Raw genomic sequence first — 144179 nt, forward strand, 5'->3', positions numbered from 1 at the left:
AAGGCACATGCCCTCTACCTGACTCACAGAGACTGGGTTCTCACACCACCTCCTGGCCACGGGGGAACCCGCAGGGCCCCGGAGATCACTCTGGCGTCCGTGGTCACCGCTAATGGCAGCCAGGGTCAGCACAGGATTATGACGAAAATAAGCATATCCACCTCTCCTCAAACATCCTTCCTGCAAATAGAAAAACTTGCAAACGGTGGCAGCAGCAAGTGGCAGGCGGCAGGTGGCAAATGGCAGGCGGGGAGCCAAGCGACAGGTGGCATGTGGCAGCACCAGTCGGCAGGAGCCAAGCCGCAGGTGGCAGCGTCACGTAACAGGGGTCAGGCGGCAGGTGTTTATGGAAGGCAGTAAGAGACACGTGACAGGCGGCAGGTGGCAGAGGCTGGCAACAGGGACCAGGCATCAGGAGGCAGGTGGCAGCAGCAGGCGGTGGGGGCCAAGTGGCAGGTGGCAGTGCCAGGTGGTGCAAGGCAAGCGGCAGGTGTCAGGGGCCAAGCAGCTGGTGGCAGTGCCCTGTCAACCGGCAGGTGGTGGGGGTCAAACAGTAGGCGGTAGTGGCAGGTGAGCATGTTGTGTGTTGTGTTGCATTATTGGTGCTGTGTTGTTATGTGTGTTGCTGTACTATTTGTGTTGTGTTGGTGTGCCTTGTGTGTGTTCTCGGTGTTGTATGTGGTTGTGTGATTTGTGTGCGGTTATTTATATTGTGTGTTTTTTGAGGATTGTGTTGTGTGGCTATGCATGTTGTGTGAGGTGAGTGTTTTGGGTTCTATAAGAGTTGTGTGAGTGTGCTGTGTTGCAAGTTGTGTGTGTTGTGTGTAGAGAGTATTGTGTGTTGTATATTTTCTGTGTGTTGTGTTATGTGTGTGTATGGTTGTGTGTTTTGTGTGTTGAGGGTGTGTTTGTGTTTGTGTTAGGGTTAAAGAGCCATGTGGGTGAGGGTTTGGGTCTGCCATAGGGGTAACAGTAAGGATTATGGATAGAGTTAGGCACAGTTTTATAATGAGGGGACCAATTTTAATCGGGAAGACTCTCTTCTAGGTAACCTATGCATGACATAGCCAGGGAGACAAAATTACAATGTGAAATTCTCTGAGCCTTAGGAAACTAAACGGGTTGCCTGTGGGTCACAATTACGGATATCCTGTGTGCTGTGTTATGGTTATATCCTGAATTAGTGTTGATAAGACATTAAATTTAAGGAGGACTTCTGTTTTGTTTAGAGCTAGAGTAGTGGTTTATATGAGGGTTAATGGGTTGAGTATTTCCTTTAGTTCATATTGAAGATCAAATGAGGATGAAGTTTGCGGTATGGAGAGTCTTTGCATGATATGTAGCATCAATTTATAGCTTTGCTAGGAGTTAGCATTAGGGGACATGATTAGTGACAGGGTCCCGTTTAGACCTATGTCATCAATTCGGTGTGGGTGTTGTATATAATGTCTGGGGTGAACAGTGATGTTTAGAGTGATGATGAGAAGTAGTCTTCAGGTCAAGCATTCCCATACCCATATTCATAAGTGTAGTGCTAGGTTCAGAGAGCTGCCATTTGGAATTCTTCCAAGAGCCCCTCTTTTTGGAGGAATGTAGCTGCAGTACAGCACTGGATCAGCACACGCATTCAACAGGGTTGGGAAGAACCTGAAAGGCTTTCTCCATCAGTCACATGGGTTATTACCATGTTGCACACAAGAAACACGCATGGGTTATTACCATGTTGCACACAAGAAACACAAAATTCAACATCATTCATGATAAAAACTGTCAACAACATGGGTATAGAGGGCAGTACATCAACATAATATAGACCATATATGACAAGCCCACAACCCACAACATCCTTAAGAGCGAGAAACTGAAAGCTTTTCCTCTAAGATCGGGAACAAGACAGGGATGCCCACTCGCCCCACTGTTATTCAACATAGTACTGGAGGTCCTAGCTACGGCAATCACACAACACAAAGAAGTAAAAGGCATCCAGATTGGTAAGGGACAAAACAAACAGTCACCATTTCTAGGTGACATGACATTATACATAAGAAAACCCTAAAGAAATTTTTCCAAAACTACTAGAACTAATACCTGAACTCAGCAAACTTGAATGCTACAAAATTAATACACAGAAGGCTGTTGCATTCCTATACACTAATGGTGAACTAGCAGAAATAGAAATCAGGAAAGCAATTCCATTCACGATTGCACCAAAAAGAATAAAATACCTAGGGATAAACCTAACCCAGGAAATGAAAGACCTATACCCTGTCTACTACAAGCAACAACAAATGCAGGCAAGGATGTAGAGAAAGGCGAACCCTCCTTCACTGCTGGTGGGAATGTAAATTAGTTCAACCATTGCAGAAAGAAGTATGGAGGTGCCTCAAAAACTCAAAATAGAAATAACATTTGACCCTGGAATTTCTCTCTGGAATTTACCCTAAGAACGCAGCAGCCCAGTTTGAAAAAGACATATGCACCCTTATGTTTATCATAGCACTATGTACAATAGCCAAGAAATGAGGGCAACCTAAGTGTCCATAAGTAGATGAATAGATAAAGAAGAGGTAGCACATATATATAGTGGAATGTTTTTCAGTCATAAGAAGAAAACAACTCCAACCATTTGCAGCAACATGGATAGAGCCAGGAGATATTATGCTCAGGGAAAGGATCAGGATGGAGAAAGACACGAATCAAATGATTTCACTCATCTGTGGAGTTTAGGAACACAGAAAAACTGAAGGAACAAAACAGTAGCAGACTCGCCAAGCCCAGGAATGGACTAACAGTTACCAAAGGGAAAGAGCCTGTGGAGGATGGGTGGGAAGGGAGGGATAAGGGGAAAAGTTGGGCATTACGATTAGCACACATAATTTATGGGGTGGCATGGGGAAGGAAGTATAACACAGAGAAGACTAGCAGTGATTCTACAGCATATTGCTACGCTGACGGACATTCACTCTAATGGGTTATGTGGTGGGAACTTGATAATGGGGAATGTCTAAGTAACCATAATGTTGCTCCTGTAACTGTATATTACTGACACCAAAAAAAATAATAATAAAGAAACACACAGTACCTTGGATATAATGAGCTTTCTCCCTAATGCTGCCCATGTGGTCAGCATCCACCTCACTTAAATCACACCCATGTCTGAGGCACCAGGCTCTGAAGTAGGAACCTGTTTCTCTCACCAAGCACATTCTGTCTCTAGGAAATGGTCGGCACTGTGACGTCATGGATTCTGGAGGCAACACTGCTGCTCTTGCGATGTCCACCCCTAGAGGGCACGTGGTGACCAGCCCAGGGAAGCTGCGTCATCTTAGACAACAGACTAATATTAGTTGTTCTGGCATATATATATATACACATATCGAGAGGTGTACCCTGACACATCCAAACATGTGAACCCAAGGCACAAGCTCCACCCAACCTCATAGGCCTCTAGTTCTCTGGGTCCTGGTCCGGGGATCAGGATGAAATTTAAAGGGTTACCTCACTCTCAGGGTTCTGAGGTGTGCTGGGTTAATGTTTCGGGATTCCCTCAGGGATGTATATTGTTGTATATGTGTGAGGCTCACGATTAGGGGGTCTGACCTGGGGTGGGGTTCGTTTCAGAAGTTATTTGGTTTTGGGTTTCCCTCCAGGGTTTTATGGTTCATAATCAGGTTTCAGGCTCAGGGTTTCTGGGCTAGGGTTATGGTGACATGGTGTAAGCAAGTGATTAAGGTTAATATTCAAGGTAGTTTTGATAGGCTGTGGATTAGGCCTAAGATTTAGTGTTTGAAGTGTGTGTGTGTTTGTGTTAGGTTTAAAGTTACATGTGGGTTGAGGTTTGGTGTCTGTGACAGGGGTTCAAGGTGGGATTAGGGACTGAGTTACGCACAATTTTAGAATGAGGGGCAACAATTCTAATATGGAAGTTTATTTCAAGGAAAATTATGCATGATAGTGCCAGTGAGATGAAATTACAAGGTGGAATTCTCTGAGCCAAAGGAGACAAAATGGGTCACCTGTGGGTTACAGTTAGTGTGATTGTGTGTGCAGGGTTTGGTACATCTTGAATTACTGTTTGATAAGTAGTTAGATTTAGTGTGCACTTCTGTTTTGGTTACAGCTGGGATAGTGGTTCATGTGAGGGATGATGTGTTGAGTGTTTCTTCCAGTTAACAGTGAAGATATGAAATGAGGGTGAGATTAGTGGTTAGGGCATGTCTCAGCATTAGGAGCAGCATCAACTTAAGGCATTGCTTGGGGTTAGCTTAAGGGGACAGTGTGATTGTCAGGGTTCCAGTTAGGTATTTGTCCTCAATGAGGGGTGGATGAGTCCTCTAAGGTGAAGGGAGAACTGACATATTTCGGGTGACCAGGTCAAACTTTCCCATTCCCATATTCCCAAGGGTAGTGCTGGGCTCAGAGATCTGCCATTTGGCATTCTTACCAGAGCCCCTGTATTCTAGGAATTTAGTTACAGTACAGCAGAGGAGCAGGACCCAGAGTCAACGGGGTGGGAAGGACCAGAATGGCTTTCTCCATCAGCCAAGTAGGGTTATCACCATGTCCCAGGAAAGAAACACACAGTACCTTGGATCTGGGTTCCATTGGCCCTAATGCTGCCAAGGTGGTCACCTCCCCCCTCACTGAAATCACACTCACGTCTGAGGCAATAGTCCCTGAAGTGGGAGGCTGCTCCGCTCACCAAGGATCACCAAACACATTTTGTCTCTAGGAAACCGCCGGTACTGTGACGTCATGAAATCTGGAGGCAAGACTCCTACTCTTGCAAAGTCCACCACTCGAGGGCACGCACTGCCTAGCCCTGGGAAGCTGCATCTTCTTAGACAATAAACAAACATTAGGTGTTCAGGCACTTACGTGTCAAATGGAGAGGTCTACCATGGCAAGTGCAAACGTGTGAGTCCATGGCACAACCTCAACCGAGCCTCACAGGCCTCCAGTTCCCAGGGTCCTGGTCCAGGGATCAGAATAAAATTCAACAGGTTAGCTTGCTCTCAGCGTTCTGATGGGTTCTGGGTTGTTTTTGGATTTCCTCAGAGATTTATGTTGTGGTTTATGTGTGAGGTTCATGATTAAGGGGTCTGACCTGGGGCTGAGTTCAGTTGCAGAAGTTAGTATGTTTAGGGTTTCCCTCCAGGGCTTCGTGGTGCATAAGCAGGTTTCAGGGTGAGGGTTTCTGGGCTATGTTACACTGACAGGGTGAAAGCAAGGTGTTAGGGTTAATATTCAAGGCAGTTTTGATAGGCTGAGAATTTGGCATAATGTTTAGGGTATAAGAGTTAGGGATTTCTTTTGTGTTTGTGTGTGTGTGTTAGATTTAAAGTTAAATGTGTGGGGAGGGTTGGTGTCTGCAATAGAGGTAAAAGTTAGGAATAGGTTCTGAGTTAGGTGCAGATTTAGAATGAGTGGAACTAATTTTAATGGGGAAGATTCTCTCCAAGGTAACTTATACATGATAATGCCAGTGAGATGAAATTACAACGTGGAATTCTGTGAGCCATAGGGAACAAAACAGGTCGTCTATGGGTAACAGTTAGGTTGATTGTGTGTGAAGTTTTTTGGTACATCTTGAATTAGTGTTTGATAGGTGGTTAGATTTAGTGTGGACTACTGTTTTGGTTAGAGCTGGGATACTGGTTCATGTGAGGGATGATATCTGAGTCTTTCAGTTAATGTTGAAAATATCAAGTGAGGGCAAGGCTAGGGGTTAGGGCAAGGCTTCTGGTTAGGTGCAGGGTAAAATTAAGGCATTGCATGGAGTTAGCTTAAGTGGATAGGGTTACTGTCATGGTTCCTATTTGACGTATGTCCTCAGTGAGGTGTGGGTGAGGCCTCTATGGTGAGGGGCAAACGGAGATATTTAGGGTGAGGGTGAGGACTAAGTCTTCAGATAAAACAATGTGACACCCATATTCCCACGGGTACTGCTGGGCTCAGAGAGCTGCCATTTGGCATTCTTCGAGGGCCTCTGCTTTTCTAGGAATTTGGTTACAGAACAGCAGAGGAGCAGGACCCACAGCCAATGGGGTTGGAAAATACCTAATAGGCTTTCTCCATTAGCCAATTGGTTTATTACCATGTCCCAGAAAAGAAACACAGGTTACCATGCATCTCGTTTCCGTTGCCCTAATGTAGACAAGGTGATAAGTTTAAACCTCACCAAAATCACACCCACTGCTGAGGCACCAGTCCCTGCAAGGGAGACCTGCTCCCCTCACGAAGCTTCACCAAGCACATTCTGTCTCTAGGAACTTTTGCCACTGTGAAGTCATGGAATCTGGAGACAACACTGCTGCTCTTGCAATGTCCTCCACTAGAGGGCGCGCGGTGCCCACCTCTGGGAAACTGCATCGTCTTAGATGACAAACATTCGGGGTTCAGGCATGTATGTATACATATGGAGAGCTCTGCCACGTTACGTCAAAATGTTTGAGGCCTCGGCCCAACCTCAACACAGCCTCACAGTCCTCCATCCCCGGGTCCTGATCCACGTGTTAGGATGTAATCAAAAGGTTAGCTCACTCTCAGTGTTCTGATGGGTGCTGGGTTAATTTTTAGGGTATGCTCATGGATTTATGCTGTGTTTTATGTGTGAGGCTCATGCTTAGGGTGTCTGATCTGTGGTTGCGTTGGTTGCAGTAGTTATTCGGTTTTGGGTTTCCCTCCAGGGCTTCATGGTGTGGAATCAGGTTTCAGACCAAGGGTTTCTAGGTTAGGGTTACAGTGACAGTGTGCAGGGAATGGTTAAGGTTAATAGTCAAGGTAGTTTTGATGGTTAGGCTGAATATAAGGACTAAGGTTTACAGTACAAGAGTTAGGGATTTGTGTGTGTGTGTGTGTGTGTGTGTGTGTGTGTGTGTGTGTGTCTGTGTGTGTGTTGTTTAAATTACATGTGGGATGAAGGTTGGTGTCTGTGACTGGGATAAAAATTAGGATTAGAGGGTGAGTTTGGCCCAGTTTTAGAATGAGGGGAACCAGTTTTAGTGAGGAAGAGTCCCTCCAAGGTAACTAATGCTGTGCTTGTGAGAAGTTACAATGTGGATTTCCCTGAGACATAGGAAACAAATCTGGTCATCTGTGCATTACAGTTAGGGTGTTCATGTGTGCAGGGTTATGGGTACATTGAATTAGTGCTTGATGAGTGGTTAGATTTAGTGTGGGATTCTGTTTTGGTTATAGCTAGGATTCTGTATTATGTGAGAGATGATGTGTTGAGTCTTTCACATAACAGTGTAGATATCAAATGAGGGCAAAGATAGGGGTCAGGTCTAGGCATGCCATTAGGTGCACCATCAAATTAAGGCATTGCTGGGAGTTAGCTTAAGGACATAGGGTTACTGTCAGGGTTCCATTTAGACTGTGTCCTCAATGAAGTGTAGGTGAGGCCTCTAAAGTGAGGGGAGAACTGACATATTTAGGGTGAGGGTGAGGTGTAAGTATTCAGGTCAAACTTTCCCATATCCAGATTGCCAAGGGTAGTGTTCAGCTCAGAGAGCTGCAATTTGGCAATCTTCCCAGAGCCCCTGTTTTCTAGGAATTTATTTACAGTACAGCACAGGAACAGGATCCAGAGTCAATGTGGTGGGAAGGATGTGAATCGCTTTCTCCATCAGTCAACTAGGGTTATTACCATGTCCCAGGAAAGAAACACACAGTACCTTGGATCTGGGTTCCATTGGCCCTAATGCTGCCAAGGTGGTCACCTCCCACCTCACTGAATTCACACCCACCCCTGAGGCAACAGGCCCTGAAGTGGGAACCTGCTCCCCTCAACGAGGATCACCAAGCACATTCTTTCTCTAGCAAACCGTCGCCACTGTGATGTCATGGAATCTGGAGGCAAGACTCCTGCTCTTGCAAAGTCCATCACTCCAGGGCACACACTGCACAGCCCTGAGAAGCTGCATCTTCTTAGACAATTAACAAACATTAGGTGTTCAGGCATTTACATATACAAACGAAGAGATCTGCCAAGGCATGTTCAAACGTGTGAGCCCACAGCACAAGCTCAACCCTGCCTCACAGGCCTCCAGTCCCTGTGGTCCTTGTCCAAGGATCAGGATGAAATTCAAAAGGTTAGCTCGCTCTCAGTGTTCTGATGTGTGCTGGGTTGTTTTTGGATTTCCTCAGGGATTCATGTCGTGGTTTATGTGTGAGGCTCATGATTAAGGGGTCTGACCTGGGGCTGGTTTCAGAAGTTATTATGTTTTGGGCTTCCCTCCAGGGCTTCGTGGTGCATAAGCAGATTTCAGGGTCTGGGTTTCTGGGCTACGTTACATTGACAGGGTGCAAGCAAGGTGTTAAGTTTAATATTGAAGGTAGTTTCGAAGAGTTAGGCTCAGTGTAAGGACTAAAGTTTATGGAACAAGAGTTAAGGATTTTCTGTGTGTGTGTGTGCATGTGTATGTGTGTGTGTACTAAGTTTAAATTACATGTATGGTGAAGGTTGGTGTATGAAATTGGGGTAAAAGTAAGGATTAGGAGTGAGTTAGGCCCAGTTTTAGAATGAGGGGAACCAGTTATTGATGAGTAAGGCTCCCTCCAAGGTAACTAATGCTGTGTTAGTGAGAAGTTACAACGTGGATTTCTCTGAGACATAGGAAAGAAATCTGGTCACCTGTGCATAACGGTTAGAGTGATCATGTGTGCAGGATTATGTTTACATCTTAGATTAGTGTTTGATAAGTGGTTAGATTAAGTGTGGGCTTCTGTTTTGGTTAGAACTAGGATATTGTTTTATATGAGGGATGATGTGTTCAGTCTTTCTTTCAGTTAACAGTGTAGATATCAAATGAGGGCGACATTAGGGCTTAGGTCAAGGCATAGTGTTATGTGCAGAGTGAAATTAAGGCGATGCTTGGAGTTAGCTTAAGGGGATAGGGTTACTGTCAGGGTTCCGTTTAGACCTATGTCCTCAATGAGGTGTAGTGAGGCCTCTAATGTAACGGGTGAACGGAGATGTTTAGGGCAGTGTGAGGAGTAAGTCTTCGGGTCAAACATTCCCATACCCATATTCCCAAGGGTAGTGCTCGACTCAGAATGCTGCCATTTGCATTCTTCCCAGAGCCCCTGCTTTTCTAGGAATTTGGTTACAGAACAGCACAGGAGAAGGACCCATAGTCAATGGTTTGGGAGAACCTGAATGGCTTTCTCCATCAGCCATGAGGGTCATAACCATGTCCCAGAAAACAAACACACAATACCTTGCATCTGGGTTTGGTTGTCCATAATACTGACAATGTGGACAGCTCCCACCTCACTGAAATCACACCCACAGGAGAAGCACTGGGCCCTGAAGAGGGGTCCTGTTTCCCTCACCAAGCATCGCCAAGCATCACCAAGCACATTCTGTCTCTAGGAAACAGTCGCCAATTTGACGTCATTGAATATGCCGGCAACATATTCTTAGGCAGAAATGTAAGGGATTCAGGCACATATAATGCCTACTAATGTTGACTCTCTGATATGATACAGGTTCCCAGGGCTGGGCAGTGCACACCCTCTAGTGGGGTACTTTGAAAGTGCAGCACTGTTGCCTGCAGGTTAAATGACGTCACAGTGGCGAGTGTTTCCTTGAGACAGAATGTGCTTGGTTAGGGGAGCAGGTTCCCACTTTAGGGCCTGGTGCCTCTGCCGAGGGAGTGATTTTGGTGAGGTAGGAGCCGAGCACCTTGCCAGTATTAGGAAAAATCGAAGCCTGATCCAAGGTACTCTGTGTTTTTCTCTGGAACATGGTAATGACCCACGTGGCCTATGTAGAAAGCCAATTCAGGTCCTTCCTAACCAAGGTGAATATGGTTCATGTTCTTGCATTGTACTGTAGCCACATTCCTAGAAAAGCAGGGGCTCTGTGAAAAATGCCAAGTGGCAGCAGTCTGAGCATAGCACTACCCTTAAGAATATGGGTATGGGAATATTTGACCAGAAGATTACTCCACTCTGACCCTAAGTATCACCGTTCGCCACTCACACTATATGACTCACCCACACCTCATCGATGACATAGATCTAAGTGGGACCATGACATCAACGTTGTCCCCTAAAGCTAACTCCATGTAAAGCCATAATTTGATGTTATACCTATCCCAAACTTTGCCCTCACCCTCATTTGATCTTCACTGTTAGATGAAAGACTGAACCCATCATCCTTCACATAAACCACTTCCATAGCTGTAACCAAAACAGAAGTCCACACAAATCTAACCACTTATCAACACTAATACAAGATGTAACTATAACCCAGCACACATGATCACCATAACCGAGACCCACAGGCTACCCATTTTGTTTCTTATTGCTCAGAGAATTCCATCTTGTAATTTTGTCTCACTGCCACTATCATAAATAGGTTACCTTGGAGAGAGTTTTCCCTATTAAAAGAGTTTCCACTCACTCTAAAACTATGCCTATCTCTATTCCTAATCCTAAATCATGTCTATTGCATACATGAACCCTCACCCCCATGTCACATTAGCCCTAACTCACACACACACACACACACACACACACACACTCAAAAATCCCTTACCTTCACACTCTAAACCCAAGTACTTACACTCAGACTAACCATCAAAACTACCTTGAATATTAAACTTATCCTTTGTCCGCACCGTTACTGTAACGTTAACCAAGAATCCCCAGTCAGAAAACATATTCTGCATTACTAAGCCCTGGAAGGATTGCGAAAACGTAATAAGCAGCACAAACGACCTCAACCCTATGGTACTACCCTTAAGCGGGAGCCTGACATATCAAAACCAACATAAATCCCTCAATGAATGCAAAACTTGAACACAGCTCTCATCATACCCCTGAGAGCTGACACTTTGAATTTCATCCTGATCCCATACAGGGACTCAGGGTAATAGAGACTTTGAGACTGGATGGATGCAGGAGGTGTGGGTACAGCTTCACTCTGGTGTCAAACATTTGGACGTGTCATGGCCGAGCTCTCCGTATATATATATATATATATATATATATATATATATATATATATATATATATATATATATCCCCATGCAAGTTTCCTCAGGAGGATAGGGATATTGTCTCTCTCAGTTATCACTATTCTTAGTACTAAAACAGTGTCTGGCATATAATGATACCCCATGAATATTTGTTGAATGAATGAGTAAATTGAGCCTTTTAAGACACCCAACATCTAGCTAACAGAAATTATGGAACAGAGACAACAGGATGCAGGATATTATCAAACAAAATATCAAAGAAAAATACCAAAATACATTATGAGGCTATTTTCCAGGGCTTGAATTTCTCAAGCGAAAGGACCTACCAAGTATCTAATATAATTAATGGAGGGATGGCTGGGAAGCTACTCAAAGCCACATCATTAAGTGATTTCAGAACACCAAGCATGAAGTATCTGGAGAGAAAAACAGGTAGTATATGAAGGACTAGGAATTAGGATGACATTGAACTTCTTAACAGCAGTATTGAGAGCTAGAACACAGCGAAGCAATGCCTCTATAATTTGGAAAGAAAAATATTTTTAACTCAGAATTCTATACGGTCAAACCGTTAGTCAAATGTGAAGATAATACATACATTTTTAGAAATACAAGGTCTCAAAAGCAAACCTCAAAGGCTTATTTTCCTTAGAACTCTGCCATAGGATATACTCAGCAGGGATTTAACCACAAAAGAAGACATGTATTTGGATGACAGATCATCACACAGAGAAGAGCAAGATCAGGAGGTCGCAGGGTTGGGGATGCATAGCGGGCCCGGGGAAAACAACTGCATTGAAGTGAGGGGAGAGAAGATTGCAATACTTTCAGTTATAAAGCGAAACTAAAAAATTATTTTATTTGTTTAGCACATGTAAAAAATAATCTTGAGGGAAGCCATTTCATCATATGGGAAGAATTAGCTAAAGTTGCTTGGGAAACTAAATAAGTGAAAAGAAAGCAGTTATGCACTACAGGAAAACAGAAGGCTGAAAAAAAAAGGAAAAGTTATCGTGGGATTTTTATGGTCAGTAATGTAAACACTGAATATTACTTTAACCAAAAATCTTTTGATGTAAAAAATGTTACTTTAACCAAAAGCCTTTTGATGTAAGAGGTCAGTATGTGTATGTGTGGAGAGCTCTATCCACATCTACTCTAAAATAAATCAGTAGGTCTCAATTCAAAAAACCTTGGTATAAATAAAATGGGCAATTCCATTCTGTAGAAAACAAGTATAAAACTATACACGTCCAAAAATTATTAAGAACAACTAGTGGAAAATGACCAAACTGAAGCCATGTTTTGAGAAGTGTTTAGTTATGAAAAACAGCTACTGCGTTGGGTTAGAATGACAAATTTTGACCGTTTTTGCTTAGGGGTATTGCCGTTCCCTTGCCCTCCCAACCTGATAGAAAGTCCTCCACACCTTTATCATCTAGTGGAGTAGATTTGGTTCAGGATCAGCAAAGGGGAAACTAGAAATTCAATAGGGAGATTTTGGAAGCAAGGGGCTATAGAAGGACTGAGATGAGTTCTTCATGCAACTCTGTCCGACTGCTAACCTGTAATGCACAAATAGATGCCACAGAGTCCAAAGAGAACTGAAAATTTAGAGAAACATGCAACCATGTCTTCGATTACATTTATCAGTCCACACACAGCTGGGCAGCAGAAGGTGGAAGCCTTAAGGCCTTGAGGTGTCTGGACAAGACCTCTCCTCAAATTTGCTGACAGTACATGTCGGTATATTGAATACTCTCTAGGGAGCCGGGCTAAACAGAATGAGACTGAGCAGAGACAGTAGTGGCTCCAGGTGTGATTGCTATACCAGTAAACCAGCAACCCATAAGAACAAAACAAGATCCATAATGGCTACAGCGTACTGCAAACAGTGTTCTCTTCCCTCCAAAGCTTGCTATATATGCAACAAAACAGAAAAGAGTGATTCATGCTCAAGGTAAAAATAGGACTGAATAAACAGATGCTGAGTAAGCACAAATATTAGATCTAGCAGACAAAAATGTTGAAGTAGCTATTATAAATATGGAAAAGAATGAAAAGACAAAAACTTCTTGAGTCAACACATAGCAAATCACAAATTGGAAACGTCAAAAAAAAAACCTGTAAATATTTACAGAGCTGAAAGGTATAGTAACTAAAGAAAAATTTACTTCATTAGCTAAACCACATATTTGAGAGAACAGAAGGGGAAAAAAATCATCAAACTTGGAAATGCATTAATAGAAACTAACCAACCCAAAGAATAGAGAGAAAAACGTCTGAAACAAAATGAAAAGAACCTCAGAGATTTTTGGAACAATATTAAGTATCCCGTTATATGTGTAAGTGGAGTCTCAGAAGGTGAGGAGAAAAAGAAAGGATTAGGGAAAATAAATGTAGAAAAAAATGGCTGAAATGTTCGCAAATTCGATGAAAATATGAACTTTCAGATTCAAGAATTGCAATGAATCTCAAGTAAACTGAACACAACATTTCATTCAGGTACAGTGTGGTCAACCTGATAAAAGCCATTGATGAAGAGAGAATCTTGAAGGTTGCAGGAGGTAAAACAAAACACTACATACATGGATTTCATGATACAAAGCGCATTTGTTAGAGAAACAATGGCAGCCAGAAGACACTAAAATGAGATAATCGAAATGATAGGGGTAGGGGCGAGTGGCAGGCACCAGAAACACCTGTCAGCCAGCAGTTCTATGGCCCTCAAAACTACCCTTCAAAAATGAAGGAAAAATCAAGGATATTTTCATATAACTAGGTGGATATAGCGCATTCCTAGAAGAACTTCTCTACAAAAAATGCTAAAGAAAATTCTTCAGGCTGAAAGAAAGGTACCAGATGGTAACTGGAATCCACAGGAAGGAATCAAGAGCCAATTAAATGGAAAGTGTATGTAAATTACCACAAAAGGAAACCCAAATACAAAATTGAAGCCCCGTTTCCCTGCAGTTTGCTAATTCACTAAAACTACGATTTTTATTTTCATTGCTTTAAGAAATAAGGACAGAAATTAAAGACTGCACAAAATGAGAACCTAAAGGGCCATACCTTTACAGTGAAGGTGAATCAGAAGTAAACAGACCTGTGGAATTACAGACAAGTATCAGTCCTTTGAGGCTTCAGGGAATTTCAAATCTTGAACTTGGTTAGTTTGTCTTGGATGAGACATAACACCATTTCCGTGCAAAATCAAATTCAAATTACTTTCTGAAGAAAATACCTTCATTGTAAAACTCATTCCCACAAATTAATTTGTCAACTGCAGTGTTCACCATAAACCCAAAGATAAATAAGCACACAAATAAACTAGACCTCCATCAATAAGAACTAACAAAAACAGCAAACAATAGAAGCAGAGTACTGTTATTGGGATTATCAAATTTTAACAGCAAAACAACCAAGCTTACTATACTTAACAATATGAAAGACAGGCTTGAAGAAATCAAAAGGAAACTGTAATAGTAAGCATATTTGGAGTAGATCCACTATAGAAGTTACAAAAAATATAATTGAAAGTTAAGTCAGTTGGTATTTTTAACAGCAGATTTGGTACAATTTGTAGGAAGAATTAATGAACAGAAGATAGATGAAAAGGAAAATTACAATCCAGCACACACATACCAGAAGGCAAAAAGTTTAGAAGAGAGGGTAAGAAACATAAAACGTACACTGAAAATGTCTAACATACTTTTAATCAGAGTAGTGGAAGGAAAAGGGAGGGAGAATGGAGCATAGGCAATATCTGGATAGATAATTGCTGAGAATTTTACACAAGGGAAGAACAACACTCTATGGATTGAGGAGGTGCAATGAATTCCAATTAAATGATATCCAAGTTGGATAAATTTTTAAAAATCTATAGCTATACACATAACAATGATACTGCAGACAAATAAAAACAAAGAGAAGAATTTTAAAGAGACCAAAGAAAAATTACAGATTACCTTCAATCAGTTTGAGGACGGAGTGATAGTACAGATGTACTCAAAAGTTAAAAATTGCTAACCTGGGATTTTATATCAGGTGAAAATGTGCAGATATGAAAGAATCAAGACAAAGATAAATACACTTTTTGACAAACAAAACTAAGATAATCCACCTCTAATGGTTTTATTTCCTATTAAAAGAAATTCCAAACTATTCGATATAGTGATAAAATTAATATTCAGTAAAACTTTCCTAAAAATGACTTAGTTTAAAAAGCCAAAGCATTGATGATTGCAGGGAGACAGTCCTGAAACTTCAGAGAGTTTGGTGTCTGTTCAGAAGAGTATGCCCCAGGTGAATCTGGTGCAAGCCTCTGCTCACATACGAAAGGTTGCAAAAACTAGGCACATTACAGCCATGGCCCACTTACCAAGAAACTAGCCACTTGTTTCGCTAATTTCTATAAAGTAGCCACAATCTAAGAGCCATTGAGAAAGGCTTTTTAATCATAGTATCCCAAAGTGTATGCACAGATGCCGTGCACTTCACATTAACATTTACCCAAATCCTCATGGAATCTATTAATTGTACAATTCCAAACAAATCCAGCTATCTGGTTATTTAGTTTACAGAAGAATTTTAACAGTAAACTGAAGACGTACAGAAATGAGTATAAATACAATATTTTTTAAAAAATTCTGTGAAAGATGTTTACTCTCACTAGTTTGGAATGTCATAATTTGGGACCAACATGCCCACCATAAAAATATTAGTGTATTGGGGAGATTTGTAAGTTTCCTTTTTTTGTTTGTTTCTAGAAACCGCTAAGTTTTATATGACAGAGATAATTATTCAGCCACCTGAGAGAAATTTTCCTGTCATGCCAAGGTACAAATGGCAAATTAAGTTTATTTTGTAATTTCACATATAGAGAAAGATACGTACAGTTGATTATTTGGGAATTAATTTTATTTATACCTTTATTTGGGAAAGGAAAAATAAAAACCTTTGAGAAAGGCTTCTAGCTAGTTGAACCAAACCACAGACAAAAGTCTTGAGGATTTATTTATCGTTTGCTTACGCAATGGTGTAGATAAATAGGCTCATATAAATCTTCTGATTCTGAAAGTTTTTTTTGTGCCTCTTTCTATGTGCCAAGTAACCAAGGTCTTATAAGCTAATCATTAATAGGTTCTGAAATAACTATTTCTGGTTAAAATTTGAAACATGGGTCAGTTTTCTACTGACTTCTGTTTGTTTTTTTAATGTTACGTGGCCACTTAATCCATTAGTGTTTTTTTCTCTGAATCTTTTAAATTTGCTATCAGAAGTTAACTACAGCATGTCTTTCAGTTTATTCATTGATATCTACAAATTATGGCAATCCGAATATAACCTTGAACTTTATCCCCCTGTAAATACTTTGATTCTGTACCTTGGATCCGACACTTTGAGGGGATCCAAATGGAAAACACTAATATTTGGAAGAAAACTTCTCAAGTTTTTTAAACTAAGTTATTCACTGCTTAATGTATTAAACATGGAATTTTTACTTGTCTAACCTCGTGTTTCTTTATTCAGTAGGGTGGAATAGTTACGTCTGGGGTAGAAAATGTATTGAGGATGGGAGAATAGTTATAAGGAGACTGGAGCAAACAGAAATGCTTCAAAATATAATAAAATGCACCTTAGCACAGGCTGGGGGAGAAGGTCAGCCAAGCCCCGCTGCCCAGGCCGCCGCCTCTGGGGACCCTCGGTGGCTTTGGCTCATCCGGCCGGTGGATCATCGCGGGGTCCCATCGGGAACACCGACCTCTGTCCGCACAGGTCTCAGTCTGTGCGGCCCAGTGTCTGGTGGAACTCTCCTCTGCTAGAAGCACTTTCAGATTCACCATTCAAGGTCATGGCGGCAAAGTGTACATCTTGGTAAGAGGTTATTTCACCCAGTCTTTTGCAGCTTAGTACTCCAGAGTCTCAGAAATTCTTTAATTCTGTCACTCTTTTTCTCTAAATGCTCAGGTCTAGCAAGTAAATGATTCCGAAATTGAATTTTTTAATATCAGTTTGATTCACAGATCTAGATCCCTTAATTTAATAACAAATGATCAAGTGCCTCTATGTGCTAGGTATTAGAGATACAACAAGAAATAAAGCCTGATTCCTGCTCACCACAAAATAAAGTTTTTCACTCTCAGTTTTTAGTGGCAATTCTTTGTCAGTATAACACAAATCTCTCTCTTAACTTCTTTATCCCCATTTGATACTCTTATGTTTAAATACATTCTATTGCTGCTGCTTTTGCTTGCTTTCTCTATCTTTCCTTCCTTTTTTTCCTTCTATCCTTCTCTTTCTTTTTCTTTTTCTCTTTTTTTTGTATAAGTCGCTTAATGTGAGATCTACCCTCTTCACAAATTTTTCAGTGCACAGTACGGTATTGTTAGTTACAAGCACGATATTGTACAGCAGATCTCTAGATCTGCTAGGTCTCTTATTCATCTTGCACAACTGAAATTTTATACCCTTTGATTAGCAACTACCCATTTCTCCCTCCCCCAGTCTCTGGCTACCACCTTTCTAAGCCCTGCTTCTATGAATTAGGCTGCTTTAGAGTCTTCATTTAAACAGAATCATGTGGTGTTTATCGCTACACTTAGATGTCCTCAAGGATCATCTGTGTTGTCACATATCACATTATTTCCCCCTTTGTAAAGGCTGAATACTGTTCTATTTTATGTATGTACCACATTTTCTTTATCCCTTTATCCACTGGTGGACATTTAGATTGTACATCTTGGCTATTGTAAATAGTGCTGCAGTGAACATGGGGGTGTATATATCTCTTTGAGATACTGATTTCAACACTGATATTTGAGATGTGTCAAGTTTTTGAAGAGGTTCTACAGTTAGAACCATCCCCTGTATGTACCACAAGCATCTATCGATTTCTTTTAAAAAATAATGTTTGGCAAAAAGGAACTGGGGACATTTATGTAAAAATCAAAAAGTCAGGGCCCAAGTCTCTTCTCTGCCTCCACATGTTTTATTCAACCAGTAAAAGCATATTGAGCACTTTCTATTTGAAAGACACTGTTTCTGTGCTCAAAGTAGTATAAAAGTGACTTCAAAAAAGTCACAAGCTAATAGGGAAACCTGGTAGCTAAAAGGAAGGAAGGGATTGAGGTTGTTTTAGGTGTGGCTTTTTCTAGTTGGCCACCCATTACAGGGGCTCCTGTTTCTCAAATCACAGATAAATCTATCCTAAGCTGAAATAATTTCTGACTGAGGTTGATACTACATACTCCTCATAGTCATACCTGAAATCAGTTTTAATTTTCTTTATTGCAAGGCTTTTAAGTTAAAAATTGAGAGTAGTAATTTGAAATCTAATATGTATTTAAATTAAAACGTTTTTCTTCTTTATACAAGTAGTACAAACACAGAGAAGACAAGTAGTGATTTTACAGCATCTTACTATGCTGATGGACAGTGACTGTGAAGGGGTATTTGGGGGGGGACTTGGTAAAGGGGGGAGCCTAGTAAACATTATGTTCTTCATGTAATTGTATATTAATGATACCAAAATTAAATTTTAAAAAAAGGAAGCACATGGTACTTGAGAGCCATGAGTAAGGTCAAGGGCATTGCGTCCCTTACCTGGCTCACTTCAAGCCTTGGACTTTTCCTAAAAAAAAAAAAAAGTAATACATTCTTGAAATACATTCAGACAGCATGAATAACATAATGAAAGTGGTGGTTCCCCCATACTGTCCCCTGCTGCCCTGCTATGTTGTACTAAGTGCAGGTAAACATTATTAACAGTCTGATAAGCAGAAATCAACATTTTTTTCTACCTATAAACAACCACATGTATATACATCTACATTCTATTCCTCTGTAAAAAGCAGAATCATGTGACTAGCATTATTTTCAACATGCCTACTTCACACAGAAATATTTCATGAGGACTGTTTCTTGTTAGTATAAATATAGATCAGGCTCTTTAATGACTACAGTTCCATTGTCAAAGACAGGGTTGCAGTGACAATAATCCTCACATGTGTGTTCTATCACTTGAGTAAAAGACCTTGCTGATCTGTTGCAGGATTAGAATTTGTATATTTTAAACTCTGATAATTATCCCAAAAACTCTACTAATTTATCCCTTACAGTGAGACCCTCTTGGGGCCCCATCCAGATCCCCATTCCTCAGCCAGGGCACCCATTTCCCAGCTGCTGAGGGTGTGGGCTGTAATGGCTCACAGTGTCTTGCTCATACTTGACATACACCACCTTGCTCGAGAAGTTACTTGTTCCCCAACCCTGCCCTGTCAGCCCACTGCCAGTAATTTGATCCTGGGCTACAAAAAGCTGGCGCCTTCTGCCTTGAGGTGTCACAAACTCTGTAGGTACAGTTCATGCTCCAGAGCTCCCTGTGGGACCAGACTGAAGCCAGACTCCAGCTGAAGCCCTTAGTGAATCACGTGCATCCAAACCCAAAACGCTCTCCACCAGCAGTGTATGGGAATTCCCTTTGCAGACCCCTGTTCGGCACAGGATGTTACCAATCTCTCTGTATTTGCTAGTCTGATAAGTGAAAAAGGTGGCACACAGACGGCACCTTTCCTTGTTAATAGTTCTATTACAATTTTTATATACGCTTATATTTCATTTATGCTGTTACTCTTATTAACTTTTTCTTGTAAGAGCGATTTCTGGAAGTAGAATTACTGAGTCAAGGAGCATGACATTTAAAATTTTGATATGTAGTAGCAAATTATTTTGCAAAAAGACCCTGCAAATTTATACTCCCACCTGAAGTTTCTATAAATGCCCATTTCCCCTGCACCCTTAGTCAAAGTGCCATTAGGCTTTTGCCCACCTGATGCCAGTCTAAATAAAACAGGTTCAGTTGACTGTATTTGAGCTTTATTAAGGCATGATGAGATAACATGGCTTATGCATTTGAAGCTTTAGAGGGGTGTGTGTGTGTGGCCTAACATACTCAGCTTTTAAGCTGTTCATTGTTTATATTTATTGATGTGTGGGGGCATGTGCCCTTATATATTGAGATTTATATAGTGAAGTTTGTTAACACTTTTTATATTCATCTGTTTAATTTATTTGGAATGTGGAATTTTGAGAAGGGTATGTTAACTCTCACACTGATTACGGAAAACTCATTTTCTTCTGGTTTTGATATCAGATTTTTGCATTATATATTTTAAAGCTATATTATTAGGTACATAAAAGTTTGTGCCATGACTACTTGACTAATTGCATATTTTATCACCTAAGAGATTGTGCTTTCTTTCCATTTGATGCTATTTTTCTCTAATTCTAATTTGCCCATTGTTAATGTGGCTATATTTACTTCTCTTTTTAAAAAATTGTTGGTTTGAGTTTTTCCATTTCTTTATTTTCAGCTGCTATCTATTATTTTATCTTAGTTGTATGGCTTGTTAACATGTATCTTGTAAACTGAATGTAGCTGGATATTTTAAAATTCCAATGTGATGTTATATTTTAATAATGAACTTAATTCACATTTATTTAAAATGAAACTTTGCCAACTTTTACACTGGTTGCCTTCTCTGTGTCATTTCTTCCTCTGATGATTTAGAAGAGAAAAGTGTCTATTTCTAAATGACTTTTAGTAGTTAATCTTAAATTTTTAACATACATAAACCTTTTGCTGTGATGTATTTAAATTTAACTAGTATTCATACTCTTCACCACAAGAAAATACTCTTAATACATTGGGTCTCATATTTCTGCCTCTCTCACATTCTCTCCTGTGCAAATTTATATATAAAGTATGAAAATCATATGTAGAGTCACATTTGCCTTGATGGTTTGTTTATGGTTCATGATTTTTAGTCAAGACAGAAACAGTAGCCAAGACAGAAAGAGTTTCTGTGTTCGTTCACCATGAGGATTTGTTCGTTATCCTTCAGAAGGTGAAACTGTTGAGAGTTGGACTTAATGATTGTGCATGGAAACCCCAATATTGTTGTTAACAACCATTTCATCAATAAATATGAGCAATGCCTTCTCAACATGACTCTTGCACTGTCACGCCTTGAGTCCCCTGTCTGGTCCATAGGTCTTCAAAGAACAATCGCGTCTTTTCCCTCATCTGCGGGTCAGAGACAGGGAAGGGACCCGACAAGTGGCGCCCGAACAGGGACCTGAAAGACGGTTGAAACTAAGGGCCGAGAACCTCCGCTCGGCGGCACTTGCAATTCAAAGGCGGGAAAAAGCTCCGAAGATCGTCGATCCGGTAAGATTCCCGGGAAATTGCGCATAGGGAACAGGATCGAGACGTCAGGTACTAAAATGGGCCAAAATGAAACGAAAGCAACTAAACTGGAGGATTATTTAAAATTACTCTGTGCCCTCCTAAAAACATCAGGAGTTAAAACTTCTAAAACAGACTTTACTCAACTTCACAAGTATATTAAAAAATATTGTTATTGATTACCACCACAAGGGACACTTAAACAAGTTAATTGGGGTGATGTTTTAAGAGATTTTAAAAAGGCTCACAGGCAGGGAAACATCCCTGTGCCTGTTTGGTCTTTACGTAATTTGACCACTCTCGCCTTGCAGCCTTTGCAAACGCCCCCACTGTCTGAAACTTGGTCAGACACACAAGAGGGTGAGAGAGAACTCTTAGATGAGGTGGTGGAATCAAGTAAGTGATCCTCATCCCCGCATCCATCTGGCTCCTCTCCATCCTCCTCTTCCTCTTCTTCAGAGACTGATGATGAGAGTTCTGTTTGTTCATCCCATCGTAAAATATCCCCAGTCTCTGTTCCTGCTATGTCTGCCTTTGAGGCAGGAATATGTAAATCCCAGAGGGAGGGTGATATAGATGCTTATCTGACATCCTTAGTAGCACCAGTTAATTTAACTCCTTTTGGGCCAGGTGAGGATCCTGATTTTTCGCAGGGAGGAGTTAAAGCACTTTACACACCTATTCCTTACAAGACATTAAAAGATTTTAAGCAGGCTAGTTCTTCTTATGGTACTAATTCTCCATATGTTGTGGGTCTCTTGAGGGGGTTAGCAGAACAGGAAAGGATGATTGCTCATGATTGGGATTTAGCTTGTACTTGTCTGGACTCTTCTGAGTTTTTACAATTTAAAACCTGGTGGTATGAGGAAGCAAAAACACAAGCTTTGAGAAATCAGCATGCCAATCTTCCAATTCTTATAACTGCTGAACAACTAGCAGGACAAGGAGATTGGCTGCATATAGAAAGACAAGCTGGGTACAATGACACAAAGTAGTTGGACACTAAAAGAAATTTCCACAAGCCCATGGAATTCTCCTGTATTTGTTATAAAAAAGAAATCAGGAAATTGGAGACTTTTACAAGACTTAAGACAAATTAATGCAGTTCTTAAACCTAAGGGACCTTTGCAACAAGGCCTCCGTTCTCTGGCTATCGTTCCAAAAGACTGGAACATGGCTATAATTGATGTTAAAGATTGTTTTTTTTACAATTCCTTTAGCTATAATGGACAGGGAAAAGTTTGCTTTTACCGTCCCTTCTTCAAATTTGCATGCACCTTTAGAAAGATTCCAATGGAAAGTACTTTCTCAAAGAATGTTAAATAGTCCCACAATTTGTCAAAATTATGTGCACAGAGCTCTTCAGCCTATATGTGAAAAATGGTCTTCAGCTTATATCATTCATTATATGGATGATATTCATAGCCCTACCTAGGCATTTATCTCTTACCAATATTCTCAATGAGACTGAAATTGAATTAAAACAATGGAGATTACAAATAGCGCCACATAAAATACAAATACAATACCCAATGAATTATTTGGAGAATAAAATTCAAGAAAATTCAATAATTCCTCAGAAAATTCAGATTAGGAGAGATCATCTTAAAACTTTAAATGATTTTCAAAAGCTCTTAAGAGATATTAATTGGCTCTGACCATTATTAAGAATTCCAACTTATAAATTACATCTTTTCAATACTTTAAAAGGACCCTCATATCTTAATAGTCCTAGAGACTTAACCTCAGAAGCTGAGGAAGAACTCAAGTGGATGGAACAACACATTCAAAAAGCTCAATTATCAAGAATTGACTTACACAAACCCTCCTTACTTTTATTAATCTATTTTACTCCCTGATATGATAAAATTAACAGCAAGTCAATGCTTAATGCATGGTTTACATGTTCTCAATTTTGATCTTTTAAGAGGTGATGGACACACCAAAGACCCTGAATAGCCAAAGCAATCCTGAAAAAGAAGAATAAAGTAGGGGGGATCTCACTCCCCAACTTCAAGCTCTACTACAAAGCCATAGTAATCAAGACAATTTGGTACTGGCACAAGAACAGAGCCACAGACCAGTGGAACAGATTAGAGACTCCAGAAATTAACCCAAACAAATATGGTCAATTAATATTTGAGAAAGGAGCCATGGACATACAATGCGGAAATGACAGTCTCTTCAACAGATGGTGTTGGCAAAACTGGACAGCTACGTGTAGGAGAATGAAACTGGACCATTGTCTAACCCCATATACAAAGGTAAACTCAAAATGGATCAAAGACCTGAATGTAAGTCATGAAACCATTAAACTCTTGGGAAAAAACATAGGCAAAACCTCTTAGACATAGACATGAGTGACATCTTCTTGAACATATATCCCCAGGCAAGGAAAACAACAGCAAAAATGAGCAAGTGGGACTACATTAAGCTGAAAAGCTTCTGTACAGTGAAAGACAACATCAATAGAACAAAAAGGAACCCTACAGTATGGGAGAATATATTTGAAAATGACAGATCCGATAAAGGCTTGATGTTCAGAATATATAAAGAGCTCACATGCCTCAACAAACAAAAAACAAATAACCCAATTAAAAAATGGGCAGAGGAACTGAACACACAGTTCTCTAAAAAAAGAAAGACAGATGGCCAACAGACACATGAAAAGATGCTCCACATCGCTAATTATCAGAGAAATGCAAATTAAAACTACAATGAGGTATCACCTCACACCAGTAAGGATAGCTGCCATCCAAAAGACAAACAACAACAAATGTTGGCGAGGCTGTGGAGAAAGGGGAACCTTTCTACACTGCTGGTGGGAATGTAAATTAGTTCAACCATTGTGGAAAGCAGTATGGAGGTTCATCAAAATGCTCAAAATAGACCTACCATTTGACCCAGGAATTCCACTCCCAGGAATTTACCCTAAGAACACAGCAATCAAGTTTGAGAAAGACAGATGCACCCCTATGTTTATCGCAGCACTATTTACAATAGCCAAGAATTGGAAGCAACCTAAATGTCCATCGGTAGATGAATGGATAAAGAATATGTGGTACATATACACAATGGAATACTACTCAGCCATAAGAAGTGGAAAAATCCAACCATTTGCAGCAACATGGATGGAGCTGTAGAGTATTATGCTCAGTGAAATAAGCCAAGCGGTGAAAGAGAAATACCAAATGATTTCACTCATCTGTGGAGTATAAGAACAAAGGAAAAACTGAAGGAACAAAACAGCAGCAGAATTACAGAACCCAAAAATGGACTAACAGGTACCAAAGGGAAAGGAACTGGGGAGGATGGGTGGGCAGGGAGGGATAAAGGGAGGAAGATGAAGGGGAGTATTAAGATTAGCATGCATGGGGGGGAGGGAGAAAGGGGAGGGTGGGCTGCACAACACAGAGAGGACAAGTAGGGATTCTACAACATTTTGCTAAGCTGATGGACAGTAACCGTAATGTGGTTGTTAGGGGGGACCTGATATAGGGGAGAGCATAGTAAACATAGTACTCTTCATGTAAGTGTAGATTAAGATTAAAAAAAAGAAAGAAAGAAAGAAAGAAAGAAAGAAAGAAAGAAAGAAAGAAAGAAAGAAAGAAAGAAAGAAAGAAAGAAAGAAAGAAAGAAAGAAAGAAAGAAAGAAAGAAAAGGGGGATTACTCCTTGATAGGATAAAACTATTGCTAAATCAAAGATCAACGCATGCTTTAAATATCCTTAATGTTGATCACTTAAAGGGTGTCAGATGATCAGCTATGGAGGTACTCTTTTCTGATAATATTCTTTTCTCTTAATAAAAAAAAAAGGCAGTCCCTGTGTGCTGACCTCCAATGAGTTCTGCACAGTGGTATAGAGGGCATGTCAAAGTGTAGGCAAAGGGTCTGTTTGTTTCTATGCAGAAGATCAAGGCCTAGCTTGGATACCCAGAAAATGAACTAAGATACAATATTAGGAGGAGCTTCCAGCATCAGCACTCTCTGGAGGACTCATTCCAGGGGATGATCATCAAAAAGCCTCCACAGGGATCTGGGCGATGCTGCGGTTGTGGCTGCGTCCACCCCACTGCTTCCTGGACTTGCCATTGGAATGAGGAGGGAGATGTCTAGGCTGGCGTGTGCGTATACAGTGAGACAATAAATTTGACCGGATCTGTACTATTGCAACTCAACCAGGAGTTGGTAGGGGTGCAAGTTGGAGCACTCCAAAATCTTATGACTATAGACTATCTACGGTTAAAAGAACATATGGGATGTGAACAGACCCCAGAAATGGGCTGCTTTAATTTGTCTGATTTTTCTCAGACTGTTCAAATACAGTAGGACAATATCCATCATATCATAGACAAATTTTCACAAATGCCTAGGGTGCCTAAATGGTTTTCTTGGCCTCACTAGAGATGGATGGTAGTTATAGATTTGCTTTGTTTATGTCACCATATTCCTATTATGTTAATATGTGTGTGAAAATTAGTTAGTAGTTTAAAACCTATACATACTTAAGGTACTCTACAAGAAGATATGTCAAAGAAATAATCCTCCCATGTTTTCTTCCATATGCTACCTCTATAGCTTTTCTTCTTCCTTCCTAATTACAACCCTTAAATAGAATTCGTGCCTCATATCGAATTTACCGAGTATCATAATTCCTCCAGGTGGTAAAGATACCTCGAGACAAGTGCTCGGCATAGAAGCCACAGGGCATAAATCTGCAAAGAAGTAAAAAGCTAACCTTTTCAAACAATATGGCTTCTCTCTCACTTACCAACTTTACATTTCCCTGTATGGCCCCGGAAGATGACTGGTTAGCCAGAGACGGGTAAGATTCCTCAAGGGAGGAACAACCTAAGACAGGCACAGTCGCAGGGGGGCCATCAGGTGAGAAATTGGGGATCAACAGAGGTGAGGCTCAGAACCTCATCCCCCCTGCTTTGAGAGAAATCTTCTGCATCCGTGGATGTTTTGCTGCCCTTGTCTAGCTTGGAGTAATACTTAGTCTATAGGCACAGACCTGATCATCTACGTTTGCCCTCTTACAGCACTAAACTATGTTTTCTACCTTTATCTTGCATCTACCTACCACTTCAGCATTTTATTAAAAATAAAAATAATAATAATAATAAAGAGAGAAATGTGGTATCCACATGTAAATCAAGTATAAAAATCAAACGAATATTCATATGTGACCTGATTGTTTATAGTTCATAATGCATGATCAAAACCGAAAGTTTCTGTGATGAATGCCCTTGTACTGTTCACCATGTAAGAATTTATTCACTTCGTAAGAATTCGTTCACCATGTAAGAACTTGTTCGTTATGCTTCAGAAGATTGGAGACTGACGAGAATTAGGCTTGAGATGGATTAATGATTGTACATTGAGCATTGACCCCCCTATACTGAATTTTATTGTTGTTAACAACCATTTGATCAATAAATATGAGAGATGCCCTCTCAAAAAAAAAAAAGGTGATGGACGATCAGCTATAGAAATACATTTTTCTGACAATATTTATTTTCCTGAAACAACAGCAGTTCCTGTATGGTGGTCTCCAATAGTTCTTCACAGTGGTATAAAGGTCATATTAAAGTGTGGGGCAAAGGGTTTGTTTGTCTTTACAGAGGATCAATGCTTGATTTGGCTACCCAGAAAAAGAATTAAGATACGATATGAAAAAGAACTCCCAACATCAACATCCTCAGAAAGAGTTGCTCCAGAGGATGGCCACCAACAAACTTCATCACTAGAATGAAGCTTCCTGGATAGTGAAGTTTCTACTTCTAATTTTGGGGATAGCATTCATAGATACACATACTGTGCAAGCTTGCACTATTACACCTAGTGTAAGCAGTCCTCCATATTTAGGCCAAGGAGTAGTCCTTCAGTGTGTATCCACCTGTTCTACTCCTGTAAGTCCTATAGCATAGAAAAAAGATAGCAAAGAGATATATAGCCAAAAGTATGGAGGAAAGCTTAGATGGAATAATGAAACTGATCAGTCTAAAAGAGATAATACTTGCTATGACATTTACAAAACAGTTTTGACCATAAATGATATTGGGAATTATTCTTGTGAGAAATATCAAAAAGGAACTCCTAATATATTATATAAAAGTAGTTATGTCTACTTAGACATATCACTCTCTCCAGAGAGGGAATTTTCTTCACCTAATATGTGATTACAACTTGCAAGTCAAGGATTAAACAAGTCATCTTTTTGTGTAGCAGGAGATTCCTCTATTAGTGGATTATTTAAGAAAAATTTGATAGGTATAGGACTCCTTTTTTCTGTTTTCACTAATATTTCAGGAATAAGCATTACTCACTCTCCTAAAGTTCTTACTCGTGAAGTTCGATTGAACTATAGTTTCTGAGTGTATATGTATTAATTGCACTCATATTCCTTCCTAGTGCAATACTACCATTCGTGTAAAATGGCCTTTTGGATATAGACTTCCAAATGGCTGGGTGTTCTTATGCAATAATAAAACATATCAAGCCTTTTCTTCTCATTATCAGGGTGTTTGTGGAGTGGGATGTATTCTTCCTGCTCTTGTAGACCATCCTGGATATAAGCACAGACAGGTTTCTCGAGTCCTGCCACCTGACTGTGATGACAACTTGAAGTTGTTGGATCCTGTCGCTGTTGCTGTCGCTGCTGCATTCATCTTGCCAGTTCCAGGACTCATTGTAGGAATGCACAATGAAATATCCAAGATGGCCTGTGCATGCAGTAAAACAACAAGTCTGACTGCTTCTGTTTTATCTGAACTTAACCAAGAGCTGGGAGAAGTATGAGTTTCAGTACTTCAAGACCACGCTAACATAGACTATCTATTGTTAAAAGAACATATGGGATGTGAACAGTTTCCAGGCATGTGTTGTTTTAATCTGTCTTATTTTTTTCAAACTATTCACAATCAAATAGACAATATTCATCATATTATTGATAAGTTTTCTCAAATGCCTGAGTTACCTAAGTGGTTTTATTGGTTTCACTGGATATGGCCAGTAATTGTAGGCCTGCTTATTTTGTGCTTTTGCCTTCCAGTCTTGATAGCCTGGATGCGTCATATAGTCACCAGTTTGTTGAAACCAATACATGCTTATGCTACATTCCTGGAAGTGATGTCTAAAAAATGATTGTTCTTTGTTTGCATTGTTACTCATGAAAGTCCGTGCACTACATCTTTGTATTTTGTGATTTCTATGATTAAGGCTGGACATGAGAGTGAGAGTATGAAAACAAACATCAACAAACATCAGTCTACTCCTAATGCCTTTCTTTTTCCACTTGTTCTCCCCCTCTGTGGCCCCAGGAGATGGCTGGTTAGCCAGAGATGGGTAAGATTCCTCATGGGAGGAACAACCTAAGGCAGGCACAGTCATAAAGGGTCACCAGGCGAGGAGGTGGGGGCCAACTGAGGCGAGGCTTAGAACCTTATCCCCCCATTTATATGAGGCATTCTCTGCTGCTTTTGTCCAGCTACGTTAATACTTAAAAAATTAAAAACAGATCTTTCGCTTGAGTTACAACAATCATTATCTTGAAGCTTTAAAACAAAAAGGGGGAAATGTGGGAATTTATATATAAAGTATAAAAATCATATGTAGAGTCACATTTGCCTTGATGGTTTGTTTATGGTTCATGATTTGCAGTCAACACAGAAACAGTAGCCAAGACAGAAAGAGTTTCTGTGTTCGTTCACCATGAGGATTTGTTCGTTATCCTTCAGGAGGTGAAACTGTTGAGAGTTGGACATAATTAATGATTGTGCATGGAAACCCCAATATTGTTGTTAACAACCATTTCATCAATAAATATAAGCAATGCCTTCTCGGCACGACTCTTGCGCTGTCACGCCTTGAGTCCCCTGGCTGGTCCATAGGTCTTCGAAGAACAATTGCGTCTTTTCCCTCATCTGTGGGTCAGAGACAGGGAAGGGACCTGGCATATCCTATGGTGCAATTATATGTAATTCTGATGAGGTGGTTGTTTCTTCTTAAAGAAGTGTCAAGACAAAGTTCTACTCCATTAGCTTATCTCTTTTTTGCATTATGACCATCAGTGTGTTTGTATTTTTAATTTGTAAGTCTATTTCTATAAAATATGTAGGATCGCTTGAGTTTTAAAAATATTTACAAGTAGGACTATATATTGTATGTACATTTCTGCAGTTTGTTTTTTCACCCAGTGTTGTGTCATTGTTTAATTGGATGAAGTATGCTCTTAGACAGTTCTTTCACACTTCGACTGTAGTCTGGCCTTGAATACCTTGAATTCTTGAATTCAACACCTATTTTCTCTCTTATGAAAAGCTTTAGCATTTTCTCTTTATCTTTGGTTTTCTAAAGTTTCATACAGATGTATCTAAATGTGTTTATTCAAAATTTTCTCTCGTCATTATCTTACCAAATTATTAACAAAATGGTCTCTTATAAGTGAAATATTCTTTGAGTATCTCTGATAATAATAAGTATACATAATGTATTCTGTTTTTCTATTAAGTATTCTTCCATGGGTGTTAACTCATCTCCATCTAATAAGAGGTGTTCGGTCTTCTCTTTCTCGGTGTTGTTTTCATGCCCATTTGACGATTTCAGCAGAACCCCTGCACTGAGGTGTGAACTCCCCGTGAGCCTCCACCCTGTCTGTCCTGCTCATTCCTGTGTCTAGAGGAGTTCTTGCAGAAGTGCTCAAAACACACACTTTATGCTTGCGTTTGACAAAGATTTGTTAAAAATACATGGTACATAGTTTTCTGCTTATCTTTGCATTTGATAATGAGTGCTCATCTATTAGTGACTATGGGCTCCTGCTACCATAGTCTTGTCTTTATGGGTTAGTGAACGAGAACTCAAAGGATATCCCAGTCTGCATGTGCCAGTTTGTCATTTGATGACTTTTGGGTATTTGGAAAACAAAAGTGGGAGTAGATTCAGTTATGGTGGTGAATCTTAATTCATTATTATGAAGAATCTTTACCCTGTCCTTCTTGAGGAGTACTACAAGAATTCAATGCACCTGTCTCATTATTTAATTCATTCCTGACAAATCCCTGAGACACTGGAAATATAGTGACTGTAGTCATTTGTGTACTTCCGTGTTTGATAGTGGACTCTTTTTTTAAAATTATGTATGTCTTGGGGATGAGTTGACATCTAATTGATGTCCTATAAATCAGTTTGATTACCTGAGCTACCTGTTATATGTATAACTACTTTTATCGCATTTTACCTTCTGCTACTGTTTTACTCTGTATTCCCCAAATGTAGGAAGGGAACTGTACAAGTTGGGAAGCATCTTGTGAGTTATTTACTTTTGTCTTTTAAGGACATCTGTTTTTTTTTTTCTTTTTGAGCATGACTGAGCAAACCATAGACTCACCAGCATATTTTGGCACAAAGGGTGGTACATTAACTATTTTAGTCCAATTGGTTAGAATTTTTTTTCTAGTGTAAGCGTGGATTGCCAGATGGCAGTCTAAAAGAGTAAAATAGCAAATGTAACTATGGTTTTATTTCTTTAAGTACACACTAAAAAGTGGCAGGTAATATTTTTAGAATGCTCTTTCTAGCAATAGACACACATCTCTTAATATTTTAGAATCTATTTTTCCCCCTTCCCTCCACCCACATTTGTCCTACAACTAATATTCTTTAGAATGCATATTAGAGCTTAGATCATAAATATTAACTTTTTAGCTAAGTTAACTTCAGTTTAATTTTGCAAATTCATCAACTTTCCCATGGCATCATATTCTCTAGACTGAGTGATAATTTTACCCCTTACAGGACGTTGGGCAACGGCTGGATACATTTTTAATCTTCACAGCTTGAGGGCCACTGACGCCCAGAGGTGAGAGCCTGGGATGCTCGCGAACCTCCTGCCACACGCTGGAGTGGCCCTGCAGCAAAGAATCATCCGGGCCGGGTACTGACAGTGCCAAGGTTGAAAAACACCATCCTAGATAATCTCCTGAAATCAAGCTGTATCTCTGGACCTTTTCCCTCTGGATGTCAGAGCCCACAATTTTCTTGAAATCGTAATTAGGGTATCAAATAAGAGAAGTTTTACAGTGGAATGAGCAAAAGTCTCTATAATCCCATGCGTCAACTTGGTTAGAAAACCCAGTTAAGTGGTAAAATACAAAATGTTTGTTACACTTCTCTCTTTTTCTTTCTGAGAAACACAAAAAGTAGATTTATTTTTATTAAGCTATGAGGAAGAATTTTATAGGTATCACGTCCTTTTTTCTCATATTTTTAAGAGAAAAGAATTTAGGGGAATGTAATCATTAAGTGTAAATATTATTAAGTGTTTTTTTAAGCTAAATTGAAGACTCTTTACTGTGTAAGTTACATGAGTTCTAGTGGTTTTTCCACAATTTTGGAAGAAAAAATTTTCTATTTAAGAATCTGGAGAATGTAAATAGAGAAGAACTGGTGTGCATTCTATTACTAGCATCATTTTCTTGCAAAATATATTGAAGGAAGAAACAGCAATATGTGTATTCACCCCTAGTTTTAGAGGAATTTAGAGATTAAATTTTATAAACTATGTTTCTGTTTGTTGGCTATATTGGTAAATACTGCTTCTATAATAAAAGTGTTATTTTGCCTTAAGATATTCATCATTATTGCTTTTTCTAATGAAGTAAAGTCATCCACATTCAAATATTTCATATGCAGAAAACAGTATTCTTAGTAGTACTTTTTAAATCTTTTCTTTCTCCTTTATTTCAGCAGGAAAATTGAAATTCTGTTTAATTTTTTATGTGGTAAAAACTACATAGCATAAAATTCACCATCTTAACCGTTTTGAAGTGTACAGCTCAGTAATGTTAAGTATATTTACATTGCTGTGACACATATCTGCAAAACTTTTTCATTTTGCAAATCTGCAGCTCTATACCCATTTAACAATTCTCCTTTCCTTGCTTCTCCCAGACCCTGGTAACCACCATTTTGTTTTCTGTTTTTATGACCTTGTCTGTTTTACTCATGTAAGGCTGCCATTACAAAATACCACAGACTGGGTGTCCTACACATCAGAACTTTGTTTTCTCACAGTTCTGGAGACTGGAAGTCCAAGAGCCAGGTGCCATCAGGACAGGTTTCTGGTGAGGCCTCTTCCTGGCTTTTGCACAGTGGCCCTCCCACTGTGCTCACGTGATCCCTTCTTTTTTTGTGCACAGGAAGAAAATGCAAGATATTTCAATGTCTCTTCCTTTTCTGATAAGCACAGAAGTTCTATCTGGATAGAGCCCCAGTCTTACAACCTTATTAGTCCAGTTACTTCCTCTTAAATGTCCTATCTCCAAATAGTCACATTGTGTGTTAGATCCTTAACCAAAATAATATTCACCATAGAATTTTAGGAGGAGTTATTTCAGTTAACAACATTGACTACTTTAGATACTTCATTTCAGAGAAATCACACAGTATTTGTCTTCTTGTGACTGGCTTCTCTTCATTTAGCATACTTCAGGCTCATCAGTGTTGCAGCATGTGACCAGACTGCCTTCCTGTTTCAGGCTGAGTACTATCCCATTGCATGTATATACCATATTTTGTTTATCCATGACCATGGATAAAATGGACATTTGGATTTCTTCCACCTCTTGTGGATTATGAATAGGGCTACTTTGAATGTGGGTACACAAATATCTCTTTGAGACCTTACTTTCAATTCTTTTAGATATATGCACTGCAAAGGTTCTAATGTATCTACATACTCACCAATACTTGTTATTTTCTGTTTTTGATAGTAGCCATCTGTCTTGCCAGTGGGTCTCAGCCTGGGAAAATTTGTTATGGATTCAGTGAGACACAGGAATGACAATGGAATGTTTTCTGGGTAAAAGGGATTATCACCTGGTTTGTTTGAGCACTAGAATGACATCTGCATCCAACAGTAAGCAGGTCTGCATCCTACTTCATCTCTGCCTCTGCCCAGAGTGCTGGGCAGAGCTCTTTATCTAGTGACTCGGTCAATAATAGCTTATTGCCTATGAGTGTGGAAGCAGTAGCCTCGCAGCAGGCCAGTTACATCATCAAGTGGTTTAGAATCAGGTGAGGGTCCTGGCCATAGGAAATTCAATTTTCCCCACATCGTCTTAATGAATGTCAGGTGGTATCTCTTTCTTTAGTATTAAGATATCATTGATATACAGTCTTATGAAGGTTTCACATGAGCAATAGTATGGTTACTAAATTCACTCACATTATCAAGTCCCCCCTACATACCTCATTACAGTCACTGTCCATCAGTGTAGTAAGATGCTATAGAGTCACTACTTGTCTTCTCTGTGCTGTACTGCCTTTCATGTGTCCTCCCTACAATACATGTGCCAATCAGAATACTCCTTCATCCGCTTCTCCCTCCCTTCCCACCGACCCTCCTCACCCGCTTTCCCTTTGGAAACTGACAGTCCTTCTTGGAGTCTGTGAGTCTGCAGCTGTTTTGTTCCTTCAGTTTTTGCTTTGTTATTATACTCCACAAATGAGAGAATGCATTTGGTACTTGTTCTCCTTCTGGCTTATTTCACTGATCATAATACCTTCTGGCTCGAACCATGTTGTTGCAAATGGTATGACTGCTTTTCTTATAATGGCTGAATAATATTCCATTGTGTACATGTACCACATCTTTTTCTTATTATTAAGGTACCATTGATAGACAATTTTTTTTTTGGAGATAATTATTTTTTATTGAAGGTTAGTTGACATACAGTATTACATTAGTTTCAGGTGTACGACACAACGATTCAGCATTTATATACATGATAATTCTAGCTACCAGCTATCACCATTCAAAGTTCTTACAATATTTTGACTATATTATTCCTTATGCTATGCATTACATCCTGGTTACTTATTAGTTTTAGAATTGGAAGACTGTACTTTTTTTTTTGAGAGGGCATCACTCATATTTAATGATCAAATGGTTGTTAACAACAATAAAATTTTTTATAGGGGACTCAATGCTCAATGAACAATCATTAATCCACCCCAAGCCTAATTTTCATCAGTCTCCAATCTTCTGAAGCATAACGAACAAGTTCTCACATGGAGAACAAATTCTTACATAGTGAATAAGTTACATGGTCATCACAGAAACTTTCGGTTTTGATCACTCATTATGAACTATAAACAATCAGTTCAAATATGAATATTCGTTTGATTTTTATACTTGATTTATATGTAGATACCACATTTCTCTCTTTATTATTATTATTTTTAATAAAATGCTGAAGTGGTAGGTAGATGCAAGATAAAGGTAGAAAACATAGTTTAGTGTTGTAAGAGAGCAAATGTAGATGATCAGCTGTGTGCCTGTAGACTATGTGTTAATCCAAGCTAGACAAGGGCAATAATACATCTACGGATGCAGAAGATTTCTCTCAGAACAGCGGAGGGTGAGGTTCTAATCCTCACCTCTGTTGATCCCCAGTTTCTCACCTGATGGCCCCCTGTGACTGTGCCTGTCTTAGGTTGTTCCTCCCTTGAGGAATCTTACCCGTCTCTGGCTAACCAGTCATCTTCCGGGGCCATACAGGGAAATGTAGATTTGGTAAGTGAGAGAGAAGCCATATTGTTTGAAAAGGTTAGCTTTTTACTTCTTTGCAGATTTATGCCCTGTGTCTTCTATGCCCAGCATTTGTCTTGAGGTATCTTTACCACTTGGAGGAATTATGATACTCAGTAAATTCGATATGAGGAAGAAATTCTATTTAAGAATTGTAATTAAGAAGGAAGAAGAAAAGCTATAGAAGTAGCAGGCAGAAGAAAACATGGGAAGATTGATTATTTCTTTGACTTATCTCCTTGTAGAGTACCTTACGCATGTATAGGTTTTAAACTACTAATTAAATTGCGCACGCACATTAACATAATAGGAGTACAGCTACATAAGCAAAGCAGACCTACAATTACCAGCCATCTCCAGTGAAACCAAGAAAACCAGTTAGGCACCTTAGGCAGTTGTGAAAACTTATCTATGATATGCTGGATATTGTCCAACTGAACTTGAACAGTCTGAGAGAAATCAGACAAATTAAAACAACCCATTCCTGGGGACTGTTTACATCCCATATGTTCTTTTGAGAGTAGATAGTCTGTAGTTGTAAGATTTTAGAGAGCTCCAACTTGCACTTCTCCTAATTCTTGGTTGAGTTCCAACACTATAGATCCAGTCAAATTTGTTGTTTTACTGTATGCACAGGCCAGCTTAGATATCTCCTTCTTCATTCCCATGGCAAGTCCAGGAACCGGTGGGATAAATGTACCTACAGCTGTAGCAGCGCCTGGATCTTTGTTGAGGTTTTTTGATGATCATCTTCTGCTATGTCTCTTCCAGAGAGTGCTGATGTTGAAAGTTCTTCTTCATATCGTATCTTAGTTCATTTTCTGGGTAGCCAAATTAGGCTTTGATCCTCTGTATAAACACAAACAGACCCTTTGCCCACACTTTGATATGCCCTTTATACCATTATGTAGAGCTCATTGGAGGTCACCACACAGGAACTGCTTTTTTTTTTTAAGATAAAGGAATATTATCAGAAAAATGTACCTCCATAGCTGATCATCTGACACCATTTAAGTGATCAAAATTAAGGATATTTAAAGCATGCATTAATATTTGATTCACAGTTAGTTTTATCCTATCAGGGAGTAATCCCCTTTTTCTTTCTTTTTTTTTCTTAACGTTAATCTACACTTACCTGACGAATATTATGTTTACCAGGCTCTCCCCTATACCAGGTCCCCTGTATAAACCCCTTTAGAGTCACTGTCCATCAGCATAGCAAAATGTTGTAGGATCACTACTTGCTTTCTCTGTGTTGTACAGCCCACCCCTTTCTCCTCCCCATGCATGCTAATCTTAATACCCCCCTTCTTCTTCCTCCACCCTTATCCATCCCTACTCAAACATACTCCCCAGTCCCTTTCCCCTTGGTACCTGTTAGTCCATTATTGGGTTCTGTGATTCCGCTGCTGTTTTGTTTCTTCAGTTTTTCCTTTGTTCTTATACTCCACAGATGAGTGAAATCATTTGGTATTTCTCTTTCTCCACTTGGCTTATTTCACTGAGCATAATACTCTCCAGGTCCATCCATGTTGCTGCAAATGGTAGGATTTGCCCTCTTCTTATGGCTGAGTAGTATTCCATTGTGTATATGTACCACATCTTCTTTATCCATTCATCTACCGATGGACATTTAGGTTGCTTCCAATTCTTGGCTATTGTAAACAGTGCTGTGATAAACATAGGGGTGCATCCGTCTTTCTCAAACTTGATTGCTGCATTCTTAGGGTAAATTCCTAGGAGTGAAATTCCTGGGTCAAATGGTTAGTCTGTTTTGAGCATTTAGATGAACCTCCATACTGCTTTCCACAATGGTTGAACTAATTTAGATTCCCACCAACAGTGTAGAAAGGTTCCCCTTTCTCCACAGCCTCGCCAACATTTGTTGTTGTTTGTCTTTTGGATGGCAGCTATCCTTACTGGTGTGAGGTGATACCTCATTGTAGTTTTAATTTGCATTTCTCTGATAATTAGCAATGTAGAGCATCTTTTCATGTGTCTCTTGGCCATCTGTCTTTCTTTTTTTGAGAACTTTCCGTTCAGTTCCTCTGCCCATTTTTTAATTGGGTTATTTGTTTTTTGTTTGTTGAGGCGTGTGAGCTCTTTATATATTCTGGACGTCAAGCCTTTATTGGATCTGTCATTTTCAAATATATTCTCCCATACTGTAGGGTTCCTTTTTGTTCTATTGATGGTGTCTTTCACTGTACAGAAGCTTTTCAGCTTAATGTAGTCCCACTTGCTCATTTTTGCTGTTGTTTTCCTTGCCCGGGGAGATATGTTCAAGAAGAGGTCACTCATGTTTATGTCTAAGAGGTTTTTGCCTATGTTTTTTTCCAAGAGTTTAATGGTTTCATGACTTATATTCAGGTCTTTGATCCATTTAGAGTATACCTTTGTATATGGGGTTAGACAATGGTTCAGTTTCATTCTCCTACATGTAGCTGTCCAGTTTTGCCAGCACCATGTGTTGAAGAGACTGTCATTTTGCCATTGTATGTCCATGGCTCCTTTATCAAATATTAATTGACCATATATGTTTGGGTTAATTTCTGGAGTCTCTAATCTGTTCCACTGGTCTGTGGCTCTGTTCTTGTGCCAGTACCAAATTGTCTTGATTACTATGGCTGTGTAGTAGAGCTTGAAGTTGGGGAGTGAGATCTCCCCTACTTTATTCTTCTTTTTTAGGATTGCTTTGGCTATTCGGGATCTTTGGCATTTCCATATGAATTTTTGTATTATTTGTTCCAATTCATTGAAGAATGTTGCTGGTAATTTGAGAGGGATTGCATCAAATCTGTATATTGCTTTGGGCTGGATGGGCATTTTGACGATATTAATTCTTCCTAGCCATGAGCATGGGATGAGTTTCCATTAGTGTCCCCTTTAATTTCTCTTAAGAGTGACTTGTAGTTTTCAGAGTATAAGTCTTTCACTTCTTTGGTTAGGTTTATTCCTAGGTATTTTATTCTTTTTGATGCAATTGTGAATGGAATTGTTTTCCTGATTTCTCTTTCTCTTTAATCATTGTTAGTGTATAGGAAAGCTACGGATTTCTGTGTGTTAATTTTGTATCGTGCAACTTTGCTGTATTCTGATATCAGTTCTAGTAGTTTTGGAGTGGAGTCTTTAGGGTTTTTTATGTACAGTATCATATCATCTGCAAATAGTGACAGTTTAACTTCTTCTTTGCCTATCTGGATTCCTTGTGTTTCTTTGTTTTGTCTGATTGCCATGGCTAGGACCTGCAGTACTATGTTAAATAACAGTGGGGAGAGTGGGCATCCCTGTCTGGTTCCCGATCTCAGAGGAAATGATTTCAGCTTCTCGCTGTTCAGTATAATGCTGGCTGTGTGTTTATCATATATGGCCTTTATTATGTTGAGGTACTTGCACTCTATTCCCATTTTGCTTAGAGGTTTTATCATGAATGGATGTTGAATTTTGTCAAATGCTTTTTCAGCATCTATGGAGATAATCATGTGGTTTTTGTCTTTCTTTTTGTTGATGTGGTGGATGATGTTGATGGATTTTCGAATGTTGTACCATCCTTGCATCCCTGAGATGAATCCCACTTAGTCATGGTGTATGATCCTTTTGATATACTGTTGAATTCTGTTTGCTAATATTTTATTGAGTATTTTTGCATCTACATTCATCAGGGATATTGGTCTGTAATTTTCTTTTTTGGTGGGGTCTTTGCCTGGTTTTGGTATTAGGGTGATGTTGGCTTCATAGAATGAGTTTGGGAGTATTCCCTCCTCTTCTATTTTTTGGAACACTTTAAGGAGAATGGGTATTATGTCTTCCCTGTGTGTCTGATAAAATTCCGAGGTAATCCGTCCGGCCCCGGGGTTTTGTTCTTGGGTAGTTTTTTGATTACTGTTTCAATTTCTTTGCTCGTAATTGGTTTGTTTAACTTTTGTGTTTCTTCCTTGGTCAGTCTTGGGAGGTTGTATTTTTCTAGGAAGTTGTCCATTTCTTCTAGGTTTTCCAGCCTTTTGGCATATAGGTTTTCATAGTAGTCTTTAATAATTCTTTGTATTTCTGTGTAGTCTGTCGTGATTTTTCCATTCTCATTTCTGATTATGTTGATTTGTGTTGATTCTCTTTTTCTCTTAATAAGTTGGGCTAGAGGCTCATCTATTTTGTTTTTTTTCTCGAAGAACCAGCTCTTGGTTTCGTTGATTTTTGCTATTGTTTTATTCTTCTCAATTTTGTTTATTTCATCTCTGATCTTTATTATGTCCCTCCTTCTGCTGACTTTAGGCCTCATTTGTTCTTCTTTTTCCAGTTTTGTTAATTGTGATGTTAGACTATTCATTTGGAATTGTTCTTCCTTCTTCAAGTGAGCCTGGATTTCTATATACTTTCCTCTTAAGACTGCTTTTGCTGCGTCCCACAGAAGTTGGTGCTTAGTGTTGTTGTTGTCATTTGTTTCTATATATTCCTTGATCTCTATTTTAATTTGTTCATTGATCCATTGATTGTTTAGTAGCATGTTGTTAAGCCTCCATGTGTTTGTGAGCCTTTTTTTTTCTTTGTAGAATTTATTTCTACTTTCCTACCTTTGTGGTCTGAAAAATTGGTTAGTAGAATTTCAATATTTTGGAATTTACTGAGGCTCTTTTTGTGAGCTAGTATGTGGTCTATTCTGGAGAATGTTCCATGTGCACTTGAGAAGAATGTATATCCTGTTGCTTTTGGATGTAGAGTTCCATAGATGTCTATTAGGTCCATCTGTTCTACTGTGTTGTTCAGTGCCTGTGTGTCCTTACTTATTTTCTGCCCGGTGGATCTATCCTTTGGGGTGAGTGGTGTGTTGAAGTCTCCTAAAATGAATGCATTGCAGTCTATTTCCCTCTTTAGTTCTGTTAGTATTTGCTTCACATATGCTGGTGCTCCTGTATTGGGTGCATATATATTTAGAATGGTTATATCCTCTTGTTGGACTGAGCCCTTTATCATTATGTAGTATCCTTCTTTATCTCTTGTTACTTTCTTTGTTTTGAAGTCTATTTTGTCTGATATTAGTACTGCAACCCCTGCTTTCTTCTCACTGTTTTTTGCCTGAAATATGTTTTTCCATCCCTTGACTTTTAGTCTATCCTTGTCTTTGGGTTTAAGGTGAGTTTCTTGTAAGCAGCATATAGATGGGTCTTGCTTTTTTTATCCATTCAATTACTCTGTGTCTTTTAATTGGTGCATTAAGTCCATTTACATTTAGGGTGACTATTGAGAGATATTTACTTATTGCCATTGCAGGCTTTAGATTCGTGGTTACAAAAGGTTCAAGGTTAGCTTCTTTAGTATCTTACTGCCTAACTTAGCTCGCTTATTGAGCTGTTATATACACTGTCTGGAGATTCTTTTCTTCTCTCCCTTCTTATTCCTCCTCCTCCATTCTTCATTTGTTGGGTGTTTTGTTCTGTACTCTTTTTAGGAGTGCTCCCATCTAGAGCAGTCCCTGTAAGGTGCCCTGTAGAGGTGGTTTGCGGGAGGGAAATTCCGTCAGCTTTTGCTTGTCTGGGAATTGTTTAATCCTGCCATCATATTTAAATGATAGTTGTTCTGCATATAGTATCCTTGGTTCAAAGCCCTTCTGTTTCATTGCATTAAGTATATCATGCCATTCTCTTCTGGCCTGTAGGGTTTCTGTCGAGAAGTCTGATGTTAGCCTGATGGGTTTTCCTTTATAGGTGACCTTTTTCTCTCTAGCTACCTTTAAAACTCTTTCCTGCTCCTTGATCCTCGCCATTTTAATTACTATGTGTCTTGGTGTTGTCCTCCTTGGATCCTTTCTGTTGGGGGTTCTGTGTAATTCCACGGTCTGTTCGATTTTTTCCTCCCCCATTTTGGGGAATTTTTCAGCAATTATTTCTTTAAAGAGACTTTCTATCCCTTTTCCTCTTTCTTCTTCTTCTGGTATCCCTATAATACGAATATTATTCCCTTCCTGGAGATCCTTTTATCTCTCTCTATGTCAGCTTCTATACGTTCCTGTTCTCTGGCTTCTATTCCTTCAATGGCCTCTTGCATCTTATCCATTCTGCTTATAAATCCTTCCAGGGATTGTTTCACTTCTGTGATCTCCTTTCTGACATCTGTGATCTCCTTCCGGACTTCATCCGATTGCTCTTGCATTTTTCTCTGCATCTCATCCCATTGCTCTTGCATTTTTCTCTGCATCTCTGTCAGCATGTTCATGATTTTTATTTTGAATTCTTTTTCAGGAGGACTGGTTAGGTCTGTCTCCTTCTCAGGTGTTGTCTCTGTGATCTTTGTCTGCCTGTAGTTTTGCCTTTTCATTGTGATAGAGATAGTTTGCAGAGCCGGTACAAGTGACCGCTGGAAGAGCTTCCCTTGTTGTTGGTTTGTGGCCTTCCTCTCCTGGGAGAATAGCGACCTCTAGTGGCTTGTGCTGTGCAGCTGTGCCGAGACAGGGCTTCTGCTTCCCGCCCAGTTGCTATGGGTTTTATCTCTGCTGTTGCTGTGGGCATGGGCTGGCTGGGGCTGCTCCTCCAAAATGGTGGAGCCCCCTTGGATGGGGAGCGGCCGGGAGGCTATTTATCTCCGTAAGGGGCCTCTGTGATCCCTGCTGCCCAGGGGGTTAGAGTGCCCAGAGATCCCCAGATTCCCTGCCTCTGGTCTAAGTGACCTGTCCTGCCCCTTTTAAGACTTCCAAAAAGCACTCTCCAAACCAAAACAACAACAGCAACAATGAGAGAGGGAACAGAAAAAAAAAAAAAAAAAGGAAAAAATACGCGATTTTTTTTTATTCCTCAGGCGCCGGTCCCAGGCACCCGCTCACTGGTCCTGCTGCCCTGCCTCTCTAGCACAAGGGTCCCTGTTACTTCAAGGATTCCAAAAAGCACCCACCCACCGGTCCTGCAGGGAAAAACGTGCGATATTCTTTGTCCTCCAGCGCCGGTCCCAGGCACCCACTCACCAGTCCTGCCACTTTGCCTCCCTAGCAACGGGGTTCCCTGTCTCTTTAAGTCTTCCAAAAAGCACTCGCCAAAAAGAGAAAAAAAAATGGGGGAAAAATGGACGATTTCCTCCGTCCTCAGGCGCCCGTCTCAGGCACCCTCCCACCTCTCCCACAGGGAAAAACACGCGATATTCTTTGTCCTCAGGCGCTGGTCCCAGACACCCACTCACCCGTCCTGCTCTTCTGCCTCCCTAGCACCAGGGTCCCTGTCCCTTTAAGGCTTCCAAAAAGCACTCGCCAAAAAGAGAAAAAAAAAAGGGGAAAAGTGCGCGATTTCCTCCGTCCTGAGGCGCCAGTCTCAGGCACCCGCCCTCCGGTCCCATAGGGAAAAATGTGCGATATTCTTTGTCCTCAGCCGCCGGTCCCAGGCACCCGCTCAGCGGTCCCACCACCCTGCCTCCCTAGCAACGGGGTCCCTGTCCCTTTAAGGCTTCCAAAAAGCACTCGCCAAAAACAAAAACCGCTCTGGTTTCTTTCCACCTGCAGGGAGCCGGGGGAAGGGGCGCTTGGGTCCCGCCCGGCCGGGGCTTGTATCTTACCCACTTTGCAAGGCACTGGGTTCTTGCAGGTGTGGATGTGGTCTGGATGTTGTCCTGTTTCCTGTGGTCTTTATTTTAGGAAGATTTTTCTTTGTTATATTTTCATAGCTCTATGTGTTTTTGGGAGGAGATGTCCACTGCTCTACTCACGCTGCCTTCCTGGCTCTGCCCCCTGTTGTTTGTCTTTTGGATGGCAGCCATCCTTACTGGTGTGAGGTGTTACGTCATTGTAGTTTTAATTTGCATTTCTCTAATAATTAGTGATGTGGAGCATCTTTTCATGTGTCTGTTGGCCATCTGTATTTCTTTTTTGGAGAACTGTCTTTTCAGTTCCTCTGCCCACTTTTAATTGCGTTATTTGTTTTTTGTTTGTTGAGGCGTGTGTGAGCTCTTTATATATTCTGCACGTCAAGCCTTTATCGGATCTGTCATTTTCAAATATACTCTCCCATACTGTTGTGTCCCTTTTGGTTCTATTGATGGTGTCTTTTGCTGTACAGAAGCTTTTCAGCTTAATATAGTCCCACTTGCTCATTTTTGCTGTTGTTTTCCTTACACAGGAAGATATGTTCAAGAAGTCACTCATGTTTATGTCTAAGAGGTTTTTGCCTATTTTTTTTCCAAGAGTTTAATGGTTTCATGACTTACATTCAGGTCTTTGATCCATTTTCTGTTTACTTTGTATATGGGATTAGACAATGGTCCAGTTTCATTCTTCTACATGTAGCTGACCAGTTTTTCCAGCACCATCTGTTGAAGAGACTGTCATTTCACCATTGTATGTCCATGGCTCCTTTATCAAATATTAATTGACCATATATGTCTCGGTTAATGTCTGGATTCTCTAGTCTGTTCCATTGGTCTGTGGCTCTGTTCTTGTGCCAGTACCAAATTGTCTTGATTACTATGGCTTTATAGTAGAGCTTGAAGTAGGGGAGTGAGATCCCCCCTACTTTATTCTTCTTTCTCAGGATTGCTTTGGCTACTCAGGTTCTTTGGTGTTTCCATATTAATTTTTGAATTATTTGTTCCAGTTCATTGAAGAATGTTCCTGGTAGTTTCATAGGGATTGCATCAAATCTGTATATTGCTTTGGGCAGGATGGCCATTTTGACGATGTTAATTCTTCCTAGCCACGAGCATGGGATGAGTTTCCATTTGTTAGTGTCCCTTTAATTTCTCTTAAGAGTGACTTGTAGTTTTCAGAGTATAGGTCTTTCACTTCTTTGGTTAGGTTTATTCCTTGGTATTTTATTCTTTTTGATGCAATTGTGCATGGAATTGTTTTCCTGATTTCTCTTTCTGTTGGTTCATTGTTAGTGTATAGGAAAGCCACAGATTTCTGTGTGTTAATTTTGAATCCTGCAACTTTGCTGTATTCTGATATCAGTTCTAGTAGTTTTGGGGTGGAGTCTTTAGGGTGTTTTAAGTACCGTATCATGTCATCTGCAAATAGTGACAGTTTAACTTCTTCTTTACCAATCTGGATTCCTTGTATTTCTTTGTTTTGTCTGATTGCCGTCTCTAGGACCTCCAGTACTATGTTAAATAACAGTGGGGGAGAGTGGGCATCCCTGTCTAGTTCCCCACCTCAGAGGAAAATCTTTCAGCTTCTCGCTCTTCAGTATAATGTTGACTGTGGGTTTATCATAAATGGCATTTATTATGTTGCAGTACTTGCCTTCTATTCTCATTTTGCTGAGAGTTTTTATCATGAATGGATGTTGAACTTTGTCAAATGCTTTTTCAGCATCTATGGAGATGATCATGTGGTTTTTGTGTTTCTTTTTGTTGATGTGGTGGATGATGTTGATGGATTTTCGAATGTTGTACCATCCTTGCATCCCTCGGATGATTCGCACTTGATCATGGTGTAAGATCCTTTTGATGTATTTTTGAATTCGGTTTGCTAATATTTTATTGAGTATTTTTGCATCTACATTCATCAGGAATATTGGTCTGTAGTTTTCTTTTTTGGTGGGGTCTTTGCCTGGTTTTGGTATTAGGGTGATGTTGGCTTCATAGAATGAGTTTGGGAGTATTCCCTCCTCTTCTATTTTTTGGAACACTTTAGGGAGAATGGGTATTATGTCTTCCCTGTGTGTCTGATAAAATTCCGAGGTGAATCCATCTGGCCCAGGGGTTTTGTTCTTTGGTAGTTTTTTCATTACTGCTTCAATTTCATTGCTGGTAATTGGTCTGTTTAGATTTTCTGTTTCTTCCTTGGTCAGTCTTGGAAGGTTGTATTTTTCTAGGAAGTTGTCCATTTCTCCTAGGTTTCACAGCTTGTTAGCATATAGGTTTTCATAGTACTCTCTAACAATTCTTTGTATTTCTGTGGGGTCCATTGTGATTTTTCCTTTCTTGTTTCTGATTCTGTTGATTTGTGTTGTCTCTCTTTTCCTCTTAATAAGCCTGGCTAGAGGCTTATCTAGTTTGTTAGTTTTCTCGAATAACCAGCTCTTGGTTTCATTGATTTTTAATAGTGTTTTATTCTTCTCAATTTTATTTATTTCTTCTCTGATCTTTATTATGTCCCTCCTTCTGCTGACCTTAGGCCTCATTTGTTCTTCTTTTTCCAATTTTGATAGTTGTGACATTAGACCATTCATTTGGGATTGTTCTTCCTTTTTTAAATATGCCTGGATTGCTATATACTTCCCTCTTAAGACTGCTTTTGCTGTGTCCCACAGTAGTTGGGGCTTTGTGTTGTTATTGTCGTTTGTTTCCTTATATTGCTGGATGTCCATTTTGATTTGATCATTGATCCATTGATTATTTAGGAGCATGTTGTTAAGCCTCCATGTGTTTGTGAGCCTTTTTGCTTTCTTTGTACAGTTTATTTCTAGTTTTATGCCTTTGTGGTCTGAAATGTTGGTTGGTAGGATTTCAATCTTTTGGAATTTACTGAGGCTCTTTTTGTGGCCTAGTATGTGGTCTATTCTGGAGAATGTTCCATGTGCACTTGAGAAGAATGTGTGTCCTGTTGCTTTTGGATGTAGAGTTCTGTAGATGTCTATTAGGTCCATCTGTTCTAGTGTGTTGTTCAGTGCCTCTGTGTCCTTACTTATTTTCTGTCTGGTGGATCTGTCCTTTGGAGTGAGTGGTTTTTGCAGTCCCCTAGAATGAATGCACTGCATTCTATTTCCTCCTTTAGTTTTGTTAGTATTTGTTTCAGATATGTTGGTGCTCCTGTATTGGGTGCATATATATTTATAATGGTTATAACCTCTTGTTGGACTGTCCTTCTTTATCTTTTGTTACTTTCTTTATTTTGAAGTCTTTTTTGTCTGATACCAGAATTGCAACATCTGCTTTCTTCTCTCTGTTGTTTGCATGAAATATCTTTTTCCATCCCTTGACTTTAAGTCTGTGCATGTCTTTGGGTTTGAGGTGAGTCTCTTGTAAGCAGCATATGGATGGATCTTGCTTTTTTATCCATTCTATTACTCTGTGTCTTTTGATTGGGGCATTCAGCCCATTTATATTTAGGGTGACTATTGAAAGGTATGTACTTATTGCTATTGCAGGCTTTAAGTTTATGGTTACCAAAGGTTCAGGGTTAGCTTCTTTACTATCTTACTGTCTAACAACTCTCTTGTTGAGCTATTATAAACACGGTCTGATGATTCTTTATTTCTCCCCCTTCTTATTCCTCCTCCTCCCTTCTTCACATTTTGGGTGTTTTGTTCTGTGCTCTTTTTAGGAGTGCTCCCATCTAGAGCAGTCCCTGAAGGATGCCCTGTAGAGGTGGCTTGTGGGAGGCAAATTCCCTCAACTTTTGCTTCTCTCAGAATTGTTTAATCCCTCCTTCATATTTAAATGATAATCATGCTGGATAGAGTAGTCTTGGTTTGAGGCCCTTCTGTTTCATTGCATTAAGTATATCATGCCATTCTCTTCTGGTCTTTAGGGTTTTTGTTGAGAAGTTTAATAATAGCCTGATGGGTTTTCCTTTGTAGGAGGCCTTTTTTTTTCTCTATGGCTGCCTTTAATACTTTGTCTTTGTCTTTGATCCTTGCCATTTTAATTATATGTGTCTTGGTGTGGCCCTCCTTGGATCCCTTGTCATGGGAGTTCTGTGTACCTCTGTGGTCTGAGAGGCCATTTCCTCCCCTAGTTTGGGGAAGTTTTCAGCAATTATTTCTTCAAAGACACTTTCAATCCCTTTTTCTCTCTCTTCTTCTGGTACCCCTATAATGCGGATATTGTTCTGTTTTGATTAGTCACTCAGCTCTCTTAGAATTCTTTCATTCCTGGAGATCCTTTTATCTCTCTCTGCATCAGCTTCTCTGCATTCCTGTTCTCTGTTTTCTAGTCCATTAATGGTCTCTTGCATCTTGTCCATTTTGTTTTGAAGTCCTTCCAGAGCTTGTTTTATTTCTGTGTTCTCCTTCCTTAGTTCTTGCATATTTCTCTACAAGTCCATCAGGATGGTTATGACTTTTGTTTTGAATTCTTTTTCAGGAAGACTGGTTAAATCTATCTCCCCAGGTTTCTTCTCAGGGGAAGATGTAGCAGATGCCGAAGCTGTCTGGGTTAGTCTTGTCTGGATCATATTTTTTTGCCTTTTCATGTTGATAGATGCTATTGACTGTCAGCTGGGAGGGCCAACCTTTTCACTTGGCTCCTGGCCTTTCTTTACTGGGACAACTGCGACCCCTAGTGGCTTGTGTTGGGTGATTGTGTGTAGACTGGGTCTTTGTGTCTTGCCCGGCCCGTATCGAGGAAACTCCCTTTCTGAGGGTGGGGCCTGCCTTAGGCAGCTCCTGTGCTTTCATAGCACCTGGAGGGGTAATGGACAGGGGGCTGTTTGGTTGTTTAACTTTGTGAGGTGTCTCAGAGCTGTTGCCCAGGGGGTTAGTGTGCCCTGTTTTCCCTGTAATTTCCAGCCACTGGGATGTGACCTGTGTTGTTTCCGTCCAGCTGTTACATCCCTGTACCTTTAAAACTTTCAAAAAGCACTCGCTTTTCTTTGTCACAGGGGCGTCAGCTTCGGAACCCACTCAGAGGTCTTGCTGCCCTGTTTCCCTAGTTTCCAGCCCTCCATGCATGCACTGTGTCTGTGCTCTGTTGCAGGTTTCTGGGGCTGGGTGTTTAGCAGTCGTGGGCTCCCTCTCCCTCCCCACTCTGACACCTTTCCTCCCACTGGGAGCTGGGGGGAGGCGTGCTTGGGTCCCGCTGGGCCAGGGGTTGTATCTTACCCCTTTCACCAGGCGCTGGGCTCTTGCACGTGTGGATGTAGTCTGGCTGTTGTCCTGTGTCTTCTGGTCTCTCTTTTATGATTAGTTGTATTTGTTGTATTTTCAAAAATATATATGTTTTTGGGAGGAGAGTCCCACTCCTACTCACACCGCCATGTTGGCTCCGCCCCTGATAGACAGTCTTATGCTCAGGTTTCACATGAGCAACATTCTGGTTACTACATTCCCCCTATTATCAAGTCCCCACCACATACTCCATTACAGTCACTGTTCATCAGTGTAGGAAGATGCTATAGAGTCACAATGGGTCTTCTCTTTGGTATGCTGCCTTCCCCGTGCCCCTGCATATTATGTGTGCTAATAATAATAATACCCATTAATTCCATTATCCCTCCCTTCCCCCCCAACCTTCCTAGCTACTTTCCCTTTGGCTAGTCCATTCTTGGGTTCTGTGAGTCTGCTGCTGTTTTTTTTCTTCAGTTTTTGCTTTGTTGTTATACTCCATGGATTAGTGAAATCATTTGGTACTTCTCTTTCTCTGCCTGGCTTATGTCACTAAGTGTAATGGCCCCTAGCTCCATCCATGTTGTTGCAAATGGCAGGATTTACTTTCTTCTTTTGGATGAATAATATTCCATCGTGTATATGTACCACAACTTCTTTATCCATTCATCTGCTCATGCACATGGGTTGTTTCCATTTCTTGGCTATTGTAAATAGTGCTGTGATAAACATAGGGGTACAGATGTCTTTAAGAATTCGTGATTCTGTTGTCTTAGGGTAAATTCCTAGGAGTAGAATCCCTGGATCAAATGGTATTTCTAGTTTTAGTTTTTTAATGAACCTCAATTGTTGAACTAGCTTACATTCCCACCAGCAGTGTAGGAGGGTTCCCTTTTCTCTACATTCTTGCCAGCACTTGTTGCTCCTTATCTTTTGGATGTTAACCATCCTAACTATTGTGAGGTGATATCTCATTGAGGTTTTAATTTTCATTTCCCTGATTATTAGTAATGTGGAGCATCTTTTCATGTGCCTATTGGCCATCTGAATTTCTTCTTTGGAGAATTGTCTGTTCATATCTGCTACCCATTTTTTAATGAGGTTATTTGCTTTTTGAGTGATGAAACATGTGAGTTCTTTATATATTATGGATGTTAAGCCCTTGTTGGATATGTCATTTATGAATATATTCTCCCACCCTTTAGTATGCCTTTTGTTCTGCTGATAGTGTCCATTTCTGAACAGAAGCTTTATAGTTTGATTAAGTTCCATTTGTTCATTTTTGCTTTTGTTTCCTTTGCCCAAGGAGATGTGTTCAGGAAAAAGTTGCTTGTGTTTATATTCAAGAGATTTTTGCCTATGTTTCTTCTAAGAGTTTTATGGTTTCATGACTTACATTCAGATATTTGATCCACTTCAAGTTTACATTTGTGTATGGAGTTAGACCATAATCCAGTTTCATTCTCTTACATGTAGCTTTCCAGATTTGCCAACACCAGTCATTGAAGTGGCTGTTGTTTTCCCCATTGTATATCCATGGCTGCTTTATCAAATATGAATTGACCATATATGCTTGTGTTTATATCTGAGCTCTCTATTGTGTTCCATTGATCTATGGGTTTGTTCTTGTGCCAGTACCAAATTGTCTTGATTACTGAGGCTTTGTACTAAAGCTTGAAGTCAGGGAGCATAATTAACCAGCTTTATTCTTCCTTCTCAGGATTGCTTTGGCTATTCAGAGTCTTTTGTGGTTCCATATGAATTTTAGAACTATTTTCTAGTTCATTGATGAATGCTGTTGGTATTTTGATAGGGATTTGTATTGAATCTGTATATTGCTTTAGGCAGGATGGTCATTTTGACAATATTAATTCTTCCTAGCCAAGAGCATGGGATGAATTTCCATTTGTTAGTGTCCTCTTTAATTTCTCTTAAGAGTGTCTTGTAGTTTTCAGGGTATAGGTCTTCCACTTCCTTTTTAGGTTTATTCCTTGGTATTTTACTCTTTTAGATGCAATTGTAAATGGAATTGTTTTCCTGATTTCTCTTTCTGCTAGTTCATATTTAGTATATAGGAATGCAACATATTTCTGTGTATTTTGTATCCTGCAAATTTGCTGAACTCAGATATTAGTTCTAGTAGTTTTGGGGTGGATTATGGGGGGGGTGAAAGGGTTATACCCAACTTTATTCCCACAGTGGCAGATCAGTCACTAGAATCCCACCCACTCAGAGTGAGTCTGCATGCAGCAAGCTGGTCTCTGCCTCTGGGCCTCTCTGCCCCCACAGCCATCTCAGTCTCTGTCCTTGGCACTGCCACCACCCCAATCTCTGCTCTCCTGCAGCTGTGCAGCCATGCCACTGTGTCACCCAGAGCACTGGGTGGAACACTTTATGTAGAGTCAATAACATACTGCCCACACATATAGTGAGCTAGCCTACCAGGGCCAGGTTAGAATCCTGGCCACAGGAACCTTCACTTTCTCCACAGTATACTTCTCTGGTGTCTGTATTAGTTTCCTCGGGCTGCTGTACCTAAGTACCTATGTACAAAGTAGCCTAAAGCAACAGAAATTTATTTTCTCACAGTTCTGGAGGCTAGACATCTGAAATCAATGCATTGGCAGGGCCATGCTCTGTCTAAAGACTCCATGCGAGAATCTGTTGCATGCCTTTCCCATAGCTTCTCGTCATGTCAGCAGTCCTTGCACAATATCATGTCATCTGCAAACAGGGCCAGTTTAACTTCTTCCTTGTCAATCTAGATGCCTTTTATTTCTTTGTGTTGTCTGATTGTCATGTCAAGGACCTCCAGAACTGTGTTGAGTAAAACTGGGGAGAGTGGGCATCCCTGTCTTGTTCTCAATCTTTAAAAAAAAAGCCTTCATCTTCTCACTGTTAAGTATGAAGTTTGCTGTGGGTTTGTCATATATGGCCTTTATTATGTTGAGGTACTTGTCCTCTGTACCCATTTTGTTGAGAGTTTTTATCATGAATGGATGTTGAATTTTGTCAAATGCTTTTTCAGGTTCTATGGAGGTGATCATGTGGTTTTTGTCCTTCTTTTTGTTGATGTGATGGATGATGTTGATGGATTTTTCGATTGTTGTATTATCCTTGCATCCCTGGCATAAATTCTACTTGATCATGATGGATGATCTTTTTGATGTATTTTTGAATTTGGTTTGCTATTATTTTGTTGAGTATTTTTGCATCTATTTTCATCAGGGATATTGGTCTGCAATTTTCTTTTTTTATGGTATCTTTGCCTGGTTTTTCACTAGAGTGATGCTGGCCTCATAGAATGAGCTTGGAAGTATTCCCTCTTCTTCTAATCATTGGAAATCTTTAAGGAGAAGGGGTATTAGTTCTTCACTAAAAGTTTGACAAAATTCAGCGTTGAAGCCATCTGGCCCAGGGATTTTGTTTTTTGGTAAGGTTTTGATTACCAATTTAAGTTGGTTGCTACTAATTTGTTCCGATTTTCTGTTTCTTCCTGGGTCAGTCTTGGAAGGTTGTATTTTTCTAGAAAGTTGTCTGTTTCTTCTAGATTATCCAGTTTGTTGGCATATAATTTTTCATAGTATTCTCTAATAATTCTTTGTGTTTCTGTGGTGTGTAAAATGATGTTTCCTTTCTCATTTCTGATTCTGTTTATGTGTGTAGAATTTCTTTTTCTCTTGATAAGTCTGGTTAGGGGTTTGTGTATTATTTTCTTGAAGTAACAGTTCCTGCTTTCCTTGACTTTTTCAATCGTTTTATTCTCGATTTTATTTATTTATGCTCTAATCTTTATTATGTCCCTCCTACTACTGACTTTGGGACCTTATTTGTTCTTCTTTTACTAGTTTCATTAATTGTGAGTTTAGACTGTTTATATGGGATTATTCTTCCTTCCTGAAGTAGGCCTGTATTGCAATATACTTCCCTCTTAGCATGGTCTTCACTGCATCCCACAGATTTTTGCATTGTTGAATTATTATTTTCATTTGTCTCCATATATTGCTTGATCTCTGTTTTTATTTGGTCATTGATCCATTGGTTATTTAGGAGCATGTTGTTACGCCTCCATGTGTTTGTGGGATTTTTCATTTTCTTTGTGTGCTTTATATCTTGTTTCATACCTTGTTGGTCTGAGAAACTGGTTGGTAAAATTTCAATCTTTTTGAATTTACTGAGGCTCTTTTTATTGCCTAGTATATGATCTATTCTTGAAAATGTTTCATGGGCATTTGAGAACAATATGTATCCTGTTGCTTTTGGGTGGAGTATTCTATAGATGTCTGTTAGGTCCATCTATTCTAATGTGTTGTTCAATGCTTCTCTCTCCTTACTTATTTTCTGTGTGGTTGTTGTGTCCTTTGGAGTGAGTGGTATGTTGAAGTCTCCTAAAATGAATGCATTGCACTCTATTTCCCCCTTTAATTCTGTTAGTATTTGTTTCACATATGTAGGTACTCCTGTGTTGGATGATTAGATATTTATAAAGGTTATGTCCTCTTGTTGGACTGATCCCTCTTTCCTTATGTAATGTCCTTTGTCTCCTGTGACTTTCTTTGCTCTGAAGTCTATTTTGTCTGATACAAATACTGCAACTCCTGCTTTTTTCTCCCCATTAGTTGCATGAAATATCGTTTTCTATCCCTTTGCTTTCAGTCTGTGTATGTATTTGGGTTTGAAGTGAGTCTCTTGTAGGCAGCAGGTAGACGGGTCTTGTTTTTTTTATCCATTCAGTGACTCTATGTCTTTTGATTCGTGCATTGAGACCATTTACATTTAGGGTGATTATCAATAGGTAGGTACTTGTTGCCATTGCAGGCTTTAGGCACGGGGTTACCAAAGGTTCAATGATAACTTTCTTATTCTCTAATGGTCTAATTTAACTCAGTATGCTATTACAAATACAATGTAAAGTTTCTTTTTTTTCTCCTCCTTTTTCTTCTACCTCCATTCTTTATATATTAGGTGTCATATTATCTCCTCTTTGTCTATCCCTTGAATGACTTTGGGGGCAGTTGATTTGATTTTTCATCTGCTTAGTAATTAATTTTTCTACTTTCTTTACTGTGTTTTTATTTCCTCTGGTGAGAGCTATTTAGCCTTAGGAGCATTTCTATACATAGCAGTCCCTCTAAAATACACTGTAGCAATGGCTTGTGGGAGGTAAATTCCCTCAGCTTTTGCTTATTTGGAAATTGTTTAATCTGTCCTTCATATTTAAAGTATAATCTTGCTGGGTAGAATATTATTGGTTTGAGGCCCTTCTGTTTCATTGCATTAAATATATCATGGCATTCTCTTCTGGCCTGTAAGGTTTTGCTGAGAAGTCTGATAGGTTTTCCTTTGTATGTGGTCTTTTTTCTCTCTCTGGCTGCTTTTAATACTCTCTCATTGTCCTTGATCTTTGCCATTTAATTATTATGTTTTGGTGTTGTTTTACTTGGGTCCCTTGTGTTGGGAGATCTGTGCACCTCCATGGCCTGAGAGACTGTCTCCTTCCCCAGATTGGAATAGTTTCAGCAGTTACCTTGTCAGAGAGTTTATATCCCTTTTTCTCTCTCTTCTTCTTCTGGTACCCCTATAATGAGAATATTGTTTCATTTGCATTGTTCACAAAGTTCTGTCAATATTCTTAAATTCTTAGATTTTCCTTTTTCTCTCTGTGCCTCAGCTTCTTTGTATTCCACTTCTCTAATTTCTACTTCATTTACTGTCTCCTCTCCTTTATCTAATCTGCTTTTAAATCCCTCCATTGTATGTTTCATTTCAGATACTGTATTCTTTAATGATAGAATCTTCTTCCCAGATTTCTTGAATATTTCTCTGTACCTCCTTAAGCATGCTTATGATTTTTATTTTGAAATCTCTTTCAGGAGATTGATGAGTTCATTTTCAGTCAGCCCTCTTTCTGGTGTTTGTGGGATTTTCGTTTCAACCAGGTTCCTTTGATTTTCATTTTTGTATGTGGTTCCCTCTAGTGCCCAGAAGCTCTGCTCTCTGGAGCTGCTCAGCTCCTGGAGGTATGATAGGGGTCACAGGTGAGTGGCGCTGGTGTCCTGTTCCATGAGGTCTGTTCTTTTCTTCAGGTGTATGCAGTCTGACACAGCCTTCTTTCCAGTTGCTCTTTCAGGATTAAATGTATTAACCTTATTTTCATATTATATGTGGTTTTGGGAAGATGTTTCTGTCTCACCTCTCACACCACCATCTTTAATTGGAACTCATGTATATTTTATACCTTGGGTTATTAACCAAGTCTATGTTATTAGTTTTGTTATTTACAGTTTGTTACTTATTTTTCTTGCACAAATTCTTCCACCTTTTGGCCATTGGGAGGGTTTTTAAGCTGCCTCAGGTATCCCTTTGACATGCCCCCATACTTCTAATTTTTGATCACCTTCTTATTTTGTGATACTCCAAAGTTCTCCAGACATATTTTCCCTGCCCAAGCCCTAGAATCAGCCATAAAAGGAGCCCCGGTTCTTTTTCCTAGATAATGGGAATGGTACTTACTGATGATGTTTTAAATTTTAATAGATATTGTCAATTTGCTCTCCTAGGGGCTATACTAGTTGGCACTTTTACCTTTTCCAGTGCTTCATGATATCAGACTTACTAATGTTGACCAACCAAATAAAACTGTCTTTTTTAAAAGTATTTTTCTTAGTGTGGTTGAACATATTTATTTATCTTTACAAGTCATTTGAGCTTCCTCTTCTGCGATTAGCTTGCTCATATTGCTTTGCCTACTTAAGCTGGTGGCTGAGTGTGTGTGTGTGTGTGTGTGTGTTCACATGTGTGTGTCTTTGGCTTTATGAGTTCTTTCAAATTGTGAATAGTAATACTTAATCTGTTTGATAATTTTCCACCCTGTAGCTTACTTTAAAACTTGGTTTATGGTCCTTTATGGAATATAGATGTTTACAGTTTGATCCAGTCAAAATTGAAATTGGAATTGGAAGGCTTTTCCTTCATGTATCATGTTTAAAGAGATCTTCTAACATGTCCACTTACACTTTCACTCCAATCATTCAATGAAACTGCTGACCCATGACTTCAGGTGGTCCTCTGGTGAATGAATCATTTGTATTTTCTCAGTCCATAGCACCTACTGTTCACTTTCTGGAAGTGTTTGCCTTGGTGTTCCCCCAGTTTTCCTCTGGGGTCTTTGACCTCTTCCCTTTCTTCCTTGCCATTTACACTTTTTCTCTAGCCTGCTAACACAGTGTTTTCCCTGGATTCCTTTTCCTCTTTGCTTAGCTCCTCTGTTCTCATGGTAGAAACTCCAATTTCTGTTGAGTAAAAAACTTCAAAGTCTACATTTCCAGATCCAACTTTCATTTAAGTTCTTTGCTTACATCTCCATCATGTCTCTAAGTTGTCTCTGCCAGATATCCCACTGACTTCCCAAACTCAGTGTGTTCAAAGTAGAAGAGACTCATTAACATTCCTGGTGGATATGCCCTGCTTACTATTTGTACCTCTATCACTGGCATCATGGTTCACCCAGTCACCCATGGTCAAATCCTAAAGTTGGCCTCTAATTGTTTCCCTCTTACCCCATGTCCAACTAGTTAAAAGATTATGTCCAATCTACCTTCATAATCTCCTTTGCATCTATTCCTTTTAGTACATCAGCCTAGGTCAGGTGTTCATCATTTTTCAGGTTGAGTTTATGTGCCTCTCTTCAGCTTGTTGGAACTCTCTAATCCATCCTACATTCAGCAGCCAGCCTGGTCATCCCAGTCCTCTCACTCCCTTGCTTTCTTTCACTTATCCAAAATCGTTATATCCTTGGATTAGTACATGAGGTTGTCTACAACCTGGCTCTGTTTTACCCACTGTAACCCTGCCTTCTCCTATGCCTGTTATATCCTCTGTCTTGTGCAATCAGAATGGAATTCAGCAACTTCTCAAATATTCATCTGCACAGATCATGTATAGTTCAGTGTGTTTCTTATGAGTATGTAATTACCTCTTATATACTCTAAGCTTTCTCTTTCAATGAATATCTGTATTATTTTTGTAATATTTCTATAAGATAGGGATTGATATGGAAATTCATGTCTTTGTTTATAAGTAGTCTTACATTGGTTAGAATATTAACAAACCGATAAAATTTTTCTTCTGCTGTCCATGGCTGATAAACTATTCCTTACATCTTGGGAAATTGTATAAAAATAAATATATAGGAATTTATTTAAGGCCCAATGGGTTGTTAGGTTTTTTAACATGCCCTTTCTTAGTGTGTCTTATCTCTATCATTTTATTCTTTTAGCAACTAAAATATGATACCTTTACTGATGAAATGAATTAACATTGCTAATTTTATCAGTTTGTTTCTGAATCAATAAGGCCAAAAGGTACAAATTGAGAGGCACAGCTGACATTTTATATGCTAGTTGTTCAAATTAACTCTGAAAAATTATTCAGGTATAGTTGAGTTTTCTGAATAGAACAGTCTCTGGATTCAAATAGGTTTATGAGGCTATGGACTGCCATTCCCACTTTTTCTTATGGTTCTTTTTTTGTTTGTGCATCTGTGTGCTCTTTTTTGTAAGCTTGGTATATCCACCCCCCTTTAAAGTCTTCAAGGATAAATATTGTGGTTTTAATGATCTAATAATATTAAGTATAATTGATTAAGCTTTTATTATGCATCAGACTCGTGCTCAGCTTCTTAATACATTACATCATTGAATCCTTATAACATCACTGTAGGGAGTACTATGGTTACCTTCATTTATAGAAATTAACGTTCCTTGCCCAATGAGGCACAGCTGAACTATAGTAAACTCAGAGTTCAAAAACAGGTCTGTCCTCAGAACCTTTGGTTATGTTTGTCATGTGTCCTACTTTTGCCAGTATTTAGAGACTAGCATCAAAACCCACTGCCTGTGAAGCAAAAATAGTGGTGGATATGGACTTATTTATTAAGCATTACTTCTTGGCTCTTCAGATTTATATCAAGTTTCCTATAAGCCCCCGTATAGGAGTAACTAATCCACTCTTTAGGTAATGTCTAATGAAGCCTAAATTTGACTACTGCTTCTCCACCTAATTTCAATATCTACTCCTATTTCTCTGCTTGCAAACACCAGTATTAATTGTCTGCCCCTAAGCTCATCTTAGTTTATTTCCATATTACCATGTACTTACAAAAAACTTCAAACCATCTTGATGCTTTTTGGGATAAAGCCCTTTCCTCTCTTGTCCACATTTGACTCACATGCTGGGCCCCTTTGCAAATAATTTATATTTTCAGCGTTCTCCACATTGAGTTCCCACTTTGGTTGTCTACTAGATTTGCTTTCCATGTTTCTTTGTACCTAATTTCAATAGCTCCTTATGTATTCACTCCACCCTTTTCCCAGTGGGTATAGCTGATTAAGTCATTATAAAACCTCCAGATCCATTTGGATTGCCAACCCCTTTTCACCTCTTTGATAAAACCATTTGGTTGGTGTTTAAAAACAACTACAGAGGATGGCGGCGTGAGTAGAGCAGTGGAAATCTCCTCCCAAAACCACATATATCTATGAAAATATAACAAAGGCAACTCTTCCTAAAATAGAGACCAGAGGACACAGGACAACATCCAGACCACATTCACACCTGCGAGAACCCAGCACCTCATGAAGGGGGTAAGATACAAGCCCCGGCCTGGCAGGACACGAGCACCCCTCTCCCAAGCCCCCAGCGGGAGGAGAGGAGTCAGCAGGGAGCGTGAGGGAGCCCAGGACTGCTGAACACCCAGCCCCAGGATTCTGGACCAGAGCGCAGACACAGTGCATGCGTGGGGTCCTGGATACTAGGGAAAAAGGGCGGCAGGACCGGTGAGCGGGTGCCTGAGGCTGACACTGGAGAACAAAGAAACGGGAGCGGTTTTTCTTTTTTTGGAGAGTGCTTTTTGGAAGCCTTAAAGGGACAGGGACCCCAATACTAGGGAAACAGGGCAGGAATACTGGTGAGTGGGTGCCTCAGACTGGTGCCTGAGGACAAAGAAAATCGTGCGTTTTTCACTTTTTTTTTTCTGGCAAGTGCTTTTTGGAAGCCTTAAAGGGACAGAGACCCCAATACTAGGGAAACAGGGCAGCAAGACCGGTAACCAGGTGCCTGACACTGGTGAGGACAAAGAAAATTGTGTATATTTCCCTTTTTATTTTCTCTTTCATTGTTGCTGTTGTTGTTTTGGTTTGGAGAGTGCTTTTTGGAAGTCTTAAAGGGGCAGGACAGGACACTTAGCCCAGAGACAGGGAATCTGGGGATCTCTGGGCACTCTAACCCCCTGGGCAACAGGGAGCACAGAGGCCCCTTAAGGAGATAAAAAGCCTCCCCGCTGCTCCCATTCCAACGGGGCTCCACCATATTGGAGGAGCAGCCCCAGCCAGGCCACGCCCACAGCAACAGTGGAGATAAACTCCAAACCAACCGGGCAGGTAGCTGAAGTCCTGTCTGTGCACACCTCTCAAGCATAAGCCACTAGAAGTTGCTATTCTCCCAGGAGAGGAAGGCCACAAACCAACAAGAAGGAAAGCTCTTCCAGCGGTCACTCGTACCAGCTCTGCAAACTATCTCCATAACCATGAAAAGGCAAAACTACAGGCAAAGGTCACAGAGACAACACCTGAGAAGGAGACAGACCTAACCAGTCTTCCTGAAAAAGAATTCAAAATAAAAATCATGAATGTGCTGACAGAGATGCAGAGAAAAATGCAAGAGCAATGGGATGAGATGCAGAGAAAAATGCAAGAGCAATGGGATGAAGTCTGGAGGGAGATCACAGATGTCAGGAAGGAGATCACAGAAGTGAAACAAACCCTGGAAGGATTTATAAGCAGAATGGATAAGATGCAAGAGGCCATTGAAGGAATAGAAGCCAGAGAACAGGAACGTATAGAAGCTGACATAGAGAGAGATAAAAGGATCTCCAGGAAGGAAACAACACTAAGACAACTGTGTGACCAATCCAAAAGGAATAATATTCATATTATAGGGGTATCAGAAGAAGAAGAAAGAGGAAAAGGGTTAAAAAGTCTCCTTAAAGAAATAATTGCTGAAAACTGACCCAAACTAGGGGAGGAAATAATCGAACAGACCATGGAAATACACAGAATCCCCAAAAGAAAGGATACAAGGAGGACAACACCAAGACACATAACAATTAAAATGGCAAGGATCAAGGACAAGGAAAGAGTTTTAAAGGCAGCTAGAGAGAAAAAGGTCACCTATAAAGGAAAACCCATCAGGCTAACACCAGCCTTCTTGACAGAAGCCCTACAGGCCAGAAGAGAATGGCATGATATACTTAATGCAATGAAACAGAAGGGCCTTGAACCAAGGATACTGTATCCAGCACGACTATCATTTAAATATGATGGCAAGATTAAACAATTCCCAGAGAAGCAAAAGCTGAGGGAATTTGCTTGCAACGAACCACCTCTACAGGGCATCTTACAGGGACTGTTCTAGATGGGAGAACTCCTAAAAAGAGCACAGAACAAAACATACAACATATGAAGAATGGAGGAGGAGGAATAAGAAGGGAGAGAAGAAAAGAATCTCCAGACAGTGTATATAAAAGCTCAATAAGCGAGCTAAGTTAGGCAGTAAGATACTAAAGAAGCTAACCTTAAACCTTTGGTAACCACAAATCTAAAGCCTGCAATGGCAATAAGTACATATCTCTCAATAGTCATCCTAAATGTAAATGGACTTAATGCACCAATCAAAAGACACAGAGTGATAGAATGGATAAAAAAGAAAGAACCATCTATATGCTGCTTACAAGAAACTCACCTCAAGTCCAAAGACAGGTACAGACTAAAAGTCAAGGGATGGAAAAACATATTTCAGGCAAACGACAATGATAAGAAAGCAGGGGTTACAGTATTAATATCAGACAAAATAGACTTTAAAACAAAGAAAGTAACAAGAGATAAAGAAGGACACTACATAATGATAAAGGGTTCAGTACAACAATAGGATATAACCAATCTAAATATATATGTACCCAACACAGGAGCACCAGCATTTGTGAAACAAATACTAACAGAACTAAAGAGGGAAATAGACTGCAATGCATTCATTTTAGGAGACTTCAACACACCACTCACCCCAAAGGATAGATCCACCGGGAAAGAAAATAAGTAAGGACACACAGGCACTGAACAAAACACTAGAAGAGATGGACCTAATAGACATCCATAGAACGCTACATCCAAAAGCAACAGGATATACATTCTTCTCAAGTGCACATGGAACATTCTCCAGAATAGACCACATACTAGCTCACAAAAAGAGCCTCAGTAAATTCCAAAATATTGAAATCCTACCAACCAATTTTTCAGATGACAAAGATATAAAACTAGAAATAAATTCTACAAAGAAAACAAAAAGGATCACAAACACATGGAGGCTTAACAATGTGCTTCTAAATTATCAATGGATCAATGAACAAATCAAAATAGAGATCAAGGAATATATAGAAACAAATGAGAGCAACAACACAAAGCCTCAACTTCTGTGGGACACAATGAAAGCAGTCTTAAGAGGAAAGTATATAGCGATCCAGGCACACTTGAAAAAGGAAGAACAATCCCAAACGAATAGTCTAACACCACAATTATCAAAACTGGAAAAACAAGAACAAATGATGCCTAAAGTCAGCAGAAGGAGGGACATAATAAAGATCAGAAGAAATAAACAAAATTGAGAAGAATAAAACAATAGCAAAAATCAACGAAACCAAGAGCTGGTTCTTTGAGAAAATAAACAAAATAGATAAGCCTGTAGCCAAACTTATTAAGAGAAAAAGAGAATCATCACAAATCAACAGCATCAGAAATGAGAACTGAATAAACATGACAGACTCCACAGAAATACAAAGATTTATTTAAGACTACTATGAAAACCTATATGCCAACAAGCTGGAAAACCTAGAAGAAATGGACAACTTCATAGAAAAATACAACCTCCCAAGACTGACCATGGAAGAAACATAAAAGTTAAACAAACCAATTATGAGCAAAGAAATTGAAACGGTAATCAAAAAACTACCCAAGAACAAAACCCCAAGGCCAGAAGGATTTACATCGGAATTTTATCAGACACACAGAGAAGACATAATACCCATTCTCCTTAAAGTGTTCCAAAAAAATAGAAGAGAAGGGAATACTCCCAAACTCATTCTATGAAGCGAACATCACCCTAATATCAAAACCAGGCAAAGACCCCACCAAAAAAGAAAATTACAGACCAATATCCCCGATGAATGTAGATGCAAAAATACTCAATAAAATATTAGCAAACAGAATTCAACAGTACATCAAACGGATCATACACCATGACCAAGTGGGATTCATCCCAGGGATGCAAGGATGGTACAACATTCGAAAATCTAACAACATCATACGCCACATCAACAAAAAGAAAGACAATAACCACATGATCATCTTCATAGATGCTGAAAAAGCATTTGACAAAATTCAACATCCATTCATGATAAAAACTCTCAGCAAAATGAGAATAGAGGGCAAGTACCGCAACATAATAAAGGCCATATATGATAAACCCACAGCCAACATTATACTGAACAGCGAGAAGCTGAAAGCATTTCCTCTGAGATCGGGAACCAGACAGGGATGCCCACTCTCCCCACTGTTATTTAACATAGTAATGGAGGTCTTAGCCACGGCAATCAGACAAAGCAAAGAAATACAAGGAATCAAGATTGGTAAAGAAGAAGTTAAACTGTCACTATTTGCAGATGATATGATACTGTACATAAAAAGCCCTAAAGGCTCCACTCCAAAACTACTAGAACTGATATTGGAATACAGCAAAGATGCAGGACACAAAATTTACACACAGAAATCTGTAGCTTTCCTATACACTAACAATGAACCAATAGAAAGAGAAATCAGGAAAATAATTCCATTCACATTTGCATCAAAAAATAAAATACCTAGGAATAAACCTAACCAAAGAAGTGAAAGACTTATACTCTGAAAATTTTAAGTCACTGTTAAGAGAAATTAAAGGGGTCACTAACAAATGGAAACTCATCCCATGCTTATGGCTAGGAAGAAATGATATCGTCAAAATGGCCATCCTGCCCAAAGCAATATACAGATTTGATGTAATCCCTATCAAATTACCAGCAACATTCTTCAATGAACTGGAACAAATAATTAAAAAATTAATATGGAAACACCAAAGAACTCAAATAGCCAAAGCAATCCTGAAAAATTAGAATAAAGTAGGGGGGATCTCACTCTCCAACTTCAGGCTCTACTACAAAGCCATAGTAATCAAGACAATTTGGTACTGGCACAAGAACAGAGCCACAGACCAGTGGAACAGATTAGAGACACCAGAAATTAACCCAAACATATATGGTCAATTAGTATTTGATAAAGGAGCGATGGACATACAATGGTGAAATGACAGTCTCTTCAACAGATGGTGCTGGAAAAACTGGACAGCTACATGTAGGAGAATGAAACTGGACCATTGTCTAACCCCATATACAAAGGTAAACTCAAAATGGATCAAAGACCTGAATGTAAGGCATGAAACCATTAAACTCTTGGAAAAAAACATAGGCAAAAACCTCTTAGACATAAACATGAGTGACCTCTTCTTGAACATATCTCCCCGGGCAAGGAAAACAACAGCAAAAATGAGCAAGTGGGACTACATTAAGCTGAAAAGCTTCTGTACATTGAAAGACACCATCAATAGAACAAAAAGGAACCCTACAGTATGGGAGAATATATTTGAAAATGACAGATCCGATAAAGGCTTGATATTCAGAATATATAGAGCTCACACGCCTAAACAAACAAAAAACAAATAACCCCATTAAAAAATGGGCAGAGGAACTGAACACACAGTTCTCTAAAAAAGAAAGACAGATGGCCAACAGACACATGAAAAGATGCTCCACATCGCTAATTATCAGAGAAATGCCAATTAAAACTACAATGTGGTATCACCTCAGACCAGTAAGGATGGCTGCCATCCAAAAGACAAACAACAACAAATGTTGGCGAGGCTGTGGAGAAAGGGGAAACCTCCTACACTGCTGGTGGGAATGTAAATTATTCCAACCGTTGTGGAAAGCAGTATGGAGGTTCATCAAAATGCTCAAAACAGACCTACCATTTGACCCAGGAATTCCACTCCTAGGAATTTACCCTAAGAACGCAGCAATCAAGTTTGAGAAAGACAGATGCAACCCTATGTTTATCGCAGCACTGTTTACAATAGCCAAGAATTGGAAGCAACCTAAATGTCCATCGGTAGATGAATGGATAAAGAAGAGGTGGTACATATACACAATGGAATACTACTCAGCCATAAGAAGAGGGAAAATTCTACCATTTGCAGCAACATGGATGGACCTGGAGAGTATTATGCTCAGTGAAATAAGCCAATGAGAGAAAGAGAAATACCAAATGATTTCACTCATCTGAGGAGTATAAGAACAAAGGAAAAACTGAAGAAACAAAACAGCAGCGGAATTACAGAATCCAAAAATGGACTAACAGGTACCAAAGGGAAAGGAACTGGGGAGGATGGGTGGGCAGGGTGGGATAAGGGGGCGGAGGAAGAAAGGGGGTATTAAGATTAGCATGCATGGGGGGAGGGGAAAAAGGGGAGGGTGGTCTGTACAACACAGAGAGGACAAGTAGTGATTCTACATTTTGCTATGCGTATAGTCAGTGACTGTAATGTGGTTTTTAGGGGGGACTTGGTATAGGGGAGAGCATAGTAAACATAGTATTCTTCATGTAAGTGTAGATTAAAGATTTAAAAAAAGGAAAAAAAGAAAGAAAAGGGGGATTACTCCTTGATAGGATAAAACTATTGGTAAATCAAAGATTAACGCATGCTTTAAATATCCTTAATTTTGATCACTTAAAGGGTGTCAGATTCAGGTACTCTTTTCTGATAATATTCGTTTCTCTCAATAAAAAGAAATAAAAAAGCAGTCCCTGTGTGCTGACCTCCAATGAGTTCTGCACAGTGGTATAGAGGGCATGTCAAAGTGTGGGCAAAGGGTCTGTTTGTTTTTATGCAGAAGATCAAGGCCTAGCTTGGCTAACCAGAAAATGAACTAATATACGATATGAGGAGGACCTTCTGGCATCAGCACTCTCTGGAGGACTCATGCCGGGGGGTGATCGTCAAAAAGCCTCCACAGGGATCTGGGCGATGCTGTGGTTGTGACTGCGTCCATCCCACCGTTTCCTGGACTTGCCACTGGAATGAGGAGGGAGATGTCTAGGCTGGCATGTGCATACAGTGAGACAACGAATTTGAGTGTATCTGTACTGTTGGAACTCAACCAGGAGTTGGGAGGGGTGCAAGTTGTAGTGCTCCAAAATCTTACAACTATAGACTATCTACAGTTAAAAGAACATATGGGATGTGAACAGATCCCAGAAATGGGTTGCTTTAATTTGTCTGATTTCTCTCAGACTGTCAGACTGTTGAAGTACAGTTGGACAATATCCATCATATCATAGACAAATTCTTACAAATGCCTAGGGTGCCTAACTGGTTTTCTTGGCTTCACTGGAGATGGCTGGTAATTATAGATTTGCTTAGTTTATGTCACCATATTCCTATTATGTTAATATGTGTGTGCAAGTTAGTTAGTAGTTTAAAACCTATACATGCTTAAGGTACTCTACAAGAAGATATGTCAAAGAAATAATCAATCCTCCCATGTTTTCTTCCATATGCTACCTCTATAGTTTTTCTTCTTCTTTCCTAATTACAACCCTTAAATTGAATTCGTGCCTCATATCGAATTTACCGAGCATCATAATTCCTCCAGGTGGTAAAGATACCTCGAGACAAGTGCTGGGCATAGAAGCCACAGGGCATAAATCTGCAAAGAAGTAAAAAGCTAACCTTTTCAAACAATATGGCTTCTCTCTTACTTACCAACTTTACATCTCCCTGTATGGCCCCGGAAGATGACTGGTTAGCCAGAGACGGGTAAGATTCCTCAAGGGAGGAACAACCTAAGACAGGCACAGTCGCAGGGGGCCCATCAGGTGAGAAATTGGGGATCAACAGTGGTGAGGCTTAGAACCTCACCCCCCCCACCACTGTTTTGAGAGTAATCTGCATCCATGGATGTTTTAAGGCCCTTGTGTAGCTTTGATTAACACATAGTCTACAGACACACACCTGATCATCTATAATTGCTCTCTCACAACACTAAATTATGTTTTCTACCTTTATCTTGCATTTACCTACCACTTCAGCATTTTATTAAAAATAAAAATAATAATAATAAAGGGAGAAATGTGGGATCCACATATAAATCAAGTATAAAAATCAAACAAATATTCATATTTGACCTGATTGTTTATAATTCATAATGCGTGACCAAAACCAAAAGTTTCTGTGATGAATGCCCTTGTACTGTTCACCATGTAAGAACTTATTCACTATGTAAGAATTCGCTCACCATGTAAGAACTTGTTCATTATGCTTCAGAAGATTGGAGACTGATGAGAATTAGGCTTGGGATGGATTAATGATTGTGCATTGAGCATTGACCCCCTATACAGAATTTTATTGTTGTTAACCATTTGATCAATAAATATGAGAGATGCCCTCTCCAAAAAAAAGTACAGCTTTATGCAGAATAAAGTGGCTTCTTTTGAGCACCCTGAAAAAAAAAAAGACAGCTACCTAAAACTAACAACAGAACTTTAGGGTGGAAAATTGCTTAGATATGCCTTGTTCTTAGCTAAATTCTTAGCTAAAGTGTTCTTAAAATGCTTATAAATTTGTTCAAAGTATTATTTTGCTTAGCATATAACTCAGTAAATCTGTTCTAGAAGTGAACCTAGAACAAGACTGAAGGGGCCATGCCATCTTCTAATTGAAAAAGTTGGTCATGGGGTTTCATGTTGCAATTGTATCAATGTATTTCTTAAATTTAATACTATCTGGAATGGGATTTCAGCACTCTAAAGTAATACAGTCATAGGAATGATTCCCCCATCTGTAGTTGGATATGATTGTTAAGAAATTTGATACTGAGATGACCTGAAACATTTGGACAACTTAGAAGTTGTAGGAGGATATTTGACATTTTATAGTAGGAAGAGTATGGGATTGGAATTAGATGTGGAACTAGTCCCAGATTTTCCATTAACTGGTTATACTGCCAAGCCAAGGAACAGCCTTCTCTCTGGGTGGGCCTTAATCTCCTTATCTTTTGGGATAGGTATACTTAACATTCTACAATTCCATGACTTTGAGATACTTAACACGCATTTTAAAGAGTGTGATCTCAAGGTCTTTATTGTGTTTAGTTTGTCTTATAAACTGAAGGCTTAGCTTTCTCCTGCCTTCAAGTATTTAATGAATAAAATGCTTAGCCCCAGATTGAGTTTGACAGACATTCATTTAGGCTTCCCATTTGTAATACTTTGTTTTGAGACCTAGAAGATAAAAATATATATAAGACATAATTTACTCTCAGTCTCAATGTTTAATCTTGGAAACTGACAAATTACATGAAAACTTTAGAAGGTACAAATGCTACGTCCTATGATACAGACAAACAGAAGGCCTTCTGATTAATTCTAGTTACAGAGATTTTCATGGAAAAGGTAGTATTTGATCTGAGGATTAAGGGATAGAAAGATAATGAGAGCAGTAAGTTGAAGAGGCGACAGCTTGAGCAAAGGTGGGAAATTGCAGGATGTACTTCCCAAAATGTATGTCAAAAGATATTAATAGGCATTTTGTGGGAGAAAAAAGATGCCATAGTCAAATAATACTATATGAAATTATTGCTGTGCAGTAATTGTGGCTTACTGTTATCGTTTTTGTTATTAAACAAATGTATGAACCAGTGGGCTCAGTGAAATTATACACAGGTATTTTTACTGCTGTACTACTCCGCATCTTAATATTCTAAAGTTCAATGTGAATTGCTAAGAGGAACATATAGTACTTAGTGTATGAATCTTACATGATCACAGAAACCTTTTTCATAGGAACCCTAGTTGCAAAGAATGTATTGTTGAGAAATTGCACAAGAAGATCCTATATATCAATGAAGTGGGTAGAATGTAGTAAGAGAGATTTATTGATATTTATTTCCAATAGATATAGAGTTTATTAGAAGAGTTTAAGGAAAAGAAAGAGTTTAATAAAGAGGATGGATGTGTATATACACACAGAAGCCGTTTTCTGTGTCTGCCAGCAAGTGTCAGTGGATGCCAAGTATGGCTTGGTTACATCCAGAAAGAGGAATAGATTGCAGAGGCACGTGTGGATAATTTCCAAGAGTACCTATACACCAAAGGCAGGGACTTTATAAAAGAACTTATATTTATTTACAATTCTAAGGTTCATGTATTTTGAACTACTTAAATAATGAATTGTACTTTGCTAACACCCCCCTCACACACGCACACACACTCATTCGTTCATGGGCTTAGGGCCAGGTATTTAATAAGCATGATGCTAGGAACAACCAGGTATTATAGACAGATTAAATATATTCTCACATTCTTGGCATCACTGGGTTACTTGAAGATACATGATGGTTTACAAACAGGTGAGATGGAAGGTTTATTTGTGCATGCATTCAACTACTAGATGGTGTGTCAGGTTGATGATACACATTACTGAATAAAAACTACAAAATTCCTGCTGTTGTATAACATACAGTCTAAGAATGGCACTAATCTAAATTGAGCATTATGTATTTTGAAGAACCCATCACCTTTACTTTGTGACTGCATGGAAAATACCCAAAAGGCAAAGTTTGTTCTTAGTAAAGGCCTCAAATAGAAATAACCTTTGATGGTTTATAATACAAAATATGTCCAATGTCATTACTTTGCACACCAGCGTCTCATATTCGACTGTGTCCAGTGTGCTGGGTTCCCAGGATTGTACCTAGGAGTAAGATGGCTTGTAAGGAATTACAACTACTGGATCTGTTATGCAAATATATGTCCAATGGCATCACTCTGCACATACAGCCAAGAGTTACTCACCACAGTGCCATAGCTCATAAGGAGGAAGAAACTGGAGAGATAACCAGCCATCCCAAAGCTGTCATCCTGCTTCCAGCTCATACTTCCACTGGGAAATTCATTTTCTCCTACTGTTTTCCCTTCCCTAAAGAAAACAGATATTTCTACAAACTACAGATCCCCCCCCCTTTTTTTTTTACCTTAGAGACATGACCTATAAATGTTGGAGGGCTTATTTGATATCTTGGAAATTTATATAAACCTTGTGCATATTTGCACTGAAATCTGTTGAAACAAAAAAAATTTAATAAAAAACTCTTAAAAGCTGTTTTTGTACCTGAGTATCGTAACTTTTTATTGATGCACATGAGACTTTTACAGGTGACACTAATTAATGCTAATGTGACTTATACTTCTAATTCTCTGTGACTGTATTGATTACACCTAGCAGCTCTGCCACCAGAGGTTTGGCAACTTTATAGGTAATCAGAGCCTTGGTGAGAAACAAAACCTATCTTCCCTTGAGCATTTCCTGAATTTCCAACTTTGGAATTTTTCCCCTTAAGATAGTTTTTGTTCAGCCAGTTTAGAAGATAAATCTTAATTGGTTAGGGATTGCTATGCTTTGTCCTTTTTTTTATTTTCAAAATTATAAATTTTTCTTATCAAAATAAATCATCCTTTTTAACATTAGTAAGATCTTTCTTAACTAAAATTTTGAGGAAAAATTTACTTGTAAATTGTGGGTAGCTCAGGAATCATCATCCATTCTTCATCTTATAATAAAGCTTAATTCATTTGTGAAGATTAGTCTATGTAGATAATCCAAAAATTTTTTTTTACCAAAATCACAGGATTATTATGAAAAACTCTCTTTTTTCTGCCTACCTATGTATTAATGGAGCAGTTCCAGGTATTTACTTAATAAGCATGGTGCTAGGAACAACAAGGTATTCCAGGCAAGTTAAATATAATCGCAACTTCTTGGTATCTCATTTAATTACTTGAAGATATGTGATGGTTTTAAAAATATGTCCATAAATACTTTATTCCTCCATTAGAGGTGAAACTTAATTCCCCCTGTCTTTTTTTGTGTAGAGTTGCTAGATTTAGTGACTCACTTCTAATGAATAAAGAGGGTATGTCAGTGTAAATTCTAAAAGTAGGTCCTAAAAGACCGAGTGTGTTCCTCTTGCCCTGTGTCTGGGATCACTTGTTCTGTGGGTGGGGCAGGAATCCAGCTGCCAATGTGAGGACGCTGGGTCCCCAGTCCAGCCTTCAGATGTCGGTAACCCCTGCTGACATTTTGACTACAACCTCTTAAGAAACCCTGAACCAGAGCCACCCGCTGTTGCTTCCAGGTTTCTGTCCTACAGAAACCATATGTTTGTTATTTTAAGCTGCCAGTAGATAGCTAACTAAAGACATAGAGAAAAATCCTCAGTTGTTGGATGTAGTGCCCTCACAGCAAATTTCAGGGTGTCTTTCAAATTGGACTACATATAATGTGCATCTTTATTGGCAATTATCAAAGTTTTCATGAGCTTCTAAAAGGAATCCTTAGTTTCTGAAAGGCTACAAATCTGTTTTTATTAGGAGGAAATAGAGCGGTGGGTCCCACAGAAATAGGAAGTTTTCATTTTGGGAAACATCTGTCATATATAAGTAATTGATGTGTATTTGCTGATAAAGGCTAGAATTGAATTGGGCTTTAAAAAGTAAAAATAACTTACAAACATATGAGATAGTTCTCTTTCAAAGTGTGCTTGGTTGTTTAGATCAGGGATGGGCAAACTATGGCCAGGAGGACAAGTCCATGATCCTTCTTTCACTCTCTTGCTTTTCCAAATATTATTTATTGAAACAAAGCCATGCCCATTAGTATAAACATTGTCCATGCCTGTTTCTGCCACAATAGCAGAGTTGAATAGGCGACATGTCCCACGAGCCTAAGACACTGATTATTTGATCATTTGTCAAAAAATGTGCTGACCTTTACTTTTTAATACTGAGATGCAGTTGGCATTCTTGTGACATAAAAGTGGTGGCTAAAATGCATCTCTCTAGCTGATGAGTGATTGTATTACCTGTCACACAGCAGATTGTTTTACAGGTAAGTAACGCATCAACGTTCACTCTCCGAGACCCACAGGAGTGATTGCCATTCTGATCCAGGAGTGGCTCTCTGGACAGCCTCCTGGGGAAATGAGATTTGTAGAGCGGAGGGCGGGGGTCAATGATGCTGGGCCAGAGGGGAACACACCTGGGCCTTGACTGCCACCAGTGGTTCTTCAGTCGTAAATTGCATTAAGTAGGAGAGGCCTGCTGTACTCTGTTACTACACAGGAGCTCTAGCTCCCTCTATATTTGTCTCAACAACTTGGCATTTTTCTTTTTAACCTGAAGAATCTCATAAACCTGATCTATAAATGATACATCCATTATATTGAAATAAGATGCTTGAGGGCTGGAGTCTAATCTATTTCCTTTTTAATTCCATTTTGTATAGTGTTGTGAACTCTCTTGTCCCTGAGAGTTACTGACTGATTCCTCCAGATAAAAGATATACTTTAATATTGGTTTTAGTTCTGGAACTTCATGTCTGATTCCACTTTATTGCACTTAATCTCTTGGCAGCAGCTGGTTTTGCTTTGTGCTTTTGGTTGCAATGAGCCAAATGTTTATCTTTTAATATCTAAGACATTTTCAAGCTTTAATAAACCTAGTGGAGGAAAAGTCTAGAAGGGAAATGGCATGTAGTCAATCAGGTCAGTGTTTTTTGCAGGTTTGCTGGCTTTTTTCTGCTAACTGTGGCTGCCCAGTGCCCTACCTCACGCTTGCCCCCCAGGGTACACTCGTCCAGGCCTCAGGTGACCACTGGCTGACAGCCTCAGGAGGGAAGCGCAGTTACCAAACCCGTGAGTCGGTATTCATAGCTGACTGTTTAAAAGTTCTGCTGGTATGTCAGGGAAAGAGTATTTCTTCTCTCATGTCTTATATTCAGTGAGAGGGCCAGTCTCAGGGTCCTAGAGCTAATTTTCTAAGAGTTTTGGTCAGGCTTATACACTAATTAATTGCCTTTTGCTATGAACTGTTTTGAATATAAAGAAAAGTTAGAGTAATGTAATGAATATCTACTTTCTTCCCAGTTTTTAATAAACCTTACTGGATTGTCCTATTTTTTAGAGAGATAATTTTTAGCAATAGTACCACTGAAGCTTCCTCCAACTCATCTCCTCCTGTCCTTCCCGAGAGGAAATGTGGTGTTTGTCATTGCCATGTGTACTTCTGTATATAAGATCGTATACTGTTAGTTATCATGCATACTTTTACTAAATATGTACACTTTTATACTTACACTAAATATGAAAATTAAGCATCTGTGCTATTAATTTGCATTTTAAATGCCATGTAAATGGTATTGTGTTTTATGTATTCTGTTATAACTTGCTTTTTCATTTAACATTTTTTAAAGACTTTTCCATGTTGATACTTGTTTATTCTTTTATCTTAATTCCTGTAAAATATTCATTTGTCAGAATATACCACAGCTTATTTATCTGTTATTCTTTTGGTGATGTGATATAATGAGTCATAAGGAATACATATTTGGTCACTCATATAACCAAATACATATTCCCCAGGTATATTTTGTCTTCATCCACAGTTCCTGAAAACACTGCAGTCTTAAAGGTGAAATGGGTGTTTTGTCATGTTAATGAGAGTTTTGAACCCCATCCAAGGGCGGGGGCTGGAGGTTGAAGCAGCCAATGGCCAATAATTTGGCCAGTCATGAATATGCATTGAAGCCCTCACAAAAATTGAGGAAAGAGCTTTTCAGCCTCTGCTGTCTGGGGTCTTGCTTCTCTGTGGGAGGCAGAGCCTCTATGCTTGGGGAATGGGAAAGCCTCCATGTGCCACTGAGCCAGGCCCCAAGCTCCGTGAGGATAGAGGCTCCTTTATTTGGGACCTTGCCCTATTATTCTCTTCATTTGGCTCTTGATTTGTAACCCTTATGGTATCTTTTATTAAACTGGTAAACATAAGCATTTCACTGAGTTCTGTAAGCCACTCTAGCAAATTAATCAAACCTAAGGAGGAGGTCATGGGAACCTTTAACCTGTAGCCGGTAGGTCAGAAGCACAGGGAGCTGCCTGGGGCTTGTGACCAGCATCTGGGGTGAGGGGCGGAGGGCAGCCTTGTAGGACAGAGCCTCTTAACCTGGGGATCTGGTGCAGTCTCCGGGCAGATAGCTTCAGAATTGAGTTGAATTCTCAGACACCCTGCTGGTGTATGAGAATTGCTTGGTGGTGTTATGTATGGGGATTCCCACTCCCACATACTTACTCACAGTGGAATCACATCTGGGAACTCAAATGGAGTTGTACTACTATTATTGCTGTATATAGTATTGTTATTGTTATATACATATGTAGGAAAAAAAGACGCCATCTTGGTGGACATTTGTTTTCCATCTTTTCCATTACAAATAATGCAGCAGGGGTATTCTTGTTCATATGTCTTCTTTAATATGTGAGCCTTTCTCTTCTTTACACTCAGAATTGGAATGATTGTTTCTTATGGAGTACAAATTCAGTATTAGTAGGTGATTCCAAATAACTGTCCAAAGTAGCTATACAAATTTATACCCACACCACTATTATAATTACTCCTTTTGCTTCACAATCATGGTCAGTGATTTTTAATTTTTCTAAATTGTTACTTTGTTATTTTTAATAGTACTTCCCCAAATACTAGGGTGACTGAGCATTAGCTTTATTTTAAAACTTTGAAACTTAATGCTCTTTAACACTGTGTTGGAGATACTAGTTAATGCAATTAGATAAGAGAAAGCAATTGTGGGCATAAAATTAGAAAGGAAAAAATAAAACTATTTGAGGTTGATATGATTCGATATCAGGAAATCCCAAAAGAATCCATGAATAAACTACTACAAACAAAATATAATTAGCAAGTTATGCAGAGGTTATTGATTTTTAATATATAATAAAAATCATTTAAAGTTTATTATGGAAGGTAATACCCCATTTATGATAGAAAAAAATGAAAGAGAATACATAAAACTTAATAAGAAATGTCCAAACCTTTATGAGGAAAATTATAAAATACTCTCGGAAGAGCCTATAAAAGTTGTCCTAAGCAAATGTAAATATATGCCATATTCTTGGATAAGAAGGCTAAATATCATAAAAATGTCAGTTATCCCTTATTGTATAATCCCAATAAACTAAAACTCAAAGATAACATTGGATTTTGTTTTTAGCTGAAGAAGTTGATCATAAAGTTCATTTGGGAACAAGCAAAAATAGGAAAACCCAGAAAAACATATCAGGGAAGAGTTTAGTCCCACCAGATATTAAAGTATATTATTAAGCTACTATAATTTTAAAATGGTATATACTGACCCAGGAATAGACAGACTGTTGAAACTCAGTAGAAATAGATCTGATCTTACATTGAAATAGAGTATGTAATAAAGGTGGCCTATCATATCAGTAAGGAAATACAGAATTTATAGTATTCAGTATTAGGATGATGGGATACATACAAGGAAAAAGATAAAATTTTAATCTTCACAACAAACACTATAGTACATTCCAAATGGATCAGAGATTTTAAAAAAGAAACCACATAAAAACGAAAAGAAAATATGGGTGAATTCTTGGAGTGAAAAATTTTTTTTTCTCTGACTCAAAGCCTAGAAGCAGTAAGGAGAAATAGTAATGAATTTGTTACATAAAACATTTTAGAAAATTTGTACAACGAAAAGCATTACAATTAAAAATGAATAATTGAAAACTCTGTAAATTAAATGACAAAGGCCAATAACCCTAATGTATGAAAATCTACAGAGGATTAAAGGGCTAAGAGCCCTAAAGAAAAATGGACTAAAGATATTCACAGATGTTTCCTAGGAAAAGAAATGCAAAATGATCTTCAACATGTAAAAACATGTTAAATACCACACCAAATAAAAACTGCAAAATAAAACATTTTATTAGACTGGCAAAAATCCAGAAGTTTGACAATGTATCCTACTGGTGAAACTGGGGGGAAATGGGAAATTTCATAGAGTGCTTGGAATGCAAAATGGAAGAAGTCTTGTGGAGGGTAATGTGTCAAAATTACAAGTGCATTTAATTTTTAATGGAGTAATCCCGTCTTTGAAAATTTATTCGAAAGACACATTGGCCAAAAATGAAAAGACATATGCACAAGGCTATTCAATTTAGTACTGTTTGTACTGTCAGCAAGATGAATGCATGCATGCATGCATCAATCAATCATTCACATACAACCCAAGCATCTATCAATAGGGGACTGGTTAAACTGTGATGTGTTTTTGCAATTAAGAACCATGCAACTGTGAAAAGTAATGACAGATATCACATGGTCAAGTGAAGAAAAACTTGTGTAGAAAATGTGAGGAAATTTTTTGATGAAGAAAAGTGTGTGTGATATGCTATTGTTTATTGAAAAATGGTTTGAACTTGAATATATTTGCTTTTTCTTAAAAAAATAAAAGGAAAACAAAATTTAAATGGCATATAAAAGGAGGAAAAGAAGAGGTTGAATGAATAAAAATGGAAGTTAGACTTTTAAAATTTTACCTGATTTCATAAATTTGTCTTTGGAGAAGGTATATATTTTGCATAATTATAAGACAAAATACAATTTTAAAAAGCCATTCCTAAAAATGCAAAGGAAAATTTTTTAAAAAGAACCAAAATGTATATGCAGTTGTAACATAAACACGTGAAGAGAAAGTGCTCTGAATAAAACAGTCATTGGACTGTACATTCCCTTTGAAATAGAACCTAATGACAAAAGAAACTGCAAAACATATGAAAACCTTTTCAATAATCATATTATTGGTGACAGTGGAGCTGATATCCTGAGATCATTATATGTACATTTTTAGGATAAGGTACATGACTGTGTTTGTGTCCTGAGGACTGGGAGTTTTATAATGGGAAAGGTAAGGCAATAGAGGATTCATTAGCCTAAATAAAACTCAGTAGTCCTGGATTTGAAACAGAATATTAAATGAATACACGATTTATTTTAATCTTCAAAACATTAATGCTCTTGACTTTGTTCACTGGAAAAGCTTAAAAACAGTGCCAAATGCATCCCTAGAACCCAGACTGCTTGGTCTCTAAATACCGTTTCCACTGAAAGCAACCAGGACTCTGTCCCAAAGCGGTGATTCCAGGTATGTGCAGGTGCTGTACGAGAACTTGTAATGTCTTGTTCTAATAGAAAAAAAGTTGTCAGCAAAATGAGAATAGAAGGCAAGTACTGCAACATAATAAATGCCATTTATGATAAACCCACAGTCAACATTATACTGAAGAGCGAGAAGCTGAAAGATTTTCCTCTGAGGTGGGGAACTAGACAGGGATGCCCACTCTCCCCATTGTTATTTAACATAGTACTGGAGGTCCTAGAGACGGCAATCAGACAAAACAAAGAAATACAAGGAATCCAGATTGGTAAAGAAGAAGTTAAACTGTCACTATTTGCAGATGACATGATACTGTACTTAAAACACCCTAAAGACTCCACCCCAAAACTACTAGAACTGATATCAGAATATAGCAAAGTTGCAGGATTCAAAATTAACACACAGAAATCTGTGGCTTTCCTATACACTAACAATGAACCAACAGAAAGAGAAATCAGGAAAACAATTCCATGCACAATTGCATCAAAAAGAATAAAATACCAAGGAATAAACCTAACCAAAGAAGTGGTCTTTGATCCATTTTCTGTTTACTTTTGTATATGGGATTAGACAATGGTCCAGTTTCATTCTTCTACATGTAGCTGACCAGTTTTTCCAGCACCATCTGTTGAAGAGACTGTCATTTCACCATTGTATGTCCATGGCTCCTTTATCAAATATTAATTAACCATATATGTCTCGGTTAATGTCTGGATTCTCTAGTCTGTTCCATTGGTCTGTGGCTCTGTTCTTGTGCCAGTACCAAATTGTCTTGATTACTATGGCTTTATAGTAGAGCTTGAAGTAGGGGAGTGAGATCTCCCCTACTTTATTCTTCTTTCTCAGGATTGCTTTGGCTACTCAGGTTCTTTGGTGTTTCCATATTAATTTTTGAATTATTTGTTCCAGTTCATTGAAGAATGTTCCTGGTAGTTTCATAGGGATTGCATCAAATCTGTATATTGCTTTGGGCAGGATGGCCATTTTGACGATGTTAATTCTTCCTAGCCATGAGCATGGGATGAGTTTCCATTTGTTAGTGTCCCTTTAATTTCTCTTAAGAGTGACTTGTAGTTTTCAGAGTATAGGTCTTTCACTTCTTTTTTGCTGTTATTTAACATAGTACTGGAGGTCCTAGCTATGGCAATTCGACAAAACAAAGAAATACAAGGAATCCAGATTGGGAAATAAGAAGTCAAACTGTCACTATTTGCAGATGACATGATATTGTACATGAAAACCCTAAAGACTCCACCCCAAAACTACTAGAACTAATATCAGAATTCATCAAAGTTGCAGGATACAAAATTAACACACAGAAATCTGTGGCTTTCCTATACACTAACAATTAACTAATAGAAAGGGAAATCAGGAAAACAATTCCACTCACAATAGCATCAGAAAAAATAAAATACCTAGGAATGAACGTAACCAAGGAAGTGAAAGGCCTATAACCTGAAAACTATAAGACACTCTTAGGAAAAATTAAAGAGGACACTAACAAATGGAAACTCATCCCATGATCCTGGCTAGGAAGAATTAATATAGTCAAAATGTTCATCCTGCCCAAAGCAATATACAGATTCGAAGCAATCCCTATCAAATTAGCAACAGCATTCTTCAATGAACTGGAACAAACAGTTCAAAGACCTGAATGTAAGTCATGAAACCATTAAACTCTTGGGAAAAAAATAGGCAAAAACCTCTTAGACATAAACATGAGTGACTTCTTGAACATATCTTCCTGGGTAAGGAAAACAACAGCAAAAATGAGCAAGTGGGACTATATTAAGCTGAAAAGCTTCTGTACAGCAAAAGACACCATCAATAGAACCAAAAGGGACACAACAGTATGGGAGAATATATTTGAAAATGACAGATCCGATAAAGGCTTGACGTGCAGAATATATAAAGAGCTCACACACGCCTCAACAAACAAAAAACAAATAACGCAATTAAAAGTGGGCAGAGGAACTGAAAAGACAGTTCTCCAAAAAAGAAATACAGATGGCCAACAGACACATGAAAAGATGCTCCACATCACTAATTATTAGAGAAATGCAAATTAAAACTACAATGAGGTATCACCTCACACCAGTAAGGATGGCTGCCATCCAAAAGACAAACAACAGGGGGCAGAGCCAGGAAGGCAGCGTGAGTAGAGCAGTGGACATCTCCTCCCAAAAACACATAGAGCTATGAAAATATAACAAAGAAAAATCTTCCTAAAATAAAGACCACAGGAAACAGGACAACATCCAGACCACATCCACACCTGCAAGAACCCAGCGCCTTGCAAAGTGGGTAAGATACAAGCCCCGGCCGGGCGGGACCCAAGTGCCCCTTCCCCCGGCTCCCTGCAGGTGGAAAGAAACCAGAGCAGTTTTTGTTTTTGGCGAGTGCTTTTTGGAAGCCTTAAAGGGACAGGGACCCCGTTGCTAGGGAGGCAGGGTGGTGGGACCGCTGAGCGGGTGCCTGGGACCGGCGCCTGAGGACAAAGAATATCGCACATTTTTCCCTATGGGACCGGAGGGCGGGTGCCTGAGACTGGCGCCTCAGGACGGAGGAAATCGCGCGCTTTTCCCCTTTTTTTTTCTCTTTTTGGCGAGTGCTTTTTGGAAGCCTTAAAGGGACAGGGACCCTGGTGCTAGGGAGGCAGAAGAGCAGGACGGGTGAGTGGGTGTCTGGGACCGGCGCCTGAGGACAAAGAATATCGCGTGTTTTTCCCTGTGGGAGAGGTGGGAGGGTGCCTCAGACCGGCACCTGAGGACAGAGGAAATCGCACGTTTCCCCCCCTTTTTTTTTTCTCTTTTTGGCGAGTGCTCTTTGAAAGCCTTAAAGGGACAGGGACCCTGGTGCTAGGGAGGCAGGGGGCAGGACTGGTGAGTGGGTGCGTGGGACCGGCGCTGGAGGACAAAGAATATCGCACGTTTTTCCCTGCGGGACCGGAGGGCGGGTGCCTGAGACGGGCGCCTGAGGACGGAGGAAATCGTCCATTTTTCCCCCATTTTTTTTTCTCTTTTTGGCGAGTGCTTTTTGGAAGACTTAAAGAGACAGGGAACCCCGTTGCTAGGGAGGCAAAGTGGCAGGACTGGTGAGTGGTTGCCTGGGACCGGCGCTGGAGGACAAAGATTCATATGGAACCACCAAAGATCCCGAATAGCCAAAGCAATCCTCAGAAGGAACAATAAAATGGGGGTGATCACGCTCCCCAACTTCAAGCTCTACTACAAAGCAACAGTAATCAAGACAATCTGGTATTGGCACAAGAACAGAGCCACAGACCAGTGGAACAGAAAAGAGAGAGAGCTAGACTCTGGACATTAACCCAAACATATATGGCCAATTAATATATGATAAAGGAGCCATGGATATACAATGGGGAAATGACAGTCTCTTCAACAGATGGTGCTGGCAAAACTGGCCAGCTAGATGTAAGAGAATGAAACTAGATCACTGTCTAACCCCATACACAAAGGTAAATTCAAAATGGATCAAAGACCTGAATTGTAAGTCATGAAACCATAAAACTCTTAGAAAAAAACATAGGCAAAAGTCTCATGGACATAAACATGAGTGACTTCTTCATGAGCATATCACCCTGGGCAAAGGAAACAAAAGCAAAAATGAAAAAGTGGGACTATATCAAGCTAAAAAGCTCCTGTACAGCAAAGGACACCATCAATAGGACAGAAAGGTATCCTACAGTATGGGAGAATATATTCATAAATGACAGATATGTTAAAGGGCTGACATCCAACATACATAAAGAGCTCATACACCTCAACAAACAAAAAGCAAATATTCCAATTCAAAAATGGGTGGAGGAGCTGGAAAGAGAGTTCTGTAAAGAAATTCAGATGGCCAACAGACACACGAAAAGATGCTCTACATCACTTGTCATCAGAGAAATGCAAATTAAAACCACAATGAGATATCACCTCACACCAGTAAGTATCGCCATCATTGAAAAGAGAATCAAACAACAAATGTTGGTGAGGTTGTGGAGAAAGGGGAACCCCCCTACACTGCTGGTGGGAATGTAAATTAGTTCAACCATTGTGGAAAGCAGTATGGAGGTTCCTGAAAATGCTCAAAATAGAAATACAATTTGACCCAGAAATTCCACTTCTAGGAATTTATCCTCAGAATGCAGAACTTCAGTTTGAAAAATACAGATGCACCCCTATGTTTATCTCTGCACTATTTACAATAGCCTAGATATGGAAGCAACCTAAATGTCCATCAGTAGATGAATGGATAAAGAAGATGTGCTACATATACACAATGCAGTACTACTCAGCCATAAGAAGAGGGCAAATCCTACCATTTTCAGCAACATGGATGGACCTGGAGAGTATTATGCTCAGTGAAATAAGCCAAGTGGAGAAAGAGAAATACCAAATGATTTCACTCATCTGTGGAGTATAAGAACAAAGGAAAAACTGAAGGAACAAAACAGCAGCGAAATCACACAACCCAAGAATGGACTAACAGGTACCAAAGGGAAAGGGACTGGGGAGGATGGGTGGGTAGGGATGGATAAGGGTGGAGGAAGAAGAAGGGGGGTATTAAGATTAGCATGCATGGGGGGGAGAAAGGGGTGGGCTGTACAACACAGAGAAGACAAGTAGTGATTCTACAACATTTTGCTATGCTGATGGACAGTGCCTCTAAAGGGGTTTACAGGGGGGACCTGGTATAGGGGAGAGCCTAGTAAACATAATATTCATCATGTAAGTGTAGATTAATGATAAGAAAAAAAAGAAAGAAAAGGGGGATTACTCCCTGATAGGATAAAACTAACTGTGAATCAACGATTAATGCATGCTTTAAATATCCTTAATTTTGATCACTTAAAGGGTGTCAGATGATCAGCTATGGAGGTACATTTTTCTGATAATATTCCTTTATCTTAAAAAAAAGCAGTTCCTGTATGGTGACATCCAATGAGTTCTACACAATGGTATAAAGGGCATATCAAAGTGTGGGCAAAGGGTCTGTTTGTGTTTATACAGAGGATCAAAGCCTAATTTGGCTACCCAGAAAATGAACTAAGATACAATATGAAGAAGAACTTTCAACATCAGCACTCTCTGGAAGAGACATAGCAGAAGATGATCATCAAAAAACCTCAACAAAGATCCAGGCACTGCTACAGCTGTAGGTACATTCATCCCACCGGTTCCTGGACTTGCCATGGGAATGAAGAAGGAGATATCTAAGCTGGCCTGTGCATACAGTAAAACAACAAATTTGACTGGATCTATACTGTTGGAACTCAACCAAGAATTAGGAGAAGTGCAAGTTGGAGCTCTCCAAAATCTTACAACTACAGATTATCTACTCTTAAAAGAACATATGGGATGTGAACAGTCCCCAGGAATGGGTTGTTTTAATTTGTCTGATTTCTCTCAGACTGTTCAAGTTCAGATGGACAATATCCAGCATATCATAGATAAGTTTTCACAACTGCCGAAGGTGCCTAACTGGTTTTCTTGGTTTCATTGGAGATGGCTGGTAATTGTAGGTCTGCTTTGCTTATGTAACTGTACTCCTATTATGTTAATGTGCGTGCGCAATTTAATTAGTAGTTTAAAACCTATACATGCTTAAGGTATTCCACAAGAAGATATGTCAAAGAAATAATCAATCTTCCAATGTTTTCTTCTGCCTGCTACTTCTATAGCTTTTCTTCTTCCTTCTTAATTACAATTCTAAAATAGAATTTCTTCCTCATATCGAATTTACTGAGTATCATAATTCCTCCAAGTGGTAAAGATACCTCAAGACAAATGCTGGGCATAGAAGACACAGGGCATAAATCTGCAAAGAAGTAAAAAGCTAACCTTTTCAAACAATATGGCTTCTCTCTCACTTACCAAATCTACATTTCCCTGTATGGCCCCGGAAGATGACTGGTTAGCCAGAGACGGGTAAGATTCCTCAAGGGAGGAACAACCTAAGACAGGCACAGTCACAGGGGGCCATCAGGTGAGAAACTGGGGATCAACAGAGGTGAGGATTAGAACCTCACCCTCCGCTGTTCTGAGAGAAATCTTCTGCATCCGTAGATGTATTATTGCCCTTGTCTAGCTTGGATTAACACATAGTCTACAGGCACACAGCTGATCATCTACATTTGCTCTCTTACAACACTAAACTATGTTTTCTACCTTTATCTTGCATCTACCTACCACTTCAGCATTTTATTAAAAATAATAATAATAAAGAGAGAAATGTGGTATCCACATATAAATCAAGTATAAAAATCAAACGAATATTCATATTGAACATATTTGATTGTTTATAGTTCATAATGAGTGATCAAAACCGAAAGTTTCTGCGATGACCATGTAACTTATTCACTATGTAAGAATTTGTTCTCCATGTGAGAACTTGTTCGTTATGCTTCAGAAGATTGGAGACTGATGAAAATTAGGCTTGGGGTGGATTAATGATTGTTCATTGAGCATTGAGTCCCCTATAAAAAATTTTATTGTTGTTAACAACCATTTGATCATTAAATATGAGTGATGCCCTCTCAAAAAAAAAAGTACAGTCTTCCAATTCTAAAACTAATAAGTAACCAGGATGTAATGTATAGCATAAGGAATAATATAGTCAAAATATTGTAAGAACTTTGAATGGTGATAGCTGGTAGCTAGAATTATCATGTATATAAATGCTGAATCGTTGTATTGTACACCTGAAACTAATGTAATACTGTATGTCAACTAACCTTCAATAAAAAATAATTATCTCCAAAAAAAAATTGTCTATCAATGGTACCTTAATAATAAGAAAAAGATGTGGTACATGTACACAATGGAATATTATTCAGCCATTAGAAGAAAAGCAGTCATACCATTTGCAACAACATGGTTCGAGCCAGAAGGTATTATGATCAGTGAAATAAGCCAGAAGGAGAACAAGTACCAAATGCATTCTCTCATTTGTGGAGTATAATAACAAAGCAAAAACTGAAGGAACAAAACAGCTGCAGACTCACAGACTCCAAGAAGGACTGTCAGTTTCCAAAGGGAAAGCAGGTGGGGAGGGTCGGTGGGAAGGGAGGGAGAAGCGGATGAAGGAGTATTCTGATTGGCACATGTATTGTAGGGAGGACACATGAAAGGCAGTACAGCACAGAGAAGACAAGTAGTGACTCTATAGCATCTTACTACACTGATGGACAGTGACTGTAATGAGGTATGTAGGGGGGACTTGATAATGTGAGTGAATTTAGTAACCATACTATTGCTCATGTGAAACCTTCATAAGACTGTATATCAATGATATCTTAATACTAAAGAAAGAGATACCACCTGACATTCATTAAGACGATGTGGGGAAAATTGAATTTCCTATGGCCAGGACCCTCACCTGATTCTAAACCACTTGATGATGTAACTGGCCTGCTGCGAGGCTACTGCTTCCACACTCATAGGCAATAAGCTATTATTGACCGAGTCACTAGATAAAGAGCTCTGCCCAGCACTCTGGGCAGAGGCAGAGATGAAGTAGGATGCAGACCTGCTTACTGTTGGATGCAGATGTCATTCTAGTGCTCAAACAAACCAGGTGATAATCCCTTTTACCCAGAAAACATTCCATTGTCATTCCTGTGTCTCACTGAATCCATAACAAATTTTCCCAGGCTGAGACCCACTGGCAAGACAGATGGCTACTATCAAAAACAGAAAATAACAAGTATTGGTGAGTATGTAGATACATTAGAACCTTTGCAGTGCATATATCTAAAAGAATTGAAAGTAAGGTCTCAAAGAGATATTTGTGTACCCACATTCAAAGTAGCCCTATTCATAATCCACAAGAGGTGGAAGAAATCCAAATGTCCATTTTATCCATGGTCATGGATAAACAAAATATGGTATATACATGCAATGGGATAGTACTCAGCCTGAAACAGGAAGGCAGTCTGGTCACATGCTGCAACACTGATGAGCCTGAAGTATGCTAAATGAAGAGAAGCCAGTCACAAGAAGACAAATACTGTGTGATTTCTCTGAAATGAAGTATCTAAAGTAGTCAATGTTGTTAACTGAAATAACTCCTCCTAAAATTCTATGGTGAATATTATTTTGGTTAAGGATCTAACACACAATGTGACTATTTGGAGATAGGACATTTAAGAGGAAGTAACTGGGCTAATAAGGTTGTAAGACTGGGGCTCTATCCAGATAGAACTTCTGTGCTTATCAGAAAAGGAAGAGACATTGAAATATCTTGCATTTTCTTCCTGTGCACAAAAAAAGAAGGGATCACGTGAGCACAGTGGGAGGGCCACTGTGCAAAAGCCAGGAAGAGGCCTCACCAGAAACCTGTCCTGATGGCACCTGGCTCTTGGACTTCCAGTCTCCAGAACTGTGAGAAAACAAAGTTCTGATGTGTAGGACACCCAGTCTGTGGTATTTTGTAATGGCAGCCTTACATGAGTAAAACAGACAAGGTCATAAAAACAGAAAACAAAATGGTGGTTACCAGGGTCTGGGAGAAGCAAGGAAAGGAGAATTGTTAAATGGGTATAGAGCTGCAGATTTGCAAAATGAAAAAGTTTTGCAGATATGTGTCACAGCAATGTAAATATACTTAACATTACTGAGCTGTACACTTCAAAACGGTTAAGATGGTGAATTTTATGCTATGTAGTTTTTACCACATAAAAAATTAAACAGAATTTCAATTTTCCTGCTGAAATAAAGGAGAAAGAAAAGATTTAAAAAGTACTACTAAGAATACTGTTTTCTGCATATGAAATATTTGAATGTGGATGACTTTACTTCATTAGAAAAAGCAATAATGATGAATATCTTAAGGCAAAACAACACTTTTATTATAGAAGCAGTATTTACCAATATAGCCAACAAACAGAAACATAGTTTATAAAATTTAATCTCTAAATTCCTCTAAAACTAGGGGTGAATACACATATTGCTGTTTCTTCCTTCAATATATTTTGCAAGAAAATGATGCTAGTAATAGAATGCACACCAGTTCTTCTCTATTTACATTCTCCAGATTCTTAAATAGAAAATTTTTTCTTCCAAAATTGTGGAAAAACCACTAGAACTCATGTAACTTACACAGTAAAGAGTCTTCAATTTAGCTTAAAAAAACACTTAATAATATTTACACTTAATGATTACATTCCCCTAAATTCTTTTCTCTTAAAAATATGAGAAAAAAGGACGTGATACCTATAAAATTCTTCCTCATAGCTTAATAAAAATAAACCTACTTTTTGTGTTTCTCAGAAAGAAAAAGAGAGAAGTGTAACAAACATTTTGTATTTTACCACTTAACTGGGTTTTCTAACCAAGTTGACGCATGGGATTATAGAGACTTTTGCTCATTCCACTGTAAAACTTCTCTTATTTGATACCCTAATTACTATTTCAAGAAAATTGTGGGCTCTGACATCCAGAGGGAAAAGGTCCAGAGATACAGCTTGATTTCAGGAGATTATCTAGGATGGTGTTTTTCAACCTTGGCACTGTCAGTACCCGGCCCGGATGATTCTTTGCTGCAGGGCCACTCCAGCGTGTGGCAGGAGGTTCGCGAGCATCCCAGGCTCTCACCTCTGGGCGTCAGTGGCCCTCAAGCTGTGAAGATTAAAAATGTATCCAGCCGTTGCCCAACGTCCTGTAAGGGGTAAAATTATCACTCAGTCTAGAGAATATGATGCCATGGGAAAGTTGATGAATTTGCAAAATTAAACTGAAGTTAACTTAGCTAAAAAGTTAATATTTATGATCTAAGCTCTAATATGCATTCTAAAGAATATTAGTTGTAGGACAAATGTGGGTGGAGGGAAGGGGGAAAAATAGATTCTAAAATATTAAGAGATGTGTGTCTATTGCTAGAAAGAGCATTCTAAAAATATTACCTGCCACTTTTTAGTGTGTACTTAAAGAAATAAAACCATAGTTACATTTGCTATTTTACTCTTTTAGACTGCCATCTGGCAATCCACGCTTACACTAGAAAAAAAATTCTAACCAATTGGACTAAAATAGTTAATGTACCACCCTTTGTGCCAAAATATGCTGGTGAGTCTATGGTTTGCTCAGTCATGCTCAAAAAGAAAAAAAAAAAACAGATGTCCTTAAAAGACAAAAGTAAATAACTCACAAGATGCTTCCCAACTTGTACAGTTCCCTTCCTACATTTGGGGAATACAGAGTAAAACAGTAGCAGAAGGTAAAATGCGATAAAAGTAGTTATACATATAACAGGTAGCTCAGGTAATCAAACTGATTTATAGGACATCAATTAGATGTCAACTCATCCCCAAGACATACATAATTTTTAAAAAAGAGTCCACTATCAAACACGGAAGTACACAAATGACTACAGTCACTATATTTCCAGTGTCTCAGGGATTTGTCAGGAATGAATTAAATAATGAGACAGGTGCATTGAATTCTTGTAGTACTCCTCAAGAAGGACAGGGTAAAGATTCTTCATAATAATGAATTAAGATTCACCACCATAACTGAATCTACTCCCACTTTTGTTTTCCAAATACCCAAAAGTCATCAAATGACAAACTGGCACATGCAGACTGGGATATCCTTTGAGTTCTCGTTCACTAACCCATAAAGACAAGACTATGGTAGCAGGAGCCCATAGTCACTAATAGATGAGCACTCATTATCAAATGCAAAGATAAGCAGAAAACTATGTACCATGTATTTTTAACAAATCTTTGTCAAACGCAAGCATAAAGTGTGTGTTTTGAGCACTTCTGCAAGAACTCCTCTAGACACAGGAATGAGCAGGACAGACAGGGTGGAGGCTCACGGGGAGTTCACACCTCAGTGCAGGGGTTCTGCTGAAATTGTCAAATGGGCATGAAAACAACACCGAGAAAGAGAAGACCGAACACCTCTTATTAGATGGAGATGAGTTAACACCCATGGAAGAATACTTAATAGAAAAACAGAATACATTATGTATACTTATTATTATCAGAGATACTCAAAGAATATTTCACTTATAAGAGACCATTTTGTTAATAATTTGGTAAGATAATGACGAGAGAAAATTTTGAATAAACACATTTAGATACATCTGTATGAAACTTTAGAAAACCAAAGATAAAGAGAAAATGCTAAAGCTTTTCATAAGAGAGAAAATAGGTGTTGAATTCAAGAATTCAAGGTATTCAAGGCCAGACTACAGTCGAAGTGTGAAAGAACTGTCTAAGAGCATACTTCATCCAATTAAACAATGACACAACACTGGGTGAAAAAACAAACTGCAGAAATGTACATACAATATATAGTCCTACTTGTAAATATTTTTAAAACTCAAGCGATCCTACATATTTTATAGAAATAGACTTACAAATTAAAAATACAAACACACTGATGGTCATAATGCAAAAAAGAGATAAGCTAATGGAGTAGAACTTTGTCTTGACACTTCTTTAAGAAGAAACAACCACCTCATCAGAATTACATATAATTGCACCATAGGATATGCCAGGTCCCTTCCCTGTCTCTGACCCACAGATGAGGGAAAAGACGCAATTGTTCTTCGAAGACCTATGGACCAGCCAGGGGACTCAAGGCGTGACAGCGCAAGAGTCGTGCCGAGAAGGCATTGCTTATATTTATTGATGAAATGGTTGTTAACAACAATATTGGGGTTTCCATGCACAATCATTAATTATGTCCAACTCTCAACAGTTTCACCTCCTGAAGGATAACGAACAAATCCTCATGGTGAACGAACACAGAAACTCTTTCTGTCTTGGCTACTGTTTCTGTGTTGACTGCAAATCATGAACCATAAACAAACCATCAAGGCAAATGTGACTCTACATATGATTTTTATACTTTATATATAAATTCCCACATTTCCCCCTTTTTGTTTTAAAGCTTCAAGATAATGATTGTTGTAACTCAAGCGAAAGATCTGTTTTTAATTTTTTAAGTATTAACGTAGCTGGACAAAAGCAGCAGAGAATGCCTCATATAAATGGGGGGATAAGGTTCTAAGCCTCGCCTCAGTTGGCCCCCACCTCCTCGCCTGGTGACCCTTTATGACTGTGCCTGCCTTAGGTTGTTCCTCCCATGAGGAATCTTACCCATCTCTGGCTAACCAGCCATCTCCTGGGGCCACAGAGGGGGAGAACAAGTGGAAAAAGAAAGGCATTAGGAGTAGACTGATGTTTGTTGATGTTTGTTTTCATACTCTCACTCTCATGTCCAGCCTTAATCATAGAAATCACAAAATACAAAGATGTAGTGCACGGACTTTCATGAGTAACAATGCAAACAAAGAACAATCATTTTTTAGACATCACTTCCAGGAATGTAGCATAAGCATGTATTGGTTTCAACAAACTGGTGACTATATGACGCATCCAGGCTATCAAGACTGGAAGGCAAAAGCACAAAATAAGCAGGCCTACAATTACTGGCCATATCCAGTGAAACCAATAAAACCACTTAGGTAACTCAGGCATTTGAGAAAACTTATCAATAATATGATGAATATTGTCTATTTGATTGTGAATAGTTTGAAAAAAATAAGACAGATTAAAACAACACATGCCTGGAAACTGTTCACATCCCATATGTTCTTTTAACAATAGATAGTCTATGTTAGCGTGGTCTTGAAGTACTGAAACTCATACTTCTCCCAGCTCTTGGTTAAGTTCAGATAAAACAGAAGCAGTCAGACTTGTTGTTTTACTGCATGCACAGGCCATCTTGGATATTTCATTGTGCATTCCTACAATGAGTCCTGGAACTGGCAAGATGAATGCAGCAGCGACAGCAACAGCGACAGGATCCAACAACTTCAAGTTGTCATCACAGTCAGGTGGCAGGACTCGAGAAACCTGTCTGTGCTTATATCCAGGATGGTCTACAAGAGCAGGAAGAATACATCCCACTCCACAAACACCCTGATAATGAGAAGAAAAGGCTTGATATGTTTTATTATTGCATAAGAACACCCAGCCATTTGGAAGTCTATATCCAAAAGGCCATTTTACACGAATGGTAGTATTGCACTAGGAAGGAATATGAGTGCAATTAATACATATACACTCAGAAACTATAGTTCAATCGAACTTCACGAGTAAGAACTTTAGGAGAGTGAGTAATGCTTATTCCTGAAATATTAGTGAAAACAGAAAAAAGGAGTCCTATACCTATCAAATTTTTCTTAAATAATCCACTAATAGAGGAATCTCCTGCTACACAAAAAGATGACTTGTTTAATCCTTGACTTGCAAGTTGTAATCACATATTAGGTGAAGAAAATTCCCTCTCTGGAGAGAGTGATATGTCTAAGTAGACATAACTACTTTTATATAATATATTAGGAGTTCCTTTTTGATATTTCTCACAAGAATAATTCCCAATATCATTTATGGTCAAAACTGTTTTGTAAATGTCATAGCAAGTATTATCTCTTTTAGACTGATCAGTTTCATTATTCCATCTAAGCTTTCCTCCATACTTTTGGCTATATATCTCTTTGCTATCTTTTTTCTATGCTATAGGACTTACAGGAGTAGAACAGGTGGATACACACTGAAGGACTACTCCTTGGCCTAAATATGGAGGACTGCTTACACTAGGTGTAATAGTGCAAGCTTGCATAGTATGTGTATCTATGAATGCTATCCCCAAAATTAGAAGTAGAAACTTCACTATCCAGGAAGCTTCATTCTAGTGATGAAGTTTGTTGGTGGCCATCCTCTGGAGCAACTCTTTCTGAGGATGTTGATGTTGGGAGTTCTTTTTCATATCGTATCTTAATTCTTTTTCTGGGTAGCCAAATCAAGCATTGATCCTCTGTAAAGACAAACAAACCCTTTGCCCCACACTTTAATATGACCTTTATACCACTGTGAAGAACTATTGGAGACCACCATACAGGAACTGCTGTTGTTTCAGGAAAATAAATATTGTCAGAAAAATGTATTTCTATAGCTGATCGTCCATCACCTTTTTTTTTTTTGAGAGGGCATCTCTCATATTTATTGATCAAATGGTTGTTAACAACAATAAAATTCAGTATAGGGGGGTCAATGCTCAATGTACAATCATTAATCCATCTCAAGCCTAATTCTCGTCAGTCTCCAATCTTCTGAAGCATAACGAACAAGTTCTTACATGGTGAACGAATTCTTACGAAGTGAATAAATTCTTACATGGTGAACAGTACAAGGGCATTCATCACAGAAACTTTCGGTTTTGATCATGCATTATGAACTATAAACAATCAGGTCACATATGAATATTCGTTTGATTTTTATACTTGATTTACATGTGGATACCACATTTCTCTCTTTATTATTATTATTATTTTTATTTTTAATAAAATGCTGAAGTGGTAGGTAGATGCAAGATAAAGGTAGAAAACATAGTTTAGTGCTGTAAGAGGGCAAACGTAGATGATCAGGTCTGTGCCTATAGACTAAGTATTACTCCAAGCTAGACAAGGGCAGCAAAACATCCACGGATGCAGAAGATTTCTCTCAAAGCAGGGGGGATGAGGTTCTGAGCCTCACCTCTGTTGATCCCCAATTTCTCACCTGATGGCCCCCCTGCGACTGTGCCTGTCTTAGGTTGTTCCTCCCTTGAGGAATCTTACCCGTCTCTGGCTAACCAGTCATCTTCCGGGGCCATACAGGGAAATGTAAAGTTGGTAAGTGAGAGAGAAGCCATATTGTTTGAAAAGGTTAGCTTTTTACTTCTTTGCAGATTTATGCCCTGTGGCTTCTATGCCGAGCACTTGTCTCGAGGTATCTTTACCACCTGGAGGAATTATGATACTCGGTAAATTCGATATGAGGCACGAATTCTATTTAAGGGTTGTAATTAGGAAGGAAGAAGAAAAGCTATAGAGGTAGCATATGGAAGAAAACATGGGAGGATTATTTCTTTGACATATCTTCTTGTAGAGTACCTTAAGTATGTATAGGTTTTAAACTACTAACTAATTTTCACACACATATTAACATAATAGGAATATGGTGACATAAACAAAGCAAATCTATAACTACCATCCATCTCTAGTGAGGCCAAGAAAACCATTTAGGCACCCTAGGCATTTGTGAAAATTTGTCTATGATATGATGGATATTGTCCTACTGTATTTGAACAGTCTGAGAAAAATCAGACAAATTAAAGCAGCCCATTTCTGGGGTCTGTTCACATCCCATATGTTCTTTTAACCGTAGATAGTCTATAGTCATAAGATTTTGGAGTGCTCCAACTTGCACCCCTACCAACTCCTGGTTGAGTTGCAATAGTACAGATCCGGTCAAATTTATTGTCTCACTGTATACGCACACGCCAGCCTAGACATCTCCCTCCTCATTCCAATGGCAAGTCCAGGAAGCAGTGGGGTGGACGCAGCCACAACCGCAGCATCGCCCAGATCCCTGTGGAGGCTTTTTGATGATCATCCCCTGGAATGAGTCCTCCAGAGAGTGCTGATGCTGGAAGCTCCTCCTAATATTGTATCTTAGTTCATTTTCTGGGTATCCAAGCTAGGCCTTGATCTTCTGCATAGAAACAAACAGACCCTTTGCCTACACTTTGACATGCCCTCTATACCACTGTGCAGAACTCATTGGAGGTCAGCACACAGGGACTGCCTTTTTTTTTTATTAAGAGAAAAGAATATTATCAGAAAAGAGTACCTCCATAGCTGATCATCTGACACCCTTTAAGTGATCAACATTAAGGATATTTAAAGCATGCGTTGATCTTTGATTTAGCAATAGTTTTATCCTATCAAGGAGTAATCCCCCTTTTCTTTCTTTCTTTCTTTCTTTCTTTCTTTCTTTCTTTCTTTCTTTCTTTCTTTCTTTCTTTCTTTCTTTCTTTCTTTCTTTCTTTCTTTTTTTTAATCTTAATCTACACTTACATGAAGAGTACTATGTTTACTATGCTCTCCCCTATATCAGGTCCCCCCTAACAACCACATTACGGTTACTGTCCATCAGCTTAGCAAAATGTTGTAGAATCCCTACTTGTCCTCTCTGTGTTGTGCAGCCCACCCTCCCCTTTCTCCCTCCCCCCCATGCATGCTAATCTTAATACTCCCCTTCATCTTCCTCCCTTTATCCCTCCCTGCCCACCCATCCTCCCCAGTTCCTTTCCCTTTGGTACCTGTTAGTCCATTTTTGGGTTCTGTAATTCTGCTGCTGTTTTGTTCCTTCAGTTTTTCCTTTGTTCTTATACTCCACAGATGAGTGAAATCATTTGGTATTTCTCTTTCACCGCTTGGCTTATTTCACTGAGCATAATACTCTACAGCTCCATCCATGTTGCTGCAAATGGTTGGATTTTTCCACTTCTTATGGCTGAGTAGTATTCCATTGTGTATATGTACCACATATTCTTTATCCATTCATCTACCGATGGACATTTAGGTTGCTTCCAATTCTTGGCTATTGTAAATAGTGCTGCGATAAACATAGGGGTGCATCTGTCTTTCTCAAACTTGATTGCTGTGTTCTTAGGGTAAATTCCTGGGAGTGGAATTCCTGGGTCAAATGGTAGGTCTATTTTGAGCATTTTGATGAACCTCCATACTGCTTTCCACAATGGTTGAACTAATTTACATTCCCACCAGCAGTGTAGAAAGGTTCCCCTTTCTCCACAGCCTCGCCAACATTTGTTGTTGTTTGTCTTTTGGATGGCAGCTATCCTTACTGGTGTGAGGTGATACCTCATTGTAGTTTTAATTTGCATTTCTCTGATAATTAGCGATGTGGAGCATCTTTTCATGTGTCTGTTGGCCATCTGTCTTTCTTTTTTTAGAGAACTGTCTGTTCAGTTCCTCTGCCCATTTTTTAATTGGGTTATTTGTTTTTTGTTTGTTGAGGCATGTGAGCTCTTTATATATTCTGAACATCAAGCCTTTATCGGATCTGTCATTTTCAAATATATTCTCCCATACTGTAGGGTTCCTTTTTGTTCTATTGATGTTGTCTTTCACTGTACAGAAGCTTTTCAGCTTAATGTAGTCCCACTTGCTCATTTTTGCTGTTGTTTTCCTTGCCTGGGGATATATGTTCAAGAAGATGTCACTCATGTCTATGTCTAAGAGGTTTTGCCTATGTTTTTTCCCAAGAGTTTAATGGTTTCATGACTTACATTCAGGTCTTTGATCCATTTTGAGTTTACCTTTGTATATGGGGTTAGACAATGGTCCAGTTTCATTCTCCTACACGTAGCTGTCCAGTTTTGCCAACACCATCTGTTGAAGAGACTGTCATTTCCCCATTGTATGTCCATGGCTCCTTTCTCAAATATTAATTGACCATATTTGTTTGGGTTAATTTCTGGAGTCTCTAATCTGTTCCACTGGTCTGTGGCTCTGTTCTTGTGCCAGTACCAAATTGTCTTGATTACTATGGCTTTGTAGTAGAGCTTGAAGTTGGGGAGTGAGATCCCCCCTACTTTATTCTTCTTTTTCAGGATTGCTTTGGCTATTCAGGGTCTTTGGTGTGTCCATCACCTCTTAAAAGATCAAAATTGAGAACATGTAAACCATGCATTAAGCATTGACTTGCTGTTAATTTTATCATATCAGGGAGTAAAATAGATTAATAAAAGTAAGGAGGGTTTGTGTAAGTCAATTCTTGATAATTGAGCTTTTTGAATGTGTTGTTCCATCCACTTGAGTTCTTCCTCAGCTTCTGAGGTTAAGTCTCTAGGACTATTAAGATATGAGGGTCCTTTTAAAGTATTGAAAAGATGTAATTTATAAGTTGGAATTCTTAATAATGGTCAGAGCCAATTAATATCTCTTAAGAGCTTTTGAAAATCATTTAAAGTTTTAAGATGATCTCTCCTAATCTGAATTTTCTGAGGAATTATTGAATTTTCTTGAATTTTATTCTCCAAATAATTCATTGGGTATTGTATTTGTATTTTATGTGGCGCTATTTGTAATCTCCATTGTTTTAATTCAATTTCAGTCTCATTGAGAATATTGGTAAGAGATAAATGCCTAGGTAGGGCTATGAATATCATCCATATAATGAATGATATAAGCTGAAGACCATTTTTCACATATAGGCTGAAGAGCTCTGTGCACATAATTTTGACAAATTGTGGGACTATTTAACATTCTTTGAGAAAGTACTTTCCATTGGAATCTTTCTAAAGGTGCATGCAAATTTGAAGAAGGGACGGTAAAAGCAAACTTTTCCCTGTCCATTATAGCTAAAGGAATTGTAAAAAAAACAATCTTTAACATCAATTATAGCCATGTTCCAGTCTTTTGGAACGATAGCCAGAGAACGGAGGCCTTGTTGCAAAGGTCCCTTAGGTTTAAGAACTGCATTAATTTGTCTTAAGTCTTGTAAAAGTCTCCAATTTCCTGATTTCTTTTTTATAACAAATACAGGAGAATTCCATGGGCTTGTGGAAATTTCTTTTAGTGTCCAACTACTTTGTGTCATTGTACCCAGCTTGTCTTTCTATATGCAGCCAATCTCCTTGTCCTGCTAGTTGTTCAGCAGTTATAAGAATTGGAAGATTGGCATGCTGATTTCTCAAAGCTTGTGTTTTTGCTTCCTCATACCACCAGGTTTTAAATTGTAAAAACTCAGAAGAGTCCAGACAAGTACAAGCTAAATCCCAATCATGAGCAATCATCCTTTCCTGTTCTGCTAACCCCCTCAAGAGACCCACAACATATGGAGAATTAGTACCATAAGAAGAACTAGCCTGCTTAAAATCTTTTAATGTCTTGTAAGGAATAGGTGTGTAAAGTGCTTTAACTCCTCCCTGCGAAAAATCAGGATCCTCACCTGGCCCAAAAGGAGTTAAATTAACTGGTGCTACTAAGGATGTCAGATAAGCATCTATATCACCCTCCCTCTGGGATTTACATATTCCTGCCTCAAAGGCAGACATAGCAGGAACAGAGACTGGGGATATTTTACGATGGGATGAACAAACAGAACTCTCATCATCAGTCTCTGAAGAAGAGGAAGAGGAGGATGGAGAGGAGCCAGATGGATGCGGGGATGAGGATCACTTACTTGATTCCACCACCTCATCTAAGAGTTCTCTCTCACCCTCTTGTGTGTCTGACCAAGTTTCAGACAGTGGGGGCGTTTGCAAAGGCTGCAAGGCGAGAGTGGTCAAATTACGTAAAGACCAAACAGGCACAGGGATGTTTCCCTGCCTGTGAGCCTTTTTAAAATCTCTTAAAACATCACCCCAATTAACTTGTTTAAGTGTCCCTTGTGGTGGTAATCAATAACAATATTTTTTAATATACTTGTGAAGTTGAGTAAAGTCTGTTTTAGAAGTTTTAACTCCTGATGTTTTTAGGAGGGCACAGAGTAATTTTAAATAATCCTCCAGTTTAGTTGCTTTCGTTTCATTTTGGCCCATTTTAGTACCTGACGTCTCGATCCTGTTCCCTATGCGCAATTTCCCGGGAATCTTACCGGATCGACGATCTTCGGAGCTTTTTCCCGCCTTTGAATTGCAAGTGCCGCCGAGCGGAGGTTCTCGGCCCTTAGTTTCAACCGTCTTTCAGGTCCCTGTTCGGGCGCCACTTGTCGGGTCCCTTCCCTGTCTCTGACCCGCAGATGAGGGAAAAGACGCGATTGTTCTTTGAAGACCTATGGACCAGACAGGGGACTCAAGGCGTGACAGTGCAAGAGTCATGTTGAGAAGGCATTGCTCATATTTATTGATGAAATGGTTGTTAACAACAATATTGGGGTTTCCATGCACAATCATTAAGTCCAACTCTCAACAGTTTCACCTTCTGAAGGATAACGAACAAATCCTCATGGTGAACGAACACAGAAACTCTTTCTGTCTTGGCTACTGTTTCTGTCTTGACTAAAAATCATGAACCATAAACAAACCATCAAGGCAAATGTGACTCTACATATGATTTTCATACTTTATATATAAATTTGCACAGGAGAGAATGTGAGAGAGGCAGAAATATGAGACCCAATGTATTAAGAGTATTTTCTTGTGGTGAAGAGTATGAATACTAGTTAAATTTAAATACATCACAGCAAAAGGTTTATGTATGTTAAAAATTTAAGATTAACTACTAAAAGTCATTTAGAAATAGACACTTTTCTCTTCTAAATCATCAGAGGAAGAAATGACACAGAGAAGGCAACCAGTGTAAAAGTTGGCAAAGTTTCATTTTAAATAAATGTGAATTAAGTTCATTATTAAAATATAACATCACATTGGAATTTTAAAATATCCAGCTACATTCAGTTTACAAGATACATGTTAACAAGCCATACAACTAAGATAAAATAATAGATAGCAGCTGAAAATAAAGAAATGGAAAAACTCAAACCAACAATTTTTTAAAAAGAGAAGTAAATATAGCCACATTAACAATGGGCAAATTAGAATTAGAGAAAAATAGCATCAAATGGAAAGAAAGCACAATCTCTTAGGTGATAAAATATGCAATTAGTCAAGTAGTCATGGCACAAACTTTTATGTACCTAATAATATAGCTTTAAAATATATAATGCAAAAATCTGATATCAAAACCAGAAGAAAATGAGTTTTCCGTAATCAGTGTGAGAGTTAACATACCCTTCTCAAAATTCCACATTCCAAATAAATTAAACAGATGAATATAAAAAGTGTTAACAAACTTCACTATATAAATCTCAATATATAAGGGCACATGCCCCCACACATCAATAAATATAAACAATGAACAGCTTAAAAGCTGAGTATGTTAGGCCACACACACACACCCCTCTAAAGCTTCAAATGCATAAGCCATGTTATCTCATCATGCCTTAATAAAGCTCAAATACAGTCAACTGAACCTGTTTTATTTAGACTGGCATCAGGTGGGCAAAAGCCTAATGGCACTTTGACTAAGGGTGCAGGGGAAATGGGCATTTATAGAAACTTCAGGTGGGAGTATAAATTTGCAGGGTCTTTTTGCAAAATAATTTGCTACTACATATCAAAATTTTAAATGTCATGCTCCTTGACTCAGTAATTCTACTTCCAGAAATCGCTCTTACAAGAAAAAGTTAATAAGAGTAACAGCATAAATGAAATATAAGCGTATATAAAAATTGTAATAGAACTATTAACAAGGAAAGGTGCCGTCTGTGTGCCACCTTTTTCACTTATCAGACTAGCAAATACAGAGAGATTGGTAACATCCTGTGCCGAACAGGGGTCTGCAAAGGGAATTCCCATACACTGCTGGTGGAGAGCGTTTTGGGTTTGGATGCACGTGATTCACTAAGGGCTTCAGCTGGAGTCTGGCTTCAGTCTGGTCCCACAGGGAGCTCTGGAGCATGAACTGTACCTACAGAGTTTGTGACACCTCAAGGCAGAAGGCGCCAGCTTTTTGTAGCCCAGGATCAAATTACTGGCAGTGGGCTGACAGGGCAGGGTTGGGGAACAAGTAACTTCTCGAGCAAGGTGGTGTATGTCAAGTATGAGCAAGACACTGTGAGCCATTACAGCCCACACCCTCAGCAGCTGGGAAATGGGTGCCCTGGCTGAGGAATGGGGATCTGGATGGGGCCCCAAGAGGGTCTCACTGTAAGGGATAAATTAGTAGAGTTTTTGGGATAATTATCAGAGTTTAAAATATACAAATTCTAATCCTGCAACAGATCAGCAAGGTCTTTTACTCAAGTGATAGAACACACATGTGAGGATTATTGTCACTGCAACCCTGTCTTTGACAATGGAACTGTAGTCATTAAAGAGCCTGATCTATATTTATACTAACAAGAAACAGTCCTCATGAAATATTTCTGTGTGAAGTAGGCATGTTGAAAATAATGCTAGTCACATGATTCTGCTTTTTACAGAGGAATAGAATGTAGATGTATATACATGTGGTTGTTTATAGGTAGAAAAAAATGTTGATTTCTGCTTATCAGACTGTTAATAATGTTTACCTGCACTTAGTACAACATAGCAGGGCAGCAGGGGACAGTATGGGGGAACCACCACTTTCATTATGTTATTCATGCTGTCTGAATGTATTTCAAGAATGTATTACTTTTTTTTTTTTTTAGGAAAAGTCCAAGGCTTGAAGTGAGCCAGGTAAGGGACGCAATGCCCTTGACCTTACTCATGGCTCTCAAGTACCATGTGCTTCCTTTTTTTAAAATTTAATTTTGGTATCATTAATATACAATTACATGAAGAACATAATGTTTACTAGGCTCCCCCCTTTACCAAGTCCCCCCCCAAATACCCCTTCACAGTCACTGTCCATCAGCATAGTAAGATGCTGTAAAATCACTACTTGTCTTCTCTGTGTTTGTACTACTTGTATAAAGAAGAAAAACGTTTTAATTTAAATACATATTAGATTTCAAATTACTACTCTCAATTTTTAACTTAAAAGCCTTGCAATAAAGAAAATTAAAACTGATTTCAGGTATGACTATGAGGAGTATGTAGTATCAACCTCAGTCAGAAATTATTTCAGCTTAGGATAGATTTATCTGTGATTTGAGAAACAGGAGCCCCTGTAATGGGTGGCCAACTAGAAAAAGCCACACCTAAAACAACCTCAATCCCTTCCTTCCTTTTAGCTACCAGGTTTCCCTATTAGCTTGTGACTTTTTTGAAGTCACTTTTATACTACTTTGAGCACAGAAACAGTGTCTTTCAAATAGAAAGTGCTCAATATGCTTTTACTGGTTGAATAAAACATGTGGAGGCAGAGAAGAGACTTGGGCCCTGACTTTTTGATTTTTACATAAATGTCCCCAGTTCCTTTTTGCCAAACATTATTTTTTAAAAGAAATCGATAGATGCTTGTGGTACATACAGGGGATGGTTCTAACTGTAGAACCTCTTCAAAAACTTGACACATCTCAAATATCAGTGTTGAAATCAGTATCTCAAAGAGATATATACACCCCCATGTTCACTGCAGCACTATTTACAATAGCCAAGATGTACAATCTAAATGTCCACCAGTGGATAAAGGGATAAAGAAAATGTGGTACATACATAAAATAGAACAGTATTCAGCCTTTACAAAGGGGGAAATAATGTGATATGTGACAACACAGATGATCCTTGAGGACATCTAAGTGTAGCGATAAACACCACATGATTCTGTTTAAATGAAGACTCTAAAGCAGCCTAATTCATAGAAGCAGGGCTTAGAAAGGTGGTAGCCAGAGACTGGGGGAGGGAGAAATGGGTAGTTGCTAATCAAAGGGTATAAAATTTCAGTTGTGCAAGATGAATAAGAGACCTAGCAGATCTAGAGATCTGCTGTACAATATCGTGCTTGTAACTAACAATACCGTACTGTGCACTGAAAAATTTGTGAAGAGGGTAGATCTCACATTAAGCGACTTATACAAAAAAAAGAGAAAAAGAAAAAGAAAGAGAAGGATAGAAGGAAAAAAAGGAAGGAAAGATAGAGAAAGCAAGCAAAAGCAGCAGCAATAGAATGTATTTAAACATAAGAGTATCAAATGGGGATAAAGAAGTTAAGAGAGAGATTTGTGTTATACTGACAAAGAATTGCCACTAAAAACTGAGAGTGAAAAACTTTATTTTGTGGTGAGCAGGAATCAGGCTTTATTTCTTGTTGTATCTCTAATACCTAGCACATAGAGGCACTTGATCATTTGTTATTAAATTAAGGGATCTAGATCTGTGAATCAAACTGATATTAAAAAATTCAATTTCGGAATCATTTACTTGCTAGACCTGAGCATTTAGAGAAAAAGAGTGACAGAATTAAAGAATTTCTGAGACTCTGGAGTACTAAGCTGCAAAAGACTGGGTGAAATAACCTCTTACCAAGATGTACACTTTGCCGCCATGACCTTGAATGGTGAATCTGAAAGTGCTTCTAGCAGAGGAGAGTTCCACCAGACACTGGGCCGCACAGACTGAGACCTGTGCGGACAGAGGTCGGTGTTCCCGATGGGACCCCGCGATGATCCACCGGCCGGATGAGCCAAAGCCACCGAGGGTCCCCAGAGGCGGCGGCCTGGGCAGCGGGGCTTGGCTGACCTTCTCCCCCAGCCTGTGCTAAGGTGCATTTTATTATATTTTGAAGCATTTCTGTTTGCTCCAGTCTCCTTATAACTATTCTCCCATCCTCAATACATTTTCTACCCCAGACGTAACTATTCCACCCTACTGAATAAAGAAACACGAGGTTAGACAAGTAAAAATTCCATGTTTAATACATTAAGCAGTGAATAACTTAGTTTAAAAAACTTGAGAAGTTTTCTTCCAAATATTAGTGTTTTCCATTTGGATCCCCTCAAAGTGTCGGATCCAAGGTACAGAATCAAAGTATTTACAGGGGGATAAAGTTCAAGGTTATATTCGGATTGCCATAATTTGTAGATATCAATGAATAAACTGAAAGACATGCTGTAGTTAACTTCTGATAGCAAATTTAAAAGATTCAGAGAAAAAAACACTAATGGATTAAGTGGCCACGTAACATTAAAAAAACAAACAGAAGTCAGTAGAAAACTGACCCATGTTTCAAATTTTAACCAGAAATAGTTATTTCAGAACCTATTAATGATTAGCTTATAAGACCTTGGTTACTTGGCACATAGAAAGAGGCACAAAAAAAACTTTCAGAATCAGAAGATTTATATGAGCCTATTTATCTACACCATTGCGTAAGCAAACGATAAATAAATCCTCAAGACTTTTGTCTGTGGTTTGGTTCAACTAGCTAGAAGCCTTTCTCAAAGGTTTTTATTTTTCCTTTCCCAAATAAAGGTATAAATAAAATTAATTCCCAAATAATCAACTGTACGTATCTTTCTCTATATGTGAAATTACAAAATAAACTTAATTTGCCATTTGTACCTTGGCATGACAGGAAAATTTCTCTCAGGTGGCTGAATAATTATCTCTGTCATATAAAACTTAGCGGTTTCTAGAAACAAACAAAAAAAGGAAACTTACAAATCTCCCCAATACACTAATATTTTTATGGTGGGCATGTTGGTCCCAAATTATGACATTCCAAACTAGTGAGAGTAAACATCTTTCACAGAATTTTTTAAAAAATATTGTATTTATACTCATTTCTGTACGTCTTCAGTTTACTGTTAAAATTCTTCTGTAAACTAAATAACCAGATAGCTGGATTTGTTTGGAATTGTACAATTAATAGATTCCATGAGGATTTGGGTAAATGTTAATGTGAAGTGCACGGCATCTGTGCATACACTTTGGGATACTATGATTAAAAAGCCTTTCTCAATGGCTCTTAGATTGTGGCTACTTTATAGAAATTAGCGAAACAAGTGGCTAGTTTCTTGGTAAGTGGGCCATGGCTGTAATGTGCCTAGTTTTTGCAACCTTTCGTATGTGAGCAGAGGCTTGCACCAGATTCACCTGGGGCATACTCTTCTGAACAGACACCAAACTCTCTGAAGTTTCAGGACTGTCTCCCTGCAATCATCAATGCTTTGGCTTTTTAAACTAAGTCATTTTTAGGAAAGTTTTACTGAATATTAATTTTATCACTATATCGAATAGTTTGGAATTTCTTTTAATAGGAAATAAAACCATTAGAGGTGGATTATCTTAGTTTTGTTTGTCAAAAAGTGTATTTATCTTTGTCTTGATTCTTTCATATCTGCACATTTTCACCTGATATAAAATCCCAGGTTAGCAATTTTTAACTTTTGAGTACATCTGTACTATCACTCCGTCCTCAAACTGATTGAAGGTAATCTGTAATTTTTCTTTGGTCTCTTTAAAATTCTTCTCTTTGTTTTTATTTGTCTGCAGTATCATTGTTATGTGTATAGCTATAGATTTTTAAAAATTTATCCAACTTGGATATCATTTAATTGGAATTCATTGCACCTCCTCAATCCATAGAGTGTTGTTCTTCCCTTGTGTAAAATTCTCAGCAATTATCTATCCAGATATTGCCTATGCTCCATTCTCCCTCCCTTTTCCTTCCACTACTCTGATTAAAAGTATGTTAGACATTTTCAGTGTACGTTTTATGTTTCTTACCCTCTCTTCTAAACTTTTTGCCTTCTGGTATGTGTGTGCTGGATTGTAATTTTCCTTTTCATCTATCTTCTGTTCATTAATTCTTCCTACAAATTGTACCAAATCTGCTGTTAAAAATACCAACTGACTTAACTTTCAATTATATTTTTTGTAACTTCTATAGTGGATCTACTCCAAATATGCTTACTATTACAGTTTCCTTTAGATTTCTTCAAGCCTGTCTTTTATATTGTTAAGTATAGTAAGCTTGGTTGTTTTGCTGTTAAAATTTGATAATCCCAATAACAGTACTCTGCTTCTATTGTTTGCTGTTTTTGTTAGTTCTTATTGATGGAGGTCTAGTTTATTTGTGTGCTTATTTATCTTTGGGTTTATGGTGAACACTGCAGTTGACAAATTAATTTGTGGGAATGAGTTTTACAATGAAGGTATTTTCTTCAGAAAGTAATTTGAATTTGATTTTGCACGGAAATGGTGTTATGTCTCATCCAAGACAAACTAACCAAGTTCAAGATTTGAAATTCCCTGAAGCCTCAAAGGACTGATACTTGTCTGTAATTCCACAGGTCTGTTTACTTCTGATTCACCTTCACTGTAAAGGTATGGCCCTTTAGGTTCTCATTTTGTGCAGTCTTTAATTTCTGTCCTTATTTCTTAAAGCAATGAAAATAAAAATCGTAGTTTTAGTGAATTAGCAAACTGCAGGGAAACGGGGCTTCAATTTTGTATTTGGGTTTCCTTTTGTGGTAATTTACATACACTTTCCATTTAATTGGCTCTTGATTCCTTCCTGTGGATTCCAGTTACCATCTGGTACCTTTCTTTCAGCCTGAAGAATTTTCTTTAGCATTTTTTGTAGAGAAGTTCTTCTAGGAATGCGCTATATCCACCTAGTTATATGAAAATATCCTTGATTTTTCCTTCATTTTTGAAGGGTAGTTTTGAGGGCCATAGAACTGCTGGCTGACAGGTGTTTCTGGTGCCTGCCACTCGCCCCTACCCCTATCATTTCGATTATCTCATTTTAGTGTCTTCTGGCTGCCATTGTTTCTCTAACAAATGCGCTTTGTATCATGAAATCCATGTATGTAGTGTTTTGTTTTACCTCCTGCAACCTTCAAGATTCTCTCTTCATCAATGGCTTTTATCAGGTTGACCACACTGTACCTGAATGAAATGTTGTGTTCAGTTTACTTGAGATTCATTGCAATTCTTGAATCTGAAAGTTCATATTTTCATCGAATTTGCGAACATTTCAGCCATTTTTTTCTACATTTATTTTCCCTAATCCTTTCTTTTACTCCTCACCTTCTGAGACTCCACTTACACATATAACGGGATACTTAATATTGTTCCAAAAATCTCTGAGGTTCTTTTCATTTTGTTTCAGACGTTTTTCTCTCTATTCTTTGGGTTGGTTAGTTTCTATTAATGCATTTCCAAGTTTGATGATTTTTTCCCCTTCTGTTCTCTCAAATATGTGGTTTAGCTAATGAAGTAAATTTTTCTTTAGTTACTATACCTTTCAGCTCTGTAAATATTTACAGGTTTTTTTTGACGTTTCCAATTTGTGATTTGCTATGTGTTGACTCAAGAAGTTTTTGTCTTTTCATTCTTTTCCATATTTATAATAGCTACTTCAACATTTTTGTCTGCTAGATCTAATATTTGTGCTTACTCAGCATCTGTTTATTCAGTCCTATTTTTACCTTGAGCATGAATCACTCTTTTCTGTTTTGTTGCATATATAGCAAGCTTTGGAGGGAAGAGAACACTGTTTGCAGTACGCTGTAGCCATTATGGATCTTGTTTTGTTCTTATGGGTTGCTGGTTTACTGGTATAGCAATCACACCTGGAGCCACTACTGTCTCTGCTCAGTCTCATTCTGTTTAGCCCGGCTCCCTAGAGAGTATTCAATATACCGACATGTACTGTCAGCAAATTTGAGGAGAGGTCTTGTCCAGACACCTCAAGGCCTTAAGGCTTCCACCTTCTGCTGCCCAGCTGTGTGTGGACTGATAAATGTAATCGAAGACATGGTTGCATGTTTCTCTAAATTTTCAGTTCTCTTTGGACTCTGTGGCATCTATTTGTGCATTACAGGTTAGCAGTCGGACAGAGTTGCATGAAGAACTCATCTCAGTCCTTCTATAGCCCCTTGCTTCCAAAATCTCCCTATTGAATTTCTAGTTTCCCCTTTGCTGATCCTGAACCAAATCTACTCCACTAGATGATAAAGGTGTGGAGGACTTTCTATCAGGTTGGGAGGGCAAGGGAACGGCAATACCCCTAAGCAAAAACGGTCAAAATTTGTCATTCTAACCCAACGCAGTAGCTGTTTTTCATAACTAAACACTTCTCAAAACATGGCTTCAGTTTGGTCATTTTCCACTAGTTGTTCTTAATAATTTTTGGACGTGTATAGTTTTATACTTGTTTTCTACAGAATGGAATTGCCCATTTTATTTATACCAAGGTTTTTTGAATTGAGACCTACTGATTTATTTTAGAGTAGATGTGGATAGAGCTCTCCACACATACACATACTGACCTCTTACATCAAAAGGCTTTTGGTTAAAGTAACATTTTTTACATCAAAAGATTTTTGGTTAAAGTAATATTCAGTGTTTACATTACTGACCATAAAAATCCCACGATAACTTTTCCTTTTTTTTTCAGCCTTCTGTTTTCCTGTAGTGCATAACTGCTTTCTTTTCACTTATTTAGTTTCCCAAGCAACTTTAGCTAATTCTTCCCATATGATGAAATGGCTTCCCTCAAGATTATTTTTTACATGTGCTAAACAAATAAAATAATTTTTTAGTTTCGCTTTATAACTGAAAGTATTGCAATCTTCTCTCCCCTCACTTCAATGCAGTTGTTTTCCCCGGGCCCGCTATGCATCCCCAACCCTGCGACCTCCTGATCTTGCTCTTCTCTGTGTGATGATCTGTCATCCAAATACATGTCTTCTTTTGTGGTTAAATCCCTGCTGAGTATATCCTATGGCAGAGTTCTAAGGAAAATAAGCCTTTGAGGTTTGCTTTTGAGACCTTGTATTTCTAAAAATGTATGTATTATCTTCACATTTGACTAACGGTTTGACCGTATAGAATTCTGAGTTAAAAATATTTTTCTTTCCAAATTATAGAGGCATTGCTTCGCTGTGTTCTAGCTCTCAATACTGCTGTTAAGAAGTTCAATGTCATCCTAATTCCTAGTCCTTCATATACTACCTGTTTTTCTCTCCAGATACTTCATGCTTGGTGTTCTGAAATCACTTAATGATGTGGCTTTGAGTAGCTTCCCAGCCATCCCTCCATTAATTATATTAGATACTTGGTAGGTCCTTTCGCTTGAGAAATTCAAGCCCTGGAAAATAGCCTCATAATGTATTTTGGTATTTTTCTTTGATATTTTGTTTGATAATATCCTGCATCCTGTTGTCTCTGTTCCATAATTTCTGTTAGCTAGATGTTGGGTGTCTTAAAAGGCTCAATTTACTCATTCATTCAACAAATATTCATGGGGTATCATTATATGCCAGACACTGTTTTAGTACTAAGAATAGTGATAACTGAGAGAGACAATATCCCTATCCTCCTGAGGAAACTTGCATGGGGATATATATATATATATATATATATACGGAGAGCTCGGCCATGACACGTCCAAATGTTTGACACCAGAGTGAAGCTGTACCCACACCTCCTGCATCCATCCAGTCTCAAAGTCTCTATTACCCTGAGTCCCTGTATGGGATCAGGATGAAATTCAAAGTGTCAGCTCTCAGGGGTATGATGAGAGCTGTGTTCAAGTTTTGCATTCATTGAGGGATTTATGTTGGTTTTGATATGTCAGGCTCCCGCTTAAGGGTAGTACCATAGGGTTGAGGTCGTTTGTGCTGCTTATTACGTTTTCGCAATCCTTCCAGGGCTTAGTAATGCAGAATATGTTTTCTGACTGGGGATTCTTGGTTAACGTTACAGTAACGGTGCGGACAAAGGATAAGTTTAATATTCAAGGTAGTTTTGATGGTTAGTCTGAGTGTAAGTACTTGGGTTTAGAGTGTGAAGGTAAGGGATTTTTGAGTGTGTGTGTGTGTGTGTGTGTGTGTGTGTGTGTGTGAGTTAGGGCTAATGTGACATGGGGGTGAGGGTTCATGTATGCAATAGACATGATTTAGGATTAGGAATAGAGATAGGCATAGTTTTAGAGTGAGTGGAAACTCTTTTAATAGGGAAAACTCTCTCCAAGGTAACCTATTTATGATAGTGGCAGTGAGACAAAATTACAAGATGGAATTCTCTGAGCAATAAGAAACAAAATGGGTAGCCTGTGGGTCTCGGTTATGGTGATCATGTGTGCTGGGTTATAGTTACATCTTGTATTAGTGTTGATAAGTGGTTAGATTTGTGTGGACTTCTGTTTTGGTTACAGCTATGGAAGTGGTTTATGTGAAGGATGATGGGTTCAGTCTTTCATCTAACAGTGAAGATCAAATGAGGGTGAGGGCAAAGTTTGGGATAGGTATAACATCAAATTATGGCTTTACATGGAGTTAGCTTTAGGGGACAACGTTGATGTCATGGTCCCACTTAGATCTATGTCATCGATGAGGTGTGGGTGAGTCATATAGTGTGAGTGGCGAACGGTGATACTTAGGGTCAGAGTGGAGTAATCTTCTGGTCAAATATTCCCATACCCATATTCTTAAGGGTAGTGCTATGCTCAGACTGCTGCCACTTGGCATTTTTCACAGAGCCCCTGCTTTTCTAGGAATGTGGCTACAGTACAATGCAAGAACATGAACCATATTCACCTTGGTTAGGAAGGACCTGAATTGGCTTTCTACATAGGCCACGTGGGTCATTACCATGTTCCAGAGAAAAACACAGAGTACCTTGGATCAGGCTTCGATTTTTCCTAATACTGGCAAGGTGCTCGGCTCCTACCTCACCAAAATCACTCCCTCGGCAGAGGCACCAGGCCCTAAAGTGGGAACCTGCTCCCCTAACCAAGCACATTCTGTCTCAAGGAAACACTCGCCACTGTGACGTCATTTAACCTGCAGGCAACAGTGCTGCACTTTCAAAGTACCCCACTAGAGGGTGTGCACTGCCCAGCCCTGGGAACCTGTATCATATCAGAGAGTCAACATTAGTAGGCATTATATGTGCCTGAATCCCTTACATTTCTGCCTAAGAATATGTTGCCGGCATATTCAATGACGTCAAATTGGCGACTGTTTACTAGAGACAGAATGTGCTTGGCGATGCTTGGCGATGCTTGGTGAGGGAAACAGGACCCCTCTTCAGGGCCCAGTGCTTCTCCTGTGGGTGTGATTTCAGTGAGGTGGGAGCTGTCCACATTGTCAGTATTATGGACAACCAAACCCAGATGCAAGGTATTGTGTGTTTGTTTTCTGGGACATGGTTATGACCCTCATGGCTGATGGAGAAAGCCATTCAGGTTCTCCCAAACCATTGACTATGGGTCCTTCTCCTGTGCTGTTCTGTAACCAAATTCCTAGAAAAGCAGGGGCTCTGGGAAGAATGCAAATGGCAGCATTCTGAGTCGAGCACTACCCTTGGGAATATGGGTATGGGAATGTTTGACCCGAAGACTTACTCCTCACACTGCCCTAAACATCTCCGTTCACCCGTTACATTAGAGGCCTCACTACACCTCATTGAGGACATAGGTCTAAACGGAACCCTGACAGTAACCCTATCCCCTTAAGCTAACTCCAAGTATCGCCTTAATTTCACTCTGCACATAACACTATGCCTTGACCTAAGCCCTAATGTCGCCCTCATTTGATATCTACACTGTTAACTGAAAGAAAGACTGAACACATCATCCCTCATATAAAACAATATCCTAGTTCTAACCAAAACAGAAGCCCACACTTAATCTAACCACTTATCAAACACTAATCTAAGATGTAAACATAATCCTGCACACATGATCACCCTAACCGTTATGCACAGGTGACCAGATTTCTTTCCTATGTCTCAGAGAAATCCACGTTGTAACTTCTCACTAACACGGCATTAGTTACCTTGGAGGGAGCCTTACTCATCAATAACTGGTTCCCCTCATTCTAAAACTGGGCCTAACTCACTCCTAATCCTTACTTTTACCCCAATTTCATACACCAGCCTTCACCATACATGTAATTTAAACTTAGTACACACACACATATACACGCACACACACACACAGAAAATCCTTAACTCTTGTTCCATAAACTTTAGTCCTTACACTGAGCCTAACTCTTCGAAACTACCTTCAATATTAAACTTAACACCTTGCTTGCACCCTGTCAATGTAACGTAGCCCAGAAACCCAGACCCTGAAATCTGCTTATGCACCACGAAGCCCTGGAGGGAAGCCCAAAACATAATAACTTCTGAAACCAGCCCCAGGTCAGACCCCTTAATCATGAGCCTCACACATAAACCACGACATGAATCCCTGAGGAAATCCAAAAACAACCCAGCACACATCAGAACACTGAGAGCGAGCTAACCTTTTGAATTTCATCCTGATCCTTGGACAAGGACCACAGGGACTGGAGGCCTGTGAGGCAGGGTTGAGCTTGTGCTGTGGGCTCACACGTTTGAACATGCCATGGCAGATCTCTCCGTTTGTATATGTAAATGCCTGAACACCTAATGTTTGTTAATTGTCTAAGAAGATGCAGCTTCTCAGGGCTGTGCAGTGCGTGCCCTGGAGTGGTGGACTTTGCAAGAGCAGGAGTCTTGCCTCCAGATTCCATGACATCACAGTGGCGACGGTTTGCTAGAGAAAGAATGTGCTTGGTGATCCTCGTTGAGGGGAGCAGGTTCCCACTTCAGGGCCTGTTGCCTCAGGGGTGGGTGTGAATTCAGTGAGGTGGGAGGTGACCACCTTGGCAGCATTAGGGCCAATGGAACCCAGATCCAAGGTACTGTGTGTTTCTTTCCTGGGACATGGTAATAACCCTAGTTGACTGATGGAGAAAGCGATTCACATCCTTCCCACCACATTGACTCTGGATCCTGTTCCTGTGCTGTACTGTAAATAAATTCCTAGAAAACAGGGGCTCTGGGAAGATTGCCAAATTGCAGCTCTCTGAGCTGAACACTACCCTTGGCAATCTGGATATGGGAAAGTTTGACCTGAATACTTACACCTCACCCTCACCCTAAATATGTCAGTTCTCCCCTCACTTTAGAGGCCTCACCTACACTTCATTGAGGACACAGTCTAAATGGAACCCTGACAGTAACCCTATGTCCTTAAGCTAACTCCCAGCAATGCCTTAATTTGATGGTGCACCTAATGGCATGCCTAGACCTGACCCCTATCTTTGCCCTCATTTGATATCTACACTGTTATGTGAAAGACTCAACACATCATCTCTCACATAATACAGAATCCTAGCTATAACCAAAACAGAATCCCACACTAAATCTAACCACTCATCAAGCACTAATTCAATGTACCCATAACCCTGCACACATGAACACCCTAACTGTAATGCACAGATGACCAGATTTGTTTCCTATGTCTCAGGGAAATCCACATTGTAACTTCTCACAAGCACAGCATTAGTTACCTTGGAGGGACTCTTCCTCACTAAAACTGGTTCCCCTCATTCTAAAACTGGGCCAAACTCACCCTCTAATCCTAATTTTTATCCCAGTCACAGACACCAACCTTCATCCCACATGTAATTTAAACAACACACACACACACACACACACACACACACACACACACACACACAAATCCCTAACTCTTGTACTGTAAACCTTAGTCCTTATATTCAGCCTAACCATCAAAACTACCTTGACTATTAACCTTAACCATTCCCTGCACACTGTCACTGTAACCCTAACCTAGAAACCCTTGGTCTGAAACCTGATTCCACACCATGAAGCCCTGGAGGGAAACCCAAAACCGAATAACTACTGCAACCAACGCAACCACAGATCAGACACCCTAAGCATGAGCCTCACACATAAAACACAGCATAAATCCATGAGCATACCCTAAAAATTAACCCAGCACCCATCAGAACACTGAGAGTGAGCTAACCTTTTGATTACATCCTAACACGTGGATCAGGACCCGGGGATGGAGGACTGTGAGGCTGTGTTGAGGTTGGGCCGAGGCCTCAAACATTTTGACGTAACGTGGCAGAGCTCTCCATATGTATACATACATGCCTGAACCCCGAATGTTTGTCATCTAAGACGATGCAGTTTCCCAGAGGTGGGCACCGCGCGCCCTCTAGTGGAGGACATTGCAAGAGCAGCAGTGTTGTCTCCAGATTCCATGACTTCACAGTGGCAAAAGTTCCTAGAGACAGAATGTGCTTGGTGAAGCTTCGTGAGGGGAGCAGGTCTCCCTTGCAGGGACTGGTGCCTCAGCAGTGGGTGTGATTTTGGTGAGGTTTAAACTTATCACCTTGTCTACATTAGGGCAACGGAAACGAGATGCATGGTAACCTGTGTTTCTTTTCTGGGACATGGTAATAAACCAATTGGCTAATGGAGAAAGCCTATCAGGTATTTTCCAACCCCATTGGCTGTGGGTCCTGCTCCTCTGCTGTTCTGTAACCAAATTCCTAGAAAAGCAGAGGCCCTCGAAGAATGCCAAATGGCAGCTCTCTGAGCCCAGCAGTACCCGTGGGAATATGGGTGTCACATTGTTTTATCTGAAGACTTAGTCCTCACCCTCACCCTAAATATCTCCGTTTGCCCCTCACCATAGAGGCCTCACCCACACCTCACTGAGGACATAGGTCAAATAGGAACCATGACAGTAACCCTATCCACTTAAGCTAACTCCATGCAATGCCTTAATTTTACCCTGCACCTAACCAGAAGCCTTGCCCTAACCCCTAGCCTTGCCCTCACTTGATATTTTCAACATTAACTGAAAGACTCAGATATCATCCCTCACATGAACCAGTATCCCAGCTCTAACCAAAACAGTAGTCCACACTAAATCTAACCACCTATCAAACACTAATTCAAGATGTACCAAAAAACTTCACACACAATCAACCTAACCGTTACCCATAGACGACCTGTTTTGTTCCCTATGGCTCACAGAATTCCACGTTGTAATTTCATCTCACTGGCATTATCATGTATAAGTTACCTTGGAGAAGAATCTTCCCCATTAAAATTAGTTCCACTCATTCTAAATCTGCACCTAACTCAGAACCTATTCCTAACTTTTACCTCTATTGCAGACACCAACCCTCCCCACACATTTAACTTTAAACCTAACACACACACACACAAACACAAAAGAAATCCCTAACTCTTATACCCTAAACATTATGCCAAATTCTCAGCCTATCAAAACTGCCTTGAATATTAACCCTAACACCTTGCTTTCACCCTGTCAGTGTAACATAGCCCAGAAACCCTCACCCTGAAACCTGCTTATGCACCACGAAGCCCTGGAGGGAAACCCTAAACATACTAACTTCTGCAACTGAACTCAGCCCCAGGTCAGACCCCTTAATCATGAACCTCACACATAAACCACAACATAAATCTCTGAGGAAATCCAAACGCATCAGAACCCATCAGAACGCTGAGAGCAAGCTAACCTGTTGAATTTTATTCTGATCCCTGGACCAGGACCCTGGGAACTGGAGGCCTGTGAGGCTCGGTTGAGGTTGTGCCATGGACTCACACGTTTGCACTTGCCATGGTAGACCTCTCCATTTGACACGTAAGTGCCTGAACACCTAATGTTTGTTTATTGTCTAAGAAGATGCAGCTTCCCAGGGCTAGGCAGTGCGTGCCCTCGAGTGGTGGACTTTGCAAGAGTAGGAGTCTTGCCTCCAGATTTCATGACGTCACAGTACCGGCGGTTTCCTAGAGACAAAATGTGTTTGGTGATCCTTGGTGAGCGGAGCAGGCTCCCACTTCAGGGACTATTGTCTCAGACGTGAGTGTGATTTCAGTGAGGGGGGAGGTGACCACCTTGGCAGCATTAGGGCCAATGGAACCCAGATCCAAGGTACTGTGTGTTTCTTTCCTGGGACATGGTGATAACCCTACTTGGCTGATGGAGAAAGCCATTCTGGTCCTTCCCACCCCGTTGACTCTGGGTCCTGCTCCTCTGCTGTACTGTAACTAAATTCCTAGAATACAGGGGCTCTGGTAAGAATGCCAAATGGCAGATCTCTGAGCCCAGCACTACCCTTGGGAATATGGGAATGGGAAAGTTTGACCTGGTCACCCGAAATATGTCAGTTCTCCCTTCACCTTAGAGGACTCATCCACCCTTCATTGAGGACAAATACCTAACTGGAACCCTGACAATCACACTGTCCCCTTAAGCTAACCCCAAGCAATGCCTTAAGTTGATGCTGCTCCTAATGCTGAGACATGCCCTAACCACTAATCTCACCCTCATTTCATATCTTCACTGTTAACTGGAAGAAACACTCAACACATCATCCCTCACATGAACCACTATCCCAGCTGTAACCAAAACAGAAGTGCACACTAAATCTAACTACTTATCAAACAGTAATTCAAGATGTACCAAACCCTGCACACACAATCACACTAACTGTAACCCACAGGTGACCCATTTTGTCTCCTTTGGCTCAGAGAATTCCACCTTGTAATTTCATCTCACTGGCACTATCATGCATAATTTTCCTTGAAATAAACTTCCATATTAGAATTGTTGCCCCTCATTCTAAAATTGTGCGTAACTCAGTCCCTAATCCCACCTTGAACCCCTGTCACAGACACCAAACCTCAACCCACATGTAACTTTAAACCTAACACAAACACACACACACTTCAAACACTAAATCTTAGGCCTAATCCACAGCCTATCAAAACTACCTTGAATATTAACCTTAATCACTTGCTTACACCATGTCACCATAACCCTAGCCCAGAAACCCTGAGCCTGAAACCTGATTATGAACCATAAAACCCTGGAGGGAAACCCAAAACCAAATAACTTCTGAAACGAACCCCACCCCAGGTCAGACCCCCTAATCGTGAGCCTCACACATATACAACAATATACATCCCTGAGGGAATCCCGAAACATTAACCCAGCACACCTCAGAACCCTGAGAGTGAGGTAACCCTTTAAATTTCATCCTGATCCCCGGACCAGGACCCAGAGAACTAGAGGCCTATGAGGTTGGGTGGAGCTTGTGCCTTGGGTTCACATGTTTGGATGTGTCAGGGTACACCTCTCGATATGTGTATATATATATATGCCAGAACAACTAATATTAGTCTGTTGTCTAAGATGACGCAGCTTCCCTGGGCTGGTCACCACGTGCCCTCTAGGGGTGGACATCGCAAGAGCAGCAGTGTTGCCTCCAGAATCCATGACGTCACAGTGCCGACCATTTCCTAGAGACAGAATGTGCTTGGTGAGAGAAACAGGTTCCTACTTCAGAGCCTGGTGCCTCAGACATGGGTGTGATTTAAGTGAGGTGGATGCTGACCACATGGGCAGCATTAGGGAGAAAGCTCATTATATCCAAGGTACTGTGTGTTTCTTTATTATTATTTTTTTTGGTGTCAGTAATATACAGTTACAGGAGCAACATTATGGTTACTTAGACATTCCCCATTATCAAGTTCCCACCACATAACCCATTAGAGTGAATGTCCGTCAGCGTAGCAATATGCTGTAGAATCACTGCTAGTCTTCTCTGTGTTATACTTCCTTCCCCATGCCACCCCATAAATTATGTGTGCTAATCGTAATGCCCAACTTTTCCCCTTATCCCTCCCTTCCCACCCATCCTCCACAGGCTCTTTCCCTTTGGTAACTGTTAGTCCATTCCTGGGCTTGGCGAGTCTGCTACTGTTTTGTTCCTTCAGTTTTTCTGTGTTCCTAAACTCCACAGATGAGTGAAATCATTTGATTCGTGTCTTTCTCCATCCTGATCCTTTCCCTGAGCATAATATCTCCTGGCTCTATCCATGTTGCTGCAAATGGTTGGAGTTGTTTTCTTCTTATGACTGAAAAACATTCCACTATATATATGTGCTACCTCTTCTTTATCTATTCATCTACTTATGGACACTTAGGTTGCCCTCATTTCTTGGCTATTGTACATAGTGCTATGATAAACATAAGGGTGCATATGTCTTTTTCAAACTGGGCTGCTGCGTTCTTAGGGTAAATTCCAGAGAGAAATTCCAGGGTCAAATGTTATTTCTATTTTGAGTTTTTGAGGCACCTCCATACTTCTTTCTGCAATGGTTGAACTAATTTACATTCCCACCAGCAGTGAAGGAGGGTTCGCCTTTCTCTACATCCTTGCCTGCATTTGTTGTTGCTTGTAGTAGACAGGGTATAGGTCTTTCATTTCCTGGGTTAGGTTTATCCCTAGGTATTTTATTCTTTTTGGTGCAATCGTGAATGGAATTGCTTTCCTGATTTCTATTTCTGCTAGTTCACCATTAGTGTATAGGAATGCAACAGCCTTCTGTGTATTAATTTTGTAGCATTCAAGTTTGCTGAGTTCAGGTATTAGTTCTAGTAGTTTTGGAAAAATTTCTTTAGGGTTTTCTTATGTATAATGTCATGTCACCTAGAAATGGTGACTGTTTGTTTTGTCCCTTACCAATCTGGATGCCTTTTACTTCTTTGTGTTGTGTGATTGCCGTAGCTAGGACCTCCAGTACTATGTTGAATAACAGTGGGGCGAGTGGGCATCCCTGTCTTGTTCCCGATCTTAGAGGAAAAGCTTTCAGTTTCTCGCTCTTAAGGATGTTGTGGGTTGTGGGCTTGTCATATATGGTCTATATTATGTTGATGTACTGCCCTCTATACCCATGTTGTTGACAGTTTTTATCATGAATGATGTTGAATTTTGTGTTTCTTGTGTGCAACATGGTAATAACCCATGCGTGTTTCTTGTGTGCAACATGGTAATAACCCATGTGACTGATGGAGAAAGCCTTTCAGGTTCTTCCCAACCCTGTTGAATGCGTGTGCTGATCCAGTGCTGTACTGCAGCTACATTCCTCCAAAAAGAGGGGCTCTTGGAAGAATTCCAAATGGCAGCTCTCTGAACCTAGCACTACACTTATGAATATGGGTATGGGAATGCTTGACCTGAAGACTACTTCTCATCATCACTCTAAACATCACTGTTCACCCCAGACATTATATACAACACCCACACCGAATTGATGACATAGGTCTAAACGGGACCCTGTCACTAATCATGTCCCCTAATGCTAACTCCTAGCAAAGCTATAAATTGATGCTACATATCATGCAAAGACTCTCCATACCGCAAACTTCATCCTCATTTGATCTTCAATATGAACTAAAGGAAATACTCAACCCATTAACCCTCACATAAACCACTACTCTAGCTCTAAACAAAACAGAAGTCCTCCTTAAATTTAATGTCTTATCAACACTAATTCAGGATATAACCATAACACAGCACACAGGATATCCGTAATTGTGACCCACAGGCAACCCGTTTAGTTTCCTAAGGCTCAGAGAATTTCACATTGTAATTTTGTCTCCCTGGCTATGTCATGCATAGGTTACCTAGAAGAGAGTCTTCCCGATTAAAATTGGTCCCCTCATTATAAAACTGTGCCTAACTCTATCCATAATCCTTACTGTTACCCCTATGGCAGACCCAAACCCTCACCCACATGGCTCTTTAACCCTAACACAAACACAAACACACCCTCAACACACAAAACACACAACCATACACACACATAACACAACACACAGAAAATATACAACACACAATACTCTCTACACACAACACACACAACTTGCAACACAGCACACTCACACAACTCTTATAGAACCCAAAACACTCACCTCACACAACATGCATAGCCACACAACACAATCCTCAAAAAACACACAATATAAATAACCGCACACAAATCACACAACCACATACAACACCGAGAACACACACAAGGCACACCAACACAACACAAATAGTACAGCAACACACATAACAACACAGCACCAATAATGCAACACAACACACAACATGCTCACCTGCCACTACCGCCTACTGTTTGACCCCCACCACCTGCCGGTTGACAGGGCACTGCCACCAGCTGCTTGGCCCCTGACACCTGCCGCTTGCCTTGCACCACCTGGCACTGCCACCTGCCACTTGGCCCCCACCGCCTGCTGCTGCCACCTGCCTCCTGATGCCTGGTCCCTGTTGCCAGCCTCTGCCACCTGCCGCCTGTCACGTGTCTCTTACTGCCTTCCATAAACACCTGCCGCCTGACCCCTGTTACGTGACGCTGCCACCTGCGGCTTGGCTCCTGCCGACTGGTGCTGCCACATGCCACCTGTCGCTTGGCTCCCCGCCTGCCATTTGCCACCTGCCGCCTGCCACTTGCTGCTGCCACCGTTTGCAAGTTTTTCTATTTGCAGGAAGGATGTTTGAGGAGAGGTGGATATGCTTATTTTCGTCATAATCCTGTGCTGACCCTGGCTGCCATTAGCGGTGACCACGGACGCCAGAGTGATCTCCGGGGCCCTGCGGGTTCCCCCGTGGCCAGGAGGTGGTGTGAGAACCCAGTCTCTGTGAGTCAGGTAGAGGGCATGTGCCTTGGTTCAGGGCTTTCTCTGCATTCCAGAAGGACCCAGTGAGGATGCGCCTGCAGGGTCTTGGCTCTGGGACAGGACCGCGTGCAGCACGGTCCCCGAGGAAGACCCCCCTTTGCTGCTGCAAGTGCAGAGGAGGAGGCGGCTGGGCTGCTGCTTCTCCAGGCTGTTTACCATCAATGGCAGACCAGAGCCTTCCTCTTCTGCACCAGCCCCCCTGGCGGACTCTTGCTTTGTCAGGTAATGAGACTTTCACACAGCAGGCGAAAAGTTGTTCTTTATTTTGTTCTGCAGGCACCACAGTGAAGGGGCTCTGTGCGTCTGACCGACTGGATGGTCTCATGTTTGTTAGGGACTCAAGGGTTTTTGGGAGAAATCCCTGCCCAGTTTCAGAGAGAGGGAAACACAGGATAGTAGTGTAACAGACGTACAAGATGCAGGGAAATTGCAGTTTAAGGTGGAGGGAGGGGACGTCCCTGCCTTGGACATACAGAATCCCACAGAGAAAAGGAAGGTTTTAGTATTCTGCACGTGGCTTCATTCATTGTTGATAGTTTATATTTCCTACAATTTGAAAAAATATGGACAAAGAGATGTTGTAGTAAAACATCATTTGAAGCTTCAATATTCTAAATTTCTGAAATCAAGAACTTATTATAATTTTACTTTCCTGGCTTTCAAAGAAGATAAATGATGTATTATGTCATTAAAATATGCTTCTGTTCTTTCTAATAATGTGGTGACAATGAAATACTGGAAAGTGTTATCTCATAGAACATTATTGCAGAACTCCAATGGGGTTAGTACGGTTAAAAAAATAATGAGCCCAGGACTCTACCAAATTTTTATAATAGTGTACTAAGAAAATATCCTTAATCATGCTTAGGAGATCAAAAGTCAATGGTGATTCTTATAACACCAACCATCGCATGCTGCTGAAAACCCCAAAAATGGAACATCTGAAAACTGAAACATTCAGAATAAATAACCAAATCCATGACTGCTTTTTGTCAATGAGAGGCTTTCATTGCACGTTTTATCCTATTAAAAATGCAAAATTTGGTGTCATTTAGTTGAATTTTATGTCTCCATTCAAGACATGGAATTAATATATGTTATCCCCTTATTTTTTATTATGATCCTCTTTCCACTAAGGTTTGATATATTTTGGGAGATTTTTCATTTGTTATTTTTGTTTTTTTGTACTTTTGTTTTTGTAAATCAAAGTATAATCCTATCTCCTGTTAAAAGTTTAGCGTTCCTTGAACACATGCAAAATCACCTCCTCTCTTTGTCAGCAAAGGGAGAGGCCGCCTACAAGCAGGCATCTTCACGTAAAGTGGGGATGTTTCCTTGGAGAACATCCTTAACACTCTTCCCTTGGTTCACAGTGTCATCCCATCATGATAAATGCCTTAAAAGGTGCCGTCTGTGTGCCACAGATGCTTCTGATTTCAGGATGGTGCATTTTCTAGTCTGACTTTCTATCCCATAAAATTCAAACATATGAATATTTGAATGCAAAAAATGTATGCTCTTGATTCATAGATGCTTATTTGTATATGCACACTTCTAGTTAGGTTTGCTCAATTTAATTATTTTGCATGGGGCTGATGCATTTGATTTTGATCACCATTGGGTATTTGTATCTACACTTAAAAGTCTGTTCTAGAACAGATCTGAGAATATCCCATCTGGTGATTCAATTCACAACACGTTTTTATCCATTGTGTATTATTTTTAAGCTTATCCTAGTCCATGTCTTAAGATGATATGCCATACAAGGTACAGATTGGGCGTGATGACGTACACAGGGGAGGAATAATGCCCTCTGTCTCTTGGTACAACCCCTGTAGTTGCTTGTGTAGAAAAACTGTGACCATGAGTGTTTTTCTGTCAGTATTATCCTTTTCCAATTTTCTAATAATTACTGCAGGTACATTCTATCCATTTTTTATCTCCTTTCACGCAATCAGTACAACTTGTTTGGTGATGGCAGGGTTCTTACTTTGAACATAGCTTGTCCTGTGATGTATTCATGCTGGGTTACTTCCCTTGTGCAATCAAAAGTGTAGGAAAAATATCAGCTTTTTATATTCTCAATTGCATTTCAGATATAACCCAGTTTCTTAGGCACGTTAAATATTCTTTTTGAATTGTAAGCACAAAGCAACAGATCACTTTTTACCTTTACACACATCACTAGCTATAAGGAATTACATCAACATACAAGTTTTATCAAATTGTAAAGCATACCAGTGTTCTAACTTTGAATCACTCTGTGTGATCTCTTAAGAATCATGCATCTGGCACACAGTGTAACAACACCCACCATCACTTGCAGTAATGTCTGTCACTTTTGATTCTTTGAGTTTTTTCACTGTCTCCTCACTTTCATCTATGAATTGATTGAATATGTTTTAGACTTTTTCTGATCAGAAAATATCAAAATGAAACACTGAATCTCTTCATGGTCACACATTCTGTTCTCATTATTGTAATCTGAGTACATGAGTTACAGACACTTGATTTCATTCATCGAAATATAGAAATTCATGCGATTCACGAGCCAGTCCTACTGGAACATTTTATTCTCTGTTCTTATAAGCAGTCTTTCGAATGTGTTCAGCCATGGAGTGAAATAGGCACATAACATCTTAATCTCTACACATATTTATGATGACATTTTTTTAGAGGGACGCTAGGACACAGCCATACCCAGTGAAACAATGACTTAAAAAGACCCTGCCAAATAAAATTATATATAATAAGTAAATATGCACATGTATCCTCCATTGAACAGGAAAATTATAACATAGTTTGGAAATTATGTATCTTCCTGAGTTAATGATTTCTCTGTGACATAAATAGTATCCTTAAAAAACAAAACAGTGGAACTAGTTGACAATCAATATTAATAGTAATTTCTAGTAGATAGTTTAAAGATAATATATATTGTTATGAAAAGTGTTTTTAATACATTTTAATTTTGAGGTAGTTTCAGATTTATAGGAAATTTGCAGAGATAGTGCAGGGTTTCACAATTTGCTCAGATCACTCCCCCTCTTACTACCATCATTATAGTTCATTGTTACAATTATTCAAACAGTGATGCTGCACTGCAACCATCCACCACCCATTATTTTCCTCAGGTATTCATAGTTGGACACTTTCTCCTCAAATATAAAGTGCAGGATATATCATTTGAATTCAGTGATCTCATCTCCTTCGGACACTCTTTGTTAGCATTTCTGAGACATTCTTTGTTTTGGATGATATTTCCTATTTTATATATTCTTTTCTATTAATATTGTAGAATTTTTTTACAATTGCATTTAACATGATGTTTCTCTTGTGATTACTTAGAGTTGTGTTTTATGGGGAAAGAAGGCCACAGAGGGCAAGTACCATTTACACGACTTCTTATCAAGGGCAAGTGGCTTATATTGTTGATGTTGTCCCAAAAGGCAGGATATTCTTTCTTTCTTAAGACTGAGTACTATGCCATTGTATGTGCACTGTGTGTATGTGTGGTGTGTTTGTGATTGTGTGAGTGTGTGTGTGTTTCACATGTTTATCCATTCATGTATTTGTGGACATTTAGGCTGTTTTCATATCTCGGCTTTTTAAAATAATGCTGCAGTGAACAATGATATGCATATACATTTTCAAATTAGTATTTCCACTTTTATTGTGGTAAATACATAAAGCAGAATTGCTGGACTCAATGGAGTTTTATTTTTTATTGTTTGAGGAGCTCCGTACTGTTTTCCATTTTGGATACACCAATTTCCATTCCCACCAGTAGTGTAAAACATTTCCCTTCTCTCCACATCATCACCAAGTTATTTTCATCTTCAGTTCGAACTTGCCATTCTAACAGATTTAAATTGAGTTCTTATTGTAGTTTTGATTTGCATTTCCTTGATGGTAACTGATACTGAGACTCTTTTTCTGTGTAAGTTGGCAATCTACATGTCTTCCTTGGAAAAATGGCTGTGCAGGTCCTCTGCCCATTTTTATAATTGGATTGTCTTTTTGATAGTGAGTTGTATGAGTACTTTGTACATTTGTATATTATCCCCAAATTGAGTGTGTTGTATGCGTACATCTTCCACTATTCAGTATGTTATTCTCTATGGCTGATAGTCCTTTGCCATAAAGGGTGTTTAGTTTGATATAGTCCCATTTGCTTATTTTAGCTTTTGTTGTCCTCGACTGAGGCAGGAGATCAAAAAATACTCTAAGCCCAGAGTCAAAGAGCTTGCTGCCCATATGTTCTTCTAGGAATTTAATGGTTTCAGGTCTTACATGTAAGTCTTTAAATCATTTTGAGTTTATTTATGTATGGATTTTAGGAAAGTGGTCCTCCTTTTGATGTAACTGTCCAGTGTAACCCACACCACTTACTAAAGAGACTTTTTCCCATTATACATCCTTACCTCCTCTGTCATAGACTAACTGACCATATAAGTGTGTGTTCAACACTGGGCTCTTCATTTTGTTCCACTGATGCAAGGAACTGTTTTTGTGCCAATACCATAGTCTTTTGATTACCATAGCTTTGTAGTATAATTATAGATGGGGGAGCATAATACTTCCACCTTTGCTGTTTGCCAATATTGCTTAGGCTGTTTGGGGATTATTTTTCCTATGTGTGTTAAATGCAATTGGTAATATTTTTCAGAATTCCAGCCTTTATTCTTTTTATATTCATTTTATCAGTGAATTGGATAAGTTGGTACAGTCTTCAAGTTATAAAATAATTTAGTCACAGGGATGGAAATATAGCATAAGTAATGTAGCTCATAACATTGAAATATCTTCTTATGCTATGAGAACTTTGACAGAGATTATACTGAATCTGTAGATTGCTTTGTGTATTGTGGACATTGTAACAATGTTAGTTCTTCCAATCCGTGAGTGTGGTTTATCTTTTCACTTGTGTAGTTCTCAATTTCTTTCTTTCATCAATACTTTATGATTTTGAGTATGTAGTTCTTTTACTTCTGTGGTTAACTTGATTCCCAGGTATTTTATTCTTTTGGTGCATTTGTAAGTAGGAATGACTGTAATTTCTTTTTCTTGTAATTCATTATTAGTGTATAGGAACACAGTAGACTTTTGAATAGTGATTTTGTATCCTGCACCTTTATTGAGTTAATGCATTACTTCTAATAGTTTTTTAGGTGAATGCTTTAGAGTTTTCTATATGTAGCATCAAGCCATCTGCAGATAGTGACAGTTATACTACTTCCTTTCCCGTTTGGGTATCTTGTGTTTTTCTTGCCTAATTGCAATGTCTAGGGCTTTCAGTATAATGTTGAGCAAATGTGGCAAGAGAGGGTATCCTTAACTTGTTTCTGTTCTCAGAGGAAAATTTTCAACTTGCACTGCTGAGTATGATAGCTGTCGCTTTGTCATATATGCCTGTTTATATGTTTAGGTATGTTCCCTTAATACCCTCTTTGTTTTGAATTTTTATCATAAATTGATGTTGAAATTTGTCAAATAATTTTTCTGCATCTGTTGAGATTATCATATGATTTTCCTTCTTCATTTTGTTGATGTGATATGTCTAATTGATTAATTGTGGAGATTGAACTATCCTCCTATCCTCAAAGTAAATCCCACCTGATTATGATGACTGACTCTTTTATTGTACTGTTGAAATTCCCTGTCCAGTCTCAGCTTATGTGTGACATCTTGGAAATGGCCTCCTGTAGCCTGTTCCTCCTGCCCATCATGAATTGCTGTCTAAGTGCCCTTTTTAGTGATGTGATGTGACTGGTTACAACTGGAGTCTGTCTGTATATCTGTTTTCTTACTTTGTTAACTTTGGTCTTCTTTCCATGCTGAAGACTGGTTTTGCATGATTGTATCCCCGAGGCATGGCATAGCAGTGGCATAGCACAGTAATGAAATTTAATTTGAATATTGCAATAAAATGAATTCTCCAAAATACTTACTTGGTCATTCAATAACCCAAATATATAATTCTAAGGTATATTTCTAACTGTTACACACTTCCTGAAAACACTGCAGAGCCTTAAAATTGAAGTGCCTGTCTAGTCCTGTTAATGAGAGACATTTGGACCCCACCCAAATGGCAAGAGATGGAGGCTGAATCAGCAAATAGCAAAATGATACAGTCAATCATGACTATACAATGAAGCCCTCAGCAACGACCACCAGATGAGGGTCTCTCTCTCTCTCAGATCATGATTCTCTGTTAGAGAGAGCTTCCACACTTGGGGAACCAAAAAATTTCCATGTGTAACAGAGCCAGACCCCAATCCCCTAGCACCACAAGGATAGAAGCTCCTTTATTTTGGAGCTTGTCCTGGGCAAGTGGTACCTATACAAATAGATGTTACAGTGATACTTTAAGAACACAGAAGAGATGTTGCTGTGCTACATAAAAGACTTCAGGGATTTTCCAACAACTATGGAAGGCCCTTTGCATGAGACACAAGGCCATCAATGACTGTCTTCTGCATAACCCTCTGCCTTACTTTGCCTCTCTTTCTTTGAACTTTATGTACTAGCATTTTTGAACCAGTAGTATTTCTTTGCATGTACTGTGTTATCTCTTGCTTCTCTGTCTTTGATCACATTATCTTCTCTCCTTCTGATGCTCTCCCTGTCACACTTCTCCTTGGTTATTTCCTATTAATTCTATATAACTATTGCTGTGTCTACCTTATGCAAAGGATCCCCTTCTCTCATCTATATTCTCTTAATGCCTCGTGATTTCCTGGAGTTCAAAGATTGCATATTAATATTTTATCATACTGTAGCTACTTAAACGTTTGTTTTGTAAAAAACCACATGATGTGAATGTTTCATTGACTTTTGAACTTAGCTGCTGCTTCTCCTCTTACTGATTTCTCTCTTCTGCATCTACAGACCTGTGGCAAATGCAGTCTTTTGTCTTGTTAAGCCACTCAGGTCTACCATAACTTTCTCGCTTTGTTATCTTTGGTCTTCTTTCCGTGCTGAGGACTGGTATTGCATGATTGTGTCCTCAAGGCCTGGCACAGCAGTGGCATAGCAAAAGCAATGAACATTATTTTGAATATTGTGATACAATGAATTCTTCTGAAGTTTACTGAGCTCACCAGATATATCATCTTCTCATTTAATACTTACAATATACATTTCACATTTAAATTTTATCACCCCTGCTTTTATTGTACCTGGGTCTTTTCCTAACATGTCATGAACTTTTTGAAGGAGGAGATATTTTTAGTTCACCATCATTGGCTAACATAATGGGAAATGATTAAATTAATAGAACTTTTGGATGTTCACTCACAGTGACATTTGTGGATGCAGAAAAGCACAGTCATAATGGTCAAGGAAGCTCTGATGTATCTTTGAAACTCAGAATTCCACAAAGTTACACAGATAACTTGGTATTTTATTTTCCTTTCAGTGCCAATTTTTTTTCTTTTAACTGTTCATTGGTTTAAAACGTTTTCTTTCTATTGTTTATCCTAGGAAAAATGTCATCTGCATTTTAGTAGTTTCAGGGATCAGAATTACTTTTCATCAGAGTTCCTTAACCTCAAACGTAGAAATAAATGGAATACAGCTCTTCTCTTTCCAACACCATCTTCTCCAGGATCCAGGAACCTGGTTCAAAATGATTAGAAATATCCAGGTGAGGAGATCCTTAAGTATACTTATATTATTATTTAGGTTGCTAGCTAGCAGTCACATTACCATGGTGGAATTTTTTCAACATGTGGAAAGTAGTTAGTTCATTCATTGTGACAGTATTTTTTAAATTTGGTTTTTATTGTAAAAACAATACGTGACAAACCTTACATGTTTGGACAATAATCTTTATCTTACCTTAGATCATCTCCTGAACTTTGTCAGTGTATATCCTTGCATTTATACAGACTTAGTTGGTAACATTTACTCTGTAGGCTTAACAGACATGTCTTCATATACCAACATTGCATACATACTTGCACTGTGGGTTGATGAGTGAGTTTAATTATGCGATGGTTATCTTAATGTCTTATTTTTAAATATGTAGGTTACTTTGGAAGGAGAAAACCAATAAAGGCCTTGAATTAAATAATGATCCTGAGAATTTATCTTTAGGAAATTACTAAATAGAATTAAAAAGCTGTGTGGAATTCACCACTCTCAGTGAAGTTTGGAAACAAAATAACCTGTCTTAAGTTGCATGGTTAAGAATATGATGATGTATCAGTTTGACAGGCTGTTGTGTAGTGGTTAAAAATAATCATTTTCAGCACTAATAAATATAGAACCATAGAATGACAGCTACTGATAATATATATGGATGACACAGCTATCCAAAAATAAACATAGTTAAATTAGAATGTGTTCTGTCTTGCCATATTATCAAAAACGTTTTGAATATTTATCCAATGAGAAATTAAGAAGGAGTGTTGCCTTCTTTAAAATTAATGTGCTGCATCCTAAGTGTAGTTTGTGTGAGTAGAATAACTGAAAATGGTATGTCTTCATGGAAAAATAGTAATTTAATGCCAAAAAGAAGAGTTGTTTCCATGAGAATACTTAAATGGAAACATTTTTCCTGGAGAGAGGTTTTTCCTTGAAAAGACCATGCTCTACAAAACAAGAAAGGTAATTAGGCAAATTCCAACTTTTGAATGACACAATACAGCATGTTCATATTTAAAAATTGGTGTGAAGAGACAGTCTTTTGTAAGTAATGTTATAGTGTATCGACTGAGAATCAGAGGACTTGATGTTTTTGCTCAGATTCTGCTAATCTGCAGCTTTATTAAACACACCAGGCTAAGTTTATTCATGTGAGAAATGAGTGTTTGGAGTAAGTGACCCGTTAGGTCTCCTTCATAAGATTCTATAACATTAATTAGTATTAGGAATTTGGTCAATTAAGTGAGTTGAGCTTAGGTTGTGGGAGAGAACAGAATTAGTTGAGTGAAATTCAAAAGGATTTTTTAATTGTAAGACTACAGCCTGTGAGCATGTCCCAGAAAGGAAACTAGCTCTCCAGGGCCAGGCAGGAAGCACCTAACACTCAGTCACTATGCATGACATATGCCTTCCCAGATTTTCAAGTGCATGATACAATATTGTTCACTGTAGGCATATTGTTGCTCAAGAGAGCTCTAGAACAGTTTAATCTTGCAAAACTGAAACTCTGTGCCTATTAAGAAATAAATTCTTGTCCTCCCTTCCTTCCACTTCCTGGAAACTACCACTTTACTTTCTGTTTCTATGAATATGACTATTTCAGATAATGAATAGAAGTGGAATCAAGCATTGTCTGTTCTATGAGCATACTGTCTTCAAGGTTCATCCATGCTGTAGCATATGAGAGGATATTCCTTTCTTTTAAGACTAATATCCATTGTATGTTTATACTGTATCTTGTCTATCCTTTCATGCATGCAAGGATATTTAGGTTTTCTTCACCTCTTAGCTACTGAGAATGCTGCTACAGTGAACAAGAAGGCTATCTCTTCAAGATTCTCTTTTCAGTCCTTTGGGGGTATATATCAAGAAGTGGGGTTGCAGGATCATATGGTAATAATTTGTGGAACTTCCATACTGTTTTTCCATCACAGGTGCAATATTATGTCTTCCTACCTGAAGTCCAAAAGGATTCCAGTTTCTTTCCTGGGAACAGCCTGCATGGCTAGGAGAGCACTTTCACTGAATAGGGCCTGGGGCCTCAGTTGTGCATGTGGACCTTTGAGCGGTGGGTAGTGGTTGACATGGCAGCATTCAAGAAAGTGGAATACAGATCAAAGTCCCCTACTGTGCTTTGGGGCACCGTGACTTATACAACTCATGGAGAAAGCCGTTTGCCTCCTGCCTGGCCCTGGAGAGTGAGTTTCTTTTCTGGGACATGTTCACAGGCCATGTTTAAAACAATTTCCTACAAAAGGCTAGAGGTGGGCATTCTGCTCATCATACTCAGGATTACAATGCTCAACCTGCAGCCTAAAACTCACCCTAACCCTCACAGTACCCTGCAGTCCTCACTCCTCACCCTCAGCCTCACCCACAGCTCACTGAAAACCTGAACCTAAACTTACCCGAGTATATGAACGCCAATGAAGGTCATCACTTCACCCTAAATCTAACCTGAACCCTGCCCTAAACTGTAACCTCACTCTCATCCACAGGGATTTGCAGTGGATACATCCAAAGAAAGACACTTTGATGATGGAGCACTTTCATGAGCACTGGTGTTCCATAGACCCACGAGGCCACAGTGGGAACTGTGAGTACTGCTTCCTAGAGACAGAATCTGCTTGGGAGGAGAGCAGGTTCCCCCTTCAGGGCCTGGTGCCTCAGCCCTGGGTGTCATTCAGGTGACGTGGGAGCTGACCACTTTGGCAGCATTAGGGACAATTAGTCCCAGACCAAGGTTAGGTGTGTTTCCCTTCTGGGACATGGTAATAACCCACATGACCCATGGAGAAACCAATTCAAGTCATTCCCGTCCATTTTCCTTGTGGGTCCTGCTCCTGTGCTGCACTGTAGCCTCATTTCTAGAAATTCAGGTACTTAGGGAGAGCGCCAAATGACAGCTCTCTAAAGCCCAGCAATACCTTTGGTAAGACGGGTATGGGAACAGTTGTCCTGAAGACTACTCCTCACCCTCACGCTAAACAACACCATTCTCCCCTCACCCTAAGCCTGGCTCACACCTCACTTATAACATGGAGCTAATCTGAACCTGCCACGAACCCTAACCCCGTGAGCTAACTCTGAGTAAAGCTGAATTTCATGCTACAGTTAACCCTAATGTGACCCAAAGCCTTGCCCTGAACCCTAACCACACCTTAAGTTGACCTTCACTATTAACTGAAAGACTTAACACTTTCTTAACCTAAACTACTTTCCTAACTCTGACCAAAACACACATCCAAATTAAATCTAACCCTTATCAGACACTAATTAAGGAAGCAACCATAACCCAGCACACAAGATTTTCCTCCGCATGACCCACAACAGGCTCGTTTCTATTCATATGGTGAAGGGAACTCCACAATGTAATCTCATCTCACTGACAATATCTTTCATAATTTACCTTGGAGAGAGTCTTCACCATTTAAACGGGATCCCCTCATTCTAAAGCTGTACCTAACTCTATCCCTAATCCTACCTCTCATGCCTATCACTGACATGAACTCTTACCCACGTCACATTAACCCTAACACACACACACACTCAAAATCATTACACTTATACTCCACATATGAGTGAAATCATTAGGTACTTGTCTTTCTCCACCTGGCTTATTTCACCGAGCATAATACCCTCTAGCTCCATCCATGTTATTGCAAATGGTAGGATCTGTTTTTATCTTAAAGCTGCATTATATTCCATTGTGTATATGTATCACATCTTCTTTATCCAATCATCTACTGATGGACATTTAGGTTGCTTCCATATCCTGGCTATTGTAAATGGTGCAGCGATAAACATAGAGGTGCATCTGTCTTTTTCAATCGGGAGTGCTGCATTCTCAGGGTAAATTCCTAGAGGTGAAATTCCTCGGTCAAACGGTATTTTGTATGGTGTGGGGGGGCACAGGGAGGGCTTTGCAACACAGAGAAGACAAGTAGTGATTTTACAGCATCTTACTACGCTGATGGACAGTGACTGTGAAGGGGTATGTGGGGGGGTACTTGGTGAAGGGGAGAGCCTAGTAAACATAATGTCTTTCATGTAATTGTAGATTAATGATACGAAAAATGTTATTACATTTATAACCTAAACCTTAGTCCTTACACTCAACCTAACCATCAAAACTACCTTGAATATTAACCTTAACCATTGCCTGCACCCTGTCACTGTAACCTTAACCCAGAAATCCTTAGTTTGAAACTTGATTCGGCACCATGAAGCCCTGAACGGAAACCCAAAATATAATAACAACTGCAACCAAAACCAACCCCAGGCCGGTCTCCTGAAGCATGAGCCTCAAACTTAAATGCCAGCTTAAATCCCTGAATGAATCTAAAATATCAACACAGCCGACATCAGAACCCTGAGAGCTAATCCTTTCAATTTCATCCCTTTCCAGACAAGGGCCCAGGGGAATAGAGACAAAGAGGCTGGATGGTTGCAGGAGGTTTGGGTGCAGCTTGCACTGTGGGCTCACACAATTGGGCGTGCCATGGCAGAGCTCTCTGTATGCCTGAACCCCTAATGTTTACTGTCTAATATGATACAGGTTCCCAGGGCTGAGCCTTGCATGCTCTCTTGTGGGGTACTTTGAAACTGCAGCAGTGTTGTCTGCAGATTCAATGATGTCATAGTGGGCGACTGTTTATCCTAGAGACAGAATGTGTTTGGTGAGGGCAGCAGGCTCCCACTTTAGGGCCTGGTGCCTCTGCCGAGGGAGTGATTTTGGTGAGGTCAGAGCTGAGCACCTTGGCAGCATTAGGGAGAATGGAACCATGATCCAAGGTACTGTGTGTTTCTTTTCTGGGACATGGTAATAACCCACGTGGTTGATGGAGAAATCCAATTTGTTCCGTTCCAACAAAGAATGCTCCATGTGCTTCCAAACCACTCAGGAACTCTCAATTTCATCACATTACACCCCATTCCACTCCATTCCACAACATTCCACTCCAATACTCAGCATTCCACCATGTTCTATTGCATTCCATTCCATCAAAGAAGGCTCCATTCTCTAACAAACTGCGTAGGAACATTCTATTGTGCCACACTACACTCCATTCCACTGTATTCCACAACACTCCATTCTGTTCCACAACATTCCACCATGTTCTATTGCCCTCCATTCCATCAAAGTAAGCTCCATTCACATCCAAAACACTCAGAAACCGTCTACTGCATCACATTACACCACATTACACTCCATTCCACAACATTCTACTCCATTCACCAACAATTCGCCACGTTCTGTTGCATTCAATTCCGTCAAAGAAGGCTCCATTCGCTTCCAAACCATTTAGGAACACTCTATTGCATCACATTACTCCCCATTCCACTCAATTCCACAATCCTCCACTCCATTCCACAGCATAACACCATGATTTATTGCATTCCATTCCGTCAACGTATGCTCCATTCGATTCCAAACCATTCAGGTACCATCTATTGTGTCACATTACAACCCATTCTGCTGTATTTCACAATATTATACTCCATTCCCAAACAATCTCCCACGTTATATTGAGTTCCATTACATCAAAGAAGGCTCCATTCACTTCCTAACAATTCAGACATCTTTACTGTGTCACATTTCACACCATTACACTGTATTCAACAAAATTCCACTCCATTCCGCAACATTCCCCACATTCTATTGCATTCCATTCGGTCAAAGAAGGTTCCATTCGCGTCCTAATTACTCCAGCACCCTTTATTCCATCATATTTCTCCACATCCCCTTGCATTCCAAAACATTAAACTCCATTTCACAATACTCCACCATGTTCTATTGCATTCTTTCCAATCAAAGAAGGATCCTTTCACTTCCAAACCACTCAGATACCCTCTATTGCATCACATCCCACACCACTACACTCCATTCCACAATATTCCACTGCATTCAGCAACATTTCACCATGTTCTATTGCGTTCCATTCCGTCAAGAAGGGTCTAATAGCTTACAAACCACATAGGAACCCTCGATTGTGGCACATTACACACAATTCCACGCATTCCACAACATTCCATTGAATTCTGGGAAATTCCACCACGTTCTATTGCATTAAATTCCGTCAATGTAGGCTCCATTAGCTTTCAAACCACTCAGGAACTGTCTATTGTGTCACATTACTCTGCATTCCACTCCATTATACCCCATTCCTCAAAAATCTACCACGTTCTATTGCATTCCAGTCCATCAAAGAAGGCTACATTCACATCCAAACCACTACGGCACCCTTTAATGCATCACATTTCACCCCATACACCTGTATTCCACAACATTCCACTCCATTCTACAACATTCCACCTCGTTTTTTGTGTTCCATTGCATCATAGATGGCATCATTCGCTAACAAACCACTCAGGAACCCTCTATTGTGTCACATTACACCCCATTCTACACCATTCTGCAACATTCCACTCTGTTCTGAAACATTCCACCACATTCTATTACATTCCATTCCTTCAAAGGAGGCTCCATTCCCTTCCAAACTACTTAGGAACCCTCTATTGCATCACACTAAACTCCTTTCCTCTCCATTCCAGAACATTCCACTCCATTCTGCAACATTCCACCACTTTCTACTGGATTCGATTTGGTCAAAGAGTACCCCCATTGGTTTCCAAAACGCTTAGGAACCCTCTATTGTGTCACATTAAACTCCATTCCTCTCCATTCCAGAACATTCCACTTTGTTCCACAACATTCCACCATGTTCTACAGTATTCCATTTGGTCAAAGAATACCCCATTGGTTTTCAAACTACTCAGGAACCCTCTGTTGCATCACATTATACCTCATTCCACGCCATTCCACAATATTCCACTGCATTCTGCAAAATTCCACCTTGTTCTATTGCATTCCATTACATCAAAGAAGGCTCCATTTTTTTCCAAACCACGCAGGAACCATCTCTGTCATAACATTACATAACATTCCACTCCATTCTACAACATTCTACTCCACTCTCCAACAATCCACCACATTCTTTTGCATTCCGTTCTGTCAGAGAAGGCTCCATTCATTTCCAAACCAAGCAGGAAGCATCTCTTGCATAACATTAAATAACATTCCACTCCATTCCTTGACAATCCACCACGTTCTTTGCTTTTCATTTTATCAAAGAAAGCCCAATTTGCTTCCAATCCACTGTGACAACATTTATGGTGTCACATTTCACCCCATTTCACTGTATTCCACAAAATTCCATTCCATTCCTCAACATTGCACCACGATCTTTTGCGTTCCATTCTATCAAAGAAGACTCCATTCCCTTCAAAACCACTCAGGAACACTCTATTGCATCACATTATACCCCACTGTAGGCCTTTCCACAACACACCCATGTATTCTGCAAAATTCGCCCACGTTCTATTGTGCTCCATTCCATCAAAGTAGTCTCCCTTCAGTACCAAACCACTCAGGAATCCTTTATTGCATCACATTTCACACTATAACCCAATATTCCACAACTTTTCACTCTATTCCACAACATTGCACTCCATGCCACAACATTCTATTCCATTCCATTTGGTTAAAGAAGGCACCATTCGCATCTGAACCATTCAGGAACCCTCTATTGCATCACATTACACCACATTCCACTCCATTCCACCACATTCCACTTCATACTGCAACATTCCATTACATTCTCTTTCATTCAATTCCGTCAAAGCAGGCTCCATTCTCTTACTGACCACCAAGGAACAATCTATTGCATCACACTGAAACCCATTCCACTCCATTACATACAATCCAAACCATTCTGAAACATTCCACCACGTTCTGTTGCATTCCACTGTGTAATGAAGACACCAATCGCTAATAAACCACTCAGCAACCCTCTATAGCAACACATTATACCCCATTCCACGCCATTCCACAACATTCCACTGCATTTCTCAAAATTCCACCACAGTCTATTGTGTTCCATTCCATCAAAGAAGGCTCCATTCCCTTCCAAAACACTCAGAAACCCTAAATTGCATCACATTACACACCACTCCACGTCATTCAAGAACATTCCACCACACTCCGAAAAATTCCACCAAGTTCTATTGTGTTCCATTTGGTCAAAGAAGGCCCCATTCGCTTTCATGCCACTCAGAAACTGTCTATTTCATCACATTACACTTCACTCCACTGAATTCCACAACATTGCACTCCATTACGCAGTATTCCACCACGTTCTATTGCACTCCATTTACTCAAAGAAGGCTCTATTCACTTTCAAACTACTCAGGAACCCTCTATTGCATCATATTAAACCCCATTCCATGCTAATCCACAAGATTCTACTGCTTTCTGCAAAATTCCACCATGTTTTATTGCGTTCCATTCCATGAAAGAAGGAACCATTCCACCGCATTCTACTGGGTTCTGTTCCATCAAAGAACTCTCTGTTCCCTTCCAAACCACTCAGGAACCCTCAATTGCTTCACATTACACCCTACTCCATTCCATACTACAAGATCCTACTTCATTCCGCATGAATCCATCATGTTCTATTTCATTCCATTACATTAAGAAAGGCTCCATGTGCTTTCAAACCACTCAGGATCCCTCTATTGGGTCACATTCCACAACACTCCAACCCATTCCACAACATTCTACTACAATTCCCAACAATCCACGATGTTCTATTGCATTCCATTCCATCAAAGAAAGTTCCATTCATCTCCACACCACTCACACACCCTTTATTGTGTCACATTTTACCACATTCCCCTATATTCCACAAAATTCTACTCCTTTCCACGACATTCCACCATGTTCTATTGAATACCTTTCATCAAAGAAGGCACCATTCACTTCCAAACCACTCAGGAACCCTCTATTGCATCATATTACACCCAATTCCACACCATTCCACAACAATACACTGCATTTTGCAAAGTTTCACCACATTCTATTGCATTCTATTCCGTCAAAGTAGGCTCCATTCGCTTCCAAACCACTGAGGAACTGACTATTGCATCACATTACAACCCATTGCACTCCAGTTCACATTATACTCCATTTCTCAACAATCCACTGCATTCTAATGTGTTCCATTCCATCAATGAACATCCATTTGCATGCAAACAACTCAGGCGCCTTTTATTGCATCATATTTTACCCCATTCCACTATGTTCCACATTCAACTCTTTTCTGAAGCATTCCACCACGTTCTACTGCATTCCATTCATCGAAGAAGGCTCCATTCCCTTCCAAAACACACAGGAACCCTAAATTGCGTCACATTCCACACCATTCCACACAATACCACCAAATTCCACTGTACTCCGCAAAATTCCACTACGTTCTATTGGAGTCCATTCCATCAAAGAAGGCTCATTTCATTTCCAAACCACTCAGGCACCCTTTATTGCATCAAATTTCACCCCATTCCACTACATTCCACAAAATTCCTCTCCATTCTGCAACATTCCTTCACGTTCTATCACATTACATTCTGACAAAGATGGCTCCATTCGCTTACAAACCACTCAGGAACCCTCTAATGCTTCACATTACACATGAATCCATGCCATTCCACAACATTCTATGGCACTCCGTGAAATTCCACCACATTCTATTGCATTCCATTCCATTAAAGAAGGCGCCATTCATATCCAAACCCTCCAGGAACCCTCGGTTCCATTATATTATACCCAATTCCACTTCATTTCACAACCTTGCACTCCATTCTGCAACATTCCACCATGTTCTATTGTGTTCCATTCCATCTAGGAAGTCTCCATTCACTTGCAAACCACTCAGGAACTCTCTACTGTGTCACATTACACCCCAAGTCACTCTATTCCACAATATTCCACTGTATTCTGCAACATTCCACCAAGATGTATTTCATTCCATTGTGTCAAAAAAGGCTCCATTCCTTCGCAAAACAATGAGGAACAGGCTACTGCATCAATTCACACACGATTCCAGTCCATTTAACAACATTGCACTCCAACTCTGAACATCTCACCATGTTCTGCGGGATTCCATTACATCAAAGAGAGCTTCATTTGTTTCCAGACCAATCAATAACTCTATATTGTATCACATTACAAGCGATTCTACACCAATCTACAAAATTGCACTTAACTCCACAAAACTCCACCACGTTCTAAAGCGTTCCATTCTGTCAAAGAAGGATCCATTCGTTTCCAAGACAATCTACCACACTCAATTGGATTACATTACACCACATTCCACTACATTCCACAAAATTTTACTCCATTACCAAAAATTCCAGTGCACTCATTTACTTTACATTCTGCCAAAGGAGGCACCATTCGCTTACAAACCACTCTGGAAACCTTTATTATGTCACATTACAGTCGATTCCACTCCATTCCACAACACTGACCTCAATTCCACAACATTCACCACATCCTATTACATTCCATTCTGTCAAATAACAATCCATTCGTTTAAAAACAATCAGGAACATTCTACTCAGTGACATTACAGACGGTACGAGTCCATTTAACATTGCACTCCATTCCTGAATATCTCACCATTTTCTGTGGCATTCCATTCCATCAAAGAGAGCTCCATTGGTTTCCAGGCAGCTCAGGACATCTATATTGTGTCACATTACATGTGATTCTACACAATCTACAAAATTGCACTGAACTCCAGAGAACTCCACCACGTTCTACAGTGTTCTGTACAGTCAAAGAAGGATCCATTCGTTTCCAAAACAATCTATAACACTCCATGGCACCACATTGCACCCCATTCCACACCATTCCACAACATTTTACTCAATTCCCAAATATTGTGGCACATTCATTTGATATGCTTTCTGGCAAAGGAGCCACCATTACTTCCAAAAAAACTCTGGAGACCTTTATTATGTCAGATTACAGCCGATCCAACCCCATTCCACAACACTGCCCTCCATACCACAACATTCCACCACGTTCTATTGCATTCCATTCTGCCAAAGAATGCTCCATTTGCTTCCAAACAATTCAAGAACTTCCTATTGTGTCACATCACATGCCATTCCTCTCCATTCCACAAGGTTCTATTCCATTCCCCAATATTCCAACAAGTTCTACTGAGTTCCATTGTGACAAAGTAGGAATCATTCTTATTCAAACAAACCAGGAACTCTCTGTTGCGTTACATAGCTACAAGTTCCACTCAATAACACAGCACTGCACTCCATTGTGCAACATACAAACACATTCCATTGCATTCCATTATGTGATAAAAGGCCCCATAGCTTTCAAACTATTCAGGAACAGCGTACTGCATCAATTCACATGCCATTCCACATGATTCCTCAAGATTCCACTCCATTTCAAAAATTCCACTGCATACTATTGCATTCCATTGTTACAAATAGGGCACCATTCTCTATAAAACTCTCCGTAATTATCTATTGCATCACATTTCACCATACTACACTCTATTTCAGGACGTTCCACTCTATTGCACAACATTCCACCATGTTTTATTACATTCGGTTAAATCAAGCAAGGCTGCATTCGCTTCCAACTCACTCCAGAACCCTTTTATTGCATCACATTAAAACCGATTCAACTCCATTCCACAACATTGCACTCCAAACCGCGACACTCCTCCATGTACTATCGCGTTCCATTCTGCAAAAGAAGGCTCCACTCTTTTCGCAAAGAATCAGGAACCGTCAATTGCGTCATGTTACACAGCATGACCTCCATTCCACAAGTATCCACTTGATTTCTCAACATTCCACAATGTTCTTTTGTGTTCCATTCCTGCAAAGAAGGCTCGATTCACTTCCAACCCATTAAGGACTGTCTATTGCATCACATCAAATGCCATGCCCATCCATTTTCCGAGATTCTCCTCCATTCCTCAACATTCCACCACGTTCTATTGCACTCCATTGTGTCAAAAAAGGCTCCATTCCTTTGCAAAACAATGAGGAACATCCTACTGCATCACTTTACACACGATTCCAGTCCTTTTAATAATGCTGCACTCCAACTCTGAACATCTCATTATGTTCTGTGGCGTTCCATTCCATCAAAGAGAGCTACATTTGCTTCCAGACCAATCAGTAACTCTATATTGTGTCACATTACATGCGATTCTACACCTATCTACAAAATTGCACTTAACTTCACAAAATTTCACCACGTTCTATAGCATTCCATTCTGTCAAAGAAGGATCCATTCATTCCCAAGACAATCTACCACACTCTATTGGATCAGATTATACCCCATTCCACTCCATTCCACAAAATTTTACTCCATTACCAAACATTCCAGAAGATTCATTTCCTATGCATTCTGGCAAAGGAGGCACCATTTACTTACAAACCACTCTGGAGACATTTATTACGTCACATTACTGCCTATTCCACTCCATTCCACAACATTGCCCTCAGATCCACAACATTAAACCATGTTGCATTGCATTACATTCTGTAAAATAAGGATCCATTCGTTCCCAAAACAATCAGGAAGACTTTACTGACTCACATTATAGACGATTCCAGACCATTTAACAACATGACACTCCATTCCTGAATATCTCACCATGTTCTGTGGCATTCCATTCAATCAAAGAGAGCTCCAGTTGATTCGAGAACACTCAGGAACTCTATGTTCTGTCACAGTACATAGCATTCTGCAGCAATCTACAAAATTGCAAACATCTCCAAAAAATGCGAAGATCTTCTTAGTGTTAAATTCTGTGAAAGAAGCATCCATTAATTTCCCAACCAATGAGGAACACTCAACTGCGTCCCTTTACACACGATTCCAGTTCATTTAACAACATTGCACTCAATTCCTGAACATCTCAGCATGTTCTGTGGCGTTCCATTCCATCAAAGAGGGCTCCATTTGCTTCCAGGCAACTCAGGAACTCTATATTGTGTCACATTACACGTGATTCTACACCAATCTACAAAATTGTACTTAACTCCACAAAACTCCACCATGTTCTACAGCGCTCCGTTCAGTCAAAGAAGGATCAATTCGTTTCCAAAACAATCTACAACACTCCATGGCACCACATAGAACCCCATTCAACTCCATTCCACAACATTTTACTCAATTCCCAAATATTCCGGCACATTCATTTGATATGCTTTCTGGCAAAGGAGGCACCATTACTTTCAAAAAAACTCTGGAGACCTTTATTATGTCACATTACAGCCGATCCCACTCCATTTCACAACACTGCCCTCCATTCCACAACATTCCACCACGTTCTATTGCTGTCCATTCTGCCAAAGAATGCTCCATTTGCTTCCAAACAATTCACGAACTTCCTATTGTGTCACTTCACATGCCATTCCTCTCCATTCCACAAGGTTCTACTCCATTCCCCAATATTCCAACAAGTTCTACTGAGTTCCATTGTGACAAAGTAGGAATCGTTCTTATTCAAACAAACCAGGAACTCTCTGTTGCGTCACATTGCTTCAAGTTCCACTCAATACCACAGCACTGCACGCCACTGTGCAACATTCCACCACATTCCACTGCATTCCTTTATGTAAAAGAAGGCCCCATAGCTTCCAAACCATTCAGGAACAGCCTATTGCCTCAGTTCACATGCCATTGCACACGATTCCTCAAGATTCTACTCCATTCCAAACATTCCACTGCGTTCTGTTGCATTCCATTGTTACAAAGATAGCACCATTCTCTAAAAAACTCTCAGGAACCCTCTACTGCATCATATTACACCCCATTACACTCTATAATTCACAACCTTCCTCTCTATTCCGCAAGATTCCACCACCTTCTGTTACGTTTGATTCCATCAAGCAAGGCTGCATTCGCTTCCAAATCACTCCGGAACCCTTTATTGCATCACATTACAACCGATTCAACTCCATTCCACAACATTGCACTCGGTCCCCCAACACTCCACCGTGTTCTATCGCGTTCCTTTCTGCAAAAGAAGGCTACACTCTTTTCCCAAAGAATCAGGCACCCTCTCTTGCGTCACATTATACCCCATTACACACCATTACACAACCCTTCACTTCGTTTTGTAACATTGCCCAGTGTTCTTTTGCATTCCATTCGTACAAAGAAGGCTCGATTCACTTCCAACCCATTAAGGACTCTCTATTGCATCACATCAAATACCATTGCAGTCCATTCTCCAAGATTCTACTCCATTCCGCAACATTCCACCACGTTCCATTGCATTCCATTCTGTCATAAAAGGCTCCATTCCTTTCCAAACCAATGAGGAACACACTACTGCGTCACTTTACACACGATTCCAGTCCTTTTAACAACATGGCACTCCATTCCTGAATATCTCACCATGTTCTGTGGCATTCCATTCAATAAAAGAGAGCTCCATTTGCTTCGAGACTACTCAGGAATTCTATATTGTGTCACACTACACACGATTCTACACCAATCTACAAAATTGCACTTAACTCCACAAAATTCGACCACGTCCTATACCATTTCATTCTGTCAAGGAAAGATCCATTCGTTCCCAATACAATCTATAACACTCTATAGCATCACATCACACCCCATTTTACTCCATTCCACAACATTTTACTCCATTCCCAGATATTCCAGCACATTCACTTGCTATACATTCTGGCAAAGGAGGCACCATTCGCATCCAAACCACTCTGGAGACCTTTATTATGTCACATTACAGCCGATTCCACTCCATTCCACAACACTGCCCCCAATTCCACAACACTCCACCACGTCCTAATGCGTTCCATTCTGTCAAATAGAGATCCATTCGTTTAAAAACAATCAGAAACACTCTACTCAGTGACATTACAGATGAAAGAAGCCCATATAATATTGCACTCCATTCCTGAACATCTCACCATATTCTGTGGGGTTCCATTTCATCAAAGAGAGCTCCATTTGCTTCCAGGCAGCTCAGGAACTCTATATTGTGTCAAATTAAACGTGATTCTACAGCAATCTACAAAATTGCAGTGAAGTCCACAAAACTCCACCACGTTCTACAGCTTTCCATTCAGGCAAAGAAGGATCCATTCGTTTCCAAAACAATCTATAACACTCTATGGCATCACATTACAGCCCATTCCACTCCATTCCACAACATTTTACTCAATTCCCAAATATTCCAGCTCGTTCATTTGAAGTGCATTCTGGCTAAAGAGGCACCATTACTTCCAAACCACTCTGGAGACCTTTATTATGTCACATTACAGCTGTTCCCATTCCGTTTCACAACATTGTCCTCCATTCCACAACATTCCACCACATTCTGTTGCGTTCCATTCTGCCAAAGAATGCCCTATTTGCTTCCAAACAATTCACGAACTTCCTATTGTGTCACTTCATATGCCATTCCCCTCCATTCCGCAAGATTCTATTCCATTCCCCAATATTCCAACAAGTGCTACTGAGTTCCATTGTGACAAAGTAGGAATCGTTCTTATTCGAACAACCCAGGAACGCTCTGTTGCATCATATTACTTCACGTTCCACTCAAGACCACAGCACTGCACTCCATTGTGCAACATACCACCACATTCCATTGCATTCCATTATGTGAAAAAAGGCCCCATAGCTTCCAAACCATTCAGGAACAGTGTATTGCATCGATTCACATGCCGTTCCACACGATTCCTGAAGATTCCACTCCATTCCAAAAATTCCACTGCATACTATAGCATTCCATTGTTACAAAGAGGGCACTGTTCTCTATAAAACTCTACAGAACTATCTATTGCATCACATTACACCACACTACACTCTACTTCACGACCTTCCACTCTATTGCACAACATTCCACCATGATCTATTACATTCTATTAAATCAAGCAAGGCTGCATTCGCTTCCAACTCACTCCAGAACCCTTTTATTGCATCACATTACAACCGATTCAACTCCATTCCACAACATTGCACTCCAAACCACGACATTCCTCCATGTTCTATCGCGTTCCGATCTGCAAAAGAAAGCTCCACTCTTTTCCCAAAGAATCAGGAACCGTCAATTGCATCACATGACACCCCATTACCTCCATTCCACAAGTATCCACTTGATTTCTCAACATTCCACAATGTTCTTTTGTGTTCCATTCCTGCAAAGAAGGCTCGATTCACTTCCAACCGATTAAGGACTTTCTATTGCATCACATCAAATGCCATGCCCGTCCATTCTCCAAGAATCTACTCCATTCCATAGCATTCCACCAAGTTCCATTGCATTCCATTGTGTCACGAAAGGCTCCATTCCTTTGCCAACCAATGAGGAACACTACTGTGTCACTTTACACACAATTCCAGACCTTTAAACAACACTGCACTAAAACTCTGAATATCTCACTATCTTGTGTGGTGTTCCATTGCATCAAAGAGAGCTTCATATGCTCCCACAAAAATCAGTAACTCTATATTGTGTCACATTACACGCGATTCTACACCAATCTACAAAATTGCACTTAACTTCACAAAATTAAAAAACGTTCTATAGCGTTCCATTCTTTCAAAGAAGGATCCATTCGTTTCCAAGGCAATCTACCACACTCTATTGGATCACATTACACCCCATTCCACTCCATTCCACAAAATTTTACTCCATTACCAAACATTCCAGCAGATTCATTTCCTATGCATACTGGCAAAGGAGGCACCATTCGCTTCCAAACCACTCTGGAGACCTTTATTACATCACATTACTGCCGATTCCACTCCATTCCACAACATTTCCCTCAAATTCACATCATTTCACCACGTTGCATTGCATTACATTCTTCGAGATAAGGATCCATTCGTGTCCAAGACAATCAGGAACACTCTACTGACTCACATTATAGGCGATTTCAGACCATTTAACAACATGGCACTCCATTCCTGAATATCTCACCATGTTCTGTGGCATTCCATTCAATCAAAGAGAGCTCCAGTTGCTTCGAGAACACTCAGGAACTCTATATTGTGTCACAGTACTTGCCATTCTGCAGGAATCTACAAAATTGCAATCACCACAAAATTCGACCACGTTCTATAGCGTTAAATTCCGTGAAAGAAGGATCCATTAATTTCCGAAACAATGAGGAACACTCTACTGCGTCCCTTTACACATGATTCCAGTTCATTTAACAACATTGCACTGCATTCCTGAACATCTCAGCATGTTCTGTGGCATTCCATTCCATCAAAGAGAGCTCCATTTGCTTCCAGGCAACTCAGGAATTCTATATTGTGTCACATTACACATGATTCTACACCAATCTACAAAATTGCACTTAACTCCACAAAACTCCACCATGTTCTACAGCGCTCCGTTCAGTCAAAGAAGGATCAATTCGTTTCCAAAACAATCTATAACACTCCATGGCACCACATTGCACCCCATTCCACTCCATTCCACAACATTTTACTCAATTCCCAAATATTCCGGCACATTCGTTTGATATGCTTTTTGGCAAAAGAGGCAGCATTATTTTCAAAAAAACTCTGGAGACCTTTATTATGTCACATTACAGCCAATCCCACTCCATTTCACAACACTGCCCTCCATTCTACAACATTACACCACGTTCTATTGCATTCCATTCTGCAAAGAATGCTCCATTTGCTTCCAAACAATTCACGAACTTCCTATTGTGTCACTTCACATGCCATTCCTCTCCATTCCACAAGGTTCTATTCCATTCCACAATATTCCAACAAGTTCTACTGAGTTCCATTGTGACAAAGTAGGAATCATTCTTATTCAAACAAACCAGGAACTCTCTGGTGCATCACATTGCTTCAAGTTCCACTCAATACCACAGCACTGCATGCCACTGTGCAACATTCCACCACATTCCACTGCATTCCTTTATGTAAAAGAAGGCCCCATAGTTTCCAAACCATTCAGGAACAGCCTATTGCCTCAGTTCACATGCCATTGCACACGATTCCTCAAGATTCTACTCCATTCCAAACATTCCACTGCGTTCTGTTGCATTTCCTTGTTACAAAGATGGCACCGTTCTCCAAAAAACTCTCAGGAACCCTCTACTGCATCACATTACACCCCATTACACTCTATTTCACAACCTTCCACTCTATTCCACAACATTCCACCACGTTCTGTTATGTTTGATTCCATCAAGCAAGGCTGCATTCACTTCCAAATCACTCCAGAACCCTTTATTGCATCACATTACAACCGATTCAACTCCATTCCACAACATTGCACTCGGTCCCCCAACACTCCACCATGTTCTATCGCGTTCCTTTCTGCAAAAGAAGGCTACACTCTTTTCCCAAAGAATCAGGAACCCTCTCTTGCGTCACATTACACCCCATTACACACCATTACACAACCCTTCACTTCGTTTTGTAACATTGCCCAGTGTTCTTTTGCATTCCATTCGTACAAAGAAGGCTCGATTCACTTCCAACCCATTAAGGACTCTCTTGCATCACATCAAATACCATTGCAGTCCATTCTCCAAGATTCTACTCCATTCCGCAACATTCCACCACGTTCCATTGCATTCCATTCTGTCATAAAAGGCTCCATTCCTTTCCAAACCAATGAGGAACACACTACTGCATCACTTTACACACGATTCCAGTCCATTTAACAACATGGCACTCCATTCCTGAATATCTCACCATGTTCTGTGGCATTCCATTCAATAAAAGAGAGCTCCATTTGCTTCGAGACTACTCAGGAATTCTATATTGTGTCACACTACACGCGATTCTACACCAATCTACAAAATTGCACTTAACTCCACAAAATTCGACCACGTCCTATACCATTTCATTCTGTCAAGGAAAGATCCATTCGTTCCCAATACAATCTATAACACTCTATAGCATCACATCACACCCCATTTTACTCCATTCCACAACATTTTACTCCATTCCCAGATATTCCAGCACATTCACTTGCTATACATTCTGGCAAAGGAGGCACCATTCGCTTCCAAACCACTCTGGAGACCTTTATTATGTCACATTACAGCCGATTCCACTCCATTCCACAACACTGCCCCCAATTCCACAACACTCCACCACGTCCTACTGCGTTCCATTCTGTCAAATAAAGATCCATTCGTTTAAAAACAATCAGGAACACTCTACTCAGTGACATTACAGACGATACAAGTCCATATAACATTGCACTCCATTCCTGAACATCTCACCATATTCTGTGGCATTCCATTTCATCAAAGAGAGCTCCATTTGCTTCCAGGCAGCTCAGGACCTCTATATTGTGTCACATTACACGAGATTCTACAGCAATCTACAAAATTGCACTGAAGTCCACAAAACTCCACCACATTCTACAGCATTCCATTCAGTCAAAGAAGGATCCATTCATTTCCAAAAGAATCTATAACACTCTATGGCATCACATTACAGCGCATTCCACTCCATTCCACAATATTTTACTCAATTCCCAAATATTCCAGCACGTTCATTTGATGTGCATTCTGGCTAAGGAGGCACCATTACTTCCAAACCACTCTGGAGACTTTTGTTATGTCACATTACAGCCGTTCCCATTCCATTTCACAACACTGTCCTCCATTCCACAACATTCCACCACATTCTATTGCATTCCATTCTGCCAAAGAATGCTCCATTTGCTTCCAAACAATTCACGAACTTCCTATTGTGTCACTTCACATGCCATTCCCCTCCATTCCACAAGATTCTATTCCATTCCCCAATATTCCAACAAGTGCTACTGAGTTCCATTGTGACAAAGTAGGAATCGTTCTTATTCGAACAACCCAGGAACGCTCTGTTGCATCATATTACTTCACGTTCCACTCAAGACCACAGCACTGCACTCCATTGTGCAACATACCACCACATTCCATTGCATTCCATTATGTGAAAAAAGGCCCCATAGTTTCCAAACCATTCAGGAACAGTGTATTGCATTGATTCACATGCCGTTCCACACGATTCCTGAAGATTCCACTCCGTTCCAAAAATTCCACTGCGTACCATGGCATTCCATTGTTACAATGAGGGCACTGTTCTCTATAAAACTCTCCAGAACTATCTATTACATCACATTACACCACACTACACTCTACTTCACGACCTTCCACTCTATTGCACAACATTCCACCATGTTCTATTACATTCTATTAAATCAAGCAAGGCTGCATTCACTTCCAACTCACTCCAGAACCCTTTATTGCATCACATTACAACCGATTCAACTCCATTTCACAACATTGCACTCCAAACCACGACACTCCTCCATGTTCTATCCGTTCCAATCTGCAAAAGAAAGCTCCACTCTTTTCCCAAAGAATCAGGAACCGTCAATTGCGTCACATGACATCCGATTACCTCCATTCCGCAAGTATCCACTTGATTACTCAACATTCCACAATGTTCTTTTGTGTTCCTTTTCTGCAAAGAAGGCTCGATTCACTTCCAGCTCATTAAGGACTGTTATTTGCATCCCATCAAATGCCATGTCCGTCCATTCTCCAAGATTCTACTCCATTTCATAGTATTCCACCACGTTCTATTGCATTCCACTGTGTCACGAAAGGCTCCATTCCTTTGCCAACCAATGAGGAACACTACTGCATCACTTTACACACGATTTCAGTCCTTTTAACAGCATTGCACTCCAACTCTGATCATCTTACCATTATCTGTGGTGTTCCATTCCATCAAAGAGAGCTTCATTTGCTTCCAGACCAATCAGTCAATCAGTAACTCTATATTGTGTCACACTACACGGTATTCGACACCATTCTACAAAATTGCCCTTAACTTCATAATATTCTACCACCTTCTATAGCATTCCATTCTGTCAAAGAAGGATCCATTCGTTCCCAAGACAATCTGGAACACTCTATTAGATCACATTAAACTCCATTCCACTCAATTCTGCAAAATTTTACTCCATTACCAAACATTCCAGCTCATTCATTTGCTACACATTCTGGCAAAGGAGGCACCATTCTCTTCCTACCCACTATGGAGTCCTTTTTTACGTGACATTACTGCTGATTCCACTCCATTCCTCAACATTGCCCTCAAATCCACAACATTCC

At 39.5% G+C, this 144179-nt stretch overlaps 1 long non-coding RNA gene across 1 annotated transcript in view; it reads right to left on the reverse strand.

Moving 5' to 3' along the window:
- Positions 1 to 4973, reverse strand: part of LOC140845907 (uncharacterized) — a 15222-nt gene extending 10249 nt beyond the window's left edge. Inside the window, exon 1 of the long non-coding RNA XR_012124819.1 lies at positions 4879 to 4973. This is a non-coding gene — a long non-coding RNA (uncharacterized lncRNA). The remainder of the gene's footprint in view (positions 1 to 4878) is intronic.
- Between the last annotated feature and the right edge of the window lie 139206 nt (positions 4974 to 144179).

The sequence above is a fragment of the Manis javanica genome, chromosome 14, assembly GCF_040802235.1.
Source record: "Manis javanica isolate MJ-LG chromosome 14, MJ_LKY, whole genome shotgun sequence".
Lineage (NCBI taxonomy): Eukaryota > Metazoa > Chordata > Mammalia > Pholidota > Manidae > Manis > Manis javanica.